At 38.8% G+C, this 144,179-nt stretch overlaps 1 protein-coding gene across 1 annotated transcript; it reads left to right on the top strand.

The window, feature by feature from the left end:
• The first annotated feature begins 59,628 nt into the window (after nucleotides 1–59,628).
• On the top strand, nucleotides 59,629–142,585 carry RAP1GDS1 (Rap1 GTPase-GDP dissociation stimulator 1). Its single transcript, XM_086464799.1, has 15 exons — nucleotides 59,629–59,680; nucleotides 79,181–79,288; nucleotides 95,332–95,454; nucleotides 100,020–100,145; nucleotides 116,034–116,180; nucleotides 124,326–124,454; nucleotides 126,843–126,968; nucleotides 129,727–129,870; nucleotides 130,140–130,271; nucleotides 130,670–130,804; nucleotides 132,376–132,501; nucleotides 133,362–133,501; nucleotides 136,752–136,878; nucleotides 138,188–138,316; nucleotides 141,920–142,585. Exons 1-15 carry the CDS (start codon nucleotides 59,629–59,631, stop codon nucleotides 142,045–142,047), a joined length of 1,872 nt encoding a protein of 623 aa, XP_086320925.1. The 3' UTR covers nucleotides 142,048–142,585.
• The last annotated feature ends 1,594 nt before the right edge of the window (nucleotides 142,586–144,179 follow it).

Raw genomic sequence — 144,179 nt, 5'->3', positions numbered from 1 at the left:
CCTTTTATGTAGGATAACTACCTCAGAAGTAGCCAACCTTCTTCAAATGCCACCAGTCTTGAAAATAAATTAAATTAAATCAGTCATGGTGAAAGATCAACATCTCCCAGTCTACAGGGCCCAAGATCTGACTGAAGTTTCCTGCTCTTCTTACACAGTTTCTTTAAGCTCCAATGTACCAGCATTCAGTAATATTTCTTCTACAACAACAGTAATCATTGGTATTTACAAAGGAAATTGGTTGAGAGTTCTGTATGGATGCAGAGAGTTCTGAAATTCTTGGGCACTCACACCAGAATACAGAACAAAACACTCCAATGTTTAACAGTGATGAAATGGTCAACATTCCTTAAAACATAAACCCATTTTAAATTCTCATGAAAAGCTGACTTTTAACACTATCAGTTAAATCTAGAATTCAAAAATTGTTTCTGAATTAATTACATAAAATAAACACAAATTTTGAATTAAAAAACTTCACTTGTACATTCTATCGGTTCTCTTGACCTTTCTTCTAGAAGAAAAAGCATACAGGTAGCTAAAATGCTACCTGAAGTCATCCAAATCTAGAAGTCAGAAGCTTACTTCAGATTGAAATTCTCACATTCCCAAACACCTTCACAGTATACCATTTAATCTCCTTGTCTTAGTTCTCCATTTCTATAATAATTAGAGATAGCTATGCAGTTTCTATGTACGATTTCCTGTAGACTATTCATTTTGCTTATTCAGTGTTTAGAAAACATGATGCCTCATATTTGTGCAACAGCATTCACAGAAAATGTAATTCCTAACAAAAATGCTGAATACTGAAGTGATAGCATGAAATACTTTGAAATGGTTGCAATCTGGATAAATGACTCTGCTGCCCCCTAATGAATTTCTTGCAAAAATAATTACAGGGAAAGATAGTAAGCAGAAAGTAGTAATTAATTATTCCCTTTTTTATTTTGGTTAATTATTAACTATAATTCACTCTATGCAATTAGTATTGCTCAAGCATCCCCTTTGTCATAAATGCTATATATAGCTGATGTTGTTAGTTCAGCATCATCTGTAATAACCAACAGTGAACAGTAGCTATTGAGGCCTTTCAAATGGAAGACATCTTTAGTGTGCAATTTGTTTGAGAAGATGTGACAGAAACATTAAAGAACACACTTTTTATAATATTGTAAAAATTTACATCTCCCAACAGAATACAAGAGTTATAACCCATGCAACAGAATTTGAATCTGTCATGTCTCAGAATGATTTTAAAGTAAACTGCAAATCTGTAAGTCATCTCATAATTAAAAGATCTCTTTTTGCAATGTAGATTTGATAACAGCCTTTCAGCTCTAGAAGTGATTTAACAATATGAAATTTTTTGAATATTAATTAGTGCTTTGAATAAGCAGTAAGTTGAGCTAGAATTAAGACGTACAAAAATTACAAAGTCTTCAGAGTAAAAATAAAGTAATATTCTACACACTTTGAAATTAGCACCTTTTGCTATTTTTTGTCAACTTTCTGTTAGCAGGAGTCTCACAATTAAATTCCAAGTGCCTTTTGGGAAAAAAAATATTAATAAATCATTAACCTAGAATGATACCCTTTTAATTAAAAGACAAACATGTCAAGAATAAGTTGGTTTTTTCCATTACTCCCTTTATAAGGATTCAAGTATGTCTGTGATTTTTTTTTTAAAACACAAAAGCAACAACTGAATTAAAAGAATATGATTTGAATTAGAAGAATATGATTCTAATATAGTATATATCCTGAAGTGCTACCTTAAAAATACAACTCTGTTACTGTTTTATTCTTATTTGCAAATATTCCAGACAAATTTACCAGTTTTTGGCAAAATTTTTTCTGAACTGTAGGCCACAAAAATTTTCAAAAGAAATTTAAAAATATTTCAAAAAAAAAAAATCAGACATACTTGAATTCTTTGAATCAATTTGCTCACAGCATTGTTATTTTAGAAAGTAATGACTGTGAAAAAGCATAAGCAGGTTTCTTCATAGCCTCTACAAACTAAGCCTCTCTAGTATCTCTTGCAGAATTCTATGCTTTTACAGCACCTTTCTGTCCAAGGAGAAAAGGCAGCAATAAATTTCTTTCAGAGGTACAGGGGTTTTTCCTAGTCTTTCAGCTAAAGTAGTGAAGCAGGTACTACATGCTATTTCCTTAGATTTGTATCCAGAAACATCCTGTTATAGAGTCAGGAATCTAGTGGTACCAGCTCTATTTTTGTTATTCCCAGAGAAAACAGAACAGGAAAATCTTTTGTGGTTGTTGTTGGGGGGGGGGGGGGTGGCGTTTGGTTTTTATTAAAAAACAAAACCACCACATTATTTTATTGTTTCATCTTCAAGTGATGTGGGAGTCATTAAAAGTTACTCACAATAGGATCTGAATGCAAGCTGAACCCACTATTATGTCTCTGAGGTGGGTACTATTCTATAAGAGCACCATCCTCATGTCCAAGAGCCTGACCAGGATAAGGAATAGAGGGCTCATCCTCCTTTTGGCAGATTTTTATGGAGTCTACAGCTTTCTAAAATTAAAGGAAAATATTTAAAATACAAATACATTTAAAAATAAATTATCCATGCATCTTCACTCACTGCAAATAAACCGAAAATGGGTATTCCAAAAGTAATCAAATGCCCTATACTATAAAGAAAAAAACTCCACAACAAACAACAGACACCACCAAAAACCCCCACACTTGCACTTTACAGTTGGAGGTGCAAGATCTCGGACTACTACAGAACAAATAGGTAATCCCACAGCAGTGATTACTTTATAACATGCACAGACAAATGACATCAATTTTAGTTACCACATCACATTGTTGCACAAATGTAAACCAATTAAATTGTGGAAGGGTATGGCTAACAGAATTACTAACATTCACTCTAAGCCAACTCAAAATCGCAATGTTACTTTCTGGCTTTTCCATCATATTCAAGAATGCTTAACAGCACCAGGGCATTCGTAACCACTAGATGGTATTAGTATCCTGGCCTTACCTACAACTTCGCAATATGAAAAATCTCAACCACTTATTTAGCTTCCATATCTACTGCAAATTGAACTCCCAATTTCTCTACAGAGTTCAGAAACTTCTTTATAAATTAGCATTAATAGCTAGATTTTTGTTTGGATCTGTTGGATTACCGATGACATACAAAACAAAGCATATTTCAGTAACTTTAAAAACTGTTTAAAAAAAAAAAAAAAGCAGGTTTTGCTTACTGTGGACACAAGCTTCAATGTGCAAATATTCAGTCATTTTTGCACTTGACACGGCTTAGTTTAGCTTTTCGGAATATTAGCATAATAAAACACTACCACAAGTGTTCAGTAATATGCTTGATCATTTTTTAAAAAGGGAATTAATTAACATTACACAGACATTTAAAATTAGCATACCAGATGACTATGCTCTTTGGTCTCTCTCTGTTTTTTGCTACTGCTAGCCAACTCCATTGTAGGAGTTTGTTTATAGCTGCCAGGTTCTGGAGTAATTGTGCTGATCTCTTTGGAGCACTTCTCTCATTTGGCAGAATCTTGCCACCCTTTATGCTCTAGAATGTATTAAAACAAAACAAACAAAAAAAATGACCAAAAAAAAAAAAAAACAGAAAAACATTACCATAAATCAACTATGAACCTGGTAACAATTTTATTGAAATAGTTCAGATGCCTAAACACATCCACATAAACAAAAAAAAATCTGCGGCCAATAATATTAAGGCACTATAGGTAACGATCACTTTTTTCCAAAGCTGTTTTACTTTGTTTCAATTCAGAATATTCATCACACAAAGAAGGCAAAAATCATGTCTGATCTGCATCCTCCAATTAATTACTGTTTCTAAATTCTAACATATTCTAGTCAGTATCCCAATGAATTTCAATAAAGTGAATTAATAAAATCATACAGTAAAAACCAAAAGCACAATTTCACTGTGATTTACTCTATCATAGTAAAGACCCTGCCATTGATGAAGACCTCAGCAAGCCAAGTGTTAAACAGGAATCTAATCAGGATCAGTTCCTTCAGTTCAAACATTTTAATGTCCTAAACATTTTAGTTGTAATTGAGCTTTATGTGCAAAGCCTCTATACTTAAGTACATCAGACTGATAGACTGTGGTCTTAATAACGAAGAAGCTACAGCATTCTACTTTATATATATAATCTAGAGGATTTATACGGTTTTACAAGTGAGCTTCATAGTAATTCTTAAAACAGCGGAAATAGCTTGTTGTAGATGTCAGGGGGGAAAAAAAAATGTAATCATATGCCAAGAAAATCAGTTAGAAAACAAGACTGAAGTACTTGACTTCCTACTACTCTAAATGGGACATAAGGCATGAACTGTGAGGAAATCCTTACAAGATTTCCAAACAACATCATTAGTGCTGCTACTGTAACTTTCAACCATTGAAAACGCATTTTCTTCATCTTTACTAAATGTAAATTTTCACCTATAGCTTGCTTTATTTTTGACCAATGATATCTCACATTGTAAGATGTTATTTATGCAATATTATGGCAGGTGTGATGGAAAACAGTGTAGAACAAGAATAAATCAATAGAAGTACATAACATGACGTATCTCAGTCGAAACGTGAAGATGCCAATGTGCAAAGCCTGTCATCTCCCAGTTTTTGTAGCACATTGTTCTTACCACTATGGTCTCATAAAACATAACTGTGGTCCACAGATTCCACAATGAACAGCCAACAATCAAACAGGAGGGCCAAAATAAAGTGTCTTTTACATTTACATCACTAATTTCAAACTGTTATGTCTAAAGATTGAGTACAGGTTCTCAAACGTAGTATCATTACTTAATGAGTTATTTGACATTTTTCCATTCTAATTTAAGCTGGAGAAAAATTCAGGAAGAAGATAAATCTGTTCTGTGAAACTCCACACTACATAGACTTCTGTCATCTTGGTTTTAACTTTTCCAGGATGAAGAACCTTAATCTATCTGACAACTCCTTAAGAAAGAGACTTTTCATACCTATGATTATCCTTGTTGTCCTCCTCCCTATGCATTTTAATTTTATAATACACTTTCAGAAAAAAAGGTAACAAGAAATTCAGGTTACAATGAAACTGCAGGCAAACTATGATGTTTATGGGAGGGTATAACAAGGTTTTATGGTTTGTTTTCTATCCCTTGTCTAACAATTCCTAATGGTCTAATTGCCTTTTTTTTTTTTTTTTTTTTTTTGACTACTACTGTGATTTGAGCTACCATTTGCTTAGAACAAACTGCTATAATTTTAAGATCTCTCTCATGGCATATATAATTCAGTGTCCTTGGTTTTAATGTGGAAAATTAAGATTGGTTTTGCCAAGTGCATTTATCTGCAATAAATCTCACATGCAATTTATCACTCCATCACGCAGTATCATGAAGTCTTTCTACAGTCCTTTGTAGTAAGATTTCATTTTTACTATCTTGAATAAATCAGTGCAGTGAGCAAACTTTACCACCTTGCTCATCTCTTTTTTCCAGATCACTTGAAGGGATGTTAGACAGGAGAGACCCTAGAGCAAATTCCTGTGAGACTCCCTTATGTAGCAAAGCCAGGAATTATTTCTCATCTTGTTTTCTATTTGTTAACAATTATTACACCTTGATACATGAAGTTCAATCTCTTTAAAGTCATTAGGTGAGTGACACCACTCAAAGTCTTTCTGTAATCTCTTGTAGAATACATCAGTTAAATCAAAATCACTGCTTTTTTTACTGGCCCTTTCAAAGGCCTCTGGTAGGTTCATAAGGCACCTTTACAAGTTGCACAAAGTCTTTCCCATTATATCAGTCTTACCCACATGCCTACAGCTCTATCCTTTGTCACATAAATTCCACCAAATGACTTCATATAGAAGCCAAACTTAGAGTCCTACAGTCCCCAATGTTTCTGTTAAAACTCTTAAAAAATATGTCATGTACACCACCTGCTGTTCTCTCAGTACTAAGAAAAATGTAAGAAACAGTTTGCACACCATAGTTAGTCAGTCAGTGGTTTCACACACACACACACACAAAAATATACAATGTAGTGTGGGAACCTCCTTTAAGCTCCTTTCCAGTCAACAAAGAGAAGATTCAGTTTTCAGCCTTTCTTCCCCTATGTCTTTGTTTTCTTTGGATAATCCATTTATACCTGTAAAAGGATCAGCTGTTTGCCCTGTAAACCCTCCAGTAGGCTTCCTACCTGTGACATATTTGTACAAGGGTTCTTAGTAGTTTCTATTTCTTTGAAAACACATTCCCCAATCATTTTGACCAACTCTATTGTGTTTTTATATTCAGCTTGTGAGTATAAAAGTTTCATATTACTCTCAATAAATCATTTTACTTTGATTTTGTGTTAACAGGTTTGTTTCAATTGCTCTAGATTCTAGCTGATAAGTGATAGGCATTTACCCTACAATTCTGGTGCAATTTTTGTTAAAAGTCCACGTCACTTGCTCACATTTCACCCATTTGACTGAGCCCTTCCATCTTTTTGTGAAAAGCTTTATCATTCTACATAATTCTTCTTTTTGAAATTAAACACACATCGTTTACTACTAGCTTTTTTTCCCCCCTGTTCTTTCAAGAATGCTAAATTTAAGTACTTCACAGCCACTCAGACTAGCTAGTCAGTGGCAACGTTCCAAAACATGCTGCTTAGAAGGCCAAAATCAGCTCTCCTCTTCTGCAGTAATAATCTTCTGCAATAATTACTTCTTTCTCATGTCTAAAGAGAGCTGGACCACTCTCAGCACGCTGCCAAGCCTGATGAGATCTCAACTCAATGTAGAGGGGTAGCCAAAATCTTCCCCATAGTTGTTTTTGTCACCACAACCCTCCTGATCTTCCTTGCTATGTCACCACTCCTACCAGTCCAGCATCATATTTTGCTACTGAGAGATGGAATTCCAGGTCAGTTTAAAAAGGTTGTTGACAAAAAATAACTGACTTGATGATGTGACTTTAAGTGGACTCAGGTAGGAGTAGTTTGGGTTTGGGGATTTGTTTTGTTTTACAAACTGCAACTAACACAAAATATACTCTTGCTCTTAAAGAATTTGTATACTGACAAAGACCAAGTTGATTGTTTCTTTCCATCAATTCTGGTATATTTTAGGTCTCTTTGAAACCAAGCAGTCCAGTTCTTTTTTCCTATTTTTTACATTTATAAGACCTATAAAAACCCATGAATACTTAGTTCAGCTACCTGCTTGTGCAATGACCTTTATTAACATCTGTCCCATTTTTGAGGTTTTTACAACTTCACGAACAAGAGGCTATATCATGCCAAATTCTGTAATCGTGCACACATGTCACTTTTGCCCCTAATGTTAGTTTAAACAACAGGGTCCTAATGCACGGTTGGGTTATATATTCTGATGGGAAATATGCACAGCTCAGCTATAAGGCCTGCCAATCTCCTGCGCTCTCTCATGCATGGATCAAGACAACACGATCCCAGAACTGCAAAATGTGGGAGGACATTTATGAAATAAGGGACGCGTGAACAATCCAGCCTGTCCAGAGAATCCGAGCTGGGACGTACCGGAACTGCTGAAAGCATAAACAACTTCCGGTGCAGGGGGCATGAACATCTTACAGGTGCAGAAGAGACAGCCGCCGTTAATGACGTAGTTTTAATTTCTTGAAGAAGATGGGTGTGAACATTTGTGAACATGACTTGAACATGACTCGTAATGTGGCCAATCAGGTTGGACTATGGGCTGTTATTTGCAATGAAGCCAGTCAGTATTTATTGGGTGTGGTCGAGGGTTATAAATTGCACTGGAAACACAGAAATAAAGGTTCACTTGTTAGATCACATTGATCGTGTCAGTGTCCTCACGCAGCTCCCGCAAGTGGCGCCCGAACAGGGACCCTCAGATTCCTCAGAACAAAGTTGCAAGACTTGGAGAGGAAAAGGGTGGAAGGCCAACCGAAAGAGATCCGCTGCCCCGGCGGAGTAATAAAAAAAAAAAAAAGATAAAAAGAATAACAGCGATCCGCCCAGTCGCTTAAGCGGTGACTCACATAGTTACCAGGAAGGAAGAGAGAAAAGGAAGGTGCGCACCTCATCGTGAAATGATTACGGAATCTCACCCTGATCAGGTGAGCGGTCGGGGAGACAGATGGGGTTGGACAAGCAACAGGAGGCTGTCCTAAATCTGCTCCAACACATACTCTCAGTGAGAGGACTTAAGTATGAATCCTCGGCTCTTAAAGGGCTGTTATTATGGGCATGGAATAGAAGTTTAATCCCTTCTGTGGGAGTTGCTTTTGAACTTGCTACGTGGGAGGCCATAGATAAGGAGTTATGGGAAGATATAAGCTCGGGGGGAGCGAGAGCAAAAGAAGCAGGCAAGTACGCCACGTTATGGAAATTGCTTATGGAGATGTTGCATAGTATGAAAGCTGAAAGGGCTGCTGCAGGCTCTGCCTTTGCTGCCTTTACCCCCTCCTCAGGGGATTCTTCGCCAACAACTACTACTTCTACCTTTTCTACGCAAATTTCTGTTCCTGTTCCACCTCCCTTGACCCCTGCTAATCAGACACAGACCGCGAGTTCAGGGGCTAGTGGGGCCTCCGCGGGGACCGCGCCCTCGGAGGAGGAGGTGCGCCATAATGGCGCCGACCCGATCACAGTAAGAAGGGACTCAGAAGAGAACGCAGAAAAACTACAAGGGGGCGTGGGCAAAGAAAAGGGGGAAGTACGAGAACCAGCAGACCCACCCAAATCCCACCCCTATCCTGATGACACAGCGACCCACCCAACATCCCGCCCTTATCGCAACGTCACAGCGACCCGCCCAAAATCCCGCCCTTATCCTGACGTTACAACGACCCGCCTAGAATCCTGCCCTTATCACACCGTCACAACGGCCCGCCTACAGGGAGACGCTCTTTCTCCGGGGATCATGTCGAAAGAAAAGCAGAAAAAGGAACTGCTTGATGAAGTCCTACAGCAACTCATAAACAAACTATCGGCACTCAATACGGCAGCGGACAGCAACAAGAAGAATCCAGAAAACGCTGCAACTCATAATTCTTTTGCTGTACCATCATCACTACCAGTGCCTTTGTCGCAAATGCCTGTGCCAACTACTTCATTGTCAAATACACTATTAAATGAACAAGAAGCAGGACGAAGATGGAAAGGAGTTATTCGTGATGCCCTAATTGAAGGAAATTTTCTTCCTTCTGCCTTTCCTATCATTACAGATCAGGCAGGAGGTAGAAAATGGGAACCGTTTGATTGGAAAATCCTTGAAAAAGCACATTCAGCAGTATCACGATATGGGCTTCAATCTAGTTATACTCAACAATTATTACAATTTATTTTTACAGCAGATGTTCTGTTACCATATGATTCACAACAGGTTGCTAACATTCTTTTGTCCCCTTCTCAACAGCTTATGTTTACCAAGGCCTGGCAACAGCTCTGTGACCGCGAAGCTGCACGACCTCGGCAGCAGGGAGATCCATTGTATGGTATACAAGCCCAAATGTTAATGGGCCAAGGTCCTTTTGCAAATACGGGCTTACAACACGGTTTTATAGGAGAGGTATTACAATTGTCACAGCAGTTAGCTTACCAAGCAATAATTTCAATCAGGGAACCAGGAAAGGTATATTCCTTTGCCAGTATTAAGCAGGGTCCACAAGAAAGTTTTCCTTCTTTTATTGATCGTTTAGATCAGGTTATTAAAAGTCATCCAGATTTGGATGAGGGAATGAAGGAAAAGGTTTTTAAAATGTTTGCCTTTGAGAATGCTAATGTTACAACAAAAAAAGCTTTAAGTACCCTACCCAGAGATGCACAAGTAGCTGATATGCTTGAAGTTATAGAACGCACCAATGGTAACGCGTCCTTACTTGCTGCTGCTGTATACAGTGCTGTTCGACCCCTCACAGATAGAAAGGAGGGAGGCAAGCAAAAGAGATGCTTCAATTGCAGGACAATGGGTCACCTTATGAGCCAATGTAAACTCATTTCAGTCCCTCTGTAAATTAAACTTTTTCAGTTACACGGTGTACCAAATTCTAATCGCACTGTAGGTTTGTGCTTGCCAGGCAGGTTTAAAAAGTGCTTAATTTTTCAGTCATTGCAATAGGGTCAAAGCAGGTCCTTGTTCTAAAACTTTTTTTTTTTTTAAACTGTCTTATGATCTGCATGTGTCTGGTCAAAGATAAAGCTTCAAAATGCTATTTTTATTCATGATGTTAACTGGCTGTAAAATATGACACATTTTATCTAAAGCAGGCAAAGAAATTCAGGATTCATTTACAGGTTGCCTATAAAGTTGTGTAATTTGAAAAGCAGTGTTCATTATGAAAGATCTCAAGTTGCTTGTAAAGATAATCTAATTTAAAAAGATGATGGAAAAAGGGGGATCTGCATAAAACATATAAAAGCCTTTGACAGATTTCTTGAAGTGCAATGGAGAATGGAAAATACCTGCTTGATAACACATAGTTGTTACTGAGTTTTCTCAGATTCAGTTGACAACCCAGATGCGACAATCTCTGTCCGGCTGCAGGAGCCAATGAGGACCGGGACTCCCTAGGCGCACCCCGGGACCCTTTCTCGGAGGGGCTCCCTGACTCATCTGGCTCGCTGCAGGGGCAGACACGATCCATCTACGGAAAAAGGTATTCTTTCTGGTCTGTTTCTGTAATTTGCTAAATGTTCACACTGTGCACCGATCGGCATTGATGTCAATGTGTATTTTCACCACTCGCACTGATATTTAACTACGTGAATGGGGTTAGTCTGCTTAATGCTATAGTTGCTATTGTAGTAATCATATCTGCAAGCGTCTTCTTATGTCTTTTGTGTGAATGGTGTAAAGGAGCTCCTTGTGTGATAGTGTAAAAACTGGTTATCAATATTTGAATGTGTGAGTGAGATACAGTGTTATTGTTATCATTATATAGAAGATATTTTGTTAACCGCACTTTGCCGCTTTTCACAAAAAAAAAAAAAAAAAAGACATGGGACAGGTACCGCACAGACTGGTGAAACTACACGACATGTTGAGCGACAGCTTTATGCATGCTTTGCTGTTTTAGGCATTCCACTTGAAATTAAGACAAACAATGCACCTGCTTATGCTTCGCTTTGCACGTTTTTGCAATCTTTGGGGTATTAACCATCGTACAGGTATACCTCACTCTCCTACCTGTCAGGCAATTGTTGAGCGCTCTCACCAGACACTAAAAGCAACATTGTTAAAACAAAAAGGGGGAACCCAGGGTTGGTTGCCTAATGATCAACTGATGAAAGCATTCTATGTTTTGAATTTTTTAAGTCTAGCAGGTAACAGTGAGGAGCCACCAATGTTAATACACAGCAAAGGAATGGATTCATTCTGGGAAGGGCTTCTAGAATTGCTTCATCATTATTTTTGCCAGGAGCTGTTGGGGGCAATGCCTTGCGTGAACTATCGCATTTAGCATGCTGGACTGCTAAGAAAATTAATCTGACCTCAAGCATACTAACAGAATTGCTGGAAGATGTAGATAGTGTTAGACATGCAGTATTACAGAATAGAGCTGCTATAGATTTTTTATTATTGGTATTAGGTCATGGGTGTGAAGATTTTGAGGGATTGGGTTGCATGAATCTTTCTGATCATTTCACAGGCATATACAAAATCTGCAAAAGAATATTAAAAAGATTGGCATTGATCGTTCTCTGCTGTATGCGTGGTTGAGTTCTTGGGGTATAAGTGAATGGTTACTACACTGGGTAAAGTATGGTATCCTTATTGTTATCATGATATTAATTGTACTGCTGATGCTACCTTGTATCCTACGGTACATAAGCTCAATGATCGAGCAGGCTGTAAAACAAGTCTGGATTGTTCAAAAAAAAAAAAAAGAGGGATGTGTGGGAGGACATTTATGAAATAAGGGACGTGTGAACAATCCAGCCTTTCCAGAGAATCCGAGCTGGGACGTACCGGAACTGCTGAAAGCATAAACAACTTCCGGTGCAGGGGGCATGAACATCTTACAGGTGCAGGAGAAGAGACAGCCGCCGTTAATGACGTAGTTTTAATTTCTTGAAGAAGATGGGTGTGAACATTTGTGAACATGACTTGAACATGACTCGTAATGTGGCCAATCAGGTTGGACTATGGGCTGTTATTTGCAATGAAGCCAGTCAGTATTTATCGGGTGTGGTCGAGGGTTATAAATTGCACTGGAAACACGGAAATAAAGGTTCACTTGTTAGATCACATTGATTGTGTCAGTGTCCTCACGCAGCTCCCGCAGCAAAATCTTCAAACTGTTACATTTCTAGTTCAGTAAATACAACCAACAAATTAGCAAAAACCAGCTACTAACATACTGAAAATAATGTCATTCAATTAAACTACAAGTTCTCTGTTTTGTTATTATTATTTTAAAATAAAGGTATGTGTAAAATAAAGTGGTAAAAATCTGCCCACCTTGGGAAGGTCTATACCTTTGCTCTCAACATCAACTGAATTCACTTTTTTCTTTCAGAGATAAGTATTTAACAAAACAAATGCACAGTTCTTGTTTCTTCAGAAATTGTTCTCTCATTAGTTCAATTAGGCTACAAACACATTTTAGCTACAGCACAGTCTGTAACTTTGAATATGTAACAAAAAAAGAAGTCTAGGAAATACGGCAACTATCTAAAAAGACTAAGGCAAAACAGATTTTTTTAAACATCAGATTGCATTCAGGGACTACATTATAAGAATCTTGCTACAGAAAAAAAAAAAAAAAAGAAGAAACTAGGGGAAACAGATAGTAAACATGAGATTAAATAATCATAACAAGTAGTATCTTCCTATTTTTTTTTCCTCCATTGTTGGCTAACTTACTTGGAAGATCTTCTTCTAATCAAACCTGTTACAAGACTGCTGCTTATTGTTGCCATCCTAAGAAAAAGGTTTCACACTTTAGATGGTAAAATATGCATGGAGATGGCTAATCTCCAACTCCATCCTCCCTTACTGTTTACCTCTAAAATTGCTATGGAATTCAGTATTTCAAACTGGGATCATTATGATCGTGTACCCTAATAAGTATGGTAGAGTAGAAAGTGCTGGATCAATAAAAGCACATTGAAAACAATTTTAAGATTGAGTCTGTTTCTCTGTGAACAAAGCAATGCCTAACTGCAAATTTATATTCAGGTGAGATTTTGTTGTTCTGAAATGCATTACTGTCTTCAAGGTCATCAGAGTAGTTTTTCAATCTATTTGTCACTTTATTTCTAAATTGCAGTGATGTAAAAATAAAGACAGAAAACCTCAAGAACAGAACACAAAATTATTTTATATACTTTTGACCATTATTCATATGTTCTTTCAGTAAGTCAGATAAAAAGTAAAAAGCTTAACACTTTTTAAAGCAGAAAATTTCTCACCTAACCCTAAACATGGTTATGGACTTAAACATTTTTAAGCTTACAGAATGTATCTTTAATCCCACCGTTACCAGAAAACAAAGAATACTATACTTTCAGAACAGCTTTCTAAGTAATCTGATGTAAAGGGATTTAAAGGAGTACATAGAGTCATCACATATCCTAGTAGTTGCAGATCTGAGGATAGGCAAAGGACTAATACTTATATTGCTTGGTAATATTTTAGAAATATACACAGCTCTGGGAAAAAAAAAGTTAATGCAGCAAAATCAAAAAGTATATGTGCTGCAACAGGATATATCAAGAGACACTATTGCTTTGTAGAGCAACAACTGAAAGGAGGTTGTACCGAGATGGGGGTCTGTCTCTTCTCCCAAGTAACTAATGACAGGACAAGAGGAAATGGCCTCAAGTTGTTCCATGGGAGGTTTAGATTGGACATTAGAAAAAATTTCTTTACTGAGAGAGTGGTTAGATATTGGAACAGGCTGCCCAGGGAAGTGGTGGAGTCATCATCCCTGGAGGTGTTCAAAAAATGTGTTGATATAGCACTTCGGGACATGGTTTAGTGGGCATGGTGGTGTTGGGTTGACAGTTGGACTTTATAATCTTGGAGGTCTATTGCAAGATAATGTTTCTATGATTGGAAAGTTCAAGTCAATTTAGGGTTTAGTGGAGATGGAAAAATTGAACTGGCTTCATAGTATTATGTTATATACTAAATTATATCATCATAACAAAAATTAGAAAACTGTGTTACAAAGAAACAGAAACATTCACAGTAAAACATGTGTACACCTCACTGTACACTAACATCTGTTTGAAATTCACTTCCACTGTAGGCTGTGCTGGAACTTAATAATTGTTAGCCTCAAAGAAATGACGCCATTACCTCGCTACTCAGAAAGGGCACACCTACCTCACACAAGTGCAATCCAGAGGGGGGGTGTGCAGGGGTGGAATATGCTTTTATGCAAAGCATGGTGATCTCCAAGCTAAGGTAAATACCTGAAAATCTCAGTGAAGAACAGACCACAGGGAAGTTTCCACTGTCAAGAAACATTTGCTTGGCAATATGGTTTAGGGATGTACTTGGTCGAGTAGGGTTGATGGTTGGACTTTATGATCTCAAAGGTCTTTTCCAACCGGAATAATTCTATCAAACTGCCACATGAGACAACACAGGCTTTTGGGAGATAAGTAGCATGTCTCAAAAACAGGCAGCAGAGCTTTCCTCCAGCAAGCCTCAAAAGAGGCTAAACTAACCCCTGGAATGATTATTGCTAATAATTACAGTAATTATTATTACATGTTGTGCTGTTTCCATCTTTGTTCCCCAAAATCTCAAGTGACAAATGCAGGTCACAGAACTTGTTGCTCCCATACCACAGTGACTGAGCTACATAGATAGTTTGCAGCCTCGTGCTCACACATAGCACCGATTTCCAAACTGCTGACAAATGGCCTCAATGTTTGTTCTCAAAGTGCAGCGCTCTGTTCAAACGTGCCTTCTTTCTGCTTGGCCCCCAGGAGCAGCTAAATAACTTGTTTCTTTGCACCAAGCTTGCCCACTAAAGAGTACGGGTGTGTTGCTGAAGGCACTTGGTACCACATCTTGGTACATCCATTCAAACCACAGAGAAATGTGGGAAAGCAAAAAGGAGCACATTTTCTTCTTTGACATGCACATTCAGACGGGAGATGATATATCAGGTATTTCCCACTGCTGAAAAAAAGTGGCAAGCATAGCTAAAGCAGTTACCTCCAAGCAGGCAATCATTCAGACCCTATTGTTTCCATCAGCCTACACCTTTTATCAGAATTGTATTTACTCAGGGCATGTTAAGGTTCCAAGTTCCCTATTTAAACATATCTCAGCCTTTCTAGGAACATCTTTCTCACATTTACACAGAGCATTTGTATAAAAATGGTGCAGATTCCTTTTGACCACAGCTGTGTGCACGCAGCAAATTTAGCCCCCAACATGAAAAACTAAAAATACTGTAATAAAGTTTAAACTTGGAAGGATTTAATTCTCAATAGAATTATTATTTTTCTTAACATTAGGCCTCTATATGTGAGAAAAAAAAAAAGCAATATACACAAGGCTAAAAATATTTACTCACTTTCATTGATATTGACAGACAGAATTTCTTGATGTGGTTTTCAACAGTAGCTTTGTAGAAAACACATTAAAAAACGAAACACGCAGCCACAAGAACAGTAATACTACAGAAGTAGCTGTAGAGGGCGCATTTCCCCAATTTTCCTCAGGTACATGCGGTATAACGACTCTGCCCACTTTACCATCGCAAACATGATACAGCAGAAAGCACTTTCCACTTTTCCACTTTCACACAAGTGGAAATCAATAATGAAACTTTTCTATCGTAACTGATATCCTTCCTGATTAGGTAAAGCATTTATTATTTTTGTTCATGTTACATATGTGAAATGCTAATGGAGCTCTCACATAAGCAAAGTCTTCAATATGCACAACGAGGATCAGAGCTCACCTGAGTATGGGCTTCTGATCCAGGACCAACAGTGACCCCTGTGCCAGTAACTGCATTCAGTATATAGCAATCTCTGCTTCTCAACTCATTCCTGGAGCAGGCTTCGTGCAACAAAAGCTGCAAGCTCCTGCTCCTCTCTTTTTCTGGTATTATCCCTGTTTAAATTGGATGTAGTCATATTCCTATCTGAGGTTGGAAAGAAATTGCTGTAGTATAAAAATCTTGTAAGGAGAAGCCGCTGGTAAAAATAGATGTGTTTTACATCTCCAAAGAAAATTTAGAAGACTCAGACAGGCATCCCCATAAAAACAGTTTCATGACATGAAACTAGCAGACAAGAAGTTTGTTGAAATACCAGAATAAAGGAAGAAAAAAAAAAAAAAATTTTAGGGTAGTTCACATGAGAAGTCCCAGACTTAAAAGGCAGCATGAGAGACAGAGCCATTAGACATGAAGGAAAGCTTCGTAGCAAAGAGTGTTTCATGAAACCTGTAGAAATTAAAGAATGCAAATAGATTTTTTTTTTAATAATGGTGTAAATATTCAAAATACATAGGATTAAATATATTTAAAATAAAAGAGATGCCCAAGCACTGAGAAGAGGTGCTTTAATAAGGCTGTGCTCCTGTTTCTGATGCACCTAAGGTCATTTAGACTGAAATCCATCTACTCCAAATCACACTACACAAAGATGCTGATTAAAAAAATAAAATAAAATATGATGTAGTCCTCTCACTGCTACATTGTCCACAAAAAGAGAAAGTATGGAGGGAAGACAGGAAAAAACGGGCTTGTTACAAAAGAAACAGTGAACAGGGAACCTGAAGATCACCGAGAGGCTAAATTATAAATGTTTTAAGATAATTCAGATGAAATAGTCCAGATTTCCAATCCTAGGCCAGATGTCTTTCTGTTTGGAATATTCCCAAGAGATGATTCTCCTTACTCTAGCATTTCCTTCTACGTCCTCTGTAAATTCTGCATCTGTTTCATTTTTCAAGCCTGTCATGTGAAAATATCTAAGCATAGTTTTCCACCAGGGTTCTTTCTGCAGCTCAGACCTCACTCTGCTTGCATTATCATCTTCCAATCTGCTGTGAGATTTGTTGATTAATTTCCTTTTCCCATTTCCAAATAGCTATACAGGCAGCAAGTTACAACTGAAACTACAGCTACCAATTGGGTTACTGCATTGATAGATTGTACATACAGTGTCTGGAGAAAAGGAGACACTAGTTTGCCTGAGCACAGCTCTGATACAAAGACATAATTATTCCAATTGTTTTCCCTTGTTCCAATACTGTCCTCTACTTCATATATGTTTTCTATTTATTATTTGTATATTTCAGTTGCATCTAACACACCAAATCCAGGATTAAGTTCTCAGTGCAGTAAGTGCAGTTCATACACATGAATACGAAGACTTCCGCAGATAGAGAAATGTCAGTGCCATCACCAGAATAATTTTTAAAATAAGCAAGCTGCATTGATAAATATGGTCCCAGATTTGAGCTTCTAACTGCTGCAATATGTTAGAAACAACTGCACAACATTCAAGACATGCTGCAGGTTGAGAAAGGTAGCATGTTGCATTACTTACTGAAGCTGAATATTGGACCTCTAAAGAGTGAGGGGGGGGGAAATAAAGAAGGGGGTTGGGGATTTTTCTTTATTTGTTTTAAAGAAGATATTATAAATAAAAACATTATATTACAGCTGTGATTCAGAAGTTCTGAGATTTCACACCATGTAATATAAACACATTACATGTTATAATTCTCCTCTCCAAAGGGGTGATTATTACAGATAAAATGCTTTGGAACGCATAAAGTTATCTTTACTCTGACTGCTTAGTATCTTCTGTTAGCATGCATAGGGCGTGCATCTATCTACCTTTGCTATCAATCAGAATGTATCTTGACAGGAGCTGGTTAAAAGCTGGCTTCATGACGAATAACCACCTTCTGCTACAAGACATCAATATAGTAGGCTTGGTCCTTTGGAAACAAATTCCACCAGCTATCCCAAAAAGCAGAACAATGAACACTGTGGGCCAAAGTTCCATTTTCAGTAGTTCAAAGTTTCTAGTTATATCCTCTGTATTCAACCATGCATATGAAAGAAAGAATTGCAGGGTTTTTTGCTATTCTCTCATCACATGAACATTACTAGACAAATAACAGTCTGTGACTATAAACCATGTAGTCTCTGATAAAAAGTACTAGAGCTGGAGTTGTATTTAGTAGAAAAATATGTTTAGTGGTGTCCAAGACTGTAGCAAGCAGACGCTTCTCAAAATAAAACTACTTAAAACAGTGTAATCTACACAGCCAGCTGAATTTAGTATGTTCTATCTGTTGTTTTCATTGGGAACTGGATAAGCAAACACATACTGCCAATATAAATATGGCGCCAGAGTAATCTCATCTGTAACATTTTCCTGTGTTAATAAACTGGTGGTATTTTTTCATTTGGCAGCTGAGAAATTTCTTTTTCAAGTTAAGTTCCACAGTCTTATGGATCAGACAAAATATTTTTAATATTTTAATATAAATATCGCTATTCAGTATGTTAGAATTTATTAAAAGCTTTTTTCATTCTTATGTTAAAACCTAGTAATTCCAAAAGAAAAATAGATCTATTCTAGCAAATACGACTATTACTGTTTTATTAGGAACAAAGAGGTTGAATAAGACTCACCATGGAGGCTACAGAAATATAATACTGAAGACTTCAACAAGGTTGACTAGCATTGGGATGGAGGGGGAAGTCAGTCTTGTCTCATTTGTAATGCAATTAAGTGAAAAGCAAGTGTGATGAGATCAATGTGTAATTCGAAATTAATTGTTATAAATAAGACCAGGATCTAGCACCAGCAGTTGCAAAGAACTGGTAACTGGATACAGAGTTGTTCATGATTCAAATGCAGCCAGGAAAAGTAGTTAATAGAACTCAGTTTCCCCTTGACAACTGTTCAGCAGCTTGTGGGAACTGAGAGCACAGTGTTCTTACTGCAGTTGTCAGTGAACAGCTGCCTGGCTCAGAAAAAAAAAAAAAAAAATCAACATCACTAACTGACAGTGAGACAAATCAACAGATTCAGTAGCTTTGTCCATATTCTGCACTGGCCAAAGCTACACAGTTGCAGTTAGCATTGCCAGCCCTGAACTAACAGGGCCTCCTCAAATTTCAGCACTACCCTCAGCTCTGGGCTATAGCGGCCTAGTCACATAACTTCCGGTTGGCTTTAAGAGCAAGTTGTGCTTGCTCATGTCTGCCTGCAACATACATTTTTAATATATATGGTGCATGGGCCATTCTTGCCCTTCAAAGCCCTTCGTCACCTTCCATCAAGAAATCAGTGAATGATACAGACCATTTTGTTCATTAACCCTTCTGCTAAATGGGCATCCCCAAAGTCCTGGATACCTAAATCTGCCTCCTGTTAAATCTTGTGGTTAGCTAACTGAGGCTTTAGTAAATCCAGCAAAATGAGTTTTTTCCTAGTAACTTCTTACAGCTGGAGAAACTTATACCTCAGAGCAAGACAAGAGACAGGAGAAAAAAAAAAAAAAAAAAAAAAAGACTCAGGCTTCCAGCTCCTCTGTGTTCTGGGCACACAGCGGTATTGCTTCAATGCCACCCAAAATCTCACCCACATTCAGAAGCAAAATGGATTGCCAAGGCCAAGCAAGCTTGGGTGTCAGATGAGTTTCTTCTGCGTGCACCAGCTGCAGGTTTGCCAGACAGCAACTTTCATCAGCCTATGTCTTTGACTTGCATGTTATGTGATCCTTCACACCATCTCTACAGATTGTTATCAGAGCAGAATACCTGTGCTCAACATTCACACTTCCCGGCTGAAAACAATAACTCAGACTCTAAAGCTGCAGAAAAATTAGTGTCACGTCTTTTCAAAGGAAAAAGTGGATTTTGTCTCAGAGATTAGTCAAAATGAACTCAATCTTGTTCACCAGGCCAAAAAATTCTCTTGCACAAGCCTGTGCAAATGCAAAGGAGAGCAAGAGTTTCCCCTATTAAAGAAAGTTCAAAGCATCCTACAACCTTTCTGTTTCAACTGTTGTGAATCCAAGGTGTTTTCTGGCACAGGAAACTTTATCGGCTTCCATAACAGCTTGCCTATTTGCAGGTCAGTTTGGGAACATGATGACCCCTCCAAGGCAGCATGAGAACAGTTGGTCTGGAGCAATGCATACATTTCCTTGAATAAGATGTATTATTTGAATGCTACTCTAGAGCACCACCAGAATTCATACTTTGCTGGGTATGCGTTCTGGACAATTAGAGCGAGATTTGTTCTCAGCCCTACGTTTATTATTCTATTTTAGGAACTAAAAGGCTTGTCCCTTCCTCCTTGCCTCATCAGTGGTTTTACGCAGGCTGTGGTCAGTTTCTATGGTAACTATAAGGACAGGTTGAAATGTACAGATGCCATGTCAAAAGCTAAAACGAAGCTAAACAAAGTGATTATGAAAAGGACACAAAAAATTGACAACTCTGACCACAAAACTGAAAAACTAACTGGTGTAGTACAGTGGAAAGATGTGAACTGTCTCTAGTAACAATATTTGCATCAAAACCAACTATTTGTTCTTTGCTCTACAAAGACACGTACATCCTGAAATAAGAGAAAGTCTTGCACAATTGGGGTTTTGTTAGGTTCTTCCCCTCTACTTACTGGATTTTTTTTTTTTTTTTTTTTTTTTTTTTAAGGAAAGCACCGGTTATTAAACACAGAAGCTTTTACTAAAATCCCACTGCTAATACCACAAGGGACACTTGATAGCGTGCCAGCTGTATTGTGAGCTCAGCAGCAAGCAATGTAGGCATTTTAAACAGCAGGTGCTACAGGCTCTGGAGCAGAACTCCCTAACTTCCCTTTGCCCCCCACTCAATATGCAAACAGCACTTTAGGAGACTCCTTTTCCTGTGGATGGGCCCCCCTCCACCTCATCAGTAAATGCTGGGCTTCTCATTCCCATTTGTGAATATATAACACCATCTGGTAATTTAGCCTTTAAGTACAGGCAGAAATTATTTTTTCAGGAGAAGTGACAGGAAAGAAACAGCAAGCCAGCACAACATGCCTGTTTGCTGTGGACAAAGGCTTGCAAGGCTCTAAAAGTTTTCAGTGTGTTCCAGCTAACAGCCACATGCACATCTAATGGTAAAAAAGCCTCTATTAGAGCCGGCAGGAAAGTGGACGTAGCGTTGGGGTGAATACAGTAGAACAGCAAAAGGCTGACATTCTTCCTCTGAGCTCCTAGGTGTTGCCCTGCCCACACTTACTTCCATCCTTCCCCTTCCCCTGGACAATAAAGTGTAAATCCTCCTTTTGTCTTTCAGTTTAGCTCAGCTCTCTCCCACCCAAACTCTGCTTCAATACTAAACAAACACAGAAATAAAACACTCTAGTACACTGTGGATCTAACAGATCAGTTGTCAAATAATATACTTTGCTGTTCCTCTAATACATATACACAGAATCCATGTAGATGTTATATCCTCCTTTCTACCTCTAGAAATGTAAATTCTTCAGGGAATGGATTATTACATTTGTGCAGTATCAAGCACCTTGATCTTAGCTAAGGTCTACGTATGCTGCTAAAACTCCTGCTTTGTAAACAAAAAACCAGCAGTGACACAGAATTTAAGATGTAAGCTACACGCCTGAAGGTTGCTGATGAAAAGGGAAAGGAGGATTTCTTTTCCTTTAAACACACTGTTACACAGACAGTTCAAGTGTAAAATCTGAGGAATGACTGATGATGCTAATCAGCACTTTCCAGAAGTAAAGATTGTTCCCAAAATGCTAAGCAACATTGCATGCTTCTATTGTTATACTTGGAAAAATATATTACAAAAATTTTTCCTCTGACACAACAGCAAACTTTTACAAATGTTTTCTGAATTATTAATGTTTTCTAAAAAATATATATGGTTTTCAAGGTGGCTGACTTCATACAATAAAAGGTTTTCTTAATTCTTCCAATTTTGATCTTAAATCATACCTACAGCTATTGGATTTGTTTCACTTATTTAGTTTTCAGTAGAATGTATGCATGTCTACAGTCATCTTCAGAAACATATCCAAATCAATTCTGCTTCATTTTATTAAAAAAAAAAAAAAAAAAACACAACAAGAAAATATAAAGTAAGTTCAGGCATAAGAAGAGAGCAATTTTAAACATTGGGTAAAAAGGAGAAAACATTAATCCTGGAATGTCTGAGCAATGATATCTGCATTCATGCTCAGGACCTCTTCTTCTCTACTTCTTGTCTACTTTTTCCGGTTCCTGGTTACATTCTCTGTCTAATAGACCATGGACAACCACAGCTGCAACTAGCCTGTCCTGGAGTCAGTTTTCTTCTTCTTGAATTAAGTTTCAGTTCCTTGCACACATACATTCACGGGACAGGATCCTGGGCAAAAGCTTCTGAGTTTTCACCCATGTTATTCAATAAAGAAATTTGACTGTCTCTTCCATTTAGCTTTTAGGAAGAATGACTAGTCCGTGCACTGTCTTGAATGAAGTCCACAATTTCTTCTTAGCGTCTGCTCCCACATAATGTGGTTTCCTCCCCTGCCTTGCAATTCTAGCCCATAACTACCAAATCAGTTAGCAAAGTACATACTACCCCAATTCATTTGGCCTTTTGCAAAACCTCTGGAAACTGAAAGGTTAGTGTATAAACCATGCATATTGTATCACAAGTCATTAAATGTTACCTACTGCTTGCCCTAAAACCATAGGAGCCACCTGACAAGCATCCTCTTGACTGCATACAGTATTTGCGTTAGTGATCTCAACACAGAACTTGCACAGACAGTTTTAGCTGCTGCATGATCTCAAGTGCCCAAAGGCTACTTTGGCTTTGACCTTATACAAAGTGAATCAGGGTGCTCTCAGACCCTGCAACACCTTCCAGCTTCCTATTCCGCATGGCTCTTTCCTTCTCCAAATCACCATACTAGATCCATGCATCCAGCATCTCCTTCTGCAGCCTAACACTATCATCTCACCTGAGAAGTGAAAGCAGTGTTTAGGCTGCTTCCAAATAGAAACTGAACTCTAGAGTAGGTGATTTTCAGGGTTGGCATGCACTCAGCAGAGCAATCATGGAATGAGAACTCATAAGTCTGGCTTTGACCAAGATAATTTCTTGTCGTGTGCCTAAGCGGCATGCTCCTCAGGGCTCTATGCTGTATAAAAGACTTTGCACCTCAGGTGCAGTGGAAACACACGCGGTCACCGTAGGCCCAGAGCTGCAGCTAGGCTAATAATCTCTTTTAAAAAAATCTGATTAATAGAGAAGTCTGATATTCATGCACCTGAGCTGCCTGGTGAGAGACAAGAGGAGACCTGGGCAAGGCTTCAAGCTTGGGCCCTTTGCCAGCCCTGCAACATTCTCAGCTCTCTGTGCTGCAGCCTTCAATACCTGAATTAGCCAAGTTTGGGGCTTTTTTTGCAAGGTTATACTGGTTCTTTACTGCTCTCAGAAGTTGAGAGCAGAATATGTAAGAGAGTATACTCTGGCATGCTGTTGACAGTTGAGCATGCCATGGAAAGAAACAGTAGTTACGTTAACAGATTCACATCCTTTTATTTCTCTGTTGACTTGAGAAAAGTGCTACAATGGCTGATTTTTTTTTTTTAACTTACATAGTGTTCTGAATTACAAATATTTAATTCTAAGTGCAATGAAGAATATTTAGTTAACAGAACACCTTATACACTGTAATAACATTTTTGGATTCCTTCTGTTTAGATTTCAAACTATTTCATAAATTACTCTACTAGGCCACGTATTAAAGAACACCGACTGCCAGACTCGCTCAAGCAAGGCCACATCATATCAGTATTCGTACAGACAAAGCACTCTTTTAGTATTCTCACTAGCAGTCGTTTTGTCTTCTGCTGGGGCCTTTAATCTTTAGCCTTAAATTCCAATGAACAAGAAACTGGCACATTACCAATCTGCTCTAGAATGCCTCAAGGGCTTTCAGCTCTGTAAGGAACAAATATCATCTCATACCTTTAGCAGTTGAGATAATTTTATTTTTTCTTTCTTTCTAGTGCTCAAGTGTCTCTTGGCCAACTGAGATGGATGGGTAGTCCTAAGGTGCATATTACAGATTTGTTTAAGCTTTGGATGATGAGATTTCTTTTCCTGCAGGTAAATTCTGCAGCACCCTCAGAGGTGGGTCACTTAAGCTATCTACCAAAATCCCTCTTTTTGGTATTTGACTGACATTACAGTCAAATAATCATACTTTCTCTTCAAAGCTAACATCATTTAAACTGAGGCAATCCAATTTCTTACCTCTGCAGATTACGAATAGAGTGTAGAATAAGAGCAGGATGAAAGAAATCCTTTCTTTCAAGCCCTTTGGATGTTTGAAACATGTTACTCAGAAAGCTAGTCCCTACTACAGCCTGAAATCTTTTTCTTTGTGAGCTAATTGTTTAGTTCCTTCACTGACAACATCTTATCTCAGCATTTTCCAAGTTGGCGAGTAGTTTCCATGTTTCCTCTATTTCCTGAAAAACTTTGTGTCGTGACAGCCGGGTCACTGAGCGCCTCATCAATCTGACTGAGAGCTCCGTGATTTGGGTTCTACATTCACAGAAACACTTTTAACTGTATGGCTTGCAGAGTTTTTATCTCCTCTGACAAAGCACGGGAGGTCTCCTAGAAAGGACTGGGAGATGATATCCTAGTTCATTTTGCAAAATCTCTTGTTCTTTGATGTGTTCTCAGCACATCAAAATTTAACCTACATCTAATGGAGAAAGTGATAGTAAAAGTGCTATCCAAGGCATAGAGACGCTGTTTCATGTATTACAGCCCTTAAACATTAATGATGAACAGGGACAGCGTTAGCAAAGTCCACTATTATCCAAGTGTTCAATATCTGTCTCTGGCTGTCATTAACATAGTACCTGAGCAGCAGGATAGCTGTGGAGGGCCTCAGCAGGTCAAGGAAACAGCCAAAAGTTACTGTGATACATCCACACCTTCTTTACCTTCCAGTATCCTCTCTTCTGGTAGCTGAGAAATGTAGGAGTCATTGCATGAGCTCTGCATCATGCCTATGCTGTGATACTATTGTTAAGGCACCTGTAGGGCTGCTTTGTGCCTCCTGTCTGGAGGCTGCAGAGCAGCATTTCTGTTTTGTTTCAGATAAATCTAAAAAAAAAAAAAAAAAAAGGAAAAAATCACCAAAAAAACAAAAACAAAACAAAAACAAACAAACAAACAAACAAATAAAACCCAAACAAACAAACAAAAAAACGCACCACCTCACAACAAACCACAACAAGAAACCACACACCCTACAATCACCACAATCACGCAACACTGAACTGACAGCATGCCCAGATTGGAATGAAAATTACACTAGTCCAAGGACTAGCTCTTGTCCAGATCAGTCTGGATCAGCGCCACAAAATATTATTAGATGTTAGAAGAGACTAATCGAATTCTAGTTGCTCATTAGCCCTATAATGTTACAAACTCCAAAGCACTGAAAAAAACAAGTATTTCACCTTTCTGATGCTGGTAAATAATTGTTTCTAGAATTGGCATGGATTGAATGACCAGAGTTTCAAATTAGCTGATATGTTTGCTAATTGACATCTACATGCAATGGTGTTGGTAGATACAATTTAGGTATTGCCAAACTGGCAAATGAAGATTTGAACTGGCTTAAAGTTTAGGGACTGATTGAAAATGAAAGAAAGCAATAAACCATTTGTAACAGTCATGCTCACAAGCCCATCCATCTCCATCTTAAAACCAGTCATGTACTTCAACTATTCAGAAGGCTGTTCCAGAATCTTCTTTTTCTTTTAATTAAGTAGCAGCTGCTTCTTCTGTTCACCTAAGCTAATTAATGAACAGGCTCTGCTCCTATGTCCCTATGCCATCCCTGGTTTAATTCTGTTTTAATTTCTCTGATTTTTATCTCAACTCAGTATACTCATAGAGGATAAACATGTGGTCTTTCAGCCTGCATTTTTAGGCTACACCGCAGGTCATATTCCACTTTTAAGACACGCACACCATTTTCCTGTAAGGCAAATTTGAATTTGCTTTTCCTAAACACGGGTAATCATAATTATATAGAGATCCTAAATGAGATCTAACAAGTAAGAGACATCTTACAGCTTGAAGTTTCAGACTGGAAACAGATCAGGAGATGCTGAAGAGGAAGCATTATTAAGGATGTGCATATTTGACCATCTAACAGGAGATGAAGCCCTGGATTAATGCATATGTCCCTCTTACTTGAAGTCTCTTAATCCCCACACTATTCATTGCAAAAGAAAAAAGCAGATCCTTGGTTACACGCTAAACTGGAAGAAGTGCAAAACTCAGCCCGTATTTATTCCCTTATTTCACCAAAAAAGCAAGACTGAAAAGACTAAAGTAGTTCTTTGCCACATTCTGCTCATTTAACCCTTTGCTGCTAATAGATCACATTAATGCAAGTAGGCTCAGGAACAATTTCATGCTGCATTTTAATTTTTTTTCCCCCTTCTCCTTTTGGTGATGCTTATTTATACTTGTTTTTCATTTCTGTGTTGTCCACACAGATTTTGTGTTACTTTAACTAAGGACCAACTGCAGCAAGAGATAGGATCCTCCTGTGCATGTGGTTTTGTACTTATGCCAGGGCAACATCCAGTTCCAATGCCCTTAATCAAAATATTGGCAGAAAACTTACTAGCAAATAATAAACTGTACTTAGTACTAACACAACTGAACTGTTACACAATTAACTTGCAACCATTGTTCATACCTAAACAAATACTCCATTTTAGTAATTACCTTTCAAAGTCTAAAAATTGTCTTCATTCTCATTAGTACCAGAGTGCTTGGTATCTTTTACATCATTTTCCTTCTCAGTCCTAGCTGCAGTATTCAAAGCATTTCCTCAGTGCTGTCTGAGGGCTTCAATTATGCTCTGCCTGTGCCTAAAACCTCATATGCAGTCCATTTAATTTCTCTGACAATCTCCCATGAGGCTTAAGTCCATTTCCCTCACTGAGCTCATTAGTATCTATTCCTGCTACAGCAGGTAGCTCTCAGACTTCCAAGGTCTTTTTCTTGAAAGACTATTTTATTGGCAACTGTATACAAAGAAAAGGATTATTATAAATAAAGTATTAAAGGAAATCAGTTAATCAACTATTAAATAAAAGTAACAACAGTAATGCCAGCAAAACTTTGTAGTGTAGACCTGACCTAAATGACTACTTGAACCAAATTCCAGAAAGAAAAGTGTCTTTACATACCAAGATGCAATTGATATAGTTAAACAATACCTATTTTACTGATAACACTGCTGTCTGCATAAAGGTGATTTCTGCTGATAGCTATACATGTTCAAAGTATATCTTCCCCATAAAATTGCTTCCATACTAGGGATTTTATCAGTATGGCAGTTTTATATTTAGAAAAAAATAAATCATATCTTTATTTACGAGACCAGAGTAACTACTTGCAGGACTACACAATGTTAGGATCTGCTCTTTAAAGGTTTGGGTAAGATATAACTTAAATGAAGCACCTAGGAGAATGAGGACAAATCCTCATTCCCACAGCCACAGAACACTTTATATTTTCCAAAATTTTATCAGGCTTTGATAGTTATTATGCCTCTGCCCAGAAAAATAACAAAATTTCTTCTAAGAGATATATTTGCATCTCAAATTATGTCCTTGGTAACACTTAAGCCTTTAGTGAGTTTTCCTATATGAGACAAAATTCTATATGTCTCAAAAACACAGCATACTGCATTTAAGTGTTTGTTATATAGTGTAATATATAGACCTCTGTCTCTGAATTTTAAAGCATTACCAAAAAAAAACCTCACAGAGACAGGGAAAATTCAGATGCTGATTATGGGAATAGTACTAGTTCGTATAGAAAGAGGAATGACTCATCCTTTGTGAAAAACTATCTGAATGTACTCAGCCAATACCATCTTCATATCTGTCAGGCTTAGAGTATTTCTGGGAATCTAAAGAACCTGACATTCCTGTCAACTCCAACAATGTGTACGCTTAATTAAGATATGCATACATACATTGATGAAACATCATTCCTGTCAACTGATCTGAGGGTTTGTCTGCAGAGGGAAGCTATTCTGGAACAGCAAGGGTGTGAATGTGACGTGTCCACACCAGGAGCTTGCATTGAACTGGTATCCTGTGGTAGTTATTTTATCCTGTTTCCCCTTTAGCCAAGGACAAATATGGAACCAATTTTACTTTGCTGGTTTTTGTGAACTTATAGTCATATTTCATGTCTCGTTATGTCCAGCTCTCAATTCTAATAAGATACTTATTTGTTGTGATCACTTTCTGTTGTGCATTGGGGAAGAACACAGTACTTGGATAAAAAAAAAGAAAAAACAAATTAAAAAGATCATATGTTCTGATTAATTAAGAGATTTCATAGATTTGGAACACTAATAGAAGAATTGAGAACAAAACTGGATACGTTTAATTGCAAACACATATTACTTGTGGTATTAACTTAAAAAGAAGCTTGCAGAAGTACAGAAACCAGTAAATAAGTCGCTGAAATCAAAGATTGGGACGTTTTACTAGAGATTACATATAAAAAAGTTTGCCAAATCTGTGGCTGGATATGTAGGAGAGTTCGCAAGCTGCAAATATTTAAAAGGGGTTCATCCTTGAGAAAGATTGCAGACTACCCTCCTATACATCTTCTGCAACCATTTATTTTAGTTCAAAAAAAAAAAACAACCATCATTTACAGAAGAAAAATCTTGTCTTTATTTCTTGGAATATATCTTCGTAATATCTGATAAATGGAACATGAAAGATAATTTGATAACCTGAACCTATAGGTCTGGCTTTTCCTCCTTCAAAGAAAATTAAATTGAAATAGTGTACTGTGTACCTCCCTCACAGTCTAGATACTTCTACCTACGGTGCACATTCACTCTAAAATAGAAGCAGACAGCATAAAATGCCTGGAACGCAGTCTGTCTGTTCTTTTTTCTTTGTGATTATTTTCCTGCACTGTCTGCAATGTAATGCAAATGACAGTCTCAGTTTCAATCTGGAATTTCATTTTGGAAAGCCTGAGCATGTCAAGTTAATTCTGTTACAGAGAACATCTGCCGAACGGTTTGCAGAACTATGCTAGCCACTCAGAAACATCTTTGATGTGTTTCTTAGCATTGCAACCAGGCAATGGCCACCCCTTGGAAGACCACCAAGAGCACTAGAACTGACCAAATACAGGCAATAAACATTACTTTGATGAGTTATAGAAGATAAAATTTAGACTGATAAATGCTGGCCATCCCTGTCATCTCAATACTTTAGCTCTACACTATAGAGTGAAATAGCACATGTTCCCTACATATTTCAGGGGTTAAGAATAATTTCTTTTCCTCAGGTTTTTTCATGACGTTTTCTCCTAAAGATAACACGCCTTAGAGAAATTTAGAACTACATGATGAAAAATGGTCACGTTGCTTACTAAAGTTTATACAGATGAAACTATCATAATTCAACATCTGCACTGAGGAATAGGAAGATTAATTATGATTTTCAATAAAAACATACAAGTTCAAAGTAATCACAAATAACAAACCAGCAATTGTAGCATAATGCATGTCCCCACATGTGTGATAAGGGCCTTGTCACTTAGCAATTACAAGTTTCAATCTTCAGTAATGTTATATGAGATCCAACAGCAAATCTGTGTGTCCACTCTTCCCCAAGCACGTTGGTTAAACCACTTGGGATCTTACAGACCAGCTGTATCAGAAAACAAAACAAAAAAAACACAAACAAAAAAAACCACACCACACCACAAACCCGAACAAACAAAAAACCAAACACCTCAAACATTTCTTTTACCTGGTTTAAATTAGGAGCTGAGAAAGCTGAAAACAAAACAAAAAGAGGAGCTGATTATTCTGAACAGCATGGAAACTAAGTAAATCAGCATCTTTTCCTCATAATCTCAAGCTAACACTGCCCATCAAGGTAATGACAAGTTCCTTTCAAATAGGACTAAAAGGAGATATGCAACCTCTGGTTGCAGAGCTTGGCAACAGTGAGTAGAGTGAAATGTTACAGGGGAGAACTCTGCAGAGAGGCAGCACAAGAGAGATGGCTGGAAACATAGGAATGTCAATTAGGTTGATAGGAGAAACAGTTTACGGTTTAATGTATTTACAATTTCAGTGTAAAACACCAACTTTAATGTATACACTTTTGGTTTCCGAAAGTCAACTTTCTAAAAGTCAATGGGCAATTGTAACACATCAAATGCTAATAAAAACATTTTAATAAAGCATATTAAGGCAGTCGTGCAACTTCTGTACACTTCAGGCTAGATTCTTGCATCCAGGCTTTTCAAAGGATAAAAGAAAAAGTGAAATATTTTCCTCTTGTCCAAAAACACCCCATAAAATATAGGTTCTGTGCAAAAAAAAAAAAGGTAACCTCACCAAGTTTACAATATAAGCCAGGATGAAAGCAAAAAAAAATAAAATAAAGCTCAATTTTCTTCTTAGGCACATTTCATCTATAGGGATTATCTCCTTTGATTTAATTGGAATTGTATCATTTTCACTGAAGTGAGAACACTGAAAGCATGGCTAAATATCTTTTCATTTTCTATATTTTTATGGCCATGTCTTGTAAATCCAAAAATCAATGCCTGCAAACCTGGAAAAGATTAGAAGCATTCATTCTCCTTCCAGACAAAATAGTCCTGAGTCAGTAAAAATGCATGGAAAGTTACAGTAGCTTATAAGGACTCCAGGAAGGGGTTGAGCTCATTTCCAATATAGAAAACGATCATTTTTCACATCACTGGCCAATTAAATCCGTTCAAACAAACCTCTCACATCCTGGGGCAATGCAAATTTGCAAGAAAAAAAAAAATAGCACTCAGTCTTAGAAAGCCAAAGCAGGAGATCAAAGGAAAACATAACAATACCATAATGCAAATGAGTTTTTGCCTGGGAAATAAAAAGCTTTGTAAAAAATGTCCACAACAGCAAAATTCCTAGAGCTCAGAGTTGCATAAAGCCAGTTAGCAAGGTTTGATAATAGAAACTTGACCTTAGGAAGGTATCTGTGCCATTGGAGAAGCAGTCGCAGCTCCCCAAATTTTGAAGCTTTGGAAATGTTTAATTTCTGCTAAATATTGTATCTGAAATGGTTTTGTTCGTTTTGAAGTGATTATATCCTACCTGCCCTGCACAACACAATTTTCATTGAAATAAGAAGCCTAAGGAAGAGTAGACTATTTCAATCTGAGAATAAAGACATGGGTCCAAAAGCCTCCAAGGAACCAGAATGCAGTATTGCCTTATTTTAGACTCTCTCTCTGACAAGTAAATATCATCCATCTTAATAATGCTTCTAATTCTAAGATATCAGGGAAAAGTGGATCAAACATTGCAGTGTTAAACTGAGGCACAAATTACAGTTGTTGAAGACTCCCGTTTGTTCCCTCCTGTGAAGTTACATGTAGACTTCTTATTTTCAAGCCTTCAAATTTATCAGGGTAATATGCTATCACTATGCCATTCACTAGATACTGTTTGCTCTCACTTCCAGATATTTTATGTAGATAAGCCATTTGTAATGCTGAATTTTGATAGCATTGGATCCCACAGGTACCTGCCTATGAGCCCACATGGGGCCTAGGAGGCTCAGCTTACGCTGTGGTTTGCATTGATGTTGTCAGAACACACAACTGCTTCAATTAAACCGCGGGTCTCATTGTTAGTCCAAGGGGAGAGGCAGAGGTTGCCTTGAGTTAGACAAGTGCAAAGAGAAAAGGGAAGAGGCTTCCCTACAAAATACATAGCCTTACAGAATCTCTCTGGAGAAGGTGAACTAGGAAAAATACAATGTACTGTGACAGTACAAGAGAGAAGGAAAAAAAAAAAAAAAAAAGTTGCCTCTCTACACAATGAGGTAGGTATAGCTCTCTAACTGAGCAATTTTAAGCAAGTGTTCTGCATTAGAACATTATTTCCAGATTTTTCAGACCTACACCTCTGTGTAACTTACAGGTACAAAGCATACAGATTTGCACATACTTCGTGGTACATGTGAATTACAATTCCACTATTTTCACAAAATTAACATGAATACACAGGTTATGAATACACAGCTCCAGTTAATCCCTGAACTAGTCTTGGCATACCACCAAGCAGCAGCAACTATAATGAATGGCAGTAGCAAAGAAACGATAGCCTTATCTTTCTGGCAAGAGCTCTGAAAGCTCCAGGAGAAACTCATCATCACTAATGCAAACCCAAGAAAGGAGGGAAATGTGCTTTCACTAAGCAGCATTCTCACTGGGGCCTCCATTTAGGATAACATTCATAGGAGCTTAGAAAACTTCCTGTAATGAAACAGTCAGTAAAGATTCATGCAGGACAAAGTTATCAAAGCAAACAGGGAAGAAAACAACGATTTTAACTACACTGGTTCATGACTTTATTATTTTTAATTGTTTCCCCTACTAATTGTTTATTTATGGATTAGGTTTATGAAGATAAAACAGTTTTGGGGACTGTTAATTGAGAATACCAGAGATCTTTAATTGATTTTAAATTTAGAGCTTGGGTAGTTACCAGTTCCATATACAAAGAAAAAGAACCTAACTTCAAATGCAAAACCAAAAATCAAAAATCAGCAATAAAAGCAGCAATGAGATTACTTGAAACCTCTTCTTTCTCTTAAACATCGCTGCAGTCCTTTCCATAAGGAAGCGCAAGCAGTGGCGCTGCAGTCAGTCCTGCCGCAAGAAGTTTAAAACTTCAAAGCTCGTTTTTCAAAGGCCTCTCTATTGTCAATAACAGCATTTTGGTTTTAGTTCCTGAGGGCCTTATAACTAAAAATACTGAGATATGGGTACCTACATGGGTGTCCCCAAATGCAAACTAACATCAATCAAGAGACATTTTTCAGTCTACAAACTATCAACAGACAATCCACAGTATCATTTGCGGTGATAGGTCAGGGCCCTAACATAGAGCTAGGAAAGGCAACAGTAAAGAGTACTAGAAAACTGTCATTTACATTAGAAATGTCTTTATAAGGCTAAACCAGATCTCTTATAAAACTTCCATTTTAAAAGCTACTTTATATACTCTCCCTCCCATCAGCTTTCCTCCAGTTCCAGTTTGTGCCCTGTACATTGTTGGCGGGCTGTATTTCCCCTTACATAGCGCAGGTCCCACACTGCTGCTACAGCCCTCCTCACCGTACCAAAAACCATTCAGAGCACAGCAAGTCAGCACTGCAGGCTCCGACTCCTACCTTCCTCATTCTCCCCCAAGGGAAATCACTCCTAAGAGCAACCTCCATTGCCTGAAGATCAAGATACGTGGTAATTACCTTTCCACCCCCACTCGCACTGCTATGGATAGTTTTCAGACATGACAAGTACCTGCAAGGTCTCGCAGTTTGTCACAATGCCTGACAGGCTAAATTGATGGTGGGAAAAAAATATGCTAACATACATATACAGCACTAAAATAGGGCAACTTTGAATTCACTCTAAGCTTCGAACATAGAAAGCTGATGAGTAAAACCAGTATATTAATACCCATTATTAGAAAAGTGTGGATCTAGCAGTTTTTAGAAATAGAGCTGCGAGTGAACAAAAGCACGTGCGCTACTTGTACAGTACATAGGCTACATCTATGCTGGTAAATGGTTGTGCTCAGCATGCTCAGGAATGGTCCCAAACATTGGGAGTATACCTGTACAGTTGCTGGAAAATGAGGTCCGAGTTTCATCGCATGGACTCAGAATATGAGTCTGTCACAGACTTGCATCTGTCCCACAATATTCTTCTCGGTAAGGAAAAAAAAAAAAAAAAAAAAGAAACTTCCCATTCTTGTGTTATGCAAATTCTTGCGTTATGCCAATTTTGAGGCTTCCATACTGTCCTAGGTTACAGTGTAAGATGTGCCCAAAAAAGTGTTCTATTACCATCTTCAGGAGCTGTTGAGACCAGGTAGGGCGGTGCTCCCTGCCTCCCCCCTCTGGACTATCTTCTGTTGATGGGCACAACAATGCCTTATCGCCTGACCCATCGATAACTCGCTCCTGGACTATCTCCTGTTAATGGCCCATCAAGGAACTGCCTCACGACTCCCCATCCCATTGTGAGATGCTCCGCCCGGGGGGAAGGAGCCAAGCAGTCCATGCTAAATATAAACTGAGATCTCGAACACCCTAGCAGCCTTCTTCCACTGGATTCCCAGAGGAGTTTTTTCCCCCACTGGAGTTCCAGAGGACAAGAGCTACCTACCTACCACTGGACCTTCGGAGGAAGACCAGACTCTTTTACAAGATCGCTGCTTCAACAGCACTACATCCATCGCTTCAGGAGGACTGGAGCCAGCATCTTATCGGACTGCTACTGCCACCCTAACAGGGTGTCAGGTTGTATTTCTGACTCTGACAGTGTAAACCAGTGGGTTGTTTCTTTTTTCCTGCCTTATGCTACGTATATATATATATATATTAGTAAAGAACTGTTATTCCTATTCCCCATATCTTTGCCTGAAGGCCCCTTAATTTCAAAATTATAATAATTTGGAGGGAAGGGGGTTTCATTTTCCATTTCAAGGGAGGCTCCTCCCTTTCTCAGCAGACACCTGTCTTTCAAACCAAGACACATACAATACGGAATAACCCATTGCTATGGTTAAAATGCTGATGGAAACAATCCTTAAATGATTCAACATTCTCGATTTGATTTCTTTTTAATTTATATTTTATTTTCTTCTTTGCCTTGGTAGGTAGCTTATTCAGTAGATAATGAAAACATGTAAATATTAAAGAATCTCTGCATTTCTAATTGCACTGAAATTCAATTCTGTCTATGATCTGATCCTCTCTTGCTGCTGCTATAACCCGCTTGGCAGCTTTCCCTACATATCAGAACACTACTGCTGACCACAAATCTTTTCCATCATGCAATATAAACATCAGATTTTTTTCCCCTCTATTGTCATCTTTTCTCCTGATGCATCAGATCAGCTTTCCCTTACTACTTGGAGTATGATAGATAATAATTTATTTCTTTATCTCAAGTGTGATTTCACAATACAAGTATAAAGTCTTCACTGCCCTGTCATCTATCTTACTCCCTTAGCCCCTTCCTGGTCCGATTGCTGCATCTGCTATCAAGCTGCTGTCGCATACCTGGAATCTTCATCTATCACATCCAACCACCCTCACAGCCCTTTCAAGTACCATCTTAAAGATTCTAAGCTAAGCAACACCTCTTCTTTTTCACATTCATCAACAATCCTGATGCCCTGTAGTATTCATCCGCCTGTTGTATTGAAATTGCAATCTTTCCCGAGGAAGACACAAGTCTTAAGTAAAACCTGAGGAGCTTAGAGGCAACTGAACCTGTCCCCAAAGGCAAGGGGTTTTTTGGTTGTTTTTAAACAGTACTATTTTTGTATTTCCAGTCCCACAGGGAAAGTAAATAAATTTGTTTGGGCATGGAATATTATTATACTTGGTTTTTTTAGATGGACCAGATTTTACAAAGGCTGGGAGTGGGGAACCTGTCTCAGGGAAGTTGTTTTAGTAATATTTACGAGACAGTTGAAATCAGCACATTTCACAACTTTTGAGCTCTCCTGCTACTGTATGTAGATTAATGTCTTTTTCGGCGGGGGGGGGGGGGGTGGGGGGGGTGGGGGGTGGGGAAGAAAGGACATTAAGTAAGGATAAACTGACATAAATATTTTGAGGTCTCAAGCCTTCTGTGGATGCAAATCCCAAGAAGTCTGAAGAATCAAACATCTAGATTTAACTTATCAAGTAGTTACAGACAGAGTGAAATGCTTTGGCATCCTGAGAGTAGCTCTTGTGGGCATTTGAATGACTCAGAATTGCCTTTCTGAAATTGTCAGCCTCAGTGGACAGATAAGGTTGCCAAGAGCTCACTACAATGTTCGGAGAAGATAACAGCCTCACTGCTGGTGCCTAGGTGTAGATTTTCCCTAATTCTAGTTTCAGAAGACACTGTCTTTCTCTAGAATTGCTACAATTTATTCTTGATGCTACAATGGATGTGGGTTTTACGAATAATACCATTGTCGGTACCTAGATTTTTTGTGAAATTCACAGCTAACAAAACTGAAAGTGACTTGCTGATCCCTTCATGAACACAAGCATCATCATCACCTGAAGCAGCACTTACAGTTGATCACTCCATCACGCATCTTTTACACACACACAGATAAACACACACCCTGCCTTTGCTGTTACGCATTAATCAATTTCACAGCATGAGCTGCTGTTCCACCCCAACCTCCTGAGCTGCATGGTAGAAGGAAATACAAGGAAAAGAAGCTTGAGAGTGAGCAAATCAAACCAGAGCTCAACATCTGTCTGAAAATTCAGTTTTCTTCTCAGATTTGACCAACTGCATGCTTTCAGCTATAGAAATCACAGATGTTATTACAGGCTAAGTTTCTTGCAGTATCTGAAAAACAGTATGAGTTTTGAAAGCTTGCCCGGGAAAAATGACAACTCAAAAGAATTACTTCGAATTAGCAGGTTATACCTGGAGCTCCATGATTGCAAAGCAGGCTCTACCTCTAAGACTCACGACAACAGTGTGCAACTAATTGTTCATGTTGTGGAATGAGTCAGAGAAACACAGGTTGCAGCAGCTCAAGGAGTAGAAAGAGTAAAAAAGGCCGGGGGGGGGAAGGGGGGGGAGCACATGCAGTTAGGGCAAAGTGGTGCGTTTAACAGGAATATGAAGACTGTGAACACATTTGGGAAGATGCCAAATTCTGTAATACTGAAAAACTAAAGCCTAAGGATTTTATCTGAAATTCAGAGTTATTTCAGACTTCCACAAATGCAAAAAGACTTCTTTTTCTGTTCATACAAAGTTTATATTTTTAAGATATCCTAGAAATATCTATGCATGTATACATATTTTTGTGTATATATGTATAGACATATACATATTAAATGTATGTGAAGACATAGATTTGTATGCATTTAGTGAAATTTCTGTTTCTGAAATTTAATGACACTTATAGCCAGTTTTACAATTAGGGAACCACAAATCATAGAGGGTCCTGCATATATACACACTAAAGAATTTTTGCTACCTTAAGATACAGCCTGAATTCCTGCACTAAAGAACCAAAAATTAGATAAATGACAGAGTGCATATTTCATCTGCTTGAACTAAAGACAGGATTTAAAAAGGATATCATTGTCCAAGCAGCTGGACATTCCTTTCTCCAGATTAATGTAACACTAGCATGCTGTGGGCAATAATGCAGCAAGACACTGCCTCAGAGTTGCAAATTCCTCTTTCACCTGGCTAATGTGTTACTCATTTGTTAACTTTAGTCAGAATTAGTTCAGTTGTCTGGTGGGGCAAAATTATTTCCTGACAGCAACAAAGCAAATGGAGTCAAAATACAGAAAGAGTTAAAGAGTACCAGGGAAGGCCAAGCTCACTGGATTGCAAAGTTGGAAAACAGCAGAAAGATTTAAATAATAAAGGCATTAATTAAATAAGAAGGACATCTCCTTAATATCTTATTTAATTTCTGAGAGCTTATTAATGTTATTACAGCACTGCAGTATTCAACCTGGCACTGAGGGATACACCATGTGCTAGAGCATAGTGGGATTTTTCTTGGATTTTTTTTTTCTGTTTGATTCTCTCAGAATATATACAATGAATAACAGATTATTATCTGTCAGTTGCTGAAAGGCTGTCCTGATGAGCATACATAGACGAAAGTAACTTGCCTGTATCACCTAGAAAGTATAAAAGCTGCAAATTCGAATCAGCTCTTTTTTGCAGCTCTGCCTTAAAGTGTCCTTTTCCTTATATTGTAAATTTTTTTGGTTTACGCAACTGTTGAACACAGTGGCCTTACTTAGCTACAGCTTTGCTTTCACAATTATTATTGCTTAGGTAGAAATCAAATTGTCTCCTTTAGCATTACCTAGTCAGAAGCTGTCTTTACAAGTTAGAAGTTACTTATGGGGCTTAATTTTATTTGCAACAAAGTAGAAAAGTTGATGGAAACAGAAAAAAAAAATAGGACATAATTGTCCTACTAGAGGAGTAGTGTTACTTATGTAGCAATAAATTATAACATTTAAATACAGAATGCTTTACCACACTTAACTAAAACGTGCTGTAGCAAACTGCCACAGATGCATGCACTTCACTGGGGTAAGCCCAAAATATGTGATTTACACAAATGAAAATATACTAAAGGTATAAAATTAAAAATAAAGAGCACTGTTAATTGCTTTGTACATCTAAGAACTCCAAAATAAAGCTTTACCCAAGAACATGATTGCGTATTAGCACTTACTCAGAAATAGTGGTGCAAATCTATAAAAAGGATTTTTTACAATTTATTTCACATTCCTTTAACTTAATCAGGGAAACAATTAAAATTAGGTGATGATAGCTAGTCAACATCAGGAAGAATATACTTACAGCTGCAAGTGTCTGCAGATAAAATCCCTTTTTGGTGAATATTTTAATCTCTTTCATTTTATGGTATTTAAATTGGCTGAGGAAAGCTGAGTTCTCAGCTGTCTTTAAGGGAGGCTAGTTCACCCTTTTCTACTTTTTTTGCCCAGCTCTCTCAGCTGTCTTGAATCACTTCCTTAAGCACAACGCCAGCAGGGGCCATTAGGTCACCTGTGTATCACATGCCAATAAATCTAACCTAGATGTTCCATAGATTAGTCTGACTTTACTCACCTGAACTCTAATGGGATTTAGGCAAATTCAACTGTGTACCATCACTGAGGAACAGAAACCACCATGTCTCTATGTGTTATGAATGTACCAAGCATCATATGCCATTTTTACTCTCCCCAACACCCAGGAAGAAAGCAGGAGATACTGGTCACTCCAAAAGTCCCAAATTTTCAGACCAGAAAGGGTTACTGCAGTCTTGTAGCATGACACCTACACATAACACACACAGATTTTTGCTTCAACCAGATTAAAGCTTTGCTTTTTGAAAGCTTGGGACCCAAAAACCCTGTGAGTTTCTCAGATTTCACTTTCCCAGGTGAGCCTTTCTGGTATTTAAATTGCACTCACAGCTAGAAAGTTGTACCTTATGTCAAGGTTGGAGTTTTCTAATTTCAACTTCAGCACTTACCAGAAAGGCTTTATCGTGAATACTTACTTACACACCAGACATAGGAACATGAAGGAATTATCATACAACAAGGTTAGGTGTTCACTTCTGTATTAATAACTGTTCTTAGCCCATGGAAAATGTGAGGTAGCTTCCTCTCCGGGAGGACATCAAGTCATCCCTGGCAACACCCTTTCCCTGTGCACACTTCGTTGTCTTCCCGTTCACCTGTCACAGGAAGATCTCAAGAAGTAGCTTGTCCTGTTTTCCATGTGCAGGTTCACAGATAGCCCTGCACTATTTCCACCTCTAATTTTACAAGAACCTAAATTTCCCAAGGTGCCAGGACTCGGAGGGTTGCCTGTGTGTCTGATAGGAAGCGAGTTGTAAGGCACTCCCCACACTTCTGCTTTCTTTGTCCTTCCTTACTTATCAAACAAGCTGTAGCAGCCTATTCCCATAAGATGATCCAAATTCCATAAGTTACAGTATCATATCATATTTCTCTACATATTCAAGCATCCCAACATCCTCCTGTTTCTCATGTAGGTTTCTAACATCAGTACAGAGGCAATTAAAAATATTTTCCTTACGCGCAGCTTTGTGCCAATTTAAATGGTATAATGTATGCCAGAAGCTTTTCAAGGAGTTGCTATGTCAGGGGTGAGGAGATTGCGTTGAGAATTTGAAACGGATGCAAGATATGAAAAGAAAATTAATGAAGGGGTAAGCACTGGAAGGTCACTTTGACTCAATTTTCTGTTTTCTTGCAGGACATCAGACATCATCAGTGTTTGGGAGTGCAGAGGCAGCACTTGTTAATAACTTCGTAATTTCTGTAGTCTACAACTCAATTTTCACAGCTGCATTACAAGTGCAGAACTGAGCAGTGATATCATAAGCTGTTCTAAAGGATATTTTTATAAAAGAACCTTTCATTCTTTTCTCTGTTGCTGACATTAAACATCCCCTGAAACCCACAGAATGTGCTTGTAAGGTTTCTTCCCAGTTTCTGGGCAAACCTCACTGGTAACTTAATACATTGCTTCTGGTTCCCAATTTTCCTCAAAAACTTGGTTTTTAATTATTTTTTTTCCTTGATGAATACATCAACAAGATCATAATTTCATTGTTTTTAATGAGGTATTCTCACAGGCATCACTGCACCACACTTCGCAGGTGCTAATCACTTTAAAAAAATTCAGCACACTGATTTTGCATATTATCTTCTACAGATATTGTGTCTAAACCCTGATGGCCCAAAGCTCTTCCATATAGTCTCTTGGAGGTGGAAAGTCCTCTCATGAAGGCTCCTCTCCCTTTTGCACTGTACCACGAGCAGCCTTACATACAGGATCTTGCATTCAACTGCAAGAATGACAGGGCTTTATTTGGATTATTTTTTACAACAGACATTTTGTTCTGTTGTAAACTTGTACCTAATTGGGAAGACTGACAAAAATCAAGCCCTCGGCTCCTTTGGAGTTTTCTCTTTCTCTCCTAGAATTAATAAGTGTTCAGCCAAAAGATCAAAAAGTCTCCCTATTCTGTGCAGTTCTTTTGGATCCACTCAAACCAATTATAAGCAAAGACGTCCTGCAGTGCCAGGCCTCTTTCTGGCATTTGTTTTGAAAGCAGGACTCTTTAGAAGTCACTGTCCTCAAAATCCTCTCTTGGAGCAGTTCTTACCTTTCTGCGTCTTGCAAAGATATATGTGTCCATTTCAATTAGGACACGCAAGTAAACTTGTGAAACCCATGCATTTTACTGATTGCTCTGATTTATCCCAGCTATCCAAGTGGGAAATAATACAGAATAATATGTGGACTATCTCCTCCATGGTCCCTCAGAGACAAACCAGTAAGAACAAAACTTCGTGGCCTTTTTCCCCGGACAAATAGAGGAAACATTTGGGACACAGTTATAAAGCCAAAGCAAAATTTATTGCCGAGCGAAAGGAATAAGGAGGCAAAAACATAGGACAAAGATGAATTTCAGGCAAGATTTGAAAATAGATGAAAGCAGAAAAATGCAACTTTTCAGCACTCAGACTCCTTTAAGAATCCCTGTATTTTATTAGGTACTGAATTAGACAAACCCTGCAGTTAAAACTCAACATGTTCTGGTTTGAATTTTCTGCATTTGCAGTGCAATGAAAACAGTAACAAAAGTCGGTTTGCTGTCTAGCCATGGTAAAAACATACTAATTTTCAGTATCAGCTGATCACAGAATTACTTATCTTCAGTGTCAAGTTCTGCATACTGGGACAGTGGTTAACCCCGCTGAAGTCAACTGCAAAATTCTGCTGATGTCCTTTTACAGGCATGAAAGCTCCTGGGACCTCTTCCAGAGAGGAAACCCCTGGCAGCAGCTGACTGCTGGTGAAAGGGTCTACCGGTGTCACTTGTGAAGCCACTATGGGGGCTGACTCATCGGCAACTTCTTTTTGCCTCACTCATCTGAACTGCCTCTGGCCTATCCGTTTCTACTGAGCAAGCAAGACCCTCTATCATACTCTTTTGGTCCTACTCTGTTCAACTATACTTCAGGATTTACTCCAGTAAACTTATGATGAACAAATAAATACAGTCAGATTTGGAAGAAGTGAAAACGCTACAAGAGCTGCTCAATTAATTTCAATTCTCCCCCCCCCCATGTTTCCCAGTGAAAGCGTTGTAATGAGAGGACTGTAACAGCAAACAGTTCTTCATTGTTCCCTGCGTTTTAGAGACTGAGTATCCCAGGGCAGAAAGGAAGGGGGAACAGTGAACACAGAGATTAATTTTCATGTTAAAATGCTTTCTGCACATAACTACCTTGGGAGAAGCCTGTCAGTTTTGGGCATAAAACTCATAATGTTGGTTCAGCAAAATGTACAGCAGTTGGACTTCACCTGGCAATTTCCTCCACTGATTCTTTTCCTCACACAGCCCACCTAAAAACTGCTTTTCCATACAGCTTAATCCCCCGCCTTCTTGCAAAACGCTCCTCCTTGAGTCCATATTCTTAAATACGCATTTAAACGTCGCGCTCCTCGTATTTAAACCACCCTTGCCCCCGGTATGTCCGCAGCGGAGGGCTGCTGGGGGGGACCCTCGGCGGGGCCTGGGCCTCTGTGGGAACTTCGATGGATGCGGGCGAGGGCTTTCGGCGCCCCTCGCCTAACCCGCTCTCCCTCACCGGCCAACAGCCCCGACCGAGGCGGCCTGCCTTCCGCAGAACGTTTAGGGATGGCCAGCACCGCAGGACAATCCCTCTCGCCGCCCCACGGGTGAAACCTCAGCCCCTTCTCCCCGGAGGGCCCGGACAGGTGTGGAGCAGCGGGAAAACAGAGGAACGGCCTCAGGCGCCCGCAGCACGGGGGGCGCAGGGCGCCGGTCCGATCCCGCTTACTCCCTCACCGCCTCACTCCCTCACCACCCGCGGGCGGCCCCACCCCGGCCCCTCTAACAAAGGAGGCGCGGGGCCGCGGTGAGAGGCGGGAGCTACTGCTCCCCGCGGGGACCCGCCCCTCAGCTCCCCTCTTCCCAGCCGGGGGCGCTGCTGGCGGCTCGGCTCGGCTCGGCTGTGCTCTGCTCTGCTCTGCTCTGCTCGGCTCCGCGCCGCCTCCGCCTCCCTCCGCAGCTGCCCGCCCTTCCCCGGCGGCAGCGGCAGGGTGCCGCCGGGCGGGCGGGGTGTCTCCCAGGCGCCCTTGCCCGGATGTGCTACCCTGACTCATAGTCGCGCCGCACGCAGGCTCCGCGCCCGCTCGCCCCGCTCCGCGCACACGCCTCACGCGCCTCCCTCCGCGCCCGCGGAGAGGCGGCGGCGGCAGTACCACCACCATCAGCAACAGCAGGAGGAGGGGAAGGAGGAGGAGGCCGCGGCGGCACCATGGGTAAGTCGCCCCAGCTCCGCGCCGTGCAGCCCCTGCCGCCGCCCCTATGCCCCCGGAGGCCGCCGCCCGCTCGTGTCTGGCGGGCGGGGAGTGGTGGCTGGTGCAACTTCCTCATCGGCCGCCTTCCTCCCCGCCGTGCCTTAGCTCGGGAGGAGGGTCGGGGTGGCAGCGGGGCTCCGCCGAGCCCCCCGCCCCACCCTGGCGCTGCCGTGGTCACTGCCCGGCCCCTGCTGCCCCTGCGGCGCAAAGTTTCCGCGGCTCCTGCGCTGGTGCCGGCCGGCCCCGCCTGCCGGCGCTGCCCCGGCCCGGCGCCCGTCTGGTCAGCCCCGCGGTGCTCCCCGCACCGCACTCGTGGTCACGGCCGTGAATCCAAGTGGGTTACAGGAAAGAGAAATTCCCCCAGTGCGGAGGGGGGTTCCGAGCAAGGAGTTATATAAGGCACCCTCAGGACGCTTTCCCAGTGACTGTTTGCGTAATGGAGACAGTTGGGGTAATACGATTAGGAGATTATTTTATAATCTCCGTCCATTGTTTGTGGAAGACACAAGTATCCTCGTATTTCTCGGGCTTTTAGAAAGAGCATTACTCATGCCTGTAAATGCAGTCATATTCCCTCTGCCTTTTTTATCTTAAGATTGTAAATTAAGTAGTTTCACACTGATGGCCACTTGCATGGAGGTTCCAACAAACGCCGTGTGTGAATCTAGGATGTATAGTCTTTGATTTTTCTTTGCAAAGTGCCCAATGAATTTCTCTTCCATTCTCCACCTCTTCCTTTTGGACAAACTACAGCTCTTCCAGTGTTAAACAGCCACCATAAAACAGGTTTCACAGAAATCTGGCTGTAACTTAAATCCCAGAGGTGGGTGAGGAGTGCACCCCTTGAGCTGCCAAAGACCCAGCTAGCCGAATGTGGTGGTGGGATCTAGCGTGCAGATCCAGAGGGCAAGGAGCTGTGGTTTGCAACCAGGGTAAGGAGGCGGCAGTTCCTGAACTCAGCTCAGGGGCTTGACATCAGCACTTCATGTGGCCTTAGGTAAATCAGTAGTTTCTTTGCAGATCACATGCATCTTTCACTTTTAACTAGAAGTTTCCATGACAAGAAGCAGTTGCAGTGCCTCGGTTTTTTCTGATTGTGAAATGAGGATAAATACTTATTTAATTCCTTTAAAGCAACAGAGAACCTTTGGGGAACAGTTCAAATTAGAAGCTGCCAGCGTCAGGCATGAGGAATAACTATCACGTTTTATCAGAATTAGGTAAAACTATAATGATGTAGCAAAGGTCTGTCTTTTCATGTGGGTGGAAAAGATAAGACACCAGGATTTAGTCTGCATATTTCCGGTGTCCATTCACAAAGTAGGACTATTAATCTCATCATTGTGGTCAAAGTCTAGTTGTAGCTAACTGTGTTTTGGGTTCCAAAAACAAAAACTTCAGGGCCTCAGCTAAAAGCTGTTCAGAAAAGGTGGTGCAGAATGAGCACAGCACTCCTTTTTAGATGAGGCTGTGCTTCAGATGCAGGCAAGTTTGTAAACAGTTTGAGAATCTGCTACACCTTGCTGCATAAGTAAGGGTAGTTATAATTATTTTGAGGAAGACTGAAATAATTTTTCTGTAGAATCTGTTAGCACTCGTCCGTAATTGCCCATAGAGATTACTTGTGAAAATACAGGGGAACCTTTTATTTTCCTCTCACTTCTTCACATAGCAGGGCCTGATTCTACTGTCTTTAAAATCAAGGCAAGCTCTAAGTAACCTCTGCAGCAGCTCTTGTTGCTCCAAGGACCAAGTGGCAAAGACTGAACTCAGTTTCGCCTTGGCTAGCAACTAGTGATGGCTTCCTATGTTTACAAGCTATCTTATACAATCAGTGTGCTAGCTTCCCTCATTCAGCTTATAGTATTCTTTTTGGTAACACATTGAATAAAAGCTGAAACTCCTTAGAATTAAATAAAGGATTAATTTGTTTTTCGTGTAGCTTGTTTATCGTTCTGTAAGTTGTGCTCAACAAACAAGTGTTTGTGACAGAGACTGCAGTAGTATCATATGGTTAAACATACGGTCTATTCTTTATTTATGAAGGTTGATATGGTATTAGCTGGTTTGTATACTAACGATATAAAATGGAAGTCCGAGCAGGTATATTCTAACTCCAATCAAAAGATTTCTGTTGTTAAAAAAAACTTACTATGTGTACATGGATCCGCATTATCTTTACTATATAGAAATATCTTTGCTGCCATGGGTTCCAAGTGTGGTTTCCTCTGAAGACATTCTCATGGCAGTTGTTTCCTCCTAGAGGATGGTGATTTCCTCTTGTTGATATTAGTTCTTTCTAAAACTTGTCATTTTTGTTGCTTGCATTTATAGTTTTTAAAGTTGTGCCTGAGTACAGTTTAAACAATATTCAACTTCTGACTTCGAGAGGCAAGTTGCCTTACACGCTCCTGGTGGTAGAGCACTTTGAATACTTGAGATGATCTGTGCACCACCAGTACTTTACTTCTGTTTTTATAAGAACAATTACAGGGTTTTACTTCTCAGTTACTCGTGTAATGATTCAGTTTCACAATGAATGGCCCCTTTCCCCAGTCAATTCTGGTTTTTAACCTTGAAAAACACAACTGATATACCCATGCAAACACACTGTGCCCAAGAAAATCTTTTTATTTTAGAGCAGTGGGCTGTGGAGGTTATTGTAAGCAGGCTGCAGTTATTCCACAGACTTAGATTAATAAAATAAAAATCAGGAACTTGGTTATATGTTGACCACTTGACAGTGATCCATTAGCCACAAAAGATGGAGAAACACTGCATATGAGAGTTTGTATACAGAATACAAATACAGATCACTATTTTTTTTATGGCAATACTGGTTTGTTTAAAGTGTCAATGTTATGGTCTGTAATAATGAAAGCTCATAAAAACATTCTTCCATTTTGAGTACTCATTTTGTTAGCAGGAAACAGAAAGCAGCCTCTGCTCTGATGAATCTTAACACTTAGGTGCTTAGTTGGGCAACAAACTGTGAAGGCAGTTGTAGACTCTTTCTACAATACTTAGCAGTAATAGCACAGTGGCAAGCTATATACAGTACACAGGCTGTAAGTACTGTCCATTTAGCTACACCGTTGCCAGAACAAAGATTTGTATTGTCCCTCTCCTCCCAATATACTCAAATTTCTCTCCCCGGTTTCCTCGAGAATTATCATGTGCAGCTATGTGTCAAGTTTTGGGGTCAGCCTGGGGGCTGTCAAACACCAAATCCAAACTGAACCACAGATCAGGGTGTAACAAGCCACTGCCTGGCTGCTGGACATTCGTTCATGAAATGAAGGTGGTGGGAGGGTGTGAAGCTTCAGGTGTGGCTGTGTGCGATATTGCTTTTGGGAAGATAGGAATAAACCTGCCTGCTTTTTATTAAAAAAATGTAATCGGTAGCCTCAGACATGAGAAGAATGAAAGCTAATGAAAAAAGTCTTCTATCTTGCGAGCTCTTTTGCTAGTTGTCTTACAAGATACGCAAGTCAACTGCTTGGAAAAGAGATATGTCAGTTGCACAAAAAGATAATTTTTAATTCTTTTAAAGTTTTTTACTAAAACAATGAGACTGCAACACCACCAACATATTAGTTCTAGCCAGCCAGAATACACAAATTTAAGCCCATATAAAATTTGTATCACGTTTCATAAAAATGAGACTGATTTTTTGAAAAGTCTTGTCTTTGAAGCACAAACACAGAGGAAATTGCTTTTAGACTGCATCTTTTTTGCTTCAGTAATATTCCTCGAACTGTGCTTCTGAAGCAGCCAGAGAGGTTAGGTTAGTTCTGACTGACCTTCCTTAATGAATACTGTTCCTGTGTTCGGGCCAATATTTGTGATCTGTTGTTATAATGTGAGACTGAAACCAACGAATTTTGTCTTTAGCTTTAGGTTAAAGGCTTCATTCACAAATGTTTCCTGAGAATGGAATATTCAGAGGTAGTTTTAGAAGTCTGTGAGGAACATCTGGCTTTTTATAGTGTCAAAATAAAAGTGGAAAGAGAAAAGGCAAAAGAACAGCTGAAACCTGAAGGAAACAAAGTGGTAATAATGGAAATGAGAAAGCTACCAAGGCAAGAATAGAAGGGAACAAAAATCCCTTAAGGAAAATGTGTGGAGGAGGGGAAATACTAGAAGCAGAGGAAAGACAAGGATTATAGATGGATGCATGGAACAACAAAGGACAGAAATAGGAGAAAGAAATAAGGAGCTCTACTGTATGTGCCTCCCTTCCAAAAGTTAAGAAAATAGTTGGGGTATAAATGTAAATAAAATCAGATAATTTTTACCCTCTTTTTTTGTAGTACTATTTGGCTGCTGCTGACAGTCCTTGCAAAGACTCATAATTTTTCACCTTCCTCCAGTAAAGCTGATTTATTTTTGGAAGTTCTGAGAACTTAATTATTTATAAATGTGTTAAAAAATATATATAATAACATAAACTAGCATTTGTTCAATAAAGGGGAAAATAATGTCATTACCATTTGACAGGAGAGAAAGCTATGGAGATTCATCTACGGCATCTGTCAATGGAGGTGGGTTGTTACCCCTTCTTAACTCTGTCAGGATATAGTTCATGTTTTAGGATAATAAAGGGACATTAGACAGTGACCCAGTTACTTATGTAAGAGAAAATCCACTTTCCACTGTTGACTAGTCCACCTGGGTCTGTTCAGTGCTGTGCCTTCAAGAAAACGAGCATCCCTGCTGTCTTGTTACAGTTGAAGGCATTACGTTTCAGATTATAACTTGTTTCCAGATTAAAATAGATTAGGGATGACATCTAGACTTCTGGAAATTAGGAATCTTAAAATGGTGATGTGTGTTCTCCAGCTAATGGAGAAATTTTTTTTAATGACAGTTTGAGTTTTAATTAGACAAGGAGCTTTTCCTAGTAAGGGATTTTATAAGTAGCAGCTTTCACTGCGAGGACAGTCTCCCAGGGCCTCTTTTTGTTAAATACGGTCTAGAAAATAGTTTCTGTTTGCAAATTTTAATACAATGGCAAGCAGACTAAATTTGTTTTGGTAAAATGATAGTTAAAAGCCACAGACTTCTGAATGGTGAAGTTCCTTTTAGTGCAAAAATTAGCTGATGTGTATTTGAATTTACATGCACTCCAGATATGCCTGATAGAATTTGTAAAGTCTCTGAAAGAAATGGCTGTGGTTCAAGGAGCCTCAAAGCTGTGCACACAGCCTGGCGACGTTTGTTCAGCCTGAGAGTTGCATAGTTCTAGTTTAGGGAGCTTTGAAGTTGTGCAGAAACCCTGGTGATCTCATACCATTCTTATGCTGTAGTTCAAGTAGCTTACAAAGTCAGCAGATATCCAGAAGAATTTGTCAAATCTATAAACCAGATAACTGCTGTTCATTTAACCCCAGATAGAGGACAGAATTTAGTACAGGATGTTTTGGGACCTGCAAATAAATACAGCATACCTTGACTGTACAAGTATAAGTGTGCACTGGCAAGGCATGCATCTTGGAAATATCTCTGACTTGAAGTACTTTCAGATACATCTTCTTCACAAATTCTGATAAAAAATGTCAGGGAATAAAAGTGTGTGTGTCTGAAATAGTTGGAATTCAAAATATGCATAAATTGAGACAATGTAGATGCCTGTACAAAGTTGTGTTAAAATTTGCAGTTTAAAATAAATTAAGAGCTTTAATTTCATGCTTTCCATTTCTAGGTTAGACACAAACCTGTTAGGAAAATCACATTTACATGTTTAAAAATTAGGCTAAATAAAAAGAAAAAATTGTGCTTTTGCAAAGGAAATTTTTTAAGTGATCCACTTCAATATTAGGTCCCATTTTCCTCGAATTTCACAGCTCTTACAAGCTTACTGCTTCCTAATCATGTATTATAGGAACATCTGAGGCATAAGTCAGTTCTGACCTTTTATTAAAACACTGAGCTGTTCATTGTGTTAGTGATAGCTCAGGGAGATTCATTAAAATTAATCAGTGTTGTTTAAGTTAATCGGTTGCTTCCATCTACTGATACTTGCCAGCCTGACAGACACAATAATTTTGAAGAAAGATGCAAAATTTGTGTATAATTTTAATTTTTTGTTGACCCTTCCTATCAGTTGACTCAGATTTGACAAGTCATTTTAGTATCTGATTAAATCCAGTTAAGCAGATGCTTAAATTCACATGGTGAATAGCAGCCTTTCTTTCAGGCTTACTGCCTGTGCTCTGCAAATGTACTTGGGAGAAAGACTGGACAGAGTAATATGGAAATTATAAGAGGGAGATGGAGGCTGAGTGACAAGACTGAGATTTGTGGAGGAGAGCAGCTGAGCGGTATAGGATGGATGACGTGATGAGGATTGAACAAAACCTTGGAGAAATTTGTCAGGGCTGCCAATGAGCCTATGGGAAACAGGCCTGTGTTTGGGAGACCTGTTGAGGTGACAGCTTGGCATCTCCTGGTAGTCTTGAGTTTGCATATCTGCTGTCAGCTGCCGGTGCATTTTTGCGGCCTTCCTGATAGGCTAATATGGGAGCATCAGGGCACAAAACCTGCAGTTGAAAACCCTACCCTTATCTTATTCTTCACTTTTCAGTAAATGTCTTTACCTCTAGAATACACCAGTTCAAAAAAACCACCCAGATATAACAGTATACTCATCCTTCTCTTGTCCCAACCTCTGTACAGTAGAGGTCTACAGTTGGAAGAGAGCTCTGTCATACACACTTTTACCCTTAGTCATATCCAGACTGGAAACTAAAATTGCATTGTACCATATGGATTAATTCTGTGACAACGTGTTGTGGATGGAAGCTGAAAATTCTGCTAGCCTAGATATTTAACATAAATATCAAAACCCATAAAACATGACACCTGCAAGCCTTTATGGTCTCTAGGATGAGTGGAGTGTTTTGCTGGGGAGGTTTGCATGTTGCTGAGCAGGTTTAGAAACTCTTCCTGTCTTTGATGTTGGACTTAACAGTCCAGTGACTTAAATTAATGGGACTATTTTAACATTTCTAGCCTTAAATGCAACCTTACAAGTATAGGTCACTATTTACAGGGCCAGTAGCGCACCTGTTCCCTTCTCTAGAACCGCTAAGTTCATTCCCGTATCCCTTCCCTATGGAGAAAGCCCATTGCAGATGACAGCACCCTGCAGGAATAACTTGAGTTCAGTGCTGCCAAATAGCTACTCATGCTATGTGAAGGCTTTGGAACAATTTCCTTAAATCAAAATGCTGTTTTATCTTGACAGCAAGAACAAAGCATGGGAAGAGAAAAGGGATTTTAAACCAAAGCAGGATTGTACACATCTTTCTTACTTAAATCTTCCCTGTCCACAGAATGTTTAACTTACCCCTCCTGGGCCTCTGGAGGAACCGACTGAAGTAATTTTTCCAAGTCCAGTGTACTTGGTAACAGCATCTTCATATCTCTGACCGCTTCCTTCAGCAATCTTCCAGTGGGCACGCTGGAAGTCACTGGATTGCTGGTCATGTTAGGACCCTGTTGAACAAGTACTTAAACATCCCTCCTGAAATTCAGTGAGCAATTTAAGAGGAAATGCAGTGAGTGAATGTGACCATCAAGAGGAGCAGCAGCAATGAATAGTTATGAGGTGTTTTGACACTCACCTTTCTTTTTTTCCCCTCTCCCCTAACTAACTAGTAGCCATTATTTTTCCTCCTTCTTCTCCTGTGCTTACTTGTTGAACTGATTTTTAGGATTGGGATGTTGTTCTGTGGGGGGAGAAAAAAGGCCAGCCACAATAGAGCTCTGGTCTGTGAACACATTTGTTGTGAAAATGTCTGGTATGATTAAATGAATTTAGAAATCTGTTAGTATGCTTTATACAAATACATTTGCTCTCATCCTGCAAAACTTGTTGGGAAGTCCCCTTTCTTACCTAGTTCTCCACAAAGCTCAGGGAGAGTATACATGTTCCTCCTCTCTACTTCCTCCAGTTGTCTGTTCTTTTGCGTCTTTCCTCCCATCTCCCATTCTCTCTCCTCCTCTGGTTCTGTCTTTACTAATTAAATACCTGACAGCTTCTTCCACTATCTTTGTTAGGGAAAGAATTGAAAAACTGGTACTCCACTTTCTAACTTCAAGAGCTGAAGTGATTTTTTTTTCTTCTCTTCAGTTAAATATCAGTTATTTACAACCAGTTTAAAATCATGCTTCAGTTTTGCATAACATACTTGTAAAGTAAGTGAGGATATATGAAAAAATGTATCTCATAGGAAAGAAACTGCAGAATCGGGTCCTATTCATGTATGTGCTATTTATACAGCATTCTTGTACCTACACAAAGTCCATACTGAGGACCACTGAGGTCATTGGGATCCTGCTTTTCTGACTCCGCTGTAGTAGAGCTTGAACTGTCATATTTTGGTGAAACCATGCAAAATGGCATACATCACCCCATGCTTTCAAGATGTAGTAATATTGGCTCTCCAGTTTAAACAGTTGAGGGAAAACCGGCAGACGTTGGACAGATTTTGACCATCAGAAGCACTGTTAAAATACTTTTATTTGTAGGTATGATGCTCTACTAACACGTAGCATCTGAAGGAACTTGACAAATGAAGAAAGAGCTGTATCCTATAATACAGAAAATTATTTAGGGAACTTGATTTTTCTTAAAAATTGATGGAATTATATAGTTTATATGATTTGTTGTATCAAAGAAGAAACCAGTTTAACATGGAGATCATCATATTAGAACATCCTCCCACAAAAGAAATAATCTATTAATATACATACAGTGACCTTTGTTCTATCTTGTAGCAGCATAGGGAAGAAGAAAAATTATGTTTTCGGAAGTCTGTTTCAGAAACTCACTCTGTAGCCATTAGATGATGGCTTTCAATGCTCTCTCTGATATTCCCAGAAAATGTTAGGAATCTCTCTTTGCAAGACTGCTACACATTATGCTTCTAATATATTAGAGCATAGACACTTAATGCTCCGAAGGCAAGAATGGTGGAGAGAAACAAACAGCGATTCAATACACTGCTTCAGAATGCATCTTCATCCCAGAAATGATCTAAAGTGCTTGTTTATCTTTATGAAAGCCATATCTTCTCCCTTTATGAGGTGGGCAAAGGCATCGCTGTTCTTATTTTGGCTGTTGAGAACAAGGTAGAATCTAAGACTTCTACAGTCTCTGGAAGAGACTGGAAGAGTTCTCTTGTGAATATGAAATTTGAGTTTAGTGCTTGTACCTAGTTCAAAACAGGTGGCTGGAGAGAGAAATGCCCTAGATAATGCAGCACTTCATGTTAGCAAGAGGTGGCCTGTTTTATTTTTTTTTTTTAATTTAAATTGATATTAAATAGGCTTTCTGATAAAAAGCAACAGCTGTGGATCACTGGGTTGTTTTTAGCCTACTTAGCATTTCCAGTTCTGAACAGTTTTCTGTACTTCACTGATCACAACAGCAAGGTGTCACTTGGAAGCCACAATACTTAGCAACTATTTAAAATAAACTTCTTTCTTTTCTACAATCAGAAATGGTCATCAACAAAACAGCATTTTTGGCTGTACAGAAAGAACTTGCTGGGTTTCTTGAAGGCTGGTTAATAGGCACATTTTACAAAATTACTTAATCTTTGACAGTTTTTTTGAAACATGAGCTTTTCTGTTTGGCCCTTTTTTTGTCTTAAAAAAATAAATAGATGAGCCTTTTTTTTTTTTTTTTCCCCATTACCAGAAATTCGTTTCTTACGATCAGAAATATGCTGAGGAGCCTGCTTGACTCTGGGCAGACAAGAGATGTAACTTTGAGATCAAGGATTAGATATGAAACTTGAAAATTCAGGAATTCTTGCAAGGTCCTTCATTTTTTCCCCTTCTTTCTTCTCCCCAGTCTCATGTACTTCTTGCAAAAGCAGCCGTAATAAAACAGGCCTCTTCCAATTTTGGTCATAAATTGGAATTAAGCTATTTTTGTTTTAACAATTTTTGTGTTAATGCTTAATTGTTGGTCTGTCAAAGAACAATCAGAATAGGCCACTATGGTTATCGTATTTACATAAAAGATGCTGTACTTCTTAGGCTTTGATATTGTAGGATGTGTTGGACTTCAGTGTTATTTTATGACACCTTCAGAGGGTCCACTGCAAATTTAGAAGCCAAATTCTGCTTGTTTACGTGAGCTTGCTCTTCTGCCCTGTATTTGTGGAACTAATTTGTCCCTAGAATTCAGCATCACTTGGATCTTTTCATTCTAGAGGTTTCTGCTGCTTCATCTGATGCAATCTAAGGGTAACATAAAACCATCAGACAAGAAAGTCTGGTTACTTTAACATGAAAGATCTGCTTGCTTAACACAGAGCTTATAAAAAGGCATCAATTTAATGAAAGTAAAACTTATTGTTCAGTGCCAAGACCCAAGACATGACTTCTTTAAATTGAATACAGCAAACTACTGAATGACAGGTTTAAGCGTGTGTTGTAGTTTTAAATGACACCGTATTGCAGTGCTTTAAGTAACCTGGTTGCAGTGCATTTAGAAAAGCTAATCTCTTGAAACCAGCTTTGCTGCTGAAGCCTCTGTGTAGTCAGATTATGGCCTTAGTTCCCCATTGCCCTGTATTATACATAAAGTGACTGCAAATTTGATTTAAGATGGTAATTGGGCCCAAATTGCAGCTTTTATATTCTGCCTGGGCATAAATGACCATAGGATATGGATAATAAAGTGATGGGTAACAAAATTATGCCCATGGTGCCTTCATATTTGAGGTGACTTGAAGAAGTCTCATTTTTAAATACTCATCACAGTTTAGTAGAATTAATGGGTTTAAGTTCTCTATACAGTTTTGAGGCTGCAGTGACTCACAGCTTTGGAAGCCAGATAAAGCTTCAGATGTTTGGTGCACAAGGGAATTAGGAGTTGTATTCTCAAAAGCCTGGTCAATTCAGGCTGTATTGTGATGTCAGACGCAGATGAGGAAATCTGACTTCTCATGTATTGGAGAAAAAAGGTAGATGTGCTTGCCATGGGTGACAAACAGTTATGAAAAGATAAGAGCACTGAGCTCTATCATTAAAAAAAAATCCTCCTCAGAGGGGTCTGTAAACATTAATTCATCTAAATAGCCTTTTAAGTGAGAGAGTGGGGATAGTATTATGTTTAACTACATGAAAAGTGAAGCAAGGAAATAAACCCAAACTCTAATTTAGCCCCACTCTCCAATCTGTTTCTTTAAAAAACTGAAAACAACAAGACCAAGACAGTACATTGTAAAAATCTGTCTTCCTTTCTACTCTCATTCTCATGCAGGATTTAAAGTTAACGGGTTGCAGAAGGTTGCTATTGACCCAGATGGGGAAGAAGGAAATAAGTGAAAACTATAGTTTTACCTTGAACTCTGAAACATGAAAGTAAACACATAGCCTAACAAATGAAAGGCATGCTGTGCAAAACAGATATTGGTTTGATATATGTGAAAACATTTGCTTCTAAAATGTGGTTTTCTAGTGTGACACTTCCTCATTAAAAGAGATATCAAGGTGCAAAAGGTGTCATAATTACAGCTAGAATTAAAATCAGCATTTTCAAAGACCTGTATTCAGACCACAACTTCTTATTCACCTCAAAATGTTAAGTTTCTGGGTGTTTTGTTAATTATTTCATTATGTACTTTTCATCTCCTAACAATTAATAGGCTGGGAAGTTCCTCACTTTTTTTAGGAACATGGAGAGTTAATATACTTTTGTATTTCTACCAGTAAACAGTTCACAAAATCACCTCTGTGGTACTTCTGTTCCATGTGTCATGTACACTGTCATTCACAAATTTTGAGATTTTTTAACCATAACTCACATTTTTAATACTTTTGTTTTTTTCTTTTCAGAAATAGAAACAATTAATAATCTCTCCTCGGTATTAAAGTACTGCTCCAGAAAGCAAGCCTCATTCAAACTCTTTTTGTTTGCCTTTACAACTGAAGACCCCAGTGAAAGGGAGCTCCACCTTCTCTGTTCTTCGAAATTGTGTTCAAATCCTTCTGGAATAATATGAAAGACTTGCCAAATCAAGATAATTTTACATCATACTCAGCAAGCTGCTTTTTCCCAGTAGTAAGACTTAGCCTCCATGGTATTTTTCAGTCACAGTCTGTCATCTTATATATGGGAATTCAAGCAGTACCAAAAATACATGGACTGTTGAGTAAATGCAAGACAAGAATCTCACAATAAAAATTAGCAGTGTGTTAGCAAGAGAAAGGAAATAATTTTGTACATACAAAGGAGTCCTCTCTTACCTGTGTTTGAGGCATTTTCTTCTTGAGCCCCAAACTGCTACATGTTTTGTAGAACAAAAGGGTATTTATCTGTTTGGAAAGGAAAGGAAAAGATTTCTTACTTAAAAGTTACATACCAGAAATAGTCAGAGCAGAATTTTTCCAGTCTGTGCTCTGCTAATTTTTAGTAAGACCAAGCAGTTACATTTCTGTCACGCAGCAAGACTTAGATGTACCTGCAATAAGCATGTCCTACTTGGAGGTGCTGTAATAAGCCTTGTGATAGAAACAGTGAAAGTGATTTGAGCTGAAATTTGAGCAGGTTCATGGAATCATAGAAAAAATACAGAATTGTCCTTTGGAAGGATTTTGTAGCAGGACTGTTGCCAGCACTAGAACCAGTGTCAACTGTGACTTTGTCTAGCTCCTACTTGAAGCCTCTGTAGTCTTTGTAACATCCTTTCAGGCTCCCCTTAGTCTCCTCTTTGCCAAACTAAAGAAGTTGCCAAGCTCCCCTTACGTGTCACGTGTTGTGGGCATGTGCCCCTTTTGGTAGCCCGGTCCTAGACTCTCTTCGGTTTTTCAGTATCCTGCTTGATCTGGGACACCCAGAACCAGGCGAAGAATTTTGGGGGACACAAATCCTTGCCAGGCATCAAGCAGAGCCTTGATCTACTGGCCACGCTCCTAATATAAGCAATATACAGTTTACCTTGAGAGCATGCTGCTTTACCTGGTCTTTTCAACAGTTTGTTCCCAGCCTGCATTGGTGATTGGGGTTATTCTGCCTTAGCTGCAGAACTTGGTGCTTATACTTGTTGAATGCCATGAGACTTCTGTTGATTCAGTCCTCATGTTTCTGAAATTGCTATTTAGTATGCCAGCCGTTCCCCCACATTTAGTGGTGTCTGCAAAAGATTACAGGCACATGTCTACCTTCAGCTATACTGATTTTAAACACAAACTGCATACTCAAAATCTGCACTTTAACCAGTCCATATAGGGCTGTGTAGACTCACATTTGACTTCTTGATACTAAGTAAAGCAATGATAAACACTTCATAGCTGTGACTCTAGGAAAACTAAAAAAGTCTGTATACTTGAAAAAAATGTCTAGGAGTGTTTGTTAGACTAGCATTTGCAGTGGGAAGTGTCCATGAGTTACTGGCAATCATATAATGCAAGTAAATAGAGGACAGCAAACCTTAATTTGTACACACCCAACAGACTTAATTCTGCAGAATCACACTGATGATGAAATATGGATTCTCAAGTGTAGTCTAAATGGGATTTCAGCTTTTTCTGTGCTTCATTACTTACTTGGCTGATGAGAAATGCATTGAGATTGACTTGCAGGAGCAATTAGTGGGTCCAGATCTCCCAGACATTTGCATGAGAGCCCTACTGAGCATGCCATAGCTCCCACCTTGTCTAAATGTCCAGTTTCCTTATCAGCTAAGCGGGAAACAGTGCATGCCTTGAGCTTTCTCTGACATGGAATATGATGAGCCAGAACACGTACTTAGAAGCTGTTCCGAGTCCCCCAGTTTAGTCATAGTCACAATCTGTCTGTCACAGCCCATATCAGATTTAACTATAGAGGTAAAGGCCCCTGCCTAAATTAGGTTCATTTATCCCAACACATTGTGCTTTTACTTGTGTATTTTATTTTTTTTTCCAGCTTCAGTAATAAAGTTTTATCAACCTGGAGCAAAAGGAAGCTTTTCCAAAACAAATGAGTTTACACTAGCAGAGTTATTTGTTAGCATCTGCCACTATTTTTATCCCTCTAGAGCACCTATGGTGTAGACCTGAAACAAGACAATCAAAAGTTGTGCTCAACTGGATCAGAGAATATTTCTGTTTAACAGAGGCATTTAGTACTTCTCTAGTGGGACATAACTGCACTGTTTTTCAAGGGGTTATCACAGTGGATCTTACTCACAGGGAAGGCAAACTTCAGTATAAAAGGGTGGCAATGCTCAGGCAAGCATTTCCTGGGATATTTTAGATTCTGCAGTGCTAGTTGAATTTGTTAGTTCTCCCCTTCTGGGCCTTCCTGTAATCTTTTTCTTAGAGGAGTCCAGCTCTGATTACACATGGAAAATGCTGATATAGAATAGGGGACTGCTTAGTCTGAGAAGGCCTGACATCTAGGTGAGATATAGAAGGAGCTATGCATGTCCTGTCATCTGCTGAATTTATAGGGGATTTGAAATTACCACAGTTACCAAACTAATAGTCATTGTGCCTAGCTGCCTGTTTCAATGGGACATGAGGAAGGAGAAAGACTTCTTTTTATCTTGTGCTTATAGGTGAAACATTAGCAATTTGCCTGATAAATATTGCTTTAAGGATCAATTGCTGACTGTATTAATTAATATTACCTCAATAACATTCCACATGAGGCTTTTGTATGTTGTTAAATTGGAGAGGAAGGATATTAAACCTGAAAATTATTTTTAAAATTTTTATTCCTATATGCAGCTTCTGGAAGTAAAAGGAATATGGCCAGCATCAGACACTGATCTATGCCTACTAATACAGAAGCATCCTAGTCTTTTCCTTGTTCCATTAAAACCTCAGCATATCAATAGGAGTTAAAGTTGACAGCAGCTTTTGGCTTGTGCATAATCCACACATTTGCTCCATGAAATGTGTCTCTGAGCTTTCCCCCGGTAGTGTGTGACAACTTCTGACCTATTCTTTTCTCCAGTTCTCCTTCCTTGCACTTTCAAGGGACCAATTACAATTGACAAAAATCAAAAATTGGAAAACTTAATAGGAGAGATTTTTTCCTCAACTGTGGTCCCTTTGTGGCTGGCATCTGTGGGAGTTATATATGCTGACCGAGAGGAATTTCCTTGGCGCAAACACTATAAACACATGATATAGAAAGATCTGTGCTGTTCCGTAATGTTGGTGCAAGATGTCTAGTGGAGGATGGGCTAGGGCACATTGCTGGAGTTTTTCAGACTATTGACAGACTGTTGCAAAGATTCTTAGCGTCTCTTCACTGTCAAGCAGTACCTAAATAACTCCTCAGTGCACTCAGTTATGCTAAAGGCTGCAGTGTCCTTGTTACGTGCAGGAGCTGGTCAGGAAATCACCTTTTGACTTCTGTTCTTTGCATCTCTGCCTTCTGAAGTATCACTGCATCTTTCAGCCCTAATGGCAAAAGGACTGGCAAATCGATCAGTAGCTCAGTCCTTTGAAGAGTCTGTCTATGTTGGGTAGTTTACTGACCAGTGTAACAGCAGAACTGCAGTTAACAGTGATACAATTATCTGAGACAATGATTGAAAGTGGCATAAAATAAATGACACTAATATCCTCAAATACTTACTGCAGTGGAAGTTTCTATGTAGACGTGTGGTTAGGGGCAGTCTGCATTACACATATGCTCTGGATTTTAGGTGCTGGTTCCCAGTGCGGGCTAGGAGTTTTGGCTCTAAAAAAACAGTGCCTGGAGAGTTCAAGTAGGATCAACTACTGAGCTCAGCAGGAAACCACCCAGAAATAATATGCATACCATTTTCTGATCAGCACAATTTCTGCCTTGAGCCCAGGGCCTGGAATTATGTCTTAGAGGTGGATGCCTACACCTTTTCTTTGAAAGTCTGAACCTTCATTCCTCCTCCTTTTCAAGTGTGGAAGAGGTGCACCTGGGTTACTACCTTCACCTTCCTTGGGATAGGCACGCATTTATGCAGGAAAGAGAATAGTCCCGGCTTTTTCTCTGACTGAAATTGAAGCTGTGCCCTCAAACAGACCAGAAAACCAGGCCTAATAGTGGTATGCATTCATAGCCTATTAGTCAAGGCAAGTTTTTTTTAAAGGTGGAGGTGTTTAGTTCCAGCATTTTTTCCTGTGACTCATTTGTTTTATGCAATGACTGCTTAATATAAAATATATCTCAACAGAAGAGGTAGAGGGTGTTTCAGTCCTCACATGAAAAATATAAAAATCTGATTTGAGTATGTGTCTGGGAATTTGTGTTTAAAACCTTTCAGGTAGAGGATAGCATTTGCTTTCTTTTCATGTTTAGGCTGATGCGCAAAAGGCACTTTCATGGTTTTGCCATCTACTCCCTGTTGGATGCTAGTGCCTTTCTCCAAGAATTCCTATGTTGCCTGTATGTACGGGGCGCATTCGAAAAACGGCCAAGAAGAGTCGCTCCCTCAGAGATCCTGATAAGGCTAGTACATGAATATAGTTATTAAGCTGTTTGAGAAAACTAGGAAGAGTTCTGGATTTGGGCTTAAGCTGAATGCATGTGGAACTTCAAAGGAAAAAATGTTAAATTTGTACAGAATTTCGTAACAGGTGAGTGGGAGATAGGCTTCCTAGAGTCATCTGTGTGTATAAACCTGATTAATTTTTTTTACCCTGTGATTTAAGGGCCACTCAAGATCTGTTTGGTCATCAGAGGGATAACATCTTTGAGAGTACGCTGGACATTCTTGATTTGGAGATCATAACATTTGCAACTATATCCAGTTGCAACAGAACATTGCATCCCTTGTGAAACACATCCCAAGGACTTGTTTGTCCTCCCTGTCTGCTATTAGCTGCGCCCTTTGTTCTTGAGACCTGCAGATTGTGTGCGGAGCCTGACTCCTTTCAGTTTCTGTCAATATGACTCTTTACTTAATCTGAGAGATAGTTATTAAGCAGTGAAAGCAAAGCACTCCTCTTTGCAACGTGATCAGATCCTGCTTGTGGGGGAAACAAATTACTTGCAATTTAATGTAACATTAAAAAAAATCATTTTTTTGGGGGGGAAAATAATCTTGGTTGCCTGTTGAGCTTCCTACAAATACATGTGTCTTAGGAGCATTTAACTTGGTTTTGGGATGTTGTCCAAACACAGCTGATTGCAGAATGGGGGATTAATAGTTTAATTGTCATGAGATTTAAGACGTATGAAGTAACCTTTTCTTTCGGACATTTTTTTCCCCTGATTTGCACTGTCAGATTTTCTCTCAAAAAACATGTTTTCAGTGGATACATATTGCATCGTCTCACTCATTCAAATGTTCATTGTAGTGGTTTGAAGTAATACTTAAGGCCTATAACGTTTGGATTATGATTTACTGAGCTGTGCGTACGTACTGTAATGTGCTGCCTCAGAACATCAGTACCATGTTTACTACACTGTCACTGTTGTATAATTTTTACTAAATAAAGCTCTTAAATACTGTGCAGAGGTTAATGATCACTTAAAACTGCAGCGGTCATGCAGGATACTAGTGGGTTTTGTAGAAACCTTTCTTTAAAATAGCATTATATTAAGCATTTTGTGCACAGTTTTAATTTTGCCATCTGATTATGCAGTTTTATGTCAGTCTTACATGAAAACTCAACTGAATCCTTTTCCTTTAGAGAGCATCTGAGCTGATCCTATCACTGCAGTGTTTTTGTTGATGCTCTACATCCTGTGCATTCTTAAGTGAGAACAAGTGACTGCATTAATAGGTAAATATTTATCACTGGAGGGATTAATCTTAGTACCACCAGGTTTAAGGCAGTACGTGGTACCTTTAAAAACATATTCTAGAGTACACTGTGGCACTAAAAGCTTATAGATGAATGATGCTCACAACCCAAGCTTCAATTTATGATATGTGGGCAGCACTACTTGCCTACAAAGTGCATATTGTTGATTTAGGGCCATTTTAGTAATTTGTGCTAAACTGCTAAATTGAAGGACTAGTGACATCAGACAATCTCACTAGCCAAAAAGCAGTGCTTTCCAGGATTGGCTTAATTTCCTTTCTATCCTCCATTGACATTAGAGAATATTAAAAGCCTTTTTCTCCAAGACATGAGGAGACTGTCACACTTCTATCATCTCTTCTGTGGTTAAAGGAAATTTTTGAATTACAGGTTTTAACTGTTGTGTTTTCAGGAGGGGAGGCACTTTCTTATCTGATAGTCTTTCCCTCCCTTCCTTGGGACAAAAATGTTTGCGGAGAGTAACTTTAGTAGGAGTACAGGCAACCAAGTACTTATCACCATATGAATTTTTAATTGTAAGACATTTGTAAATAAAGGGGTTTAGAGTCATATATTAGATTTGCAACCCATCTCTTTCTAACAGAATTTCATTGAAAACCAAACAATAGCACAAGTGGCAGGTCACTTCCATTATGAACTTATTTGCACACACACACATAAAATTCTTTCTAAGCTTTCAGGGCTGAAAGCTTTCCTGCATAGTTTGTAATTATCATGTAGCTTGTAATTAAAAGTAGTGATTATTTTTTTTTTTTAATTTTGGGGAAATTAAATAAAAACGAATTAAAAGCAGATTTTGAAAGTTGTCTGGAGAACAGCATAAACCACTGTTAGGACTTCAAATCTAATGAATATGTGCCCTTTGGGACATCATTGTGAAGTCCCCCAGTCTGACAAGATGCAGAGGCTGCAACTCTCAACCTTCTGCTGGGATAGAAAATTGGGGGAAAACTGCATGGTTGCAGAAAAAGATGACTGTGGGGACAAGTGTAATAGATCAGCTGGTTTCAGATATGTATCTTCTTGTCAACAAGGAAAGTGGAACTTACATGAGTGTTGGTGCATAACAGAATGTCTTAATGTCTTTTTAATTAGGAACAGCTAAGCTAATTTTGTTTAGGACTTTTTTATTTATTTGTTTTTAAAGCTTTGTTTTACCAGTGATAGATGTATTATTTTATATTTATATCTCTGTATAAAATGTAAAAGAATATAGAATACATAGTGACCTTTATAATTATATCAGGGTAAATTTTTACTCTCCTTGCTGAGATTTCATTGAAGCGTGTTGTGTGAGCCCTCAGTCTTTCAGTGTCTAGTGTCACATTCTGTGTCAGGCATCAGAAGGTTCTCACAGAGAATGCTAAAGGAACATGCTGAAGGAACTGTATCAGCACAGAACACCGTGGTAGCAACTGCCATAGAGGAACTCAAGGCAAGAGCTGGACTAGGAGAAAATGAGTTGCTAAGAGTACTCTGATCAACCTTGAATTTAAAACTAGCTGCTTGAGGATCCAGCAAACAAAATAATTTCTTAGTTTGGAAAAGGACCGGAAAATTCAAGTCTCTATTTCAAGAGTTTTTAAAGGGCTTACCATTCAGAAAGACGCTCATGGTCCAGACTTCCTTCTAGAATGGTATGCTTTTGCAGGCAGGTACAACAATTTGTATCTCGTAATCACATGCAAAAAGACACTAGCAAAACAAAAAAAAAAGTTACTAACTGATAAAATTTTAAGATTTCAGACCAGGAGTACAAAAGCAGATTACATAAATTGTTAATTTTCAATGACAACTTAATTTAATCTGCCAAGATACCTTAAAAAATGTAGCACTAAGTGAGTAATTATAGAACATGTGGAAACATTGTTATGTTCTGTTATTAGGTCTTCTATAGCCTTTCCTTAAAGTTTCACAGTTTTTCCTAAGTGGGTTTCTATTTTTCCACTGCTCAGGCCTATTTTATTTTCTGTGGTAGATTGCTGTTTGGGTTCTTATTATATATGTTATGGCTTTGAAGATTGGAGTAGCTGGTTTTGAGTCCATAGCCAAGAATTGAAAGAGAATGTCAAAGCAAAGATCTTTCTATTCAAATCCTTTCCAAAACTCCATTTTGTTGAATTGCCCGCAAATTAATTAAGACAACAATAAAAATAGTCTATATTGTTACAGTATCTCATTACATGTTAGGACCTCCAAGTGTTTATGCATGTGTGGAAGACTACTTACAAAAATGCTCCAGTAAGAATGAAAAAATTACTCACAGATAAGTAGTTACAGAATCAGGCCCTTATCAGTCTTCTGAGTGCTTATCCTACAGAGATTTAAGACACAAATTAATCCCATTAGTTTACAGATTTTATACTTGATTCAGTTAAAAGGTGTTAAGGGATAGGAATGAGGAGGGAGTTACAGGACCACTTCTTATAACTGAAATAGGATTTTTGTCCCACTTTGTGTTTCTTGCATTGCCAACAATTGATCCTCTAGCTGAGAGTCTGGTGGAGTATTCAGTATTGTTTTACCTGCCTCAGTTTGACTCAGTATAGTGCAGAAGTAGATCACCTAGATTACCTCTGCCAGTCTTGCAACGTTGTGAATCCTCCCTGATAATTTGACTGTTACTATGATTGTATTAGCAGCTGTTTTGAATTGAAGGCTATAGACCAGGCCAAACAATTCAGTGCTGTGTGTTTATGATGTATACAACCTTATCAGATAGACTGATAGCATCACACGAAAAATTAAGTCGTTAGCGACATCAGAGGTCACCTAATACGGCCTCCTGTGCCAAGCTGGGCTAACTTTGCAGCTAGATCAGGTCGCTCAGAATGTTTTGTTCAGTTGGGGGTGGGGTTTTTTTGCAAACCAGTTTTGGTTTTCCATGGCAAGTTTGAATATAAATTACAGTGTGGAATTTATTTTTCTGTATTAAACACATGTATTTTAGCACAGTGACTAGAGAATAGATCTGTAACTGATTTTGGCACTAGAAGATGTATACTTAATATAAACTGAGCGTAGTACCCATCTGTTGCTGAAATCTTTCTCATTGCTCAGAGTGGTTCTTGAGATTTGTTTCCCCTGTGCAGATTTTTGTCTCTGAACATTTCTTTAATTGCTTTAACTCCCTATGCCTACTCCCATTCCATTGGCCCTGAGCAGGCTGAGCAGATTCTTACTATGTTTGCAATTTTAGAACAACTAGGCACCAGGTTTTCACTTTCACTTTGTATTTGCCTAATAAGGAACTTGGAGCAGCAGTAGACTGAACAATCCTAAATGTTAGAAAAAATAAACAAACCCAAGCAACAAGGCAAAGCAGAACCTCAGCAGTTTACTTTCAAGGTTAATTTCAAGTTTACATGCAAGTGAACTTGTTAGAACCTAGCCATCTGTACACTATTAGGTGTGTATTTGACAAAAAAAAAAAAAGAGAAGAAAGGTAAATAAAAAAGCTGTCAAATGACTCTTGAACATTCAAACAGCTCAAACGCTTTTTGTGTGGTAATGTTGGCACAGCTCCTAAGTGACCAGATGGAATTTTATTAACACTCAACAGGACAAGGGCTGAGATTTTGTTTCTTAACTTACTATATTTGAAACACTTGTAGAGAATGTGTCAAAAAGCTTGATAATTTTCCCTACTATGCAAAATTATACATATACCTTCCCTTAATGCAAAGATGTTGACTGCTTCAGAGGTTGTAATTTCTGTAAGGTGTGTAAGAAAAGAGATATGAGATGTATGGTAATTTAAATATTACAGCTTTTTAGTGAATTTTAAAAAGGTGTTTTTATATACACAATTACTGGTCATATTAAAAGCAGAACTTAGAAACAATCTTTTTAATAAAATAATGTATTTTTATAAGAGAGAGAAAAAAATCTAAGTGTTAAAATAACCTTGATTTCTGACATCAATAACCACTGACAGTAAGTGATGTCAGATTTCCATTTAAGGACTCTGGTAAATATATAAAACCACATGAATTTATGTGAATCCTCCTTTTCAGGCATTATCATGGGTTTATTATCAGTAAGAATATCTGAAAAATTAAAATCTTCATTGTCTCTGGTAAATCGCAGGGTGACCTTCAAATCGGGCAGCTTAAGAAGCAAAGAAAGAAAATCTGTAATACGCTGTGGACTCATTTGCCCTGTGCCTTTTAAGTGCTTAATTTCCATATGCAAAGTTTTCAGGGAACTCATGATAGCTAGAAACGTGTTGTGTTACAGATTACTGTTTCATAACATCTGACAGAAGGACACTAACAATTAGAGTTAGCGGTACTGATTTTGAGACACCCAGGTTTCTTATTCAGGCAAAATTGTCACTGTTGCTGGTGAAGGATGAGCCTGAGGGCTTTGTACAGAATTGGAACCTGTATTTGTTCAGTACCTGAAACTGGAAGCATAAGTATAGTTATGAAAGACATTGTACTGTGTACTGATATTGTATAATTTATATGTACTGACTTGCACAGTGTAGGCCAAAGACCAGATCCAGAGATTCTTGAAGTCAGTGAGAGTTTTTCTCAGCTGCTTCTTCAGTACTATTGCCAGTCCTGGAACTTTGTATCCTCAGCCTTGTATTGCCTGCTTTTAATTTATTTATTTATATATTTATTTTATTTTTGTGAAAGCCCCAGCTCTGTTTTTGCCTTTCATGTAGGAGAAGGTGATGGGCCCAGTATCATTACAAGAAGAAAAAGTAATTTTAACTTGTTTATTGAAAAAGCTAACAGTAGATTAACCTTGTTATGTAGATTAGGTATCATAGAATCATAGAATGGCTTGGGTTGGAAGGGACCTTAAAGACCATCTAGTTCCAACCCCCCTGCCATGGGCAGGGACACCTTCCAACTAGACCAAGTTGCTCAAAGCCCCATCCAGCCTGGCCTTGAACATTGCCAGGGAGGGGGCAGCCACAGCTTCTCTGGGCAACCTCTTCCAGTGCCTCACCACCCTCACAGTTAATAATTTCTTGCTTACATCTAATCTAAGTCTACCCTCTTTCAGTTTAAAACTGTTACCCCTCATCATATCACTACCCTCCCTGGTCAAGAGTCCCTCCCCAGCTTTCCTGTAGGCCCCCTTTAAGTATTGGAAAGCTGATATAAGATCTCCCTGGAGCCTTCTCTTCTCCAGGCTGAACAACCCCAACTCTCTCAGCCTGTCCTCACAGGGGAGATGCTCCAGCCCCCTGATCATCTTTGTGGCCCTCCTCTGGACCCGCTCAAGCAGGTCCATGTCTTTCTTACGCTGAAAAGTCCAGAGCTGAAAGCAGTATTGCAAGTGGGGTCTCATGAGAGTGGAGTAGAGGGGGAGAATCACCTGCCTTGACCCGCTGGCCACGCTTCTCTTGATGCAGCCCAGGATACGGTTGGCTTTCTGGGGCACACATTGCTGAGTCATATTCAGTTTTTCATCCACCAACACCTCCAAGTCCTTCTCTGCAGGGCTGTTCTCGATGCATTCTGTGCCCAGCCTGTATTTGGGCTTGGGGTTGCCCTGACCTGGATGCAGGACCTTGCATGTGGCCTTGTTGAACTTTGTGAGGTTTGCATGGCCCCACCTTTCCAGCCTGTCAAGGTCGCCCTGGATGGCCTCCCTTCCCTCCAGCGTGTCAACCACACCACACAGCTTGGTGTCACTGGCAAACTTGCTGAGGGTACACTCAATCCCACTGTCCATGTCACCAACAAAGACCGCTTGTCACTGCTCTCCACTGTATACTTCAAATCTAAATCAGTCCTGCATTATAGCATCCTGCAAACATCCATTCAGACTGACTTCTGGCATTACATATGTGTTATTTTGTTGCTTAACAAATCATATTTTGTACAGAGCTTGGAAAAAGTATAGAGATTCGGGAGCCCCATTAAATTATGAAAAAAAAAATCAGTGTTTGTTCTAATATTGTAATATATATCTATTAAATTAGTTTTTGTTCTAATATAGTAAGGGAATTAAAGGAAAATTCAAAAACATTTTAGGAAAATGTTTTCCTCTTACTTGTTTCTGTAACGTCTAGATTAGCATTTGCCGTCTGTAGTCAGTTAACTTGAATCACATGATGATCAAGACTTTTAGAGCAGTATGGTCAGACAAGATTATTCACAGTAGCGTAGGCAAAGGTCATCCCAAAGAAAAGATCAAGCTGAGAGCACTAACAATTTTAAATGTGCTGTTTCTGGACTGTACTATTTCTGTAGATTAATTTTCTTCTGTTTGTTTTCTATCACCTGTTCTCTGTTCTTGCTGTCTTGACTTGACAAGTCTCTTGCTTGCTAGATTAAAAATGCTTCAGGCAGAAATCATCTGGGGGGCAGAAGAGGAAGAGAAAAGAAAGAGGACAAAAAAGCATAATAAAACAGCTAACACATGAAAAAGACAGCCAGTAAAGAGATGCAGGCTGTACTAGTTGTATGTGTGTGTGCATATACACATAGACACATAAGCTTTTCTTTTCTATACTCCTGTATGGTTTTCTCTCTATATGTAATATAGCACTGTATGGAATGATAACATTGATTATTATTAAGGTTACCCCTTTGTTTACAAGATCCTGTTTCAGTCATTTACTGACTCTTCAGGAAGAGCTGTATTCTAGGCCAAGTGTCTGCTTTAGGCTGTAAGTTTTCATTTGCTTGGTGGGTTTTTGTTTTAGCATTAGTGAGAAACAGGTTTGGACTGTTATCTGAAGTATCAGTAGTCATTTAAGACAGTATTTTGGTCCTGTTGTTTTTTCCCCACAGAATTTTTTTAATTCTGTGCATAGGGTGGGCAGTAATCCAGGATAATCTGGTGAAGTAGACTTTCTGTTGCCTTGAGGACTGTACCTCTTCCATTGCAGTACTTGGAAGCTGTGTCATAAATTAAGGAGGGGGTGGGCATGTATAGAGAAGAATTGGTCTGACAGTTAATAGTTCAGTGTTCCCACAAAGAACTGGATCCTCCTCTCCCCTGTGACACATGGTTCTTGTAGGAAAATATGGTAGGCAATTTTTTAAACCAAATATATCGCTGGTAATCTCTTATCATAGCTCATGCTTTCTTGATGCCTGCCAGTGATGTGTCTGCTTTATAGAAGTGCTGACAGTAATTAATATCTGCACCTGAAGACTCCAAATGTGCAGTAACTCTGGAACCTTAAAATCAGGAGCTATCTCATGTTGGAAAATCCAAATTCCCACACAAGTACTTTTGACCTTAAATTTTCCAAGTTTCAGTTCTCCCATTCACTCATACAGTATATTGATTCCATCTTACCTTGTAAATACCCTGTGAAAACAAACACTATGACGTAATCTAATGATACTAACATTATAATTGCCAATGGGAAAGAAGTCATCCTTCAGAACAGCATTTTTTAATAGTATCTGGTAAATAAGACTGGAACCACCTGCCAAGAAGGAGGCTGAGAGAAGACATCAAGTAGCTGTTCTTAGACAGAACATTTGTTCTGAAAGAGATAGGGGTCCCTTGGAAAAAACCAGTATTCATCATGTGTATGACTTGGCATGCACTGTATTGTATGGCAGATATTTTACATGGTGGTTGACTGAATTCTGGAACTTTCTGCACTTTTAATACCTGACTATGCAACCTAATACCACTCTAGCAATTTTTTGTGTTTGCAGTAGATTAATGTATATACTATATGAGTTTGTGTGTGTATACACACCTGTCTCTAAAATGAAGGAATTACGGAGATCTTACAACATGGAATACATGCAACTTTTGCACAGATACATATTTTACTTACTGGGGGATTACTTTAGTAGTAGTATTTAAATCTAACAAACTTAAGGAAACTGTGACAAGTATGTGCATAACTGTGGAAAAAAAAAGGAACTTGAAAATGCCAAATGATGAGCAAAACATTACAAAATAAATCATTGAGATTGGCTTAAAAAGTCGTTATTTTGTAAAGGATAAGCCTTTGAGTTGTTTCTGTTTATTCTTGTAATACCTAGTTTGTATTTTCAAGTTGTTGGCTTTTTTCCAAACATGAGGGCTAAAAAAATTGTATATTGAGAGATGAAACCTGATATTCTCAGGTATTTGAGACTCACTAGGAATCATGACTTTGCAAATGTACCACCTAACACATGATAGTGTTGTGACAATTGACGACCTGGGAATTGCATAATTTTAAATGTTCTTGGGAGCCGGTGTGGGAGGCCACCAAACAGAACTATTAATTTTTATAGTTTGGGCTAAAAAGTCAGAATCTGGTTGACAACAGAAAGAGGCTGTTCTCTTTTGTGAACTGAGTACTGTGGCTGCGTACAGCAGCCAGTTGGTTGGCTCTTTTGTAAAGCCACTTCATTGTAGTAGCTTAAATCTTGGAAGAAACCTACTTACTTCTTGGTGGCAACTCTCTTGTCCTTCAGCACCCTGCTGAAAGAAAGGATACCTGCAGCCTGAGTTTCAGCTCCCAAGCATTCTTCACAGGAGCTGTCACATAATATCTTGCTTCAGATTGGACCTATGGGAGGCAGGAGGGATGAGGAGTGTAACACCCATCACACCCAGCAAGCAAATGTGCACAACAGCGCGCCTACACAATGTGCTCTCAGATCCTTAATAGTGTGTTTCCCTTCTTTTTTTCTAAACAACTTGTTCAGTGCATTTATCTAGAGATAGCAGTGCCCTGACCTTACTGCTTCTACACAGCATGGCTAGTAGCATAGGTTTTGACACAGTCTGTCAATATGGGAACATTTTATCTATTAAATGACATTGCATTTTTGTTAGCCAGGTGCACAGAGTAAGAAAAATCAATATACACCATGATACTCAGATACTTATCTCCTCCATTAGCTATATTCTCAGGATATAAAAAAGTTAAACCTTAACAAGACTCGCTGTTTGAAGGCTTAGGTTGTGATATACATTTTATAATTTTGTTTGGGTTCTGGCATACATCTATGCCTAAGATGTTATTTCTGTTGGTGATGCAATCTCTTCACCAGGGAGATGAGTTGGTACTTTTTTCATGTAAATACAGTAGGAAGGTTAGGAAGATTGCTACTTCTGTGCTACATTACGTGTACAGATTTCCTTGGAAGTGGTTTAGAGACTCCATATAACCTAAGTGGGCAGATAAGAACTACACAAACTCCCAAGATGCTAAAGTTAGGTTTTTGACTATCTTACAGCTTTTCTTTCTGTGTTGTTGCTGGCAGTAGCTGAAGCATCAAGGGACATTTCTGTTTGGTAAGGACATGGGGCTGGTGCCCTGCCCTGCCTTTTTTCCCCATGTGGGAAAATTGCTGCAATGAACTTTGATTTTCCTCTGTATTCAAAATTCTGATGCTGCTTTCCAGAAATGCAAGTACCCTGAATAGTAATCTGGAGAGAGAAATCAATTAGAGGTTGTCTTTAAAAAACTTTCTAAAAAGTAAGGGAAAAGGGAAAGATCTATTCAGTAGGGTGACTCTGAAGAAATTAACTGTGATATGCATGAATTTATGAAATTAATGTATTTATAAAAAGAGTCATATTAACATGTGAGAATCAAACCAGAAGACACAGAGGAAAATTACGTATTACTTAGGGTAGAGACAATAAGACATTTTTCTTCCATTCAGCACCCAAACTGTTTTTCTCTGAAATTTGACAAATCTTGATATAACACATCACTTAGGATAAAAACGGCATCTTACCTTTTTTATTATCAATTTTATAATGGAGCAGTGAATAAAGCCACTGAAGTGGATTCAGTTTTGATTGCAGACAATGTTGTGTGTTTCTTACTCACTAAGGACCCACTGAGAATTTAAAAGGCTTTTGTCTATCAGCAGTCCCAATGAGTATGCTCTGTTACGCTCTGTGTGTCTCCTGGGGTTTTGTAATATGGCTCAGTGAAGATCAGGCACCTGGAGAAAATAAACTATATGTAAATAAAATGTGCAGTTATCTGTCAATTATATGTAATTCTTCACAAATTGGTAGCCATCTTGTATATGATTTTGTCTACTACTCTTAGTAATAAGTACCAGAGAAAAGATCTTCCTGTAAACTGAGAACCGTATGTCTTCTTTAGCTGAAATAGCTACTTTTTCTATCATTAGCTGATTTTTAAATGAAATTCATCTAGTACAGATTCTCTTTATCAAACAATACATTTCCTTTTTTATTTATGAAAAAAATCTATTTCATCCTTCTTTTAGGACCTGTATTAAGCAAGACCTTTTCGGGCTTTTTGTGAATCAGTAAAAGTAGTTACGTAGATTTCACTGAATTTTTATCAGTTTCTTTGGACATTAAGGTAATTCCAGGTCTTCAGTGTTTAATTATGAAATATAAAGATACCTAAATCTGTACCACAGGGAAGTGACAAGATTCTGAAAAATCTCCTGAAATGTCATTCTTCTAGTCTAGCCTTTGCAACTCAGGATTTAAGTAATAGGGAAAGGATCATTAGGATGCAGAAACCAGTTACATCAGCTACAGATCAATATACCTTGCAATAATGCAATTATGTTTATATTAATATCTATTATTTATCTTTGACTACAGTAAAAATAATATGCAACATTATTTTCAAAAATCTCCAATTTCACCCAAGGCAAAAAAAAACAACAAAACCGAAAACAAGACAAATAAGTAGTTTTAGCTAATATCTGTTTCTGGTTATCTTTAGGGTTGATCCTTTTAATTCTGCTTACAGCCATGTTATTGAGGGAGTTCGGAAACAGTAAGAAAAAACAACCCAAAACACCACACCACTCTTTTTTGCTTAAAATTAACCAGAATTTTACAGCAAAATGAAAATTTTGCATTGGCAAGAGATTCCAACTGAATGCTGGCTGATGCTGCTTTGTTTAGGTTTCTATCCTGATTTTAAATACAAACTAAGTAGTTGTTAGCATGTATAGGCTGACCTGATAATTACAAAAAATAATTAGGTAGGTTACTGCTCAGGTGGCAATGAGTCATAGTGTGTCAGTATTTTCAGGTAATAAAAATGAAGCTCTGTGAGAGATTGAGGTGTCAGAAGAACAGATGCTGAAGCTAATGGATAAATGAAAGAGTAACAAGTCTCTAAGACCAGATGGTATATATCTAAGATTCAGCAAGTGTTTAAGAATGAAGCAGCTGAACTGTGACAAAAATAAGCAGTCTCATTATAATTAGTTACTATGCTAGAAAAGTAGAGCAAATGTACCTAAGTTAAAAAGAGGTTGCAGCAGGCGCCCTGCAGTAAATGATCTATCAGTATTTCCCTAGATTTAGTAAAATCATCTGAAAAAAAGGTTAACCCACCTCAATGAACATGATAGGACAGGAAAAAAAAGTCAGAATTTCTGTTAAAAAAAGGGAAAAAAAAAAAATAGTTCCTCCCTGATTAAGATGTCTGGTTTTATGGTTTTAAGTGTTAATCTGGTTTAGGGCCAGGATCAGCCTCAGGACCTGTTCATCAGATGTAGCTGATAACGCAAGAATTACCTTACTGGCCGTGGAGAAACCGCAAAATCCAAAATCTTTTCCAGCTTGTTGGATCCAAACCGATGGCCCAGTGAAGTCCAAACACATCTGGGGAGATTTGTTTGGCCATCTTCTTTTCTGGGTGAACCAGAGCACTGAGGTGCAATGTGACGATGCAAATATGGCCCACCTTTAGCCAAAAGTCAGTGCACCCAATTGTCCTATTTCTGACAGTGAATGACCAGTAGCTGATGTCTGGGAATACATTGGGCCCAACAGGGACAGGAGGTGGGCAAGTACAGGGTGGTATTCTCCCAACTTCCAGTAATCTGACGTTTAGGAATTTCCTAATCCAGAAGTTTTATGCATATCATAGTATTAATAGTGATGTATGGACTTTAATTTCCTCATATTTTTTTTCCTAATGGAATAAATTAAATTAATCTGTTTATAGTTCCAGCCTCTTAGTAGTTCCACAGTTTCATTATGTGTAGTGTGAAAATATACTTTGTTTTCTTTAAGTTTGATGCTTGATAATTTCATTTTGGTATTCTAGTTGTTGCATTAGGAGAAACAGTAAATACTAGCTTTCTTTTCATTACCATAGTCCTATTCATGATTCCATAAATCTAGATAATTTTTTGCCCTCAGTCATCTTTTTTTCAGAATTTTTTTTTCCTGGAGTTCTTGCCTATTTAACTTCTTGAGGAGAAGTTGCTCCTTACATTTGCTCGGCCATATCTGTGACTTTTCTAGTTCTGCAGCGTGTCATTTGCATCACGAGGTGCCTGGAGCTGGTTGCAGCATTAAAAATGTGGGTGTATAGTAATAATTTTACAGTGGCAAAATAGTTTTCTATTTTCTGTTCATTTCCCAACAAAGCTGTTGATCTTTGAATTGTCATAGACTATTTAGGCTGGTCTGTCCTTACCAGGTCTCCTGGTTGCACGTGCTCAGGCAGTTTAGATGACCTCCTGCTGGGTGGGGATAGCACCAGGCTGCCAGCACACATCTTGCATTGCAGCAGAGCAGAACAGCACCCTGCGGCTCATGCTACACCCATGCGCCCTGGAGAAGTGCTGTGGCTTTCCAGAGACTCAAGGGAACAGGGGTGCTTCAGACTGGCCAGTCCACTCGTGGCATAACTTATAGAAGGAACATCTCTAAGGACCAAAGAGGAATCCTGTGGTGGGTTGTTGTTTGGAAAGGTTACATACAAGAGCACCAGCGCAGCCGGAAGTTTCTTGTTTAAATGATGCTAAATGAAAAGAGCCACCTGCAGGTATAACCAGCATGGCTACAGCACCTGTGCCTGTTTGTCAGCTTTTGGAAATGTGTTTCTCTGTGCCTGGAGATCCTTCTCTGACATTACTGACTGAACAACACTTGCAGAACAGAGCCTGTTACTCTCAGGTGGGCTAAATTTCCACATCAACCAGGCACAAGAGTGCCTGGTAAGGAAAAAGGGCAATTGCGTACTTTAATGACCAGCACCTCTGTCTCCAAGCTCTCACCTGCAATGCCATTGTGTAGCAAAGAAGCAAGGTGGAGCAAAGGTTCACATAGCAAATGCAGATCCATCTCCTGTCTGTGCCAGGCAATTGCTAATTCAGTCTGTGTGTATGTTAGTTGTGGGTCACATAGACGTTGTCCCAGCTGTGTCCTGGCAGCACATATAACACCACATTCACAAGGACCCACTATCAGCCAGGTCCATCTGTTTGTCATTCTTGAGAAGAGTAAAATGCTGTGGGAATACATTGAGTAACACTAGACTTTCTCTGCTATTAGAGGAGCACTGTTACTTCTATTATTTTTAGGAGACAATAGCCAGCTAAGTTTCTCCTCACATTACCTTTCAAAAATTAATTCTTTACCACCAGCCTCTGACAGCATACATCTACTTCCTGATCAGATGCCAAGTTTCAACTTTTCCTGGCTGGGCTAAGAACAGAGAGTTGTTTCTAATGACAGATTTGGATGGTTTGACAGAAAACACTGTACACTTGGGAGCACTTCAGGGCAGCTGCCGCTAAGAAAGGAGGGAAGGGAGTATTTTTTGGCAATGGCCTAAATATGAGGACAAAGTTCTTTTGTCCTCAATAAACTGTGTATATTTTGGATATTTTCCATGTCTAGGAAGATAAACTGTTGTATGGGACTAGGTATCTTCTGACAAGGTAACCAAGGGGAAGCATCTTAGCTTTTCCTTCTGTAGATTCAAGAAGGACCCATCCTGTGCATTCCTCCCAGCTTATTCAATGTCCTGGGAACTAATGGGCTCTGATAATTTTGGGCCAATCTTCTATGCTTTCTTTGGGGAAGAGGCATCTGGGGTCATTGAAGACCAAAGGCATGCTACAGATCTCACAGGTTGCTGGGCTTCCTGCTGCAAAAAGGGACTCAGACCAAATATACCTACTCTTCAGGCAGCCAGCCTCAGAATCAACAAACCTCCACCCCTCCCCAGGCACCGACACCTCCCCGTGGGAGGTTATCAAGGTTGGGGAAACAACTTGCGATGTAGGTGTTATATACTGCAGGGCTCCTCAGGCACCACTGAATATAGTTGTGCATGGGGTGCTCTGCTGGTGGCATAGGGTCTGCATTAGAGTAGAAACACAGATGGTATTGGAAGGGAAGTGAAGAATGTGGAATAAGGATGGCTTGGGAGCTGGATGATGGCCTAAATGGATTATATGTCTGATCTTTGTGTCAGTTCATAGGTTCTCAAATAATAAAACCTCAGAATACACTTTCAGTGAAAAACAGCTGTGGTGACTCAGTGGTGGATTTTCGATATACATTAGTTTGTATTGAAATCCTAGGACGTTAAAAGTCCATACAAGAAAATTAAGTGATTTCTGAAAACTAGTCCATGTAGACACTCACAGTAAAATTTTAACATTTATGCCATTATAAGACAAGGAGACCCATAAAAGGGTGTGGTTCCTTCTGCTCAGTTTGATGTCTCACTGTTTCCTGAGACAGTGAAACAGACTCGGAAGGCTCTGAGGCTAATGCAGCCACCTGTAGTAGCAGAACTGTTTGAACTTCTTTTCTTATCTGATCAGCCTGTTTCAGTACAACTCATTTCAATATCTATTAATTTTGAATTCTTTATACGTTGAGTTGCATGTATAATGTAATAGTCCCTGTAATAACAATGGTATACTAGGTGTCAATCAAAAGATACAGGAAATGTGAATGTTATGTTCAAACAAAGTCTTATTTTTTAAGAGAATATTTATACTGGAAAAAGATCACAAAATATATAAAAATAAACTGTCCAGACAAAAGCTATCTATCTAAATGCTCAGCTAAAACATTCAAAATAGATTTTTAATGTCAGTCTTAGAAGATAGCTTTGGAACATTACTAGCCTTATTTTCACCTTTACCATCCTGATCTTGCCCCCTCAGATCTTCCCAACTAATGTGAGCTTTCACATGACCTTGCATATTGACAGAATCTACTTATTCACATTTCCCTGACACTCAGCCAAAAAGATTCCTTATATTGTTTTTATCCAATGGGTTTTATCTCTGAGAATCTGATCAGCCTATGCAGTGAACAAGCCTACTGGAAACAGCTTCTGTAGAAAGAGAGGAATAGACACAAATAAGCAGGAGATGATCACAAGAAAACAACGGGAATTTTGTACATGGAAGACAAGCATCTGCAGCTTCTTCCCTAAATGACAGGTTCAGGGCAACTGTGAAACTGCAGAAGTCAGGAAGCCTTGTGTGATTATATGGTGAGAGCCTGCTGGAACACTGCACCCCTTCCTCTGAACACTCCTGTCAGTGTCATCTCAAGCTGTAAGGTTTTCAGAACAGCAAAAGAAGAAAAAAAAAAAAAAACCAAAACAACAACAAAACCTCTGAATCTCTTTAAGATGCAATTGCATATGTCCAAGATTCTCAGGTTTCAGAAGTAAATGTGTCTTTCAAGGTACTGACCCTGTTTAGAAAGGGGAAAGCCCGGGCTTTGACAGAAGGAGTCAAAGTGGGCAAATAAAGTCTTTCCTGAAGGGTGTTTTTCCCCCTCTGTGCCTGTGGCCTTCTGACATTGTGCCAAGAGGTCTGCTGTTTCTACAGTATTCCTACTTACGATTTCTTCTTTTGCACAGAAGGAGTAGTAAGTCTCAAGCTGCAATAAGTTTAGAGTTGTAGGCTTGTAGAAAATCAAGAATTATTGTAATTTATTTTAGAAACACACTTTATGCATATGGTTTCTAATTTAATTTCTATTATTATTTCAAAAGTACTTAGAGTGTCCAGTCATATCTAGTTACATGACAATGTGGCACATATTGCAACATAGTTTTGTAAAACATTTTAAAAGTAACATGGTATACCATAGCCACATGTGTCCGTTGATTCTTAAATGTGTTTCTAAAGTTGAAGTTAAACGTCCTTTTATGTCAGTGGGATGTGCACATGCTTGGTACCATGAAAAATGTAGTTACTTAACATGGCATGAGCAGAAAGGGGAGGTGGGAGAAAAGACTGAGGAGACCTTGCTGACTCTATTGAAGGTTCTGATGTGGCATGGAGTGGAAGAAATTGCAATTATTTGAGGTAAAGCACTCATCTTTTTGCACAATAAAATGAAATAATATGTGGGAACTTGTGATTTATTTGGCACATATAAGGCAGAAGAGGCTATAAGAGACAAAGAAAGACTGGGTGTGCTCTCCAATAACAGTAGCCTCTCTCTATAGTCTGCAAAAACTGATGTGAAGGTGAATTTCTTACCTATGCATTTTCTTCCTCAGATTGTGGGAACCCCTTGTTTTTACATATATATATATAGTAGATTTAATCCCCTGACTATGAATGGTTGCTACAGTTTCAAAGCAAGGTGTGTGGGTATACAGGGAGATGAGCTACCTGTAGGAGGGAAGAAGATTAGTGCTATATTAGCAGAAAACTGAAGAGAGGAATATGAGAGGGAGGTGGATGAGGAAAGAGGAGGTAGAGCGCACAACGTTAAGTTGTAGTACTGAGGCTGGTCATTGGGTACTCTGCACCTGTGTCTGTTGACAAATTCCAGTGATATTTCCTGAATAATTTATGTAAGCAATGAGACTTTTCAGTGCATGTTCAACTCTACTGTTGGTTAAGTATCATTCAATATATGTGCTGCAGTAAGCCTGCTAGACCATAACGTAAGTCAGTACAAGGGAAAATGATAAATATTTTTTGTTTGTTTTGTTAGTAACTTTCGCTTGTTCCAGATGTCGTCAGCTCAGCATGGTGAGGAGAGATGGTAGGGAGGCAGGTTTGAGATCTCAAGGAGCACAACCAAGTGCAGATGCCCCAATACTGTAAGCTGCTGGCTCTCCGCATTTAGGAGTAATAGGATTGTTGGCTATAGTGTAGCTAAGAACATGTTGATTACCGAATAGACAAACTAACTGCCTGATAAAAAATTTCCTGACAAATTTCATACCTAAATACTAAGCACTTCAAAAAATGAAGCATCTTACCTTTATCTAGATGGGATATAGGGCTGCAAAAGCATATACTAATAAAAAATGGAGGTGGGACAAAAGCCACAGCTTTGGCTGAGAAGCAGAGCAGCTCCAGGAAGAGCGAGATTCCACCCTCTCCATGGGATGCCTGCTGTGTCTCCACTGGGCCACCAGTGCCTCAAAGACACATAAAGGGAGCATAAAGGGAAATTCTTGCCACGCCTCCTTTCCTTTGCACCATCACATATGTGGGCAAGAGAAGAGGAGGCAAAGCACAGCAGCTGCCAACTCACCTATGAAGGGGGCTTCCTACATTGGTGTGAAGCTCTAAGGCAGCACTTGCTGCCTTTCAGGCTTAGAAGATATCAGTGACGAATTGCAAAGAAACTGTACCTACGGTTCAGTAGGGCTTGGGTCAAGGCTTTTTGATTGGTCACTGGGGAACAAGAGACAACTAGGCACTATTTGTTTTGAGTCTTTCTGCTTACTCAGAGTTGGCATGGAAACTGAATCACCACTCATTTTTTTGAAAGGGTAGTCCGTTCAGAGTGAGGTTAGTCATCAGCAGGCAAACCAAAGAGATTCAGGCTGCAGCTGTTAACACTTATACCTTGCTTGTGAATAGAGAGGATATTCAAAACAGTAGCAGTCACATTACCCCAACTTTTACAGGAAAAAAGGTGCATCTATTGAGAATTCTATTATGAGATTTGGATATTGTTTTGTTCTTTTAAAGAGGGAAGAGTTATTTAATTATCTGAAATCCACAACAGAACTTGTTTGTTTCTAGAAAATGCCTTATGGTTTTATGGATCAGTTGAATTTAAAGAGTTAACACAGTTCATATAAACAGTGGTGCTTATAACATTGTGGTGGAAAATGGCATACTACTTAAAAGGCTATAAGCTTAGCACTAGGGATCTGTGAACGTCTAGCCAAGATGGAAGCCTACACAGTATGCAGAAAATGGCATTTTCAATTACTTTCCCTTTATTGATTAAAAAAACTCAAGATGTGCTTATTCCCGTCATATTTTTTCCCCACACACAAGGATAGACGCAAAGAAACGGCTGCTGGTTTTCTGCACCACCTAGGCTGGGAGAATATCAATGGCTAAATTGGTGTTCAGTGGCATTTCATAAAGTGCCTGCTGGCATCCTGTTCTCAGATGCAGAATGATAAATGTATATTTAAATTTGAAAAGCTTAATTTTGTCTATAACCTATGACTCCTGGATTTTTGTATCCTCAGAATACAGACCATCCATGACTTCCTAATTGATACAGGATCTTGTTTAGTTTACAGTAACTATTTAAGTTCAAGACTATAATGCTGTTACCAAATTGATGAGGACACTGATTTATCTTTTCTTTGTGTTTAAGCAGATAATCTAAGTGATGCCCTGAAAAAGCTGAAGATAACAGCCACTGACAGCACAGCAGATAGCTTGGAGGGATGCTTGGACTGTCTGCTTCAAGCTCTGGCACAAAACAGTAAGTTGTATGGATTCAGTTCCCTTTCTCTCCGTTTCAGTTCCCTGAAAGTTCCCTTTCAAATTTTAGATCGTATAATGAGATCAGTGAATTAAAATGGAGGTAGTAAAATGTGGCACAATGACTCAAGGAGTAGGCTGCTGGATTGGCTGTTCTGGGTTTCATTTTTATTAACCCATATCTGTAACATTCAGGTAGCATCAAAGACAGTGACAGTAAATACCTGGATATATGGAAGAACTCATTTTGCAATATGATGAAGTAGCACAATTATTTGTCCAGTTGATCACTCAAGAAACAAAGAACAGGGATGGACAAATAAGCCTGATAGGGTGGGGAGAGGGATATGGGAGCTACTTGCTAATTCTGGTTAAAAGAGCCTAGTTTCCTATTTGTAATGTATTTTTCTTCATACTTCTGATCACCTATTTCTTATTTCCAGTAGTTGCAATTAGCAGAAATAGGCTGGATATCCAGAGATGGTCCAAATTTGACATGTGGTATGATAACAAAAATAACTTAAGAATGGAACAAGATGTCTTTTTCACCAAAAGCTGTGGAATGTGTGTCCCCACCCACAGTAGGCAGAAAGGTATGGTAAATGAAGATGACAGCTTATAAGACTTCTCCAAGTTTAATTTTCTTAGCGCTTCAGATGGTGGCAGAAGAAAAATCTGTGTAAAATTTCGGGTTGAAAAACTTGTCAGGATATTTACAACCCATGATTAGAAATTATTTATTTAAAAAAAAAAAGTTAGTTCTTTGTAAATATCAATACACTCAAAAGTGCATACTATTAACAAGTCTTGTTTCTTTCCTGTGATAGTATTCTATAAATCTATAAATCACAGCCTTTTGGTTTAGTTGGTGTAAAATACTTCATGAGGTTTTTCACAAAAATAAGCACCATCCATATCAAATCAAATATGGATTATAACAGTCTCTGTATTTAATGGTAGTGGGGTTTTAATTCTGATTATTTTGCAAGGAGATGTCAGCCAGGAAATAATAAAATATTTGGGGTTTAGATCAACTCATTTTTTGAAGATACTGAATCGTTTTTCTTACAGGTTAATTATAAGGTATACACAGTACTTTAATACAGCTTCCAATTTGATTTGGTATTTCCAGTACTTTTAAGTCTAATACTTAAATGATAAGTACTAAAAAGAAGATTGTATGAAAAATTACAAAGTACTTAGTGTAAATAACAGAGTTTACCATTTTGCCTATGAAAGTCACATAGCTATGACGCAGAACAAGTTTGGCAGATGCAATGTAATTTTGACTAATGTACAGCAAACTTACTGGTGCTTTCTTGCAGTCAGATGACTCTCTTCCGTCTCAGTCTAGGGCTTTCTCTTCCTTCCAAAGTCTTTTATCTTCTAGTCTTGTAGCTGCCAGATTGGATAAGCACTTTATTAGGGTTTTGACCCCTCTGTTTTGGGCAGTTTCACAAAATTCAGCTATAATCCCTCCACCATGTTCTTTGCATGTAAGTCAGTAACATGAATATAACCCTGCTGAGCTGCCATATGATATACATCTCCACGTATTTTCAGTTGTCCAAGACTGAGGTCAACTAAAATAACTCAGTGAAAATTGGATGGGTTAGGTGGGACAGTTTTTCAACAGCTTGCTGGTGTTGTAGGACCCTGTATATCAGTTCCCTTTCAAGTGAATTAGGGCACTTTGATACCTAAGTTTTGCTGAGTCTCTTTGGACAAGAGGCTTTAGTTCTCAGGATAGTCTGATGATTTGGAAAAAAAAGAAATTATCGTAGAAGACAGGTTTCTGTTTTGGAATAAATTTGTGAGAAAAGCCGTACATTCAAAAGAATTCAGAGATTATGAGGTAAAGTGCATGTAATAGATTGATCCAACAAGTAGATATAGAATTGGCTGTCTAAACTCTGCAGTTATTACTGCTGAGTTATTACTGAGCTACTGATATATTATGACTGTCCTTGCTTTGACCAACCAACGAATGTCCTTTCTCATAATTCTCATGTATCCAGTTAACATCTTAATATGGATTTTATTTATTTATTTTCAATTAGTGTTTATTATCATATATATGAGATATATATGATATAATATAGATACAGGATATACACTGTACCTCTGTGTCTATGTATAAATTATTATATAATAATAATTAGAAATCAGATTGTTTATATAAAACTACATTTTAATTGTAACACAAATAATTTAAATAACATTTCTGATATGATTATTCTGCTCTCCTTTAGTATATTCCCATGTGTATGATTATATTAATGAAGTATACATTCTGATTATAGTTCAGTAAATCATCAGATTAGAGTAACACTAGAAAAATAAGCCATGCAAGGAATAGAGTTTATTTTAAGAGAATTTTATAGGACTGTGATTTCACTGGGAGTTCATAGTGGTATTGTGAGTCATGGAACTTAAAGTTTAATTCACTTCATTAAGACTTGGAGATAAAAACATTATTTTATCATATATAAAATTTAATATATTATTAATACACTAATGCAACCCACTTCCATCTGCTGCTAGCCAAAACCAGCAGTTAAACCCAGTGTTAATACAACACTGAGATTTTTAACAAAGGAAATAATCATTTCTACAACTTCAATTTGGGCACATTGCGTGAACCTGTGAATGTTTTGGAGACCATTACACTGCTTTTAATTGCTAACTGCATGCATGCAGCATAGAGTTGTGGTTGTTGTGGAAACATGAGTTAAATTCCTTGGTCTCTAACAATGCAGTGGCAATTATAGTTCCATTTACTTTGCATACAGTCTTTTAACTTTTCATTATATTAAAACATTACAAACTACTTTCTTCCTATATTGTCTACTATATAGGAAGGGATGGCAAAGTTATGATGAATATTGTAGCTTTTAATTATTTTTATGTAATCTACTGCTTTTTCTTTTGTTTTTTACACTCCTGATAGTTGATCTTTTGATAATCCCAGACAGGCTGTAGTGCCCTGGAACATGATACTTCTTGTCTGGGTTTACGAGCTGTTCTGCCATTTGTCACACCAATCAAATTAAGGTGTATGCACCCACATGTGCTGTACTGCACAAGGGTGAATCAAATAATTTGCCGAATGTGGTAACTGCTGGTAAATATTTGGCAAGCCAAATTCAAATGTTTGTCCTGGGACATAGTTGTATAGTCCTTTGCATCTGAGACCTGGGTCTTAAAATCCTGTACAGTTGGTTTCTTTAGGAGACATTGTTTGGAGAGATGTATATTTATGCAGATATTTTAGTTCTTACCTGTCTGCAGCACTTCTGGCTGAGGCCAGTCATATATGAACTAGCTTGAGGCACTAGATAAAACTGAGGACTTTAGGATGAAAGAGGAATAAGAGATAAGCAAGCATTAGAAATGCTTTAGAATAATAAGAGCATACCTGATTTTGTGTGGACTTTCTTTAGCATTCCCAGTGAAGTCAACTGGTGTAGCTGGGGACTTTCCACCCATAAAGCCTGCAGTAATGAAGATGTGCAGTAACATTAGCCTAGATTCCTAGCTAATGTAAGTTGGCACATCTCCTTTCAGCTCTGTGGTTCTACCTCATTCATGGAAGCTGAAATTCTGTCCACCTTCTGAAAGGAAAACATGAGTGCTTGATCTCTCTCCACCTGCCAGCATTCACCATCTCTAGACTGCTAAACTTCCCAGAATTTCTATTTTTAAAGGAAGGCTGTGGTGCATGTTTCATAAGCAATATTAGCAACGAAGAAATAAAGTCAGCATACAGTGAAAAAAATACTGGCTTCTACTAAATCAGGAGGTGGAATTCATATATCGCATGTGTTTCTTTCAAAAACTATGTTAAACCAAATTACTCCATTGTCTGCTCCATAGAATTTGGATTCTTTCTATATAGACACAGTTTGATATGTTACTGTCAAGAACGAATTTTGCTGATTTGGAAGCGGACTGTTCGGAGTAGCACGGAGCGTAGAATGAGTGACCTTGACAGGCTGGAGAGGTGAGGCCATGCAAACCTCACAAAGTTCAACAAGGCCACATGCAAGGTCCTGCACCCAGGTCAGGGCAACCCCAAGCCCAAATACAGGCTGGGCACAGAATGCATCGAGAACAGCCCTGCAGAGAAGGACTTGGAGGTGTTGGTGGATGAAAAACTGAATATGACTCAGCAATGTGTGCCCCAGAAAGCCAACTGTATCCTGGGCTGCATCAAGAGAAGCATGGCCAGCAAGTCAAGGGAGGTGATTCTCCCCCTCTACTCTGCTCTGGTGAGACCCCAACTGCAGTGCTGCATTTAGCTCTGGACTTTTCAGCGTAAGAAAGACATGGACCTGCTTGAGCAGGTCCAGAGGAGGGCCACAAAGATGATCAGGGGGCTGGAGCACCTCCCCTATGAGGACAGGCTGAGAGAGTTGGGGTTGTTCAGCCTGGAGAAGAGAAGGCTCCAGGGAGATCTTATATCAGCTTTCCAATACTTAAAGGGGGCCTACAGGAAAGCTGGGGAGGGACTCTTGACCAGGGAGGGTAGTGATTTGATGAGGGGTAACAGTTTGAAACTGAAAGAGGATAGATTTAGATTAGATATAAGCAAGAAATTATTAACTGTGAGGGTGGTGAGGCACTGGAAGAGGTTGCCTAGAGAAGCTGGGGATGCCCCCTCCGTGGAGGTGTTTAGGGCCATGTGGGATGGGGCTTTGAGCTGCTTTTTAATAATGTGTGCAACGAAGAAAAGAATTGAAGTCTGAGGAAAAATCCACAGGGGGCAATTGCAGGAAGGAGAGCTCTGGTAGGTGAATCCAGATGCATTTTTCTCAGAGAAATGCAGTTGTGTCACCTCCCTGTGCTCATTGCAGAAAGGTGAGCGCGTTCCCTCCTCCTGTGCTTCAGGCTGCCCTCTGACTAACACTCAAATGTTGCATACTTATGTGCAGCCTCCAGCCATCTACCTCAAGGTCTTAGCCATAGTTATGAAAGCTGTGTATTTGCTCTGATATTTTTGCTAAGTTTCTGTCATATTTAGCAACTTTGGAATTCAAGGGTGTTTTGTGTGGTGATTTTTTTCCTAATGACAACTTACAGAGGGACATTCTCGGAAATCTCATTCTTCCCCTACGTAGAAGTGGTACTGAAAGTTACACTAAAGATGCAAGGGAGGCATATTTGCTTTCCTTACCAACAGAAATTCTCAGTGCAAATACATAGAAAAATGATGGTATTAAACACCAGCTCCAGTGGCATCATTAGACTTGGTATATTACTGAATTTTGTTATTTTTTGAATAATAGCAAACAGCTGAACATTACAAGCTCAAGTTACTTTCTGTTTTGGAACCAAAACCTATCTTGTGAAAAAGAAAACAATTATTGGTTTCAAGAGTTTTGTTCTAAAAGCACAGCATTACGTGTTTTACTGTCATCATTCAAAGAACATAGTAGTTAGAACTGAACTAGTTACATGTAGAAAAAGATCTGTGAGACAATGGTACAACTTCCTCTATTTATGATTTTATCGGTTCAGATATTTTCAATTTAAGCCTTAATCAATGGCAGGCTAAACTAACATAAAAATATGACAGCTTAACATATGCTTTGCAGCTTGGAATCTTATTTAAAAAAAAAAAAAAACTTGTCAAAAGGATGAGTAAAGCACTTATGCACTGGAGAAAAGTATTTTTAAAGATCATATGCTTACATTTTTGGAAAGAAGTAGTAAATGCCTTTTTTTTTATCTCACACCCAAAGAAAAAATATGGTATGTACTATTGGATTTTAGGAATAATGGTAATTGCATTGTATAGGGAAATACAACAGAGAACAATATTTGCCATCATTTTATATTAACATATGCAGGTTTATACCTATTAAGAGCAATCTCATAAATACTGCGTCCACCAAAAAAGTGCAATTATCCTAAGATCCTGAAATAGAGGTCTGCGAGAAAGGACTGCCTGAGAAAAAGGAAACAAGAAAGAAATAGAGGTAATTATTGCAGTAACAAAAAAAAAAAAATGTTATTGCTAGTCCAGACATGCTGCGTTTCAGATACAAGAGGTTATAGCAGGCATAAATAACCCAATTTTGACAGATGAGAAATCTGTAAATCTGCTGAGAATGTTATTTTTGGCTCCAATGTACTCAGTGTAAGAGGCTGAAAATGCCCACTAATCCCAGCCTTCAGCACCTGGCTCTGAAAAATGTTAGACATGTAATTGAAGTGCAAAGGCTAGCACATGCATTTGAAACAATTTTTTTACATATACATTTTGGGAGGCTAAGAGTATGAGTTTACAAGTTTGTGTGTAAAAATGGTTAAGCAAAATCACACCAATAAAGATAACCTTAAGTGAGAGGGCAGGGCCCCAGTTTTGAAAGGGATTTAGGAATTTTGGAAATCTCTTACTGTTCAAAGAAGGTTTAAAATAATGCATTTTGCCTTGAAAATGTGGTTGGCTAAGATTCCTATTTTCTATTTGTTGAGCTATGCTGATACCTGGTAACACAAGGAACATTCAAATGACCCATGAAAATTTTAAATTCATGTTTGAAACTGGAAATTTCAGCATTATTCTATGGCTTCTTTGGCATGTCCTTTTTCTCCCCACAATGAACACAGTTGCTTTGTGCTATTTTCTTTTGCCCCAAAAGATATTTTGACTACATACTGTAGCCATGTTTTGTTTTCTTTTGAATATACACTCTGTGTTGTATCAGAGAAAATTAAATTATGTTACACACTTCCTGGGCAGCTGTTAGCAAGCCTTTGCCATCACGTCCTGCTGTTTCAGCTTCATGGTGTTGAGATCATGCGCTCAGCCCTCCTACCTAAAGCTTCTGTTCAGGTTTTCTCTTGAAAGTCACCAGTGGGTTTTCTGAGATGTGTTGGTTCCTATTTGATGGTATCACAGAGGAGGATGTGTTAGCATCTGGAGTGCTTAAGAAAATGTTGGATTTCTGCAGAGACGGCAGATTTCTCACATTCCTTCATTGGTGTTGAAACTTTCCATCCAATGCCGTGAATCTTCTGTAGGCACTTGGTTGCAAAGGCATCTAGTTAGTTTCCTGTCTTTAATGTTTTGGTGGATTTCCAGTTCTCATAACCATATGTTAACACAGAGGTTATACTTGAGTTGGAAAATCTTCATTTTATTCTGTTCTTCATAGCTGTGGTTTACATATGTTGTTGAATTTAGTTAGTGCTCATGCTCTTCCTATACTTGATGTTCCTTTTTCTGATCTTCACTGGCCATAGAAGATGGAACAATTCCTCTACCAGAGCAGAAAAATCATGAAGAATTTAGAGATAATGTTTTGTAATTGTTAATTTCAGGGCTCAACTGAAAAAAAAAAAAGCTTCTCAAATTTTTAAATGTGTTATTCTCACTATTAATGCCTTTGATTTATAAAAAAAAATGGGAGCTTTACCTGTTTTTATCTATTTCCTTTTTGGATATTTTTGACAGTTCTGTGTACATACTCTCATTTATTCATTGCAGAGGCATCTAAGTGGCTATCTGCTTAACTTTTAGCATATGAGAGTGCCATCTAATTTCAGTGAAATCTTGTACCTCTTTAGTACACAGAGGATTAAGCAATAGTAATTTCATCTTTTGTTTCTGTGATCTTCTCACGCATTAGTATGAAAGTAAAAGATGTGGTGCCCTCCCACCCCAAACACAGAAAAAATTAAGTTGTAGAACCTTTTGTCCTAGCAGAGTTATTCTAAGGTATAAACATTAGCTGTGATCACTTTCATTTTTTCCCATTGGCTAGATATTTTAAGCTTACTCCATTCCCTTTCTGAAGCATGGAGAAAAAACTCCCCATTTCACAGCTTGCTCAGGCAAACCTGTCCTTAAGTGTCACAAAACTAACCTTTCTCTGTTTTGAAGAGACTGTTTGAGCAGAATAAGAGTAAAATGGGATGACAATCATTTCATGTGGATTGCGACCAAGTAACAATGCTTTCATGACTGTGAATGCTTGCACGGCATTATAGCTTAAAACAAAACAATAACCGTCTGTAGGCCCTATGCTGACCCTGACGTGTAGGATTAACTTTTGGCTGCTGTTGTTTCATATAAATGAAAAAGAGCACTCAGCATCCCCACAGATGTAATACGCATTACTAACAAGCAAGCTGTAACAACACAAGCCAGTGCACAAGCACATCAAGGTAGTGTAGCACAAGCAAGTGGGTAGACAATGGTGCCAATTGGATCCGTGGCTTGTTAAACCAACTGATAACTGGTAGAATTAAGTCCAATGACAATTAGCATTTCCCTGCTCTCTTATTCATCTTTGATCTTTAGCATCTCCCTTTCTTCTTAGCGGAAGTCTCTCTTCCAGGTGGATTTTTGATCCTCCTCAAGTCTACCCTCCAATGATCCCTAGTATATGTCACCCACCTGTGATCTTAGAAGAAGGAAGCCACGCATGGATGTATCTTCAGACACAGTAGACGCATACCTGCATGTTAGTCCTGATATGGAAGTGTCCCAGCCTGAACATCCAAACAGACATTTATGAATTCCATGAAAAGGAAATATGCAGATGAAAGCTAGAATATCCTCCTGCAGAAAGACAAAAATAAAACCATGTTATTGCTAATTGTCTACTGAAAGTGTATAGTTATCTGCTGAGATTAAAGTATTCTGTAGGAAGATGGTAGCCTTAGCCCATGACAAAGATTTTACTGTTTCGTTATTCCTCGTTTGTCTTGGAAACTACACAAATACTAAGAGTAGCACTGAGCTATCCATTGAACCTTACACAACTCGTTTTCTGTGTACTGGAGACATGAATTGGTGTCTGTTTAGCAACTGCTACATCTTGATGCAGCTTCTTTGGACTTCAGTGGTGCAGAGATAATGTATTTAATTCTACTCAAACCAAGGGAGGGAGAAGGAATAGAAATGAAAAAGGAAGAAATGAAACTGAGTGGATGAGTAACAAGGAACAAAGTAGTGCATAAGATTTTATAGAGGAAGGAGAGAAATGGGAGAAGGGAGGAACAGATTTAAAGATAAAATACTTGAAAGAAAACAAGAAGCTAAATGCAGGTACCTGAGCAGAGATGGATGCCATATCTTCTGTAACTCCCACTGCCTTCTACAACAGCTGCTTACACTCAGAGTCTCTATTGATTTAGCTTATGTTACTGCATCATGCATGTTTAGAGAACAGAGTAAAATTAGTAAAAAGAATATAAAGAAAGGTCCCAATTCTGCCAACATCTGCATCTATCCTTACCTTTAAGGACATAGATTCTTACATTCTGGTAGTCCCACTGAGCTCAAGAGGTATAGTTCAATGTATAAAGCTATATACATGGCAAAGTATTTGCATGTTCAGAGACAAAATATGTACAACCTCTTTTAGCAATTTCTATTGTTTTGGGTCACCGTCAGCCTTGATTCTTATATGACAGTAGATGTAAAGGAAAGTATTCTCCCTTCAAAGGTGTATTTCCAGTTTATCCCTTAGTACACTGTCTTTGCTGACTGCCATATAACACTTTCTTGATGGGGAGTATAAAGCTATAAAATTAAAGGATAAAGCATGACATAAACATTAGCTTTTGCCATTGAATTACGTTTTACAACATCTATATTAGTAAAATTTAATATAACATTTAACATAATTAGGAATATTTTGCATGACCAAAAACCATTTTGATTCCTTTGTATTCAAAAAGTCAAGTCTCATGCTTGCATAAATGGTCATAATGGATTACAGGGGAAAAAATTTTTGACAGGTGCATTTTCATATAGAATTTTGGTGAGAAAACAAAGATAGTACATAAAACCCTGAGGAAGGTTTCATATTCTGCTGCTAGGGAAGGCTTACGTCTGCTTTTGCACTAGTGAGCTTGGAAACCATCTTAGTACAGATGCAGTTTCTACTGGCTAAAACATTCCTTTGCTACCTTACACCATATCCTTCAGAAATTAACATTACCAACAAAACAGACTTTTATTATTTTTATAGCTTTTGGCAGTATAGCTGCATCAGCAGTAAGGGTTTGCTGGTAAGAAGCTGTCAAACCAAAAACCTGCATCTTAGACCAGCGTACTCATATAAGCAAGAATTTCTAGTCTGCCTCTGATGCAGATAATATCTTGTAGCGGAGCCAGAGGTTCGAATTGAATTGGACCAGCTCACCCAGTTAAGCTCATTGCATCCATTAAGTTTACCTGAGAAGATTTTTAGTCAAATGCCTTTCTGAAAGTTGGAGATCCTGATCAATATTTTGTAAGAGGGAGTTTTGGCTCAAATACTGTGTTATAAAGCATTCATTCTTTTTGCTGAAGAAGGATGTTTGTTGCATCTTAGCTCATGAAGCTGTCGCCTTTGCATGGCACTGTATGCACATAATCCAAAAATGTTTCATCAGAACTGATGCATAGAATATATTATTACGGTATACCTATTGAATTGGAACATACTAAATCAAGGTGACTGCTTTTTATTGGACTGTCTGCCAGTAAACTGGCATACTCTAATGGTACTGAATGGTAATCACTGCTGCTTAGTGGGATTATATTTTACAGAAATTCTTCTTATTAGTGATGTATTTAGTTACTGCCAGATAGTTAAATGATGTTTATCCAAGTGTTAAATTGCAAGGGCTATTCATTGAATACACGATAAAGAGTAAATATTATTTTTTTTTCTTCGCAGAAGGCATCAGTGAATAGTAGTTCCAGATAATAGAACTGACAAATTTATTTTTAGATTGCATTTTTGAAATGCAATAGAGAAGCAAAGGAAAAGGCCTGGATTTTTAGAAAGTACTGTGTTTAGAGTTCATGTAATTCACAATTTCAGGTCTGAAATTTCATTCTTAGTTTATATATATATTTTATATATAGAAGTACTCTTCCAGTAAGCACTGGGCAGGCATTTGAGCTTGATTGAGAGCACTCTTAAGAGGTTGCTTAAAAGGAATATGAAACATTTCCTGCGTATATAATTCACAGCTGTCAAATCTGATTTGATTTTTAAACTAAATCAAATTTGGAAAAGAGATTTTACAGTATGGGCCTAGTATTTCTGTTATACAGATTGAAAAACTGAAGCATAAGGATTCTTAAGGCTTTACCCAGGGTACTGTAATAAGTCCAGTTAGTACAAGTAACAGAGGAGGCAGATTAAAATGTCCACACAGGCCGACTATAAAACATGAAGATGCTAGTGGACGGCATTTGTACTAAGACGTCAGACAATGAACTTGGCAGCTGAGGCACTAATATCAAACTCTTCCAGCAACTGTACTACCGAAGGGGTTACCTCCTGCAAAGGCTGAGTCAGAAGCGGGGACCAGGAGAACTAACAGCTCAGATAAATCCACAGGACTCTAAACTAGATCCAGTTCAGGAATCCAGGGGTTGCCTGCCTTTAATACTCTGCCTTTTGCTATAACACATCCATGGAAGTATTGGTGTGTGTATTTCTTTATTGAAGGCAAAGCTGGCATGTATTTTTATTAAATTACTTCACTGGTACTTGCAACAGGCTATTGAAGGGTTGGGTCTCATCCTGAAATTCACTTTTATTCTTTGGATATAGCTTTTGGAGAATTTAATCAGTGGCAATCAGACAGCTAGTTGGTTGGTGAATCTGTCTCCATCTGTCCTTCCTTCCTTGTTAGAGCCGAGATTTTAATTACAAACATCTGTGCACTGTCTCTGTTTCTTCATCAAAAATAGGAATTGAAGTTGCCCTATTGCTGCTGGCAGAAACAGAACAGAGCAAACGCCACGATGGAGACAGTCACACAGCTAAGGGACAATCCTCTCTCCCTGCCTCCTAGGTGTCTAGTTGGAAGGATAAGTGAGCAAGCAGATTGCATTTGTGGGGATTTCCCCATGTGAGGAGGAGCATGCCAAAAGGAAGTTATATTTATACATTTATTTCTATATATAAATTATTATTAGAGGATTTTTTAATGTAAAACTAACTCTTGATAATTGGAACAGTCTTTTTAGCTAAGGTATGTTAAGCATAAGCCTCCTTATCAATGGTGCATTCTTTGTTGCATGAGAGCACATAGTTTGTTTCACTGAGGTCCTTTGCAACCCACTTTTTGTGCTCTTGTAGTCAGACTAAAATCTCCGTTTTGTCATTTGGAAAATAAAGTAGGAGGCTACAGAGAGGGAGGCAGTGCTTCTTGAGGGAGGCTGTATGTGGAGAGAGCATCAATACTTGCTTTTGGGCATGTGAACCTTTTTTTACTGTGGTGGTTAGGAGGATATGCCAGTTAGAAAGATATCCCTTGCTCCCTTCGTTCTCCTCCTTTCTGCCTTCTGAAAGAGCAGATGGGAGGTTCCTTTCATGATATACGTGGCTCATCATTATTTATTCATGTGTTCATCTTTCTGATGAGAGTACATGTAGGAGGGACATTACAAAGCCAAGGTAATTTTCTGCGATAGTTTCAAGAGGTTTATAAGACATCTTTGCAGCTAGAAATACGTACGTTTTTCAAAAAAGTACATTGTAAACATGGTTGGCTTAATAAAGAAGCTGATCATTTACAATTCTGTGGTGTGCCTCATTTCTCTTGTAAAGCTCCAGAACATGGGAATTATTGCAGTACAGTAGCCTTCACTACTGTTGGGTTACATCGAATAGTGTAAATTAAACTCATTGTGCATACAGAACAGAAAACCTATAGTTTTCTTCTGCTAGCAAGGGCAAAGTAGTAGCACTTCTGACAGACAGGCCTTGCCTTTCCCTTCCCCCCGTCCTGCCTTTTCTTTCACTTGAAGGTGGACAAAATGACGCAGAGAGAAGAAAAGAGTGAAATAGAGAGGAGTGAAATTTTACAGGAAATAGAGCGGAGAGGAGAGAGAGTGTAGAATTTAATTTGAGACACTCACTGGATTTTTTTTTTCCTATAGTGATTTCTGCTACTTAATTAAGCAGTCTGATAGCCACTGTGCTTGGCTCACCAGCTCTGATCTATGGCGTTAATGAATTTCCTGCCCACACCGTTTATTATTCTGACTTCAGGCACTGCAGAAACCACGAAAAGCAAGGATATTGACATTTTAATCACCCAGCTATGACATTAATAAGATTTTGGCACTATGTGATCTGACATATGCTTTGTCTTGATATCTAGTGATATAAAGAGGCATCTAAAGCTTTAAGTTTAACCTTAGAGGGTTTTTCCCCCCCAATTATGCTGCTGTGGCACATCACTGGATTATATTGTGTGCAAAAACGCTGTTTCTAAAGCAGCATTATTACAGCCCTACAGTTTCTTTGCTTTAAGATAGGGGGCAGCGGGTGCTCTCCAGGTGAGTTGGTGCATGCAGACTGAAAATCAGGCTTTAAAAGAAAGCATTTGAAATCTGGACATCACATATACCAAAAGGATTTTGAGGTGTGGCGCACCCTAACATCAGGCTACATAGCTTGTTAGGTTTCCTTAAGAGACAAATTGAACAGATCTGAAAGGGGGTGCAGTTCTGCTAAAGGAGTTAAAATGGTAAGCTTAAGTCAGCTTTTTAGTGTGTAATTAATGTTGGCTGTAATTTGCTTTTTCTCCATTATAGAAAGCATGTGAGGAGATTATGTGGTGGAGATTTTGCCTAGATCTTTCTTGCTGTTAGAGAAACATTTGAGTTTACTTGCTCCAGCTACAATTGACAATACATTGAATTAGCAATTGAGAAGATGACAGCTGAAATAAGTTTTCAAAATAATTTAGCCTTTAATAATTTACTAGGAAGCCCAGAATGAAATGAGTGTGCAGCAGATTCACATCCTTTACAAATAATACCTCTTTTGTGTGTGCACACGCAGTGAGGAAGCCAGGCAGACCTTCTCCAGCCTCTGAAAAGGACAAACAAAGGCAAGAATTAAGGGTTGCCTACAGTAAAGCCATTAGCAATTTGTAATTCTCAGCAAAACCCAAACTATTTCTCCTAGGCCAGGCAGTGGTATGTGTACCAGCCCTTTGGCAACATTGGTGTGTGATCTTCCAAATAAGCCATAAGCTCCTTTACATTATCTCTTCTGAGAAGGTTTCTCAGTGCATTTCAAAAATTGCAGTTAACTAGATTGCAAACAGATTAATAATAATTAGCACTTATATTATGCATGGTATGTTGAAATGAATCAATCTTCGTTTTATACCTAATCTGTTTGTAATCAGATATCCTCACTGACATATTGTGAGTGAGCAGTTCTAGCCAAAGACCCAACCTGGAATTGAGTACACAAGTACAGAGCTGTAACTGCAATCCAGACTTGAAGTTCTCTCCTTTTAGTTAATTTCTGTCACCTAGAGTCGGTGGCTCCCAGACAGCGAAGTATATACATACTGTATGTGGGCCACAAAAACCATGTGAGTCACTTCTGCCAGGCTTGGCCTGGCTTCTGTTCAGGGTCACCTCGAGTGGATCGCTCCTGTGCCTGGAGACAGCAGGGGTTGTCCTGGGGCTGCCACAAGTCAAAAATCAGTTGCAGGATTGGAGGAGAGGAAGAGGAGAGAGGAAGGAGGTGATGAGTCCAGTGACATGTCAATACCAATTCACAGGTGAAGCACAGCTAAAGAGTGGTTGCAAACTGCTGCTCTAGAAGACTAGCTAGTTATGGTGCATAAAATACACTTTAACTGTTTAAGGGGAAAACAGAAAATGTTGTCTTGAAAAAACTGTCAGATTAGATTAAGGCTCCTCCTTTGCTGTTCAAAAGTGTATAATATCCCTCCCTTTATTCCCAGATTTGAAAGGTACTACATAAACCCCAAATGCATTGATTAGTACTATTGCTGCCCAGCCTGACTGTCTTGATAGCTCTTACACCAGAGTAAGGGTGCTTTTAAGAAACTGCAGAAAGTGGTGCTCAGAGGCCTGTCTTCTTAACTCTGAAATGTCCTACATCTGTTCCTCACCATTACTGACAAGCTGTAGTGATTTTTTTAAATTATTATTATTTTTTTATTTTAACTTGCACTTACCGTAAAGCTTTTATTTTAACTGATGCAAGGGGGTTTGTGCATGTTGTAGTGTTTAAAAATGCCCCTGTGAGACAGGGCTGTTGAACAACAGACTTGCATTCAGGTGGATTTGCAAAAGTCATCAATTAGAGCATCTCACAGCCATCTGTGGAGAATGCAAGTAACTTCCATAATGAATGGCTTAAGGAGTCACACTGCTTTCTAAAGTGATAGCTGCCATCTGATCATATTGTATGTCACATACTCATCTCCAATACGCCTTATCTGAAAGCATTAGCAAAATATGTTTTAGCATCTAGTACCTTATCTTTAATTGCAGTTGAATCGATGTTAATTTTCAGATTGTTATGGAGCTGTTGGCCAGCAGTGCAAGGTGGGGCCCTGTTATGGAGCAGCTGCACAATTCCTCTCTACTACAGGCAGAAAGATGAAAGATTTTTTTTTTTTTCCTGAATTGTTGATCTCTACTATAAGAAACTCAGTGTTATTTTTCCCTTTTCCTTCTACTGAGACTATAGTGGAGCTACTGTAGCTTAGCAAGCAGAGTAACACAGAGGATATTCAAGATGAGTGTAAGGGGAGTCTAGACCAGGATCTGTGTAGCTTTCCCTCTTCTTCAGTTTGACTCCTGTGCTGCATTAAGCTGTGCCCTCAGCTGTAAGGACTTCACCCATCATGCCTTGAGTGTTTCAAACAACTCATCACTTCAGAGTGCTGTTCCTTGATTTTTACATAGTACTTCAGACTGCTGCATGTGACTCCGTGACCTTTAGTCTTTTACCAGTCTCTCCAGTAGTTTCCCTGTGTATCCATGAGCGTGTCTCTATATTTACTTATATACCAGAGTCACCTTATAAAGATCAATTGATTAGGAATGGCAAAGTATTAAGTTCTATGAGCACATCATATAAAATAAATATGATCACTGAAATAGCAGTTGGCTTCCTATATGGGAAAATAATTACTTTAATAATTACCTTTGAGAAGACTTAACTTCCCTTCTGCTTTTCTTTCTTTTCTTCCCCAAAGCAAGGTGATGCACAAGTCATTTTTGTGTGATGTGTTTTTCAGGTACGGAGACAAGTGAAAAAATCCAGAAAAGTGGAGTTCTTCAGGTGTTCGCAAGTCTGTTGACGCCACAATCTTCCTGCACAGCAAAAGTAGCTAACATCATAGCAGAAGTAGCCAGAAATGGTGAGGTTTTCTACAAGAACTTTTCTGCTGGAACATCTTCAATTTTTCACCTCACTTGTCAGTATGTTTTACTTCATTTATGTTTTCATTTTGTAGATTAGACACCTTTCATATCCCTCCCTTTCACTCTTTTCGTTTTGTCAGATTTTGTTTCTCCACTTTTTAACACAATCAAACCAGCATTTGGCTGCTGGAATTTTTTTAGTCCTTACTTTCATGCTGTTTAGTTTTTAAGACAATCAGAAATAGGGCAAAAATAGCACGCCACTGGCTTTATGAAATGCATACAGGAGAAAAAAGCATGTGTATCATTTGTGCATCCAGTTACACGTAGAGCACATTGTTGCAACAGTAGTGTGTATACAGGTGGTTAAGGGATAGTAGATCATTTCTTTGGTCTGAGATTTGTGATAACATTATTACCATTATGAGGCCTTTGATACCGCACCAAAACCAATTACTCCTACCTAAAGAGCATTAAATGTGTTAGAGTAAGAGCCCAAGATCTCAAATGAAAATCAGGTGTCCATTTTGGTATGTATTATATACATACAGTCATATAATGTAGCAGATAATCTGAAACTTTTTTTTTTTTCTTTAGAATTATCTTAAAGTTCACCCAATACCCTGCATACCTTGAGCTCAAAAAAATGGCCTTATATCCACAGGCAGGCACTACTGGCAGACCCTGCGACAAGGGTAGAGGAGGTTTGTGGCTGACTTTTCTCACTCCTTGACTTGCTGCTGTCCCACCCAAAGAGCCACAGATTGCATTTTGCACTTTCCTTCCCTAGAGAAAAGGCAGAGAAAAGTAGGATGCCTCTTAACTGCCGTCTGCATGCAGGCCTGGCAGCTGTGTCTCTCCCTCTGTAAACTCTCATGCTGATGCCTCTTCAGAGAAGGGGCTACTGACCACTGACCATTTCCACATTCACTTTCCACCTGTTCTTTGGAATCACAATACTGCAGTTTCTTACTGGTAGCCCCTGTGTGACCTCCTCCAACCGATTCACTGATTTTTGAGGCAATGCTATATATGAATATTCAGAAACATTAACAAGAAAAGAAGATATATATGGCTAGTTTTTTAAGTTGTAGAATTATTTAGATAAATAATCAGTAAAAACCGTAAACACAGAAATTTAGGCTTAGAAATGTTTCAGAATTCATGCAACCGTATCACATGCTTTTTCTGTACTTAATAAATAAATAATAAGTATATTTACAATATTGCAGTCAACTGTGTATCCTTACAGTTAGTCCTTTTAGCTCCTGCCTCAGAAGAGGGAAAGTTAAGAATAAAAACCAATGTTCATAATAGCTTAACTGATTACTACGCGTTGTTTCCTGCAAGATTGTCTTGCAGAGCATTTTAGCCAGTATCCTTGAAATCTGAGTAGTTTCTAATGTATTCTTTTCCCTGCCAGCTTTTAAATTGCTGTTATGAGTGCACTCTTCAGAAGAGCTGGCATTTTACCTGGTTCATCGTACAAAATAGCTTTTGTCTTTTTCTTAGAGTTATTAGCAGGTGTGACTGGGACCTCTGGCAGCCAAGGTTAAAGTGAAGGTATTCAGAGATTGTTTAAGGTGCCCAGTGCTTTCAAGACTGAGATGAGCTAGGTCTTTCTCTTTGGATTCTAACTCTGTTGAAATAGTTGCTTAAGCAGGATAGCAGGGAACATCTCTTTTGAATTCTGTTGTTTTCTGGGTCCTCCTACATATGAATACAAGTGTTTCATGCTTATATTGCACTGTTTTTCAACAAGCTTCAGGGCACTTTGAGAAATTTGTGTTATCAACATCCTAAAGATAGTAGGCATTAAAACCCGAGTAACTGATTTCCCTGTGGTCATGGCATACAGAGCTGGGAGTAGTGCTTCTGACACTGAATCGGGGCTTTACTGATAAAAGAGCATCTTTTTCTTCCCTACGTCTTGTTTTCCTTTCCCATTCCCCTCAGCTGGTCCTACACACACACATCTGGTCACATCAAATCCCTCTACTTGCCTTGTTTTGTTAAGTTTCATCTCCTCCTTTTCACCTCTTTGCTCTTGCTCTGTTTCACCTCTACAGCTCACATGACTCTTCCTCCTCACAACATGACCTGGTGTTAGTCTCTCCCCTTTTAAATATCCAGACACACAAAACTCCCTTTAGTCACTCTTGTCGCTTCAGCTACAGCCATTTCCTTTTCAACTGTGAGCATACTGAAGGCTCAGATATGCTTGCTATGTGGAGTTTCTCTCCCCACTGTGGACCTTTTAAGGTCTTCTGAGGTCTTTAGTCTCCTCTTCTTTGCCAGGTGTAGGAATGAGAACATAATCTTCACAATCTGTAATTCTACAAGACAATTACATTTCTTTTTCAAAATCTTGCCCTCTTCTGGTTTATGTTACTCTGTCCTCAGTGATTCTCCTTGTAATTTCTTAAGTGATTCTTCACCGTTTGCTTCAAAGGACCTGCTACATTTCCCTGCCAGTTAGTGGAAACCTTCTAAATTACTCTGTTCTTGATTACCTTCTCTTTCTTCTCTTACTTCTACGTAGTATCACCTGCAGTTACCAAATTTTTGTTGCTCACGGATCTATTTTGCTATATATGGCACCATTTATTTTACCATTTCTTCTTGCCCTTACATGACCTTGATATATACAAGTTCGCTCAGCATATTGCCTAATTATTTTGTTGCTGAATGGGACACTGACAGCTCCTGCTCACTCCAAGTGGAGGGAGGGTGGAGGAGGGGTTTCTTACTCCTTTTCAGCACATGAGCAAGAACAGACTGACACCTCTCAGTCTTTTAGGAGAGAACAAGTTCCATTTCCTGTCACAGACTAAGAGAAAAAAAAAATTTAAATCTGACTTTAATGATGTAGAGACTATGGTAAATTAGTGGGTGTAAAAGAAAGTGATGCAGGGAGAAGCTGAGGAACAGGGAAGATTTTTTTTTTTGTAGGCAAGAGAGGAAGACACTGAGAGGACAGAGGGAAGAACATAATACATTTAGTAAATAAACATTGAGAAGAAGATGAAAGTGGGTGATAAATAAGAAGTTACAAGGACATGCAAGACTAATTTTAAAGAAAGATGTATCTGGTGTTTATTCTGTTTCTTACAATGGATACCATCACCATTTGTCACAGTATAGCATCTGTCTACAGATTTAAAATGTTACAGTGTCTTAGGAAGGTGGGTCAATTGCACTGACTACTATCTTCTGTTGGACCTGTGCAAGTGTATAGATACTGCTGATTCTGTTGATCTATGTATCAAAGTTTATCATCACGTGAGGATTGCTTACCTGTGTGACAATTATCTCTTCACTAAAATAACACTACAAGATTAACTACAAAAGATACAAGATTTTGTGGCTACAGAAACATCAAAGAACATTGTAACAGGTGCAAAAAAAAGGGAGTATTTAAGATGTATTTGTACTTCAAGCACTGTATGAAATATTTGAGTTATTGGTGTGAGGGGTTCTGTTGATCCAGAATCGGAACCCCCTTTTTTTATGGGGATTGTACACCATGGTTCATTCTGTCTCATAAATGACTAAGTAACACAAAGGTTAACTGATTTTGGAACATCCGCCATAGTCTAGGAAGAGATACAATTAGTAATTCACAACAAATCAAAAACGTATTGACCTTGTGCCTATTACAGTGCTACATTTCTGAAGGGTGCTCTGCGGTAAACTATTAAAGTAGCACTACTGGTGTATCAGGTGGTTGCTTCTATAAACTTCCCTTGTAACATGCGCAGCATAGTGCCTGCCTAACTGTAGCTCCTTCTGGAGACTAGTCCTTTATCTCTCTTGACACCAGGATAATTCTCTTATCTATGACGTGCACGGCTGTGAAATAATACTTTGGTTCTGTGTGACTGGGGGGCATAGCAGGAAGGAAGGACAGAAAGGCAGGGAGCTTCCCAGTGGATGGGTCCTCTAGCTTTCCTCCCATGGCAGGCATCAGTTAGACTGTGGAAAGGTACAGGCCTTTGGGCTTACAGAATCTGTCTTGTATTTCCCATTCTTTCTTTTACTTTTCCTTTCCTTACCTTCCACAAAAAGAGCCTGTTATTTAGCTTTAATTCGTGTTTAAATTTTTTTAAAACAAAAAGCTTTTCAGGAGTTCTAATTAAGGGAATTGAGAGTAAAAAGTGTTACTCATTTTGGAGTATGAATGCTAGTTTTAAGTCATCTTCTGTGTTATTTAGTAATTTTAATTTAATTTATGTTGAATTTATTGGGGTGGAGAAGAAGGTTGTTCTTTTCAGAACTTCTTTATGATGCTGAAAACGTGCTCTGGATGAGCTATGTTAAATTAGTTTCCATGGAAGTCAGTTAAATACTTTTAATTTCTTCTAAATGGGTGAATAATGGAAAGAAAATAAGCCCAAATCCCAATTTGGGCTTATTCTCTAGAAACTTGCATGAGAACTTACATTGTTTGTCTATGCATATGTTTATTCTCACAAAAGGTCTGTTTGCAATACCAATGTAACTAGAAAGGATGGAACTGCAAATAGCCAGCTTGCTTTAACAGGCTTTACATTATTTGCAGAATTTATGCGGAACCCATGTGTGGATGCTGGGTTGATCCCTCCTTTGGTGCAGCTGTTAAACTGCAAAGACCAGGAAGTATTGCTTCAAACAGGACGTGCCCTGGGCAATATATGCTACGATAGCCGTGAGTGTTGAAATAGGCTATATTTTGTAGATGCTCTTGTAGGAGGGAGGGGAATGTTTTGGTGCTCTGTACATTGTGTATTGGGGGGTCATTTTCCTCTTTTCTTGATTTTTATTTACCACACGACTCTTCTGATTGTATGGGACAATTGAATGTCACGCTTGAATTATGCTTTTGTGACAGAAAGATTAAAAAAAAAGTTTCAATATTGTGATACAACTGGATATAAGAATAGAAGAGATTTGTGATCCTGGGTTTGTTTTTTTTTTTAAACACAATGAGCTAGGTTTTCAAAGAGCAGGTGCTACATACACAAACAGAATGTCCCAGAAGGGAACAGAGTGAGAAGGGAATATTTATATTCTACCAGTCTCAAAGCTGTGCAGAGCTACATATATGGCTGAAATGATGCCTGAGCTGTGTTGCTGATTCCCAGAATTCTTACGTGGCCAATAAATTGCTCCAAGGTTACATATAGGTATTTTTGGTAGTCAGTGTTATGGCAGGGATGGGGAGGTTGTGGAGGTTTTTTAGCTTTTTGTGGGCACAGTAAATTTTGCACTGCCAAGAAATTGAGTTTTGAAATGCTATTGGGACTCCATGTGCTGATTACATGCATGGATATGTCATTTGCAAAACCAAAACAGTGGTTGCAGTGTTTTGAAAATGCAGCCTCATTATCCCTTACTTTAAATATTTTGATAAAAGCCAGTGCACGATAAATATGGTGCAGAAGCAGAGACACCAAGAACATCTTTCTATGCACATGAGGGAATTAGAAGCCTATGGATGTCTGCAGGTGGGAAGTGAGATGAAATTATAAAAGTGTTTTGTTATCTTGAGATTTAGTGCCTTATTTCATATGGCAAATTTTCTTTGTACTAGGTGCTGTGTTTTCTAAAAGTTTTGCTGTTCTGAATACTGTCTGTTGAAAAAACTGAATTACTAGTAGCCTTCCTCCTTGATACTTTATTTCATTCTTGTTTGGAAATTTACATTTTATATTGTTTTAAATTACTTTGCCTTTGACCTCAGGGAAGTTAATCAGATTTTCCATGCTGGCATTTCCATTTACAGACAACTACTGCTTGAGGATGTTAATGTATAATTTTTTCATTTAGGATTTTCTTTAAGGTGACAAATCAACTGAACAGCTGCTTCCCCCATGGAAACTTCAAGTAGAAGCTGTTGAGCTTTCTGTAACATAATTTATTTACTATGTTTTATTTCAGGGTCATATATGATATAAAGCTCCCTCCTAGATGGCACTGCTTTATTTCATATAAGTAAAATCTACGTACCTATTCATGTCATTGTTCATCCCACATTTTTCATGAAATACAATAAGGACACACAAAAATGGTTTTGTAGTATTAGGTGTTGTGGACTTCTGCTGGCTTTTACAGTGCAGGATTTATCCAGTACAGAAAAGCAGTGTTACACGCTTTGTGTTGCCCTTCTGTGGAGCAAAGCTGGCACTGATAAATTCTACAGTAGGCAGTGATGTGTTCTGTATGCCATATGTTGCTGTGCTCCTGTGGGAGGACAGTCACTACCTTGGCCTTCGTATTTGAATAAGATTAATGAATAAAGTGTAATAAAATGTCACCAAAATCTAGATTAGCATCTTGAATTTGAGTGGAAGAAGCTATTTACAGTGCTTGTTTATCACATCCACCCTATCTGACTTTATTTTGTGTGTTATCTTAATGTGTAATGATTATGTAGTTATGTACCCTATCCTGAATTCTTATTGAGGACAAATACTTTCAATATCCTTATTACTATAATATTTTCATTTATTACTATTATTTTTCCCTAACAAAGAGCTTTTAAGTATAACAAAGACAAGGTGTGGAGGCTAATAGTTCTAATAAAAAAATGTTATGTATTGATATCATCTTTTTAATTGAGACAAAAGCAGCTGTTACCGTTCTGATAACTGGGACTCGTATAGGAACCTGAAATACGTCTGTAACTACATTTTACCATATACATGAGAGTTTTTTCACTTCTACTGCCTACGTAATTATAACACTAATGAGGAAGGTCTTTAAGTCCTAAATCAATTTTAGGCTGAAACTATGAAATCAAACTCATATTCAATGGCTTATAGCAACTTTTCTATTTATTGAAAGCCCCAATTATCCTGTATTTCATCCCAGCGAGCATGCATCACTTTGTTCAGTGACAGTTTGTGTGAAAAGGAGTTAATCACGTCTCTATTTTTGAGATAAATTTGCATGGCACAGGATGAAAGTTGTGGGACAAATGGCTTTTCTTACAGGGAAGGCCCTGTAAAAGTGGCCTTGCAGAGGAGAATTGTTGTCTGAAATTTTTTCTTGATTAAATGAAAATCGCAGTGGTTTCTCAGAGTTCACAGATCCCAGAGCTGCTGCATGAAGGCAAGACCATTTCCTCCTAAGTTCAGGAGGGGCTACTCCTGGAACACGGCTGCTGTGGAAAGGTAATTCATGGCTAAGTCCCAATGCTGGAAAAGGTTTAGTATCTTCCACAAGGTAAAAGGGGAATTACACACTTGCTGGCCAGAGACCTTACTGAATAGATTCATCTCTCAGAAAACATTAAATGAAAACCTGTTAACTTACTGACAGATTTTCTTCTCTATTAAGTTTGAGGTACACGTGCACAGTGTTACTGTCTGGGTGCTTGTCATTGTTAGCCCCTTAAAATAACAGTGAGTTGCCTGTTTGAGCATGGAAGAAAATACAAAGAATCAAATACATTTCATAAAGAGCTAAAGAGGAAAAAAAGGTCAAATTTATCCTAAGCAGCCTTGAGAGTATCCTTTTAAAAGTATGTTGTGAAGAGATCTGCTTTATATAAGTCTCTGAACATCAAGAATACAGGCAAATATAATTGCAAAGCAGAGTAGAAGCAATGAATTTAACTAATCACAGTATGCAGACTGTTCAGTGCTGTCCTACAATTTCAGAACAGATACATTACTGCATGTTCCTGTACAGCCTGTAATTGTTCTACATGCTTTATCTAGTAAATGCCACACACACACCTCGGCCCCCAAATTTTCGTCAAAGCAGAAAGTGCAAAGCAAAGAAATGGAGATGTGATCTCTCCTCCTCTCTCTCCTGCTTTCTCCCCCACTCTGTCTACAGCCTGTACCAAGTACAGCTGCTTGTACTTCCGTATCCCCAGACAACAGATACCTCAGCCTCTCTCAGGGACAGAATTTACTCTGAACTATATTACTAGATGCATAGCTCCTTGCCCACTCATTCCTTTTAACCACCAGTTATGGTTTTTTTTGCTTACAATCAAAGCTAAATTCTTAGGCATTGTCCAGTCAGAGCACAAGACCTGTCCTTCTAGCTGCTTCACCATTCTTTATCCATTAATCAAACTAAAGTTACTTTTCTACTGTCTTTCTTTCCAGCACCGCCCTGCCATTTTCCCCAGTGCTTTTTCTTTAGTAAGTTTGTTCATTTAGGGCTGGTACAGACGTACGGATGTCACAGACCACTAGGGCATACCTGCAAAGCTCTTCTGAGTTCCCCCTGCACCTTACTTCCACATGCAACATGAAGATCTCCTCTCCATTGTTCGGGAAAGGTTATGTTTAATGTAACATGGTTCTTGCTACAAAAAGCAATGTCTTAAGTCAGAGCAGAATGGTTAATTCTGATGTAGATGAAGCCTAAAAATTATTTTCTACCATCAGCTTTGGCAGTTGGGATACTAAGTTAAAGATCAACATTATCCAAATTGCAGCTTGTGATCAGTTCATAAACAACCTGGTGGCTAGTACACGCCTCAGCTCTCTCTGATGGCTTCTTTCTTGATAGACTGGGAAGACTCTCATGACTTGAATCAGATGTCGCAGATTGAGTGCTATGGGGGACAGGGAGACTGAGACCAAAGTTTTCAAGTTAGGCCTGCCTTCTTGCAAGACCCACATGAGAATGCGGGAGATATACAAAACCTGTCTGTAGCCAGGTCTCTGTCCTGCTCTGACACCCCACACACCAATGCAGTTGATGATTGATCAGGCCATCCAGATACTTTTTAGTCAAGAATTTTAATGGACGATGATGCTATATTAAAAAAGTAGTATTTTCTTAGCAGATAGTAGCCTCACAAGATTTTTTTTTATCATTAAGTTTGTGATGCACATGCTATGTTACTCCCAGTGATCTTTCCACAGGTGGTTTGTTAAACACTTCAGTTTTGAACTGATTGACGAACTATTTATCTGCTTTTTTATATAGCATTGAGCACACTATAGAAGCTACCGTAATTATACCATAGAAGTGATAATTATGAGAGGAAGTGAAAGGCTAGGATATTTAGAGCCTGATTCAGTAGCCATACAGACTAGAGAGAGTCATTATGATTGACTTCAGTGGAGATTAGATTAGACTCTTACCTGTTAGAAAATAATTCCTTCTTGCCATTTAGAGCATCCACATATTCTGAAAGCTGTCAAAGGGAAATAAGCTCTCCATATATCTTGTAAGGGAAATGAAAAATTCCCCATTCTGCTCTTCCATGGTATTCATATTAATAGTCGTGCTTAGAGACCTCCTTGGGGAATCTCAAAGCTATTGCTCTTCGGACCCATCCACAGCCTTGTTTCTTCATGAAACCACCAGCCTGGGTACATGTTCTCACCAACTTCATGATATAAACAGCTATAGAATTGGAAGGAAAATAAATACCAACTTATTCTATAAAGTCTTTACTCTGACAGCTGCTTATCTACCTTTTTCTGCAGGAAATTTACTGAATCCTTTTCTCATTTCCCAAGCTGTACATTTCTTTTTAATCTACCCAGTCTTACTTGTATTGATGACAGGACTCCTCACTGAATTTCAGCAATGTGGTCTTTCACATAGACCCAGCTCTCACTTGATCCCAGCCTTAACACCAGACCATGAATATTATACCACTTATTGTTAAAAAGATCTTCCTATAATCGATTTAATATTAGTGCTATAAATTTTGTATACTCAGCTGCCCATACTATAAGGATGTACAAACCTCTTGCAGAGAGATCTGCTAAGAAAGGCTAAGTACAAAAATAAGAAACTACTTAGTTGTACAGTTACATACACCTCCTCTCAGGAGATGAGGTTAATTTCAGGATCCAATGCAGAAAACCAGACGCTTAAGAATTAAACATACTGGAAAGAAGTCAGATTCAGTACTCTTCAGAAATGGCATAACCTTTTTCAGTACCATATGGAAAACCAGCAGAATCCTAGAACACAGCTGGTGTCGATAACGGCACGCTACTGGCTAATCACTTTTATGAAGGTCAACCCGATTCATACATCCAGGCGGCATCTTACCAGAGTCTTCCACTTTTCATTGTACCAGATCCTACCAAATGCAAATGCCACCTGCTGTTTCCCAAGCAGTATCATGAAATTGAGACCAGAGGCTTTAACTTGTTGCTTGAAAACTGATAGTTTAGAACAACTTGCAGAGAATTAAAACTCTAGTTTTTAATTGTATAATAATAGTGTTTTAACTTTAGATCTGTCCTCTCCAAGGCATGTCACTGTCTTAGAAAACTATAGCATTTTTAAGTTAGAAGTCTTTGATAATGCAGTATTTTTTCCAAGCCCCTGCAGCACAAGTGTTGCATCAGCTGGAAACTAAGCATACCATATGTATGCCAACACATACTTTCACAGTAATATTTAGTACTTATCAGCAATTAATCATGAATGTTCTTAGGAAGCTGTTAAACAATATTATTCTGATTTACTTATTTTATAGCTGGCCTAAATGAAATCAAAATGATGAATAAATCTTCCTAGAGCATCCAAAAGAACCATTAGAAAGGGGATATGAAAAACATGAATTCTTATTATCAGGCTATTACTCTTTTAAAAATTTACATTCTTAATATTAACTCTACTGAAACAAGTGGCAAAATTCTCATGACTTAAGCCAAAACTTACCAGAAGATCACATGGGGAGTGGGGGGAAAGAATAAAAAAAGAACCAAAACCAAATTGCCATAGATGTGCAACTTTTACCTTCTTAAAGATGAAGGTACGAGGCCTGATTTTCTGTTTGTTTTAAAGAGTTATAGGTATGACTGTTAGGTCCTGCTTATTTTCTGTAGTGCGAATATTTTTCCTCTTCCTGTTTTTTCCAGGAAGATTATTTGAATAAGCAGAATAAGTAGATCAGAATTCTGTCAGTACAGGTATAAAGAAAATAAACAAAGCAGAATTTTTTTCTGATTCCTTACTTTCTCACCCTCCAGCATTTCATTCACAGTCTGTAAAGTTTGTGTATTGCTCATATTCCAACAGGCTCAGAGACACCTGCTTAATTTACAGTCAAAATGGAAGCCACAGGCAACAAGGAAATTATCAAGGTCTTAAAGAAGGTCATGAGCAGACTTGGAAGGAAATCCTGCTTTATTCAGTAGATCTTGCTGCCACTCTAAAAGCAAGTTAAGGATTCAAACTTTGGTTAAGGACTGAGCTATTTCTTAATACTTCAAAGCTAAAGAAGTAGGAGAGGCAAAAACTTGGAATTCCTCTAATTTTTATGAAAACGAAAAAAATTCCTTATCAGGAAGAAAAGTTTTTAGAATTTCAGTAACAATACGTGAACAACACAAGATATGTAAATCATTCTTCTCCTTTCAATTCAACCTCCCTTTTCATGTCTTTTTTCACTTTGCCTTTTAAGATATTTGAAATTGTTCATATTTATAGATAAGTGCACAGTCACATCTTGTTGCTTTCAAGACCCTCAGAAAACAAAGCTTGTTAGTTGAGTGTCTAGACATGGCCGAATTGTCTAGGTCTTTATTTAGAAAAGTTGGCATTATGTGACTAGAAATATCAACTGTCACTAAATCGGCAATGGTAGAAAACAGCAACTGAATTACCACGGAAAACGGAAGAATCTGTTAGCATCTTGGTAAGCATTGCTTACATATAATTGGGAAGTAACTGTTTATTTATTTTTTTTTACAGCTTGCAGCCATTGTTCTTCTTTTACCTTCGTGTTTTAATACAGGCTAATTATATAATCATACCTTCTTAAATTATAACATAGAATATATTTTATTGTATTCTCAGATCCACTTCTGCAGATTTTTGCAACACTGTGCACCATGCATATATTGCACAGGTCAAACTTTTCAGTTGTTTATGTGATAGCTGCACAGGCATCTGGCTTTATACAGCGTTTTGTACAGTGCGGTAACAGCATAGTGTTAACACACAACATGCAAACCAGCTAAATTCAGTTATATTTGCTGCATTCAGATCTAAGGAATACTGTGCAACTCTCAGAAACAGAAATTGCGCATTATTGGCAAAGAACTATATTAGTAAAATCTAACCCTTAATGCAGTGAAGCTCTTGAAGGTCTCAGCCAGGGGACCAGGACTCTTGTTTAGTTAGAGGGTTTTTATAATACTGTTTGTACACTAATATAATCAAGAGACGGTGCCCACCAGAGAAAGTTGCATCCTATTTGAGAAAAGATGGTGAGGAAAGAGGTAAAACTACAGATAATAGCAAGATGTTAACATTAGCAATAACAAATCTGTGTTCCTGTCACATGAGGTGTCAGTGTGTATGAACAAAGTTGGTCTTTAAGCCTCCTTGATCCTGAGACTGCTGTGTGTCTGGTTAGTTGCCCAGCCAGCAGAATGGCCTGAGGAGTCAGGATGAGTGCCTTGAATAGCCTATCTGCAACAGCATTCACATTTCCCTGAAAAAGGGAGTCACTTACCTGAGACAGTGTCCAGTTCGTCACCTACATCTTGACACCACCTGGCCTCCTGAGCACAGGCTGTTCTGCAGTCATATTGTGTTGCTAGTTGCCCTCTGACCAGATCAGTGAGTTGTCTTCTGCTAAGGAAAAAAAAAAGATTTCCTAAAACAAAACACTTTGCTGGGCTTTCTCAGGCTGTTTCCTACAACCTTTCAGATACAGGAATCTCTACAGGTCAGCTCCTTTGTGCAGGCTGTTCACTAATGGGCGACAGCCTGCACGCTGCTGCTTGGAGTTGCTGTAGAAGGCCAGGACCTCTCGCTCCTCTGAGACTTCATGATTTGGGGCAAGGATAGCACTGACCCCAAACCGAAGACCCACCCCAGCTTTTCCTAGATCCCAGAGCCGCTTGTTACTTTCTCACTTACTCTGAATAGTTTTCTTTCTTCCCAGGGCCTAGTAGGATCTTCAAACGCACTTTATGGCGGTTTTATTTGTTTGTTTCCTTTTTTTGCTTCTTGGGCTTTTCCCAACCTGCTCCAGATCCCCATGGGTTATACACTTGCTGAAACTGATCCTCTGGCTGCTTTGGTGGAGCCCTACAGCTCCTTCGAGCCCCTTCAGCTAGCAGTACCACTCTCACACAATACCAGGCTGAGCCTCTTGCCAAGCTCCTTTCAGCAGCACCCAGTAGGACACCCCTGTCCCGCACTGGACTGTGACCGTGCTGTGCTCGGTTCACACCCTTGTTCTTGGAGAGTTTGAAGCTGAGAGACAACATGGCACTCAAGGCCTGGGAGTAAAAAGTCTAAATTAGTTGCTGTGTGTAAGTTTATTCTGTTAATAGTGTGAGATGCTATAAATGGCTGCTTAGCAGTGTAGAAAAACTGCCTGATGGTTTACTCTATAATTGTATTCCATGATTTATTTCATGCTGTATGAAATAATAAGCATAGGCTGGCTTCAGCTCTGACTTAATGCTCTCATAAACCTAGGATAAATTGTTTGGCTGCAATGGAATTACTAAGGAGTTACACAGAATTATAAAAGTCAAGGGAAGAATCTGCTGTAAGTATATTGCACATGAAAAGTAAGGCAGAGGGAAGTGCTACATTCAACTTTGAGGGCCTTTACCTGACTTTTATATATCTAGTAGAACTTTTTCATACTGGTTGGCTTCTTTATTTTCAAATGGAATTCAGTAGTGGAAATTACTACACTTTAAAACTAAAATCTCCTTGGAGTCCAGAACAAATCACCTACCAATACTGAGACTGGTAGTATTTTATGTCTTACGTTGCTGATAAAAACATTTTTGCTGTTATATTGAAATCTGAGGTCCACTAGTAGAATTTGACTAGAAGTGAAGTATTAAAAAGTCTTGAACCATAAACTCATTGCCGTTCTTTTGTCTGAAATCAGGAACACATGATTTTTCTCATATATATCTGACATGAGAAACAGGAAAAATAAGCAAATTTTATTGAAATTAAATTGTGGAGTTGAATCTGGCTTGCGTGTGACTGCTGCCTCAGCATAACATTAGGGAGATTGCAATACTGGCACATTGGCCACTCCCTTCAAACCTAATTCCGAATGCCTGACTCTGTAGACAAAAGAAATCCCACGATACTCATGAGATTAGGGCTTGTTGGCATTGATATCCTATGGTCCAAACTATTATGAGTAGTCTACCAAAAGTACCCCTAGACCTGCATTTGGATACAACATTTTAAAATTATATTTGTTAGAATAAACCAGTTGCATAAGAGGGGCACTACGCTGCTGCATCAGTTGCAATTGCCAGCAAATATACTGGCAACAGTTTTAACCACAAAGATCAATGCTATGTATTTTCAGTCCTTGAAGGCAATATGTGAAGAAACAGCGTTCTGTTAGCGTTTCTGGTTTACTGTTTACATATTTACTATTTTAGCAATAATTTCTAAAAGAATAGTTTATGAGACAATACCCTCAAATGCAGCTGGAGTGAGGGCTAAGGATAGTTGCCAGCAATTTAAGATGAGCTGATTACAATACTGTTCTCTCTAGCTCTGAAACAAGCATGACTAATTCAAGATTATTTTTTCTCCATAAAGCAAAAGTTTAAAAGCTATATTGATTGATTTTAACCAATAAGCAAAAAAACCAAAACTGTACTTCTGATAATCAGTGCTATAATTCTTGAAGGAAATAAATCAAGGAAAAGGAAATTTCCTTTAGATAGACAGAGCAATCCCAAAAATGTATCTTTCAAACTTTTGAAAAATGAATCTCAAAATGCAGGATTGCTGTGTCCTGTCAGTTGTAGACAAGTGCGCAGAAGACATGGAAAAAACAGCAAACAGTAACAGAGCAATATAATTACGGGAAGTTTACTTTCCTTGAAAAGATAAAATTATTGCAGTGCTGCTCTGTATTCTGTAACAGGGTTGTAGTCTGTAGTCTTGCAGTCAAATAATTGATAGGGTCCAGAATCCAGGGATTTAAAAGCAGATTGAAGATAAAAAGTAGGGTCAAGTATTAAAACTGAATGACAGCCTTGCATTAAGTTTTATCTTTACAGTGTTCAAACAAGAAAAAAAAATGGTTAACTCCCAGTTTGTATAAGAGGTAATGTTTTTCCTAATGTCTGCATAGATAACAGTTTATGTGCTAAGGACTTGCCACTGGCTGTTTTTTGAATATTTTCTCTTTCTTAATAATAAGAGAGAAAACATGTAAGCAGGACCTTTCTTCCTGTGGAGTTCTACTCCTGCTGTTTTTTCCCTACGCATGGTCATAATTTTCTTTATGTCATATCATAATTTCCTCCGCAGCAGCCAGTTTGATATCACAGAATATTATAACTTCAGGTGAAAGAATAAGCAGCAGAAGCAGATGAATACCTCAGTATAAAACCCATGCAAAGAGGACTTAATTAAAAAAACAGAGGAAAAACAAAACAAAAGAGAAAGAGCTCTTCTCTTCCCCCTCCTCACCTTGGGCTACTGTAAATTAGTTAATCTTTTTATTAAAAAAAAAAAATTAAAAAAAAGTTATCTGTAAAGCACTAGTCTAACACAAGCAATATTTTGGTAAAAAGAATGCAGGATTGTAGCCAAATGCAATAAAGATGAAGCACTTAAAGTAAAATGGCAGTATGTCATTTAAACTATTTGATCATTACACCCAATTGCATAGTAAAAGAGTTTTAAAATACGATATTTTTTCTATGTCACCAAAACCTTTGCTTTGGCAGCTTGGTTTATGCAAATCTGGGACCTTGATCATATAAATCATCCTTTCCCTCCTGACTGGCACCATTTATACAAGTGCAACTATTGACACCAATAAACTTCTATAGAACATGAATTGGAGAAAGGAGAATTCAGGTTTCCTGAACATTTCAAAGCACAAATCTTAAATTTGAAGCCTGAAAGATGCTGTCTTTTTAAGACATGCTGTCAAGTAGCTTTCTGGCTGATTATCTGAGAAATGGGTATATTTTTGAAGTCTACGTATATAATAAACATTATAACAACATTGTAACTTGTGATTTCTGGTGCTTTTTAAAGGTTAAATCTATTTAATGCATTTTGAGTCTGCAAACCATTATAGGACCCCTACTGAGAAATATAATTGCATATGAAATTGTATTATGAAACGCAAAATTCACATTTCAGAATGAAGATACAGTAATAAGGACTTAGCAAAGAACAGTTTGGAAAGCAGTGGCACTGTGGACATCATGATGTAAAGATGTGATAGGCAAAGGTAATAGGGAGTGTTCATACCTTACCTTTTTTGTGAGAAAAAATAGACAAGCTTTCAAACAACTACTCAGTACACCAGTATACTGAACATAATTTTCTGTGGTTTTACTTGGGTCATTATTTAGCTAGCTATGATGTCATCATCACCAGAATCGCAGACACCTACCTAATTTTTACCAGCCTGTGGGTTTAGTCACCATATACACTTAAATAACGGTGTGCATCTTTGCAGGACCAGGATCATTTCTGAAGAACAAATGACTTCTAAACTGTAGTTTAAATATTAGAGAAGACAAAGAGAAAAGTCTGGAATAACGGAGGAACCAAACCAATATATTTTCAAACTTAATTAAAAATTGGGTAAAACATATTAGAACTGTCTGTGTGGTTTTTTTCTTGCAAAGACACAGCTAATAGAACATTTATAAGAAGCGTTTTTTGTCTCAATCTGTACGAGATGCATCTGTTTCTTTAATGTCACTTGGATTGGCAGAGCTTAAACTTTATGTTAAAAAAAGGGCTCAGTATGAAAAGAACAAGGCTAATTTAAGGTTTAGATTAAAGACCACTAGGTGAGTTATTTGCAAAAATAGTTTCTGATATCTGCCTATACTATGGCACAGCCCTTTGCCTGATGTAACTGTATTTCCAGAAATAACAACCTTACAGTGGTGACAAAAATCAAAGTATTGGTGCATATGTTTTAGAAATAACTCATTGGTTGTATACAGCTTATGCTTTACATTGTTTTCATACTTTAAGCTGTCACTTTGATTCTTTTTTCTTGTTAATCTTTTATGACGTGGTGGTTTGTTTTAGGATAGACCCTACCTATCATATGCACTAAAAAAATGTTGGTCTTTGACTTGGGCATCCATTGGAGCAGGCATGGTTGAGCCACAGGGAAATTTTACAAGACTCTGTTCATAGGGGGAATGTGAGCAGTCACAGTAATTTGATAATCGACATTAAAACCCAGTTTTGCATAAAACTCCTGTGAGCAACTCAGGGTAGAAAAAGAGACTGTACTAGTTCTTAGAGATCATTGCATTGCAGTGGGCTAAAGAACATTGTGAAAATAACAACTCAATCTGTAATAAATCTTACTATACATTTTGTAGGAAAAAAAACCCTTCTGGTCTCTCTGTTGTTGTCATTATTGCATCTTTAAATAGTATTATGTGTACTTAAAAAAAAGCTATACAACAGCACTGCCTTTTGTGAGCTGTAGTGAGGCATTTTTAAGCAGAAATGTGAATGCTCTCATTAAACTGTTCAATCACTAATCTCTTAGGAATAGCAAATGTTTATTTAAAAAGGTCACGGGAAAAGATTTCAACACAGCTTCTGGGAGGCTTGAAGCACATTAAGTATGGGAGTTCATGGAGCTGCTGAACTGCAAGGTAATAGTTGGATTGAGAACAAGACACGGCAACATGCTGTGGTCTTGTTTTGACTGTAAATGATTTGGAGTTTGCTGAGTAGTATTGTGTGCAAAATCTGTTTCTTAGCGACGGAGCAGGGAGAAGCGAGTCGGTAATAAGCACATGGAGCATTCTGAGTCAGAAATACGCTTTTTGCCTGGGGGTGCAACAGGGTGTTATAGCCTGAGCTTAGAGTGGGTAGTCAGGACCTTTGGCATTTTCCTCCTACATCTAGTACAGGATTCTTTGTGGTCCTGTACTAATAAGCTGAGTTAATGCTCTTGGGCATAAGAAGGCAGCACCAGGAGATCCTAATTATGGCACTAGCCCTGGTCTGTTTTTCACCCAGCTGCCTAGGGCAGAGAAGTGGCTATGCAGGGTGAGCTCTTGCATGGGAAAGAGGTAGAGCAACAAACTCAATAAAGTCATCTCTTTTACCTGTCTACCAGCCTATGTAGTCACTTCGAAGTCTGGCACCTAGAGCCTGCCACCTCCTTGGGAGGCATCCGGAAGTTCATTTTACCCTAACTTTTTGAGTGTACTATTGAGACAGACATTTCTTGGAGTGAGATTTATTTCTGAATCTTTCTGCCTTATATTTGCTGTCTGTAAGGCAGAAGCTGGTATCTGTCTACCTTACACAAATATTGTGCGGCTAAGAATTTTGTCATGTGTTTTAAAGTGAGACTATTATGTACTTAAAGATACAGCAGGTTTTGATATATAACTTCTTTGACAAACCAAAGAGAACGGAAGTAAAAGAATACATGAGTTAGATTTTAATTTGTTGTAAGATATGATCACACAATTATTTTCAATAGAGTTGTACCAAATTCCATCCAGGTAAGGAATTTGGCTTATAACTGTTTTTGGTTTTTTAACCCTTGCTTCCACACCTGCACCTGAGTCTACCTTCATATTCTTCTTTGCCTATGTATTTTATATGCAGTTCCATACCGAAACACAGGAACAAGCTTGACACCTGATTCTTATATCAAGTTTAATTTTATCATGTTTTCAGTTTGTTGATTTCAATTTGTTATAGTAATTTGAGGACCACATTCAGTCCATCTGATCCAGAATCAGTGAGTCAGTTTTGGTTTGCACACCTGTTTTGACTCACAAAACAGGTCAGTCAAATACAAAATCATATATTTGCATAACATTTGTAATAAAAAAATACCAGAAGAGGATACATAAAACAGGATGCTGGAATATTCCAGTCAAGTTTGGTTTTTTTCTCTGCTGATTTGGTAAACATAAGCACTGGATCTGAACACCTGACTATCTTGTCTCGCTATGTTTTGGTGTAGGACTTCATTTCAGCTTTATGCCTATGTTTGTCACTGCATCAGGGATTTAAGAGGTTTATTTCTTTTGTATTTCTCCTTTTTTTATACTCCTTTCTTGACACAGAATCTTATCTTGAATTTATTTGACTGTAAACAGATGCCAGTTCCTCCTTTTTCGAAATGGAATATACATACCTGCAGTGAAACATAGTCCCCTGATGTCCTATTCGTGTCCAAGGTGGAGACAGTCGTGTTAGTGACATTTTTGCTCTGTTGCATGTATCTCAGTTATTCTGCAAAACACTAATTAGTTTGGCAATAAATTTAATAGTTAAGATCCACCAAGAATTACCCTTCCTCCTTCAGCCCCACTCAGCAAGTTATCTGAAGTCCCTATGTATACCACTCATTTAGATGTATGTAAATTTATGTATATACATACTGTAGGTGTATTTACAATACTTATAATCCTATATATATATACACACACACTATGTAAGGGGTATATATACCTTATAAATAGTATTAACAAGAATTGGAAGATTTCAGAACTTTTTGCAGAGCTCTGGAACACTTTATAGTGGAAGTTCATATAAATGTGGACAACCTTGGTTTTCTTACTGAATACATTGCAGAATGAGGAAAAACGTGCTAGCTTGACCTCCATGTATGATGGGGAGAGAGAGGGGTTTTAATAGGGTGGTGAATAACAAGGGTTGCTTTGGGGCCATTAAGAAATTGAGGAGAGGGTTTTTTTTCGTATTTTACAAAGCTTTTGCTTTAGTGATCCTGCCCCCCCCCCCCCCCTTTTGTTTTCATCTGGATTTTCCAATTGATTTCAACTGTAACTCACTTGGAAATTTCTCCTTCTGGAAGCCTTGGAATTTAGGTTATTGACTGTTGCCTGTTGCTGATTGCCTGCTGGGAGAGGAAGCGGTATTGTCGATCACTGTAATAGAAGGCCAATTTTTCCTTTATTACTACACTGATACATCAAATCTGATTTATTATACAGAAGGAGTTCCATACAAAGATTATGGTGTGTTATTTACAACACCTCTGAACGTTGTAGTCTTTTATAGATGCAGAGTGAATTTTTCTTTTAGCCATACAAAAAGAATCTGATAGTGGTATTAATTTTCAGGTATAGAAATATAAAGAACATGCTGTGTGGCAGAGTGAGCGCAAGAACAGTTTGTGACTGAAACTACTACTTCTGTCTGCTTTGTCCATTTTATTCTCCATTTTGTTTTTAAGCAACTTAAGCAATTTATTTTCTGTATTTCAATTTCTTGATCTGCATAACGGCAAGAGTAATTTACCTGGTCCACAAGGGCAAATGGACTAGACTTTGTAAAGTGCTCAGAACCTCCCTTTGGCAAAACCCAATGTATCTTCAGAATATTATTTATCAGCTCCAGCAGCTCTGCCTCAAATGCTGAACTTCTTTACAAAGGTATTAGTGCCAGGTGGTTAATCCCTTTTGTTGTAGGTGTTTTCTCTTTCCTAGCTCTGTTGCACTAAAAGCTGGCCCTCAAGCATCTCTCTAGATGAATTTGACAGCACTGGAGGAATGACTTCAACTCTGTTTAAAAACTTCGTTTTGTATGATTACTGTTATGTTTGGGACTCTGCGGTGGGTTTTGGTTTCTTTTTTTTTTTTTAATATAACTCTTTGTTTTACAGATGAGGGCAGGAACGCAGTTGACCATGCAGGTGGTGCACATATTGTAGTAGACCATATAAGGTCACTGTGCAGTAAAACAGATCCAGCCAGTGAGAAGCTCTTGACTGTCTTTTGTGGCATGCTGATGAACTATAGCAATGAGAATGGTAAACAACACCAAAAATTTGCTTTATGTCTATCAGGAGAACAACCCCATCAAAAAAAAAAAAAAAAAAGATAAAAGTTAAAGTCAACTGTAGGTTTACATTGTGAATACTAAGTTATTCTGAAAAGATCAAGTACCTCAAGTCACATATATAATTTTCTCCTTCAGTAAAATTATGTTCCCAAAAATACTAGGTATCTTCCCAGTGCAATTCCATACAGCTTACCATATAAAGTTTTAAAATCAACACCTGGAATTTACTTCTTTGTCTAAAAGCAATACATGGAGACGTATCATACACCTTTGGAAAAACAGATTTACAGAAGTAAACTAGAAGGCTACATTGAGTGCTGCCTTTTTCATATAGTATCAAACAACGCTGTAAGACTAATTTGTTGTAGGCACACAGTGTTGTCTTGTTGGTGATTTGGGGATATGTATGCCAAACAATTTTCCTTAATCATTTTGCTCCTTGTGCAACATACATAAAACCATGTTACGTTTTTCTAAGATAAATGGGGAATAATTTATGTGTATGTTCAACACTGTTCTGCATCTACAAATTATAAGTTTATGTTCTTTATCCCATTAAATGGAGATTTTTAGGGGCTTGGAGAAAAACACAAGATAGTATCTTAAATGAGAAATCCTTGACCACTGAGGGTAAGAAAATCATGTTCTACACTGGTTGTACAAACGTACTGATATTTTAGTACCTAGTTTGCTTCTGCATGCAAGTGTGGTAACATGCCAAAGCATAGTTTACAGCATTCACACATTTCCAAATTTTTCAAAATATGAATCTCTAAGAAAATTGGGATAAATGAGGAAAGTTAAATAGAGGCTGTTCTCCTGACTTGTAATGGCACAGATTACAAGTGTAGTTAGCTAATCACATTGTTTCTTCAGTCATGCCGATTTCCTGAATTGTAGTGTTTTATCTTAGGAAGAAATAGCTTCTTTATTAGCTGCTAACCTTTTCCTTAAAGTTATCACTTGCTGTAATTCACTTACCAAACCTATGTCCCCAAAACTCTTCTGCTTTCCAGGCTGGTCCATAGGCTTAACTTTTTCCTTACCTTTACTGTATAAATTTTAATCTGCTTTATCATCTCTTATAGCATAGTTTTCTTGTATGTTTTCTGTGCCATCTCTCTGGAGCTCTCAGCTCTTAGTGTTACTTACCCACCTGCAAATACCACTGTTGTACATGTCTCATCTCTTTCTCTTGTTCTTACGTTCTTTTTTTCCTCCTCTTTTCATATTTTTATCTAAGAATACTTGTTTACAGTACTTCTTCCTTCTCCAAATAGCAACTTCTAGTTCCTTTATTTCATATAGTTTTCAGGAACTGTTTTACTTGATATCTGCATGAGTGTCACATTTTATTACATTTCATAGTGTTAACTCCAGATTTTCTTTATTTGTTAAAATATTCGAAGCAAATAGATAATTCTCACCTCTAAGCTACTAGAATCCTCCGGATTAATTAAGACTAATGAGCACCTAGTATATTTGGTAGCTCAAGACCGATGAGTCCAAAAGCGCTGCATAGAGATACTGTATCAGTTTTGCTTCAGTGACCAAGCTCCCAGCCGATCTTCCCTAGGAAAACTTAATTATGAGATAAATCTCCCAAACAAGCAGCTTCTGAACAGTTTAGCTGTTATGAACATTGAATAAATGACTCATTCCATCTAGCCAGATAGCTTATTCTGATGCAATCAATAAAGCAGTTGTGTAGTTCAGTGACAACTAGGAGGATTCACTAGCTGCTCTCTGCTCTGCTAAATGACATCTTCCATCTCGCACGAACTGACGAACTGACGCCAGGAGCCGCTGAAGCGATGTCAGAAGTGAGAAATGCAGGAGTATTCCCAGCTCCTGGATCTGGGTGCACACCACCACACTGTCCTACACCACACCACGGACAAATGGTGGGAGCTTGCCAAACCCTCACCTTACCCCACATACTTGGTGGTCTCCATGAGGAGGGACCTTTTGGTAGGGACCCAGCTCCTGTTTGGCCCAGCATACATGGGTACGCTGTGTAAGGCTTATGTCCTGTAGTTCCATTGTGAATTTGCTCACTGACTGGGACAACCACTGAATTAAACCCCAAATAATCTGCCAAATCAATATTAAAAAAAAAAAAAAAAAAAAAAAAAAAAGGAGTTAGAGGATTAAATTTTTCGAAGAAAACTGGTCATACCTGCAGTGTGTGAATGGGGAGACTGGTAGTTGACCTGTCTTGCCAGTTTTAAGAGCCACAAGTACAATTGGTCCATAGTTGTGAATTTCTCTAAAAATATCACCTGTGGACCATCATAAATTTTCAGGACAACAGTCAATGTCAAATATGAGCCCAAGACAACCACTTACTTACATGCATTGCAGCATCAGGTGGATAATATTCTGAGTAAATGCGGTTCTTTGCTGATCTGTTAAACATGAAAACTCAGATTGCCCTGACAGTTAATTGTGCTCACAGATTAGCGGATACCATTTTCAGGATCTACTTGCAAAGGCTTGATCCCATGTTACTTACAAAGAAGATAAACCCTGCATTGGTTTTGCTGAAGGATGAGGAGTATGGGATTGCAGCCTAGAGTTCCAGATTTCTTTGTAGTTATGGAAACAAATTGGACAAAAGTAAAAGAAAAAATACTAGAAATGCAAGAATTAATTGTTTCAGTCTTTGAAGTAGCACTTCTACCTTGTCTTTGCTTGTTTCTGTATTCTTTTCTTGCTTAGCATGCTATGTTACAAAATTAAAAGTGGGGACTATGAAGATTTCTCTACCGGTTTTCAGTTGCACTAGCTATCCGGATAAGGATGATTACAGCACGTTTGGTTCTTAGTTGCATCAAATTACCTGTGAACATCGTAATATTTTCTAATCATTAGCTTTTTATGAGGAAAGAGTATATAAATTATTTTATTTGGTCCTAAACAGTTTGTTATTCCCGGTCAACTAATTGCCCTCTTTTTCCAATAGCTACTACCTTAGTTTTTTAACATGAGAGATTCATTCTTGAGTACTCTAAGTTTTTGAATTGGCATAGGGATTTACCACATGAATTTCACAAAAATAGCAGCTAAAGAGCAGCTACGAGTAATATTTTCTTTTCCTAAACAGAGCAAATTAATGGAGCGTTCTTGTATCTCGTCCCAATTCTGGACACTCAGCTTGCAATTATAACTGCATTCACAACACTGTTGTCTAAGCTTTGAAATTATGATTCCCTTTAGAAGGTTCTTGTGCCATCTGCTTGTGTTCAGGAATTATTTTTGCCTGCTATCTCTCAATTCTTCCTTTGCCTCCTTGGTATCTTATCATTTCATTAGTCACTACAATGTTAACAGAACAAACTCGGCTTCGGCATCGTTTTCAGTTCTTTTAAGCTTAAAAAAAAAATGTCGATTTTTAATTGCGTTGCTAGAAATCAGAGGTTTTTTTCTGATCAGACACACCCCTTTGCCTTCAGCCCAGATTATCTTGACCCTCTCTGTCATAATCATATTTTACTACCCAAATTCAATCGGACACAAATAGCTTATCCCTGTTTTCCATTATTAGTTCTTAAAATGCAAAGTTGCAAGTATGGCTAGGGATGAAACAAACGTGTCACACATTTGTGAATATTTTTGCTCATAGCTTAATCCCAAAAGAAGCAATCTTGACAAAAACCTATAATAATTCTTTCTTTGTCAAGCTATGCAAACTTTATGTGGGGTACAGAGCACCCGTGCTTAAAGCTGCTGTTTTGGCACCTTAGAGTGGGTTCAGTACATTACTTTGCTTCTCCCATTCGACAACTGTTATCATTACATACAGTCTCTGTGTAGCAATGAATCTGCTTAAGAGCAAGAGGCAAAGCAGGTTTGGATAAAGAGTGAAAAACTAATAACTAATCTAATAAAACTAATAATCATATGCAAACACTCACATAAAAGAGTTAGTGACCTGAGTAGTTATTCTGCAGATCTCATAATCCTGTGAGCCAAGACTATTTACAAGTTAATGGGATCAGTCTCAATGTAGCTAATTGTCTCTTGAGATTTATAAAACAAACCATGAAAGCATTTTTAAAGAAATGCAGAAATGGTGGAAGAACTAGGTCAATTGGCTTATTAGGCAGTCAGATTGGACATCAGAAGTTAACTGGGTACAGATGCGTGTATGAAAGTATACATGTATTTATATATGGGCGTATATACATAGAGAAAAATAATTATGTATACAGAGTGCTTCCTCATCTCATTTCATATTCAACATCAGTCTGTCAAGGTTGTCTTTTCTTCGGTGCCTTCGTAAAATGTAACATTCTGATGTTAAATCATACAACTGCCAAGCCTTTCTTCTTACTCTCACAAAACTCTTAGTGGCTGGAATGAATGTTGAGGACCGATTTGCACTGTTTACCGTCTGCAGAAGCCACGTAAATACACATAAATGAAAGGGAGATTTATGGCACCATTATTACAGTCTAACAGCGATATTTCAATAATGCTTCCTTCTAAGGCTTACCTTTGCTAATTTTCATGCTTGCCGTGGTTTTTGTTTCATTTTCATCACAGCTAAAGATGTCTAGCATGCATTCAAGACCTGAATATACTTAAATGCAAAGTAACCTAAAGCATGTAAAAGCAGATAAAAAGTATGTTTCTTTTCTTATGATAGTGAGATAATCAGTACAACCACTTATATGATGATTTAACATAGATGTGGGGATTGCAAGCAGGTTTCTGTAGGGTATGAAATTATGCCACCAATTTGCACAAAACAGATTTTCCTTTAGCATTATAATCCCAGTTACTGATGAAACACGAGATGACTAGTTCTTTTCTGAGATTCTGTCCAAAATCATGAACTAGCCTAAATCAGCATTTTAAACTCAAATGCCCCCAATAAAGTTCTCAATTTGGGATATTTTCCCCAGATCTTACTCTTTGGAGTTTCCATGTGTGTCACCGAAGGACATGGAGCCATTGAAATTCAAGTTTTAGGTAGGTAATTCTTTGTGCTGGCGCATGTATTGATTGCCTTTTATCTACCTGTATATGCATCTGTACAGCATCACTGTCACCCCAAGACACACTTTCACCCCGAGAGAACACAGAGGCATCTTCATAGTGCAACATGTGATAGCAGCATAAAATCTGAGAGAGTTTCTTTTGTGGCTTTGAGTCATAAATTCAGAAGAGGCATTCAGTTTTTCATGCTTCCTGCTCACTATACATAAAATTCTGCTTAGGAAGCTGATAGAAATGCTGTTTCATCCTGAGACACGATGTTGCCTGGCTTCATGACTCACTTTAGTCCTGTGTCAGGCAACTGCTTGTAGGGTGGATGCATGTGTCCCCTGAATTTGTCTCCTGGTCTAGTAGGGCCTCAACACTTCCTGCAATGAAAAGCTGGGATACACAGTTATTCCAAGTTACCCAGTCTGTGGTCTTTCATAGGACAGCCAGAGAACTGCTGGCAGTCCCTTCAGCTGAGACTGAACCACTTAGATGTTTTTAATTTCTCTGAACTAAAAAGTGCTGTAGGTCTCCATATCAGTGAGAAGCCTAATACTTTTCTCTTAAACATCTTATTAATAGACTTTGCTTTTGTATTTGCTAGAGAAGGAGCCTCCTCTTGGTGCTAACAGATGTTAGAAGTTCAGAATTTGTATGGCAAGCCCAGGCTTAAGTATAAACATGGCAGATAGCTGCTGGCAGTGTTTTATTTTCAAAGATTTTGCCTCCTGTGCAGCTTTGTGACTTACAGGGTTGTCCTGTCTTTGGCAGAGGAGAAAATTTATCCTTTCGCTTACTGCTGTTAAGGCATCAATATTTACATTATTGGAAATTCTTGTAATCCTGTTCCTACCACTGTAGACCATTCCTGTGCTCAGGTGCCACCCTTCTACTCCAGGTGAATGAGGCTGGTATGGAGTCAGGTATAAAACTTGACTTTTGACCCAATACAATTGTTCTTTCTTGTTATATTTTCTTTTTTCTTTTTTCCTACTTGGGAATTCTAGAGGCCCTTTAATCAGCTCCATGCTCTCTTGAACAGCAATATATCCTTCCATTTGGCTCTTAAGATTCCTGTTTCCTTTTGAAGATGGATATGGTTTTCATTTTTTCCACCTGTCTTCTCCTCCACGCTTCTTACATATTTCGTATTAAGAAAAAGACAGGAGAAAAAAAACCCTGCTCAAAATAGAGAGTTTATCCTTCCGATGTCAGAACACTTTGCCAAATGAAGCCCATAGAGATTAACTGTCTCTTTGTCCATTACAGTCAGATAAAGTGATTTTAGAGTGACTAAAGGCATAGTCTAGCAACAAAGCAATTTCTTCCCATGTAATTTTCTCTGGCATTTGTGGTTTGTGTCTTTGTTCTCCTACTCCCCATGACTACCATTTTTCCTTTAGAATTTTTAAATGTCTGCAGGGGACAATCACAAACCAAGAACAAAACCAGATTATTTACCAGTAACTTGAGTTCTCCTACCTGATCATTTTCTCCACAGAATCATTCCACCTCCCCCCTCCCCAATTTTCCTGTTCAGAGACAGATTTTTACAGTCAGTTTGGAATAAAGTAGGAGGGTATAGTAGTGACTTACACATCTGCTGGAGGTAAAATGGCTTTCAATGCATGCGCTAGTGCAATTTGTACTTACCTGAAATTTGACAACTTCAACAGCTCCTTGATATCTGACATGGTGTTCTCATAAATTTCTCTAAAGACCACGAATCTGTGGAAGAGGTAACCTCTCCCCCCAAAAAAAGGAAATTCAGTTACTGGTAAGTAATGCAGTTTAATTAAAGATGTCAAGCCATAAGGATTCCTGCTTATCCCCAATAACCCGTAATAACCATGCTGTTTAAATTATTTAGTGTACCAAATTGATAATTATTATAAAAGTATTTTACACTGAATATAAATGAATTAAACATTCCAGAATCTTTTCATAATTTCTATTATATGAAAATTTCAAACACGGCAGAATCTTGAAGGCAAAGAGTTTTCTGAGAGCATGAGATGACACCGAATTTGTTAGACTTAGGAGTTAATATGTTTTTATCTCCCCTACAAAATCTGCAATTTTTATGGCTCTGATTCCAAAGATATAAAAACTCCAGCTGATTTCAGTTGCTCAGAATGAATTCCTAAAAAAAACCCCACCAAACAAATTCCCCCACAGGGCTTAACCCAGAGCTAAATGGAGTAATACAATTCTCTTGAATTCTCTGGGCTTTGGATCCTTGTCTTTTGAGTTTGTAACATTTAAACATAGTGAAAGTGCTTAGAAACAAAGCAAAAAAGATGCTTAGGAAAATTACTAAACAACATCTGGTGTGTTCTTGTCTGCTTCATTCTATTCAACTGTGAAACAATGTTTTTCTTCTTTTGCTATGTTGTAGGTAAAATGTGTAAGAGAAAAAATTGTTTTAAGTAATTCTTTAAAACAATCATGTTTCTACCTAACCATCAAAGCTTCTTTCTATTTGCAGACATCTAGGAGCAATAACTTTCTTACTTGTAAATACTATAAACTTTCATCCTATGCAAGAAATTATCAGAATGGCTTCTAAGGACTTTTCTTAAACCTTCCATTTTTTTGTCTTTATTAAACTTTCTTTTTTCTCAAGCTCCTCATAATCTACATTGTGACTTCCTGTGTTTATAAAACTCTTCATGTTTATTTCAGTGCCAGTTTATATTCATTCTAATTTTAATTTTCCAGTTTTGATCTTTAAGGGAAAACAGTATATAGGAGCAAGCTGTCAGATAAATAATTATTTCGCTGACGTAGTTTTGTTTGATTTCAGTCAGCTAGTCTCAGTGAGCTCAGAATCAAACCCAACATGTATTACAAGCCCGATAACCAGAAAATTATCAGTAGCTGCATAATTCACTATACCTTATCAGGAGGGAATATTTCTGGGAATACGTCCCATTGCCAGAGGCAGGGGCAATTATGCATCCATATCTCAAGTCCACACCAGTGTAGACGAGTAGAGCAGTCAGACATTTTAATGCCGCTTAGCCTAGAAGTTGCTTTGTGTGCAGAATGCTTCTCTGGTTTAAAGAATAGTGCTACAAACAGAAATGCTAACTCACTGTTGTGCTTTCTTTTTATGTAGATACCCTGCAGTCACAGCTTATCAATATGGGTGTTATTCCTACATTAGTGAAATTGTTGGGTATTCATTGCCAAAATGCAGCTCTGACAGAGATGTGCCTTGTTGCATTTGGCAATTTAGCAGAACTTGGTAAGTTCACAATATTAATCTCAAATTTGCGTTCAGTTTTTGTAAAGTAACGTCTTAACAAAAGCCTTGCACTGATGCTTATTCCATTCCTTTTGGTACATTCAAAATTTAAAGCAAGCGATTTCTGCTTATTGTCTCTAATATCTATGGTCGTCTTCCCCCCCCCCTTCAATAACTGAAATTTATTTGGGTACTTAGTACAACCTTATGTTTTATGTTAACATTCTTCAGTGCAACTAAGCACATTTTAAATCATCTAAACAGTATTTCCCGAGCTGCTACTTACTGTGAATTATTTATTAATAATATAAATAATGTATCCTGTTGTAGCTCCATGAAGTTATATTTGGATTAAATGTGGTTCATGGAAATCACTGAATGAAACAGACAGGCACAGTTCATAAATCTGCCACCTGTAGAATATTGTTTTAGGTGCAGAGTTATTCATGCAAGTATGTAGACTAGAACATGTTAAAAGTGATGAATACTAGTAAACTGTATGTGTTATTTTTAGCAAGTTTAGTTACAACTTAATTTAAATTGAAGTTTGTGGTCCTGCTTTGATTCGATGTCTTTGCAAGTGAGTTAGTTTCACTGGAATTCCACCAAGTGTAAACCAACAGGTTGTTAGGGCCTGTGTTTTATTATCACTTGTATTTTGCATTGCTGTTCTATTTTTGCTAACCTAGTATGTGAATTTTTAGTCTTATAAGTCTTTTTGCACTGGAGTACAATAATATAAAAGTTATGATATCATCCTGTATTTCTAAGAAGATTCAGCATTTCAAAATATGAAAAATATATCTGTGAGTTTGTACTATTTGGTGACCTGAAGTTATTCACAGCTGTCCTAAGTTCATCGAGTTCAAGGGCAGAGAGAATACCACGTTATCTACTGTAGTCTGATCACATGCATAATACCTTTGCTTATTCATAGATCAACAGAGAGCGCCACCAAAATAGCACTAAAGAAATTAATAGATCAGAGATCTTCGAGATGGGCACAATCTATTGTGTGTGCACAGCAGAAAGTATAATATGAGTTGTTTACTGGAAATTCTAGTGCTAAAATGCAAGGATAACCATAAGGATATCAAGTATAATAAATAGTATCTTCACTGAGAACTACTTCCCTCTTTGGAAAGATCCAGCTCTGTCCAGTTGAGTAATAAGAACCATGGGAAAGCAGCTTAACAGCAGCTGCTTCCCTTCCTATTCCCATATGCTGAAAAGATGCTTGTTCTTTAAGATTGGCACAAAATTAATTTAGCTTGTAATACTTTAATCTCCCTTAAGCAATAGCTTAGTCAATCACATTGTAACTGTAATATTTTACTTTTACCTTGTAACTTCAGGGAATTTTATTGTGAGGTTGTCGTTTTTCATCTCTTAAGAGACACCTGCCTTGCACAGATCCCTTGAGAAGCATTATATGAAACTCATGCTGAGTCAAAGCAGGGCAAAAACCCAATAAAGAGAGTTATGGTTCTGCTTTTAAAAATACTGGAAAGGTCAAAACCCCACTTAGAATGTGCTGTGCAGTCATGCATATTGAAAGAAAACAATAATGGGATGTGCACGAAAAGGTCTAGGTCTGCAGTTCATGCTTTTCCCCAGTCCTTGGGGTCAATTCTACATTAAAATAATCCTTAACATCCATTAGAGCAGTAACAAAGGTGCTGGAAGGTTTTCTAACTACAGATGGTCCTCAGGAGGTGGCAACTGGGGAATGCAGAACACCAGCCCTACCACCTGCATCCCCTGTAATACTGCCAGTGAGGAGGAATAAGATACAGGCAATGGAATAAGAGATGCTTTTGTTGAATCTACATTTGAAGAACCATTATCTGCTGGCTAACCTCCTGGTAGCAAGCCAGCCCATCTGTAAAGCTGCTTTATGCTGTCTGTGCAGTATGAAACGGCCCTGCAACAGCCACGCACAGATTTCAAAGGAAATGTCACCATCGTGAAACCGTGTAAATATTAAAGGATTCAGTACGACTCTTCACCTCTCCCATAGAAAATGCAGTATATAATCTGCGAGTCTTCCTGGGGGGAATCAAAGACAATATATATTTTTATAATGTTACTGTTTCTATAGCTACCTATACATTCTGTTGGGCAGAAACAGCCCAATAGCCTTGATCAGATATTTATATATTTTTAAGAGCCTTAATCATAATTAATTCCAGTCAGTTCTTTTATCTTAAAGTGTTAGACATTTTTCTTTTCATTTAGTGACAAGCACGAGTCTATTGTTCTTGTCTGTGAAGAGCACTATTAGTCATCTTACTGAATAAACCTGGTAATAGAGAGAGAAAAAAAATAGTTCTACCTTTTGATGTGGTTTGTTTACCTGATACTGAATTTTTCCATTTTTCTTCACAGAGTCAAGTAAAGAGCAGTTTGCCTACACAAACATAGCTGAAGAGCTTGTGAAACTGTTCAAGAAGCAAATAGAGCATGATAAAAAAGAGATGATTTTTGAAGTTTTGGCTCCCCTGGCAGAAAATGGTAAGAATTTGATTTTTTTTCCTTACGCTATTTTTTATTCATTCCCTTATATATATTTTGGTGTTATCGGTGTCTTTTTCAGAAACCAAATGCAGAGTACCTGGCTGCCATGGCTGATCCTTGTGATGATAGTTTCATATAAAGCGAGTAGGTCTTAGTTCTCTGGGCATATGATGGGAGTCAACAAATTGTTGATGCTAATTCCACCTCTCATTCACTCTGTATATGATTATGTTATATTTTATTTCCCTGTACCCACAGTGTGAATATCAAAAGCTGCTTTTTAGAGGACTTGACAACATTTGTCTGCAAAACACTGGCTCAAGCGCTTATAGTTGGTTACAGCACCACGACATCATCGGTCATTGCGTCATTTCCTGGGATCACAGAACCACTGGCAGTTCCTTTTCCAATGGACGTGTTTTTTATGCAAGGGGCATGTTAATTGCAGAGCTAAGAGCTGGATGCTTTCCCCACACTGTTCATTGAGAGATCATACAAATTTAATTTGGGTATTTGGTGGCATATGCTAGGGTAGCCCCAGGTAGCTCCAAGGAGACTTGAGTTTCAGTCACTGCTCAAGCCAGAGAGGGAAGTGATGTGTGCCCAGTCACCCCTCGGGGATGTTCCTCCCAAAGGAGATCCTTGTGGTTTGTGTAATCTACCATTTGCCCTTAAAGGAAACAAAGAAATGAGTTAACAGGTGGAGCTGGACTGAAGTGGGAAGCAGTTCTGAGCGTGGAAGACATCACAGTATTTGATGGCTCTACAACCTTGTTTTAATCAGCTCAGCATTAAAGCTTGTTTGAATAGAAGAAATTATTAGACAGAATTGTAAACTCTAAAAGATTTAGGTTTTATCATACTTCATTGCACACACACACACTCTGTGTCTCTTTACATAGTATAAATGAAGATAAATTTTTACTTCAATTTAAAAAGTTATTTTGTCTTAAGTGGTATGTGAAAACAGGATTACTTTTTTCAGTTCTAAACCCTCACATTTTGCCAAAATATATTCATTTATTATATAATAACTAGCAAGTTGCTCTAAGATAGTTCCATCCTTGGAGACTCACACAGAATTGGGTCAAACCTTTTGCAAGTTTGACATATTTCAGTTCAAATGCTTCATTTTTCTTAGACTATGTTTTATAGTCGCAATAAAATTTTGTAAGTTTACTCTGCTGAACGTAACTCAGGTCCTTGCATGTTATGAGGCAGTCAGCTGAACTCTTCCACTGTGGATTCAAGGCATACTTAAATGAGTCCACTGTGCTGGTACTGTTTATGTGCTTTTGATTATCTTTTGATAATTAGAGAATTATCAACAGGTCAGGAGGTAAAAACATCTAAATGAAGTATTTGCAGAGTCTGGATTTTGGTGGTTGGGGTTTTTTGAGGTTTGGTTTGGGTTTTTTGTTGTTAAAGCACACCGGTGTGGTAATTTATGTTTCAAATCGCAGAACATCTGCAACCTGGTATTCTGTAAAGGAACTCTCTTTTTTAAGCACGTCAGTGCAAAAGCACCAATTTAAAAAAATCCCAACTGGATATTTTGCATTTCCTAACAGAGTTCATGAGAAGGTCAGCTGCTCTTAGAGAAACAATGAATTTCACTCAGGCAAAAAGCCTAGTGACAATAGGAAATTGAGAGTCAGACACATTCCTCACCAGAGGCAGAACATTTTTCCTCATCCAACTGTTGCTTGTAAAGTATATGAAAAAAAAAAAAAATTCCAAAGCTGTGGCCTTTAAAAATATTTTAACTTGGGTTAAACTCCTTGTTGTTAAAACACCATTTCATGCAGAAAGCTAAGGAAAATCCATTTGCTTGCACGTTTCTGCAGAGGTTTATGACTACTTTCTAAAATCGGCACGCAAAAACTACCTGAATCGCTTTCGCATTACAAAAAGACATAACACAGCATCAGACAACCTGCCATTCCCACTTAACAGAAAGGGAATTTAGGCATGTAAAGGATATTCCCAGCTCCAAGTTCACAGGGAAAAATCTGTTAAAGGTTGTGTTGTAGAAACCACAGAAAAAAATAATGCTCCTAAGTCCTACGTCACCACCTGAAAAACACGTTTATCACCTTCTCTGTTGAGCCTTATTGCCATTAAAAACTGAGAAACGAGTTTGCCTCATCAGTTTCCAGTTTTTCTTCAGTCACAACACATTTCTTTCCCAACCCAGCCTTTTGGATTTGGCCTTACTGTACTCCTCCTGCAGCCCTTTCAACAAATGGCAGAAGTCTTGGCTCAGGTAAAAGAAATGGGTGATTACTTGCTGTGAGATTTCATCAAACAGTTCTATACTTGCATGTCTCAGTGAAGTCGGTAGCTCTTGTGTACATGAAATAGGATAAGAAATCCTAAATTTGTTCTGCAGCACAGTCCAAAGTCTTTGGAAAGCCCAGCACAATCCTTATGAGTCCACTGTGAGACGACTGAGATGCCAGAAGTTTGCCATAGAGAAATATCCTCACTTTTGAGAAGCGAAGAGCAGCTCCATACAGCTTCAGTGTATAGTTGTGTTCTAAAGGCAGTCTGGAGCCGGGGAGCACCTGGTGGATAAACAACAACAGAAGTTGGCCCTCAGAATTTCAAATAAAGAAGTTGCAGTTTTGTCTGCATAAGCTGCCAGTGAAGCCATGGACATCACTACTACTTTTCACAGTCTGTCCTGTGTGTATGTACAACAGATGTACTTAAAATCATGATTCTGACTCCTGTTACCCATGCTGTTCTTCAGATGTCATTAAACTGCAGCTGGTTGAAGCAGGCTTGGTGGAGTGCTTACTTGAGATCGTCCAGAAGACTGTAGACAGTGACAAAGAGGATGATATCGCAGAGCTTAAAACAGCTTCTGATCTTATGGTTTTATTACTGCTTGGAGGTAAGTACGGTCTGTCACTATCTTCTGCAAAGCAACAGCAGATACTTGTAATGCTGTTTGGCTGCTGAATTTTACTATTTATTAATTTTCTAAATAACCTAGAGGACCTGCTACCTGCTGGTTAACATTTAATGGGTCAGGTTTTGTCTCTCATCCCATTGCAGGACTGGATTAATTGTGGTGAAGCCAGCAGAGCTTCACAAGTATAAAGAGAAGAATTTTCCCTAACAAACACTTCTTTGGCTGACTGTCTGTGCTTTTTACCCCAGATGAATCCATGCAAAAGTTATTTGAAGGAGGAAAAGGCAGTGTGTTCCAAAGAGTACTTTCATGGATTCCTTCCAATAGCCATCAGCTACAGCTTGCAGGAGCATTGGCTATTGCAAATTTTGCCAGAAATGGTAAGAATGTGCCATAATAGCTTATGTAAATTTATCTGTGCCCTTCTATCATGGTCTGTCTATACATCTACAAACAAAAACTGTGGTAAAGCTAATGTTGAACTGTACAGCAACATCAGTAGTTTTATACTTTACAATCCTGAAAAGCATTAAGCCTACTTTAAAAATACTGTGTGTCACATTTGTAGAGAGTTATAGGGGATTTCTGTTCCCTTGGTGTTTCTTATATTTTCTAAATTTGTCGTGAGCACTGCAACTCCCATTGATGACAGTGGTCAAATTCTCAACAATGAAATCTAGAAAGGAGGAAGAAAATAACCCTTCTAGTCTTAAAAAGCTCTTCTAAAAATCTTAGTAATGATCTTCCATTCACAAGTGACTTGTCTCATCTCGCACAGACGGAAACTGCATCCATATGGTGGATAATGGCATAGTTCAAAAGCTGATGGATCTGCTAGACAGACATGTGGAGGATGGCAATGTAACTGTGCAGCACGCTGCACTGAGCGCTCTCAGAAACCTGGCGATTCCTGGTAAGCCTCATTTTGCATTGATAGTTACCTGAAGGTGAAATTTTGTTCTCCCACTGCACCCCCCCGGGGGGATGATGGTGGGAGAACTGACCCACAGGCCTAGAGGCAGGTCAGACTGCTGCTTTTCATTCAGGACCGTCACCCCTTTTCTGTCTTTTGCACAGCAGTTGTGACAAGCAGCTTTAAATACATCACAGGCCTATTGACCACCCTTTGCCACTTTGATCCCATGGTATTAACCCCACCAAGGAACGGGCAGCTTTGTAACAGGCAGGGAGCTGAGGCAGCCTTGGATAGGATTTCTGAATCCTTTCTGTCCAGAGCACTGCGGGTTTTTTCATTTGGGATCTCTCTCGCAGCTGAGGGTCCTCACCGGAGAGCAGTGCCCACTTCGCTGAAACACTGCATCTAACTGTAACTTCCTGAGACTTTGACAGTTCCCAAATTAGAGCTGGAGGTAGGCTGTTAGCATAGCCAGCCTGCTGCAATTAGTTACTGTTCGTAGGCAATGAACTGAACGCTAATTTTGTCATTTTTAATAACTTAATTTGTATGAGTTTTGATTACCCAAGCATAAAAGACAGAGCACATGCACATAAAAAGTCAGTAATACTTGCGTATGCTTTCTTGTACCAAGCCAAAAATAAGTCTTTGATCCATTTAACCTTATTTTCCTATTTTCAGTTTTGACAAACAGTAACTTTCTAAGAGTGCTCATGCATACATAGGTAAACCCGTGCACCCTTAATGTTATGCCATTTGCTTACCTTTCTCAGGTGAGCGATTCTGTTAACTTCCATCAGTCAGCAAGCTTCTCGGTAGCCTGCGCTCAAGGATGTTTGCCAGAGCCCTACATAAGATTTCATGTATATTGTTACAGAAAAATGAGCAAGTAATAACTGTTCCCAGTGAGGAACTGCTTGTTAAACCCTGCTTCAGATATGAAATAAGTACTTTTTTCTAACTACAATATTGGGCGAAGTTTGCATCTTACATATATTTCAAAGAGCTCCATGAAAGTGGAGAATGTAGACTAGTGGAGGGGATGAAAGACAGTTTGGAGCAGGCAATACAAGGACCACAGGCTGCAGACATGTCAGGCCACAGAGATGTTTGTATAAGGTATCAGAACCAAGAAAGAGGTTATTCTGCTTACTGGATGCTTTAGTTCCTTTGCCTATGTGAAATGGAGGAGTGTTGTTTGGAATCAGAAAAGTTTCCTCGTGTTTTGGGATGCAAGTACTAGCTTGGGCTTCTACTTCATAGAATCATATGGTGCATTTTGTGGAAGACACCTGTTCTAGTCCAAGGGGGAAAAGTCTAGCCTTTGGGGTGAACACTGAAAATTAGGTGCGCATGCTAGGAAAAAGCACTTAATTTCACACCTGTGTCTCAGCAGCCACAACATTTTTCCTGACGCAGCATTGTCAGCACACGCTCACGTACCTGAAGTCTGCGTTCACAAGCTATATTTCAAACCGTGTCTGAAAATTTGCTTCAAGACAGTCTTGGAAATAAACTGCATCTTCCAGAAATGTTCTTGAGATTATCCCTGTTTTTTATTCATGCAGTTGTAAATAAGGCTAAGATGCTATCGGCTGGTGTTGCAGATGCTGTATTGAAATTTCTCAGATCAGAGATGCCCCCTGTTCAGTTCAAGCTGCTGGGAACATTAAGAATGTTAATAGATGCACAAGGTAAAAATAAACTGTTCTCTATGTTAAGTGATTCTCTCTGGTTCAGTCTGTGATACGCTGCCAAGATTCTTACAAAAGAGAGGGGTTTTAAAAATTTTATTTCTTAAGTCTTGGAATAAATCTAATACATATGCAAAGGGAGAGGAATGTGGGTTGGTTTTTTTTTTCAGAACTCCTAAATTGACTACCAGGGACCCTCAGAATAGGTGTCAATTCCTTATTTACTTTTGTACTTCGGAACTCTCCCACACCGTTGCGTTACGAGTATGGATTGAGCCGTGAGTGTTTTACTCTGCCGCTCCTGTTCTGCTGTTCACTGACTGCACTTCCTGGCTGTACCCACTGCCCTGGAACAGACTAATGCACTCGTTAGTTGATAAACTGCAATTTTAAAGTGAACAAGCACCTTTTAGTTTAACGGCTTGTTCCAAGATGAGCTATTAGATGTGAAACAGAAATTCATTGAAGAAACTTACATGACTTATAGTCTATAAGACCTCACCTGACTGACCACAGTGTTCCCTTCTGGCAGCGGTTCCTCCTGGTTTTAAATTTTTGAGCTAGCTCACCTAGGGGTGTGACATCACGTCTATTTTCCTAACTCTTAATCAGTGCACAAGGCTCATTAACTAGCCTGATAAGTTTTCAAAAACTGGATTACAAATGTTTTTCTGTATTTTGTTTCCATTTTGACTGGCTTCACTTGCTTCCATGCAACCTAGACTTCCCATTGTTAGTGCAAGCTAGTGAAATCCTACTTAACAAACTTGTTCCAGTTAGTAACTTTCAGCTTATTTTTCTAGCACTTGCTTAAAAAGTGTCAACTCTTTTGTTGTGTTATTGACTCTGGCATCATGCAGCAGAAGCAGCTGAACAGCTGGGTAAAAATGTGAAACTGGTGGAACGACTGGTGGAGTGGTGTGAAGCCAAGGATCATGCAGGTGTGATGGGAGAGTCCAACAGACTACTTTCTGCACTTATACGACACAGCAAATCAAAAGTAAGTTAGTGGTGAAAAAGGTCCGCTTGTAAGAACTAAGGGTTACCTCTGCACTTGGTAGCCAAACCCTCGGGTCTGTAATCCTGGTAGAGTGTCAGGGTGGTTAATTCACTTGTTACATCTCCTCTGCCTCTGGGACCTGCCAGTCAGACACAAACAACAGGTTTAAATGCTCACTGGAACTATGTAGTTTTTTTAAAAAAACAAAACAAAACAAAAGCAAAACAATCTCAGAGTGGCAGGCCAGTTGAAGGAACACTGTTAGGATTGACGTGGCTAAGTCTTGACTCATTTTTATTTGTATTGTATCCTGTGGAGGTTCAGCATATTTTCTGCGGTTTAGTGATGCTATATATGAAGAATCATTGCACTCAATTGTTATGATCTTGCTATATATTTATATAAAATTGAGATCCAGAAATAGTCTGTCCCCCTACTCGGCATATAGCGTATTGCAGAGTTTTAAGATTCTAACAGAGCCCAAGAAGTGCTGATTTATTCCAAATTCTAACAGATGCTGGCTTGTACATGACATTAAGAGAAATTGTGGGACAGATGAGTTCTATCATTCCCGTCACCCAAACACCTTTACATAAGCAGTCCAAGTCCACCATCCTTGCTCAGGAGAGTATTAGCCAAAACATAGCCTAGAAGGGAGAACAGCATCTCCTCTGAAAAGAAGCTATTTCAGGCTCAGATTTCATTTAGTGTGTTCGCTGATACAAACACAGGCTGTATGACCGAGCTTAAATATCAAGTGTGATTTGGAGAGCTCGGACTATAACAGTGACTCTTCATTCATGCATGGCATTTGCAATGTGAAAAACGTGTTGTGGACCTGATTATACCAAGCCTCCCCAAAACCAAATCAACAGGCCTTACAGAGATTTAAATCTTTGCTGATTTCTAATATTCTACCTCTTTCTAATGTCCATTTTCCATTTTATGTTCAGACTCTGAAACTGATCAGCTTTCATTTTTTCTGAGATCTCATTTTTTTCTACAACCCCCACCCCCCAGTCCCCAAGATGCACGGGTAGATGGCGTACACTGCCACAGATGCGAGTTTTTATCAGTACTCTACAGGACAATAGAATCCAGTTCTAAATACAAAAACACTATTGATGGCATCAAAGAGATACTAATACGGAAGTTAACAGAATTATCACAGATGAACTTTTGTGGGGTTTACATACAGAGGAAACTTGACTGGAAGAGGAAAACTGAGCTGAGAGAGTGGGTTTTTTAATGCTTTTACTGCCCTCTAGGTTTGAATGCGAGTACAACTTTATGGTTCTTTACAGCACATCGGATTTTAATTTGGTTTTTAATTTTAAAGGATTTGGGGTAACATTTGCAAAGGCAACAGAAGTTTAGAAAACTTACGTCCCATTCCAAAAAATTGAGCAGGTACTTGTGTGTTAAGTCACACTAGCACCAAACCTGACTGCTGTCATCTCTTCTGTCTATTTGGTGCTGCCTTTGAGAGGGGGATGTTCACCTACAAAATAAAAAATTTTGATATCAAAGGTGCTGATTGATTCCCAAGCCTTATATAGCCAAAATTCCACACCAATTCCAATAGAAATTAGCAGTTCCCAGATTATTCCATGAAATCTCAAAACTACTTCAGAGTTCCAGCAGGAAATCACAAATAATGAACCACATCATTGCAAGTTAGGAAAAATATAAACTTACTTACATGCTTGCATACATTACATCATTCAGAAAAAAATACATTTTGAATGTGAAATTCTTGAATTGTTAGGCTGTGACTTGTGCCACGAACATCTTCAGCATGATTATCTAAAATAATAAGTTCTCGGGGATTGCGATCATATCGTGTATCCTGGGTTTGGCTGGGAGGGGGCACAGCTGGAGAGCTGACCCGAACTGGCCAAGGGGATGTTTGATGCCATGTGACATCATGGCTCAGTATTTAACTGGGGGATCCCTGCTCGGGAAGGGGCTTAGTGTCAGCTTCCAGGTGGTGAGCAATTGCTTCGTGGATGGGCTTAAACCACGCCTGTTACCTTGCGTAGGGAATGTCACTGCGCAGCCCGTGCAAGCACTGGAACATCAGTCATGCGCACGCACGTATCGGCTAATGTGGTTTGGCTTGCGGGTGGGGTTAGAAAGGGATGTGTGCTTAAAATGGAAATTGGACACTGATTAAAAATTTAAATCAGATTATTTCAAAACTTTGTGCACCCACAGAACAAAAAATAATAAAAACGAAACCACATTCCCTTGAACAGTTTCCCTTTGGCCTGACAAGTTGGTAGTTTTCAGGCAAACATTTTGCAAGTGTTTTTGGGACATAACAGTGAAAACATTAGGTGCAAACTCACTTCTTAAGTGATAATTAACAAGTAATCAAAAGCATGCAGGCACTAGAAGTCTTTATTCATCTGTTGTCACGTACATAAGTAGGATCAAATTTTGGACTTGAAAACAGAATCCCAACTGTGTATTTTTAAACTGCTTTAAATCCATTTAACCCAGTCAGCATTTTCATTTCATAGCTAGTGGGCAACAGTTAGTTTTAATTGCTGGCTTTAGAACAGAAACCAGCACGCTGGTATCCTTTCCTGACCTGCTTTGTATTTGAAGGAAAATTCCGCAATACTTCAAAAGAATGCTGCTCATTTTCCTGCCCATTTCTAAAAATCTTTTTTCAAGTACACGGTTTCTATTACTGTAAGGTGCGATACTTGCGATCTTGCCTCTCTGAACATTTTGAAGAAACTCTGAAAATTCGTGGAGAGAGATGAAGGATTTGATAACTGTATTAAAACTATGTTCTTGTGTCTGTTTATCCCAAATATATGGTTTGTTGAGAGCATTTGATAAGCTGCTCTGAACACCACAACATAAGAGAAAACTAGTCCTCTTTGAACACCAGCTGAGGTCAAACATAATGAAGGGGGACTCATTGTTAGGCAACTGGTGGCTCACCATGAGAACTTGAGTTACACAGTATAACCTAGAGAAGAGTTAGCTACGTGTATCTTAACTCAGTCATGTGGTTAACTGGCATGGTTTAACAGGTTGTATCTCATAATTGCAGAGCAGTAGCAGATAAATTATAGGCCCACGTGCACGTGTAAAGTGATTATAGGTGCATAAAGCCAACGAGTATCCTTTCCCAAAGGTAATTAAAGGTAACGTAGCATCTATGACAATTCTGTTGTTTAATACTGTTTGTATGCAATGCAGAACTTTTTCATTTCTATATTACTTATTTTAGGATGTCATTAGGACCATTGTACAGAGTGGTGGCATCAAGCATTTAGTAACCATGGCAACCAGTGAACATGTAATAATGCAAAATGAAGCTCTCGTTGCACTGGCATTAATAGCAGCTTTAGAGTTAGGTGAGTATCCCAGCGGTTACCTCTACCTGTTTCCTTTCCGGTCTGTGCCCAAGAGAAGTCAAAGGGAGAGTCATGCGGGTTTCTTTTGCGATGTAGAACAGCCTCCTCCTTCCACCTGCTTTTCAGTAGCATGGAAATACATGACAGTTCATGCAGACATAGGCAGGCAATAAGAAAACTGGAGTTTGCTGGTCATACAGGGTCTGCTCCATCATTCTGGTAGGTGATCACATGATCTAGAAAGGCCCTTCAAGCGTAACCTTCAGATTTTGGGTAAAACCCAGAAGGCTAACAGTTACGAAAACTGTAGTGACCTGACTGTGTTCCTACACTGGCACAGTTAATGCGCTTTTGAGAGGGCTTAGCAAAGTAACATTTTCACTTACCTAATTAGTGAGAGCTAGAGAATACAGACAGAGGTGGATAATGCCCCTGAAGTGTCTATTATTATTATTATTAAGTTCCACAAAAATAAGTGCAAGAGTTGCCATATGAAGGCAGAGACTATTACATGTCTTGACCTGCCTTTCTAGTACCTCAGCTTACCAAACAAAAAGGTAACTGCCCAACAGAGGTTTTGTTTATCCTGTTTGCTTGCTTATTAATCAAGATAAGGAACTAAATAAGCAAATTATGTATTTTTGCTCTTCATTTCATCTCTTGTCATTGTGTACTACAGGAATGCTATCCTCAACTTCCAAATCACTGCCAATGTGTCAGGGCATTGTTTTAATTAAAAGGAAAAATATTTCTATTCACATAAATCGTGTAACCCTTCTTTGTCTCGTCTTCAGACATTTAAAGTTTCAAGCCCAAATTCAGTATATAATGTTTCTCAGGAAGTAACTCTCACTCTGCTCTTCAAAATTTTCCATAGCCTTTATAATGGACCCTGAGCTCCCTCTACCACAGAATCAAGAATTACACCCTCTGTATATACACAGAATTTCTAAAAGCAAATTTAGGCAGTGGGAGTTTTGAAAGCTGAAATATTGCAAGTGTTGGCCTAAATAGATAGAGAGCCTGGTGGCTTTTCCATCAGTTCAGTGCACATTTGAGATGATTGGATTTTATCATTAAACTCTGGTTGTCCTTTCAAGCAGTTAGGCTATTTTACGTTTTTATAGCAAGAGCTGTGATTCCTATCATCAGACCATCTCACATGCACTTCAGTTTTATGCCAATGAGTTCCGTACCACAGCACGGCTTTCACTGCGGTGAGAGATCCGTGGTTCAGTAAATGGCTGACAGGCGGAAGCATTAATGCAAGCGGCACTTCCAGACTTAGAAGTTTTCACTTGTATTTCAGTCACTGCTGAAAAGGATCTTGAAAATGCTCAGCTTGTTCAGATTCTGCACAGACTGCTCTCAGATGACAGGAGTGCTCCAGAAATAAAATACAACTCCATGGTGCTGATCTGTGCCCTAATAGGATCTGGTGAGTATCCAGGAGAGGCTGCTTTCGTAAGAGATTTGTGTGTTTAAACTTGGGTTTCTCTTTCAGCCTGAACATAGGAGTGTGTGCAAACACACTCTGAGATGGGTTCTGTGCTCACAAAGAGTGTCCACGGAAGGGTTCAATTTACTGTGACACTGTATTAATAGCATTTATTGATAGTGTCAAGAAAGAGGCTGTTAACTCAGTTTTGGATATTAACTGCAGAAATTGGACTCTGGCTTCTGCAGGGTGCAGCTGGCTCAAATTTCGACTGACAGGAGAGAAATGAAAGGCATTTAAAGCTGTACAGTATCAGGCTGTCTTTGCAAATATGCAGATAACAAGAAACTTTATTCTCACCTTCAGCTGCAAGTTCCCCATAATTGCTGTGTGATAGCTTTCTGTTATTGGTCAATTTAGTCAAGTAAAATTTGGTGGCATTTCGCAAGGAGCCTCCCCACTTGTAGTTTTAAATTCCTACAAGAATGGTAGGAGACAAAAATACAGGTGATATTTGCAAGGACACGTGTGCACAAATGAGCACTTAGTACAGCACTAGGCTATAATCCTGCTTTAGGAAGGATCCTCACACTTAACTCACTAGGGAGAGCCCTTCCCTCGGCACCTGCTCAGCCTACCAGGCCCAGCTGTTCACGGGTACCTTGAAAGGCAAGCACGACATGCCCTAACGCGTGTCCGTCCTGGCACCATAAACTCTAATCTTTCTGAGCTAACCCTCTGCTAAAGGTCAGGCTGTTTTGGTGGTGTAGCAGGCTGTGGTTTGATAGTGCAGCTTCCCACCTGTGCGTGGGCAAATAAACAAAAAACCTCAAATCAACAACAATGACAAAAAAGAAAAAAAGAGCAAGGTATCACGAGGAAACTTGATTTCCAGCTGAGCTTTGAAGAACTGGCTACATTTCTTTAATTCAGTTCTTTAAGAAGTATTTACTCTGTGGAAGAACAAATTTCATCCCATAAAGGTTTCAGAAATTTACAGACAACTAAGATGACAAAGAACTGAATTAAGTACAGAAAGGTGGGAACTCAGAGCCTGTCTGCATGTGACTGGCCAAGTGTGAAACATTTGAAGGTCCTCCAGAAATGAGTTTACAGCAATTCAATGGACTTGACTAGAAGTTGTCATAGCTAAGCGTGTGCTGGCAATGTAAACAAAGCTGCCTTCCCCACCTCCCCCCTTAGAGTTCACCACGCCTACTGTAAGTAACTCTGGTGAGCTGTACCTCCATGCAAGTGAATGCTGTATTACTTAAAGGAACAAATATTTGGGTTTAGAGCCATATATATCTCTCAGTGTACACAGATTGTGCTCAAACAAGACTTGCTAACAAGCCTCAGCTCCCACTTCATTCACATACAATTCAGTCATTTCTCACAACCTTCTTGAGCCACTTTGTGCTTGGGATTATCCATCCATTTTAGAGCAGAAGCCTTTCTGCAGAGGTTCCCCCTCAGCCTCACTGTGATGTTCCTGTGTGTATCCCACTGCTTCCAACTAAAATAAGCATCCTCAGAAATTCTGCCCGACCCTTGTATTTTTCCTTCCCCGAGTCTTGTCACCTGCAAGATTGCCAGAGTTACTTAAAGTCAAGTATCTGCCTCTATTCCACCAGAGTAAGGAGCCGTCTTGTCTTAGAGGATTTTTTAGGGTTATCCAACTGGCAGAGTTCTGTCTGCCAACACACTATAAGCTTTGCCTGGACACGAGGCATCAGCCTGCTGCCAGGAACAGGCAGCACATCACTGCAGTGGGCAGCTGTAGAGGTAACTGGCCCAGCACTTGGCTGACCCAGTGTTCAGCCCTGCATTCTGATGAACAGACCTGTGTAAAACCAGTGAGTACAGAAGTAACAACCCTGGTATTAACTACTTCTTTTTTTTTTTTTTTTTAACTATTTTAAAGGAGAAGAGAGATCAAAGAGCCAAGTCTGCTCTTTACACGTGAAAATACTAAAATACATCTCTCTCCCAGCTCTGCTGCCTCTAACATATTTTCACCGCAGTCTCCACACAGTCAACATTTATATTTACATGTTTCCATATTCTACCGTAAACAGACCTGTGTAACCATTTTAAAGTAACTGACCCCAGCATGGTTCAGTTCCATAAAGGCTAGCAGTGGTTGCACTGGTTTAATTATTGGTAAGTTTAGTTCTGCAGTGACTGCTGCCGTTACTGTCCTTTGGTACAGCGTACCTGGCATCACATTTAACTTTATATTGCCAACAACTCTGTGTTTAGCAGTAAATAGATACATATTTATATGTGGCTTTTGCCATCTGGAAGTTGCTCTTGCAACTGAGGGAAGGGATGGAAAGAGGAAAAAATGAGGACAGTGGAAAATGGAAACAAGTAATGTTTGAGAGCCCAGATGTTAAGCAGAACTATTCAGCCAGCGTAAAGCACAGTAAATTCCTAAAATTCAGTTCAGTAACACCTGCTTAAATGTGGTATCTCAGGCCAGAAAGAGCAGGAAGTGCTTACACAGCATAACCACCCCAACGGCTTCACTGATACCGCTCTGCATATATGGGTTCCCAGGTGCACAGCAGCGTGAGAGTTCCCAGCTCTTACACAGTAGGGGTTAAACTGCCAGAAAATTGAAAACATGTGAACAAGAAAGTGGGTAGGAAGGGAAACAAATGTCAAAGTTTTCTATTTTAAAAATAAAAAAAGTAAATGTGCATAGCATAGCAGCAGAGCTATCTGAAACAGCTGGTTGAGATTTCTCCTGGGAAGCTCAGGGATTTGGCCCCCAGCAGCACCTGGGAAGCAAAAATACATGTTGGTATTTGTTGCTGAGTGGGGCCTGAACAGGGCATGAAACAAAACCAACTGCTTTGGATCTCAACTGCGAGACAGAGTACAGGGCTTTGAGAAAACCCATTAATTTTTTTAAAAAATTGCTCCATTTTATGGGTTGTTCCCAACCTCTCCTTATCAATCCAAAGTACAGTGTGATCCAGGATCAGAATTGTAAAACAGTGTCTCATAGTTTTGAGTCAAACATCAGCGCTGTACACATGTGTGTGGCCCTGGGCAATGCGCCACGTGTTGTGTTCGTCTAACTCCAGAGCTGAACTGGAACTGGACAGCCAACAGCGACCAAGTGGTGACACATTCATTAAAGAACCATCTCGCCCACTTCACACCCCCGCAAACAACCAGGGCTGATTTTTACAGACAGATGACATAGTGAACCTTTCAAGGCACACTTACTTGGTAGGCTAGTTTAACAAATTAAGCAGAAAAATAGTTTCACTAAAAATACTTCCTAAGCATCTGTTTTGGAACGCAATCCAGGTGGATTTTCTTAACTGCTATGCAGCAGCTTCATCATTCATCTGTACCTGAAATCCATGGAGTCTGTGCATGCCGCAGGCCCTGGAGAGTTCTCTCTGTCCTCAAAAGCTATTCAAAAAAGTAAAAAAAAAAAAAAAGACTGTACATATACGCACACCCACACTTGTGTGCTTGTGTGCATGTGGGGTTCAGTAGAAAAGTTTCTCACAGTGGCCAAGCTTTTCTGCTCTGTTGCCCCTCTTGTACAAAGCACCGTTTCTTTTACCATTCCTTTTCCAGAGCCTCTTCAGAAGGAAGTGCAGAGCTTGGCATTTCTAGAAGTCGTATCAAAACTCCGCAGCCATGAGAACAAAACTGTTGCCCAGCAGGCCTCGCTAACAGAGCAGAGACTTGCTGTAGAGAGCTGAGGAATGTCTGGTTTCCAGTGCATCCCATCACAGATTTCACCTTTGTCCTCCGTCCTGCTGCCGCTCCTGCTGTTTTCCACTGTATCACTCGTGCATGCGTGTAATGTTCCCACACAAATTGATGAACTGCTGTAGGTACCCATCCAAAAAAGGTTTCTACAAATTCATAGGTGGTGTTAACATGAACCTGTCTCCACCCGTGACTGTTCCACTTGTATTCTTGTTGCTTGGGCCACATAGTAGAACGTGCATGTTGTAGTCCTATGATGACGTAGAAGTGGTGCTACACAGTGACTCTTTCCTCATGCCCCCTAACTGCATAACAATGTACTACTAAATTAGGGACAATACAAGATGCAGCAAGTCCAGACTAGTGTGCTGACTGTAGGATTAAGAAGTAAATCTAGCTCCATTTTTGGTGCTTTGGAGATTCAGGTTGGAGTGCAATGTACTGCTGCTCATTCACTGGTCTTGCCTATTAATGTCAAACTCGTGGTACCTAGAGGTAACAAATAAAAATTTCAGTGCTCTCACTTTATCCTGTGGTTTGTTGTTTTTTGCGATCACATGCAGAAGCCGAGACTGCACCGCCACGCACTGGTGAGGAGCCCTTTTGGGTCCTGGCGCTGGCCCCGAGACAATCACTGTCTTTGAATTGAGCAAACACAAAGGAAACTATTCCAGCCGCTTTCACTGTGTATGCTCACACAGAGGCACTGTGTGGTCTAACAGTCGTGCAGTTTAACTGGAATACACTGCACAATCCTTATCCCATAAAGCCATGTGGGTATGAGTGCTCTCAGGCTTGCTTGGGAGTGGGTTTTCATTTGTTGAGTTGTTTCGGGTTTTTTTAGAAGGATTTTTCAACAGAACCGCATCAAGTGCAAAATGCAGAATTCAAGAGTCTTACTTTTTCTTTCCTAGGTAAAGGAGTTGGAAAATTGCCAGTTTAATTAAGCATCTTCTCTCACAGTTGCTCTTTTGTAGGTTTGTGACATGCCAGAGAGCAAACCAGCAGACAGCTGTGGTGAAACAGGGAGCAGTCAGGGCAGCAGTTTCCAGCACATTCAGTTTTGACCAGGCAATACCATTGCCTAGCTTGGTCAAGCCCACAATGCGCAAAGATCATAAGATCTGTAACATTTTAAAGTGAATTCAGCACTACCAGTGCTGAAGTGCCAGCCTCAGAAGTTTCAGGCTCTCTTTATCAGCAGAGGCAGCAAACCCAGAGGCCAAGCACCCATGCGATCCCAATGCCACGTGGTTGCAAATAAAAACTGCATTTGACCTTCCCAAATAACTTCCCAGCTCCATGAAACCACTGGCTGTCCCACAGACACTGTGATGGGAAAACGCAGCTCATGCTGGGAAAGGTATTATGTACACAAGCTGGGTATGAAAAGAAACTTGCCTCAAATACTCAGTTTAAGCTCTGAGACTGTACCAAAATGCAGCAGATGCTACAGCAGTATTCACACAGCAGAGAGTCCACGTCCATGTAATCCAGTGCCAGAAACTGTACACAGAAAAAGCCTCTAATACTAAACTGTACAACAGCCTCTTATTTAAAAAAGACATTCGAAATACATTTGCTAGTAATGGTTCAATAAAGCCTGTACACAAAAGGAAAGCCTGCATAAGGGCAAGGATGGGTGTATGTTGCAGTAGCAGGAGGTAAGTGAAGTGACTATCTATCCACACAAATGCTGCGCTGTTCTGAGGCATGCTGCAGCCTGCAGGTCATTTCTATGTAGCTGGTCAGTCACTTCTCATCTAAGGCTCTTTTGGTAAGAGAAACAGGATCTAAGGACATTACTGTCATGGGCATTTCACCACTGACTTGACTGAAGTCAGCTGAATTGAAATTGCTGACGATAGTCCAGTTAGATGTTTAGCAGATGGATTACACCTCGACAAAGCCTGACCTCTGCTGCTCAGACTGTTTTTATGACAGCGATGCCAGACATCGGGGCCTTCTCATTTGTCTGCTGCCAAAACAACCACTGCTGCCACAGGGCACAGGGCAGGCAGTACCCCCTGGGACGATACACCTGTCTGCATCTGTACCACTTTTGCAATACCTAGCACCACACCAGCCAGCAAGATCAAAAGCACACGTATGTTTCTACATT

The sequence above is a fragment of the Leptosomus discolor genome, chromosome 4, assembly GCF_034619465.1.
Source record: "Leptosomus discolor isolate bLepDis1 chromosome 4, bLepDis1.hap2, whole genome shotgun sequence".
NCBI classification, from domain to species: Eukaryota; Metazoa; Chordata; class Aves; order Leptosomiformes; family Leptosomidae; genus Leptosomus; species Leptosomus discolor.
Note: the sequence above shows the minus strand (reverse complement) of the source record. Positions and strands in the feature narration are given on the sequence as shown.

Coding starts and splice junctions, on each gene's coding strand:
- RAP1GDS1 (XM_086464799.1), top strand. CDS start 59,629: ATGTGGAACTTCAAAGGAAAAAATGTTAAATTTGTACAGAATTTCGTA. Junction 130,805..132,375: donor CAGAAACCTGGCGATTCCTG/GTAAGCCTCATT, acceptor TTATTCATGCAG/TTGTAAATAAGGCTAAGATG. Junction 136,879..138,187: donor AATAGCAGCTTTAGAGTTAG/GTGAGTATCCCA, acceptor CTTGTATTTCAG/TCACTGCTGAAAAGGATCTT.